The 135,772-nt window shown below is 39.0% G+C and overlaps 3 protein-coding genes across 8 annotated transcripts; 2 read left to right on the top strand and 1 right to left on the bottom strand.

The window, feature by feature from the left end:
* Positions 1 to 29,849: 29,849 nt before the first annotated feature.
* IL18 (interleukin 18) lies at positions 29,850 to 55,464 on the bottom strand. Of its 2 annotated transcripts, none has more exons than XM_027563756.1 (6): positions 55,297 to 55,464; positions 38,697 to 38,783; positions 37,784 to 37,795; positions 33,591 to 33,725; positions 32,650 to 32,783; positions 29,850 to 30,099 (listed from the first exon to the last, which is right to left on the bottom strand). In XM_027563756.1, the coding sequence occupies exons 2-6, from the start codon at positions 38,773 to 38,775 to the stop codon at positions 29,878 to 29,880; spliced, it is 582 nt and encodes a 193-aa protein (XP_027419557.1). In that variant the 5' UTR covers positions 38,776 to 38,783; positions 55,297 to 55,464; the 3' UTR covers positions 29,850 to 29,877. The 2 variants fall into 2 exon arrangements, with proteins under 2 accessions (XP_027419557.1, XP_027419558.1); XM_027563757.1 differs by having other exon boundaries at positions 33,591 to 33,722; positions 55,297 to 55,379.
* TEX12 (testis expressed 12) lies at positions 38,792 to 63,129 on the top strand. Of its 3 annotated transcripts, none has more exons than XM_027563753.1 (8): positions 38,792 to 39,242; positions 55,782 to 55,900; positions 58,058 to 58,237; positions 58,457 to 58,667; positions 60,641 to 60,719; positions 61,449 to 61,560; positions 61,651 to 61,702; positions 62,464 to 63,129. In XM_027563753.1, exons 3-8 carry the CDS (start codon positions 58,153 to 58,155, stop codon positions 62,606 to 62,608), a joined length of 684 nt encoding a protein of 227 aa, XP_027419554.1. In that variant the 5' UTR covers positions 38,792 to 39,242; positions 55,782 to 55,900; positions 58,058 to 58,152; the 3' UTR covers positions 62,609 to 63,129. The 3 variants fall into 3 exon arrangements, with proteins under 3 accessions (XP_027419554.1, XP_027419553.1, XP_027419555.1); XM_027563752.1 differs by lacking the exon at positions 38,792 to 39,242 and adding an exon at positions 55,421 to 55,506; XM_027563754.1 differs by lacking the exon at positions 38,792 to 39,242 and having other exon boundaries at positions 55,560 to 55,900; positions 58,490 to 58,667.
* On the top strand, positions 60,639 to 134,697 carry BCO2 (beta-carotene oxygenase 2). Of its 3 annotated transcripts, none has more exons than XM_027563751.1 (12): positions 60,639 to 60,719; positions 70,317 to 70,521; positions 106,290 to 106,501; positions 106,716 to 106,831; positions 107,624 to 107,726; positions 113,470 to 113,598; positions 115,445 to 115,605; positions 116,521 to 116,688; positions 131,043 to 131,180; positions 131,769 to 131,951; positions 132,875 to 132,985; positions 134,079 to 134,697. In XM_027563751.1, exons 2-12 carry the CDS (start codon positions 70,331 to 70,333, stop codon positions 134,190 to 134,192), a joined length of 1,626 nt encoding a protein of 541 aa, XP_027419552.1. In that variant the 5' UTR covers positions 60,639 to 60,719; positions 70,317 to 70,330; the 3' UTR covers positions 134,193 to 134,697. The 3 variants fall into 3 exon arrangements, with proteins under 3 accessions (XP_027419552.1, XP_027419550.1, XP_027419551.1); XM_027563749.1 differs by lacking the exon at positions 60,639 to 60,719 and adding an exon at positions 66,992 to 67,169; XM_027563750.1 differs by lacking the exons at positions 60,639 to 60,719; positions 134,079 to 134,697 and adding exons at positions 66,992 to 67,169; positions 133,908 to 134,051.
* Positions 134,698 to 135,772: the final 1,075 nt, after the last annotated feature.

The following is a 135,772-nucleotide window of genomic DNA, read 5'->3' as shown; positions in this document are numbered from 1 at the left end:
TAGGGGCCTACAAGATGGAATAGAGATCTAATTTCCCATTTTTTCTTTCATATGGCTTGTATTACCAGAAATAGACCAGAATGAGGCAACCCAATGCACAGTAGCCTCTAAAAGTCACAGTTCCCTAGCATGAGAATGGAGGATTTCCTACCTACTATTTCAGATGGGGGTTCAGATCTAACATGGACTCTCACAATTACTTCTCAGGTGGTAATGGATGACCAAGAAGCTCCTTGGCACAGAAGGAAAAGTTAAAATGATGCTCCACTTGGAGATCAGAGCCAGATGACTAAGTCTTATCATTTTTCTCCCTCAAAAGGAAAAGTTCCAATCAAGGCAACCCAGTAGGGAAGAATACTCTAATGTCATCACATGTAAGGTTCTATCACTTAGCAGAGACATCTTACAAACCGGGAACAGAGCTTTGCTTCCTTCAACCCAAAATTGAAAGTGATATGGGCCAGCAATGCCTGGTTAGAAGCAAGCACTCAGGGCTCTCAGTGAGACAAAGGTACTCAGGGAGCTGCTGGACAGGATCTGAGAGCTGCCACTGTCCAGACACCTACCTGGGATGGGAGTCCCTTCATGGTTGCCAAAATTGTTACTTAACTGAACTTGGGTCTTTTCCTAATGCACAGCAATCTACTGACACTGGGTTGTGGTGAAGGAAAGTAGAGTATTTATTGTGGGGTGCAAAGCAATAAGAATGAGCAATTCACAGTCAGGAGACCTAAACTCCCTGATGACTTTTAAGGAAAGGTTTTTAAAGGCAATGTTGGGGATGTCAGTTGTGAAGTGCTTTTCAGCTTGTGCATAATTCTCTGATTGGTTGATGGTGAGGTCAAAGGGTGAAGTTTTAGGAGTCTCATTCATCAACCTTCTGGTTCCAATTGGTCTGGGTTCTGCTGGTCGTCAGCATGCAGTTAACCTCCTTCACCTGGGGGAGATTTTGATATTTGCAGAACAACTCAAGGATATGGCTCAGGATATAATCTATAGACCTTGAGGAGGAACTAAAGGTCTTTGACTATTTTATGGCTAAACTATTATTATTTTGTTTTGCTTGACTCTTTTCCTTTGTTTCTGTATTTTCTTACTTCTCTGGTGAAATTTGCTCTTTGGGACCTAGAAGGTATAGTAGGCTAAACATTTTCTACAAATAAGAGGTAGAGGGCAGAGGAGATTTCTCCCTGGGAACGCTTGAGACCTACTCAGTTTCATTAGCACTTAGATAAAATCTACACTCTTTATTTTAGTCCACAAAACCTCTGGCCAAGCCCCAATCACCTCTCCCACCCCATCCGTGGCCATTCTCCCTTCTGCCAACTCTCTTTCAGTTACAGTAGTCTCTTTCCCTGCCTCACACTCCCCAAGCTGTTCCAACCTCAAGACTTTTGTACTAGCTGTTTCCTTTGCCTAGAATGTACTTCCTGATAATCTTGGCATGGGAACTTCTGTCTTGGTCCACTTCTGTCTTACTTTAATGGTCACTTCTTCATAGATGTTCTTAATTGTTCACATTGCATTTTTCACTATCTGATATTTTTGATCTTTAAAAAAATTGTCTAGTCTCATTTTCCTTTTACTAGAATGTAATCTCCTTGGGAACAGGGATCTGTGTCTCCTATTTGCTGAGTCATTAATACCTATAGAAGAGCTTGGCTTATAGTGGGTGCTCAATAAGTATTTGTCAGATGTATGGAATTTACTCAAATAATTTTTAAGTTGGTCTTCCTCAATAGGTGGGTGAAACTAACATGTGAGATTTGGGGATGCAATACATAGCTTCCAGGTACTTCCCTGGTGGCTTGGGCAGTAAAGAATCTGCCTGTAAAGTGGAAGACTCAGGTTGGATCCCTGGGTGGGGAAGAACCCTGGAGAAGGGAATGGCAACCCACTCCAGTATTCTTCCCTGGGAAATCCCATGGACAGAGGAGTCTTGCAGGCTATAGTCCATGGGATCTCAAAGAATCAGACACAACTGAGCAACTAACTAACATGCATAGCTTCCAACCTTGATCAGTTGGCTGAAGAGCAATGAGCAAGGAGGTAATGTAGCAGAGGAAAGACTGATAGACGATGGTAACAGACCAGGAAACCAGGCTTATATCTTTATGGAACCATCAACTGATGAAGCTTTGTGACTTCGCCAGGCAGCCCATGGTTGATCATTTTGTAAAGGAGTAGGGATACTCTGCTCTACTCTCCAATACTTCAGGTTGTTATTGCTTCCTTAAATACTTTGTGAGCTTTTGTCATAGACTACCTTAGCCTTTGGAACCTCTGCGTTAGGAGCTTCGTTCATGGATATCTGTATAGTTAAGTGAAATAATACCTAGCATATAATAGGCATTCAATAATGGGGAACTAACTGGGGTCCTTGAGACTTAAGAGAACTTAGAAGTTTGTGCATTTAATTGACTGACTTGCTCTGTCTGTAAGAAACTATTGAGCCCCAGAATTTATATTTTCCCTTCTTTTTAAAAAATCTTTTTTGGTGTGGATCCTTTTTAAAGTCTTTATTGAATTTGTCACAATATTGCTTCTGTTCCATGCTTTGATTTTTTGGCCATGAGGCACGTGGCCATCTCCCTGACCAGGAGCTAAATCTAAACTTCTTACATTGGAAGGTGCAGTCCCAGCCACTGGGCTGCCGTGGAGGTCCCTTTATTTTCCCTTCCTATTTAACTCACATATGGAGTGCTTCCTGTGTTTCAGGTTCTGCACTAGGTGCTTGGGATACATTCATGAATAAAACGAACAAAGATCCCTGCCTTCATGGAGCCAGTACTCTACTGAGGAATCTCACAGTAAATAATAGCATAGTGTGTAAGTTAATTACATAGTATATTAGAAGGTAATGGGCCTATGATGAAAATTAATGCAGTGTAAGAGGGATCAATAGTGCCTGGAGGTGAGCTGGCTATTAAATGGAGTAGTCAGTGTTAGGCTCATCCAAAGAGGAAGATTTCATCAAATCCTTAAAGGAGGTGGGGAATTAGACAATGGACATTTGGGGGCATGGAAAGAATTTCAAGCAGAGAAAACAGGTAGATTCTACCCGTGGAATCATGCTTGGTGTGTTTGAGAAGCAGAAGGCCAATGTGGCTGGAGCGGAATGAATGAGGAGGAGAAAAGTAGGAGACAGAGTTGAGAGGTAAGAGGGGACCAGATGATGTAGGGCCTTTGTAAGCCATTAGAGGGACCTTGGCTTTCACTCTGATGGAATGGAGAGCCTGTGCAGAATTCTGAGCAGAAGTGTCTCGTGATTTGACTTATGTTTCCAAAAGGACCACTGCTGCCGCTATATTGAAAATAGATAATAGGGAAGACAAAGGCAGGAGCCCAGGGGCCAGACTGGAGCTTGTTGTAGTATCCCGAGTGAGAAATGATATGGGTCTGACCACGGCGGTAGCAGTGGAGATGCTGAGAAGTGATTGAATTCTCAATATACTTTAAAGGTAGAGCTAGGGAAACCTCTGATTCTCCAGCGGTTATGACTCTGTGTTTTCACTGCCAGGGCCAGTGTTCAGTTCCTGGTTGGAAACTAACACCTTGCAAGCCACATGGTGAAGCAAAAAAATAAAAAATAAAGGTAGAGCTAACTTGATTTTCTTTATTAAAAAAAATTTTTTTTTCTTTCTTTCTTTCGCTGTGTCACATGGCATGTGGGATTTTATTTCCCTCAGCGGGGATGGAACCCGTGCCCCCTGCAATGGAAGCACAGAGTCTTAACCACTGGCCTGCCAGAGAAGTCTGGATTGGATGTAGGGTTGAAAGAAAAGGAGGAATCAAGATTTTGGCTTGAACGACTAGAAGGACAAAGTTGCCATCAACAAAGATGGGAATAACAGGCTTTTGGGGGGAATTCAACAGCAAAAAGTACTGAACTATACACACACACACACACACACGCACACACTTATAGTTGTTGTATATACACAACAACTTGGGTGAATTACCAAGGCATTTTGTTGAATGGAAAAAAACCAGTCCAAAAAATTTACATAGTGTGTGATTTGTATGAAACTCTGAAAAGTTAAAACTATCTGAAAGACAAGCACGTCAGAGGTTAGAGTTGAAGAAGCAGTGTAAGGGAATTCAGTTGTGATTAACTGTTCTATAGGATGGGGAATAAATTGACACCCGACCGTCCCAACAAATAGCTTTGTGAGATATAAGAAAAGGGGAGAACTATGCTCCCTCTTATGGGTAGAGCTGTCGGAGGCAGCAAGATAGTATAAAATAAATTGTTATGTGGAATACATAAGATCTGAACAGCCTCTCAGAGTTCTCCAAGCCCAGATGGGTCCAGAATAAACAGAATGTTTTCAGTGCGCTCAAGAGTGCCCCTAAAGTAAACTGGTTAGAATGCTTTTTTATGGAAGTGATAAAAAAAGAAAAAATCCAATTCAAAGTGATTTAAGCAATAAATGGATTTTATTGGCTCAGTAATAAAGTGCAGGGACAGGGTCATTTGATCAGGCCCTGGTGATTTGATCAGGCTCTGCCTCCACTTCTGTTCTCTTATGGGTCTTGGCTCTGTCCTTAGGCTGACTTCCCTCCTAACAGCAAAATGCCTGTATCAGTTCCAGGATTTACATATCTGTCTGTCCAGAAGGAGAACTTCTCTTTTCTCAACCATGGGAAAATAATCCTGGGGTTTCAATTGGACCAGCTTCAATGAAGTACTCATCGCTAAAAGAACAGCTGTGGGGAATTCCCCCACAGTGGTCCAGTGGTTAGAACTTGGGGCATTGACTGTCAAAGGCCTGGGTTCAATATTTTTGGGGAACTAAGATCCCACAAGCTGTGGGACACAGGCAAAGAAACAAAAATAACCACTGTGGATAACAATTGCCATCAAAGCAAGAAGGATGGGATCACAGTTGAGCCAGTCAGCATCAGCCAGTGGAGATGGTTGGGAAGAGTGGTGGCTTGTGTCAGTCCCATCCCACTCACCTGGCTGCTGCATAATGGAGAGAGATCACATGGATCCTAGAGCAGCAACCAACAATGCCCGGCCCCCACCCCCACACCGTGGAGATGAAGCAAGATTTTGGAGAAGGAAATGACAGCCCACTCCAGTGTTCTTGCCTGGAAAATCCCATGGACAGCGGAGCCTGGTAGGCTACTGTCCATGGGGTTGCAAAGAGTCGGACATGACTGATCGAAGGGAAGATTCCTCCTAAAAGGGCTTTGTGGGCAGAAGTAAGAGCCTGCTCAGTCCCTTACTTACTTACTTACTTATTCCTGCAACTGATAGGCAGGAGGTTAGCTGAGAGCAAGGGGAGGTGGCCCCTTCAGCTAAACAGTACAATAGCCGCCTAATCCCACCAAGCAATTTATTAGCCTTGCTCCTGATAGACCCCCACTAGTACTCGGAGAAGGCACTGGCAACCCACTCCAGTACTCTTTCCTGGAAAATCCCATGGACGGAGGGGCCTGGTGGGCTGCAGTCCATGGAGTCGCTAGGAGTCGGACACGACTGAGTGACTTCACTTTATTTTTTCACTTTCATGCATTGGAGAAGGAAATGGCAACCCACTCCAGTGTTCTTGCCTGGAGAATCCCAGGGATGGGGAAGCCTGATGGGCTGCCATCTATGGGGTCGCACAGAATCGGACACGACTGAAGCGACTTAGCAGCAGCAGCAGCAGCAGCAGCATAGTGGGTTAACGATGCTGTGATAGTTTCAGGTGAACACAAGGGGTCTCAGCCAGACATATACATGTATCCATTATCTGTGGTGTTGGAGAAGACACTTGAGAGTCCCTTGGACTGCAAGAAGATCCAACCAGTCCATCCTAAAGGAGATCAGTCTTCGGTGTTCATTGGTAGGACTGATATTGAAGCTGAAACTCCAATACTTTGGCCACCTGATATGATGAGCTGACTCATTTGAAAAGACCCTGATGCTGGGAAAGATTGAGGGCAGGAGGACAAGGGGACGACAGAGGACAAGATGGTTGGATGGCATCTGAACTGAAGTGAACTGTTTCTCCCCCAAACTCCCCTCCCATCCAGGCTGCCTATAACATTGAAGAGCGTCCCTGTGCTATACAGTAGGTCCTTGTTGGTGATTCAGTATCCTGTACTCACATTATCCTGTACTAAAATAACCTTTGGCGACCACTGGACTCATTGCTGCTGCTGCTGCTAAGTCACTTCAGTCGTGTCTGACTCTGTGCGACCCCCGAGACGGCAGCCCACCAGGCTCCCCCGTCCCTGGGATTCTCCAGGCAAGAACACTGGAGTGGGTTGCCATTTCCTTCTCCAATGCATGAAAGTGAAAAGTGAAAGTGAAGTCGCTGAGTCGTGTCCGACTCTCAGTGACCCCATGGATTGCAGCCTACCAGGCTCCTCCGTCCATAGGATTTTCCAGGCAAGAGTACTGGAGTGGGACTCATTAACTGCTCATAAATATTGCATGAACACATATATCTAATTATCAGCTCAGTTCAATTCAGTTGCTCAGTCCTGTCTGACTCTTTGCGACTCCATGAACTGCTGCACGCCAGGCCTCCCTGTCCATCACCAACTCCCAGAGTTTACCCAAATTCATGTCCATTGAGCCGGTGATGCCATCCAACCATCTCATCCTCTGTCATCCGCTTTTCCTCCTGCCCTCAATCTTTCCCAGCCTCAGGGTCTTTTCAAATGAGTCAGCTCTTTGCATCAGGTGGCCAAAGTATTGGAGTTTCAGCTTCAACATCAATCCTTCCAATGAACACCCAGGACTGATCTCCTTTAGGATGGACTGGTTGGATCTCCTTGTAGTCAAAGGGACTCTCAAGAGTCTTCTCCAACACCACACTTCAAAAGCATCAATTCTTCAGTGCTCAGTTTTCTTTATAGTCCAACTCTTACATCCATACATGACCGTGGGAAAAACCATAGACTTTACTAGATGGACCTTTGTTGACAAAGTAATGTCTCTGCTTTTTAATATGCTGTCTAGGTTGGTCGTAACTTTCCTTCCAAGGAATAAGCGTCTTTTAATTTCATGGCTGCAATCACCATCTGCAGTGATTTTGGAGCCCCCCAAAATAAAGTCTGACACTGTTTCCCCATCTATTTGCCATGAAGTGATGGGACCGGATGCCATGATCTTAGTTTTCTGAATGTTGAGCCTTAAGCCAGATTTTTCACTCTCCTCTTTCACTTTCAACAAGAGGCCTTTTAGTTCCTCTTCACTTTCTGCCATAAGGGTGGTGTCATCTGCATTTCTGAGGTTATTGATATTTCTCCTGGCAGTCTTGATTCCAGCTTGTGCTTCTTCCAGCCCAGCGTTTCTCATGATGTACTCTGCATATAAATTAAATAAGCAGGGTGACAGTATACAGCCTTGACGTATTCCTTTTCCTATTTGGAACCAGTCTGTTGTCCCATGTCCAGTTCTAACTGTTGCTTCCTGACCTGCATACAGTTTCTCAAGAGGCAGGTCAGGTGGTCTGGTGTTTCCATCTCTTTCAGAATTTTCCACAGTTTATTGTGATCCACACAGTCAAAAGCTTTGACATAGTCAATAAAGCAGAAATAGATGTTTTTTTCTGGAACTCTCTTGCTTTTTTGATGATCCAGTGGATGTTGGCAATTTGATCTCTGGTTGCTCTGCCTTTTCTAAAACCAGCTTGAACATCTGGAAGTTCATGTTCATGTATTGCTGAAGCCTGGCTTGGAGAATTTTGAGGATTACTTTGCTAGCGTGTGAGATGAGTGCAATTGTGCAGTAGTTTGAGCATTCTTTGGCATTGCCTTTCTTTGGGATTGGAATGAAAACTGACCTTTTCCAGTCCTGTGGCCACTGCTGAGTTTCCAAATTTGCTGACATATAGAGTGAAGCACTCACAGTATCATCTTTCAGGATTTGAAATAGCTCAACTGGAATTCCATCACCTCCACTAGCTTTGTTCGTAGATATGCTTCCTAAGGCCTGTTTGACTTCACATTCCAGGATGTCTGGCTCTGGGTGAGTAATCACATCATCTTGATTATCTGGGTTGTGAAGCTCTTTTTTGTACAGTTCTTCTGTGTATTCTTGCCACCTCTTCTTAATATCTTCTGCTTCTGTCAGGTCCATACCATTTCTGTCCTTTATCGAGCCCATCTTTGCATGAAATGTTCCCTTGGTATCTCTAATTTTCTTGAAGAGATCTCTAGTCTTTCCCATTCTATTGTTTTCCTCTATTTCTTTGCACTGATCACTGAGGAAAGTTTCCTTATCTCTCCTTGCTGTTCTTTGGAACTCTGCATTCAAATGGGTATATCTTTCTTTTTCTCCTTTGCTTTTCGCTTCTCTTCTTTTCACAGCTATTTGTAAGGCCTCTTCAGACAGCCATTTTGCTTTTTTGCATTTATCTTGAGGATGGTCTTGATCCCTGTCTCCTGTACAATGTCATGAACCTCTGTCCATAGTTCATCAGGCACTCTGTGTATCAGATCTAGTCCCTTAAATCTATTTCTCACTTCCACTGTATAATCATAAGGGATTTGATTTAGGTCATACCTGAATGGTCTAGTGGTCCCACAATTTCAGTCTGAATTTGGCAATAAGGAGTTCATGATCTGAGCCACAGTCAGCTCCTGGTCTTGTTTTTACTGACTGTATAGAGCTTCTCCATCTTTGGCTGCAAAGAATATAATCAATCCTATAATTATTGATTATAATTATCTATAATTATCTATAATAACAGACTGAATTATGGGAAGCCCATGAGCGGTAGAGCATCTTGTTATATAACCTGCAATTGTCAATCAAGGTTGTCAGTTGATGACGTCCCTGGATTATGCAAATGATCTTGCCTTAAAAACTCTGTATCCAGCCCTCCAGGGCCCTTTGCCTCTCTCAGTGTGGCCCACTCTCTCTTGAGGTGTTCTCTCATTTCTTTGTGTGTGCTTGGCTGCTCAGTCATGTATGACTTTTTACGACCTGTTCTTTCTTTCCTTATTGTTAATAAACTTTCTGGCAATAGATAAAACTTTAGATTCCTCTTTGCTTCCTATCTATCCTATCCCCCATGCCTTGGTATTATTTACCTACAGAACTTAGATACAAGTTCTATATTTGTATAGTTCTACATCTATCTCCCCTCTATGGGGACAGAGGGGCTGTTGCTGCTGCTGCTGCTGCTAAGTCGCTTCAGTCGTGTCCGACTCTGTGTGACCCCATGGACGGCAGTCCACGAGGCTCCCCCGTCCCTGGGATTCTCCAGGCAGGAACACTGGAGTGGGTTGCCATTTCCTTCTCCAATGCATGAAAGTGAAAAGTGAAAGTGAAGTCGCTGAGTCTTGTCCGACTCTTAGGGACACCATGGACTGTGGCCCACCAGGCTCCTCCATGGAAAGTCCATGGGATTTTCCAGGCAAGAGTGCTGGAGTGGGGTGCCATTGCCTTCTCTGAGGGGCCGTTAGCAATTACTAAAATTAAGTTTTTACTACCTCAGCATAGTGAGAACTTGGAGTAAAAATTAAAATATAGAAAAAGACTTAGAAAATGAACTTATGGTTGTTTGGGAAGAATGAGGGGAAGGGATAGTTAGGGAGTTTGGGATGGGCATATGCACACTATGTTTAAAATGATAACCAGCAAGGACCTACTGTACAGCACAGGAAACTGCTCAATGTTATGTGGTGGCCTGGATGGGAGGGGAGTTTGGCTGAGAATGGATACATGTGTATGTCTGGCTGAGTCCCTTTGCTGTTCAGCTAAAACTGTCACATCATTGTTAACCTGCTATACTCCAATACAAAATAAAAAAGTTAAATAAATATATATATATATATATATATAGTAAGGTTCCTGGAATTCCCTGGAGTCCAGTGGTTAGGATTTGGCACTTTCACCGCCAGGGCTAGGGTTCAATCCCTAATCGTGGAACTAAGATCCTGTAAACGTGTGGCATGGCCCCCCCCAAAAAAAGAGTAGAAAGTAAGGTTTCATTTCTCACTCATCAGAGCTTAAGGACTGAGATTCCTATCCGCTATGACAATTAGCACTCTGACCTTCAGAGACAACGTCTAACAAATCCAAGTCCACGTGCTCAGGGATGAAAGACTCCTTCCTCCCATAGTCTGTTGAGATGCTGCTTGCCCATCAAGGCTTAGCTTAAATTAAACCTTTTCTGTGAAGGCTGCCCACCCAGCCAGTCAGAAGTCCTCCCCTGCACTTCATTTTTATCCCTTTTATTGCAGGCATCTTTGGAAGGTCCAGAGACTCTGCTTCATGTGTGCCTCTGGCCTTAGAAGGCATTGTGTTCAGAATATGATATCTGAGAGCTTTCTGGAAGTATCTCTACCTGTCAATTTTTTTTTTTTTTTTTAATCAAATGGCTGTAAAACGTGAGTTAATGACTCTAAAAATACCTTATAGGCCATCTTGCAGTCTTGGAGCCAGAAAAAGAAGATATCTCTCTTTTGGTGTCTCCTAAAAGACCTCAACTGAGGAGCCCTTTTGGGGGCAGGTGGAATTTCATGACATCTCGCCCCAAATGTTAGGATTTTCAATGCCTATACCTTTGACATTCTTCCTCTGATGACTCAGCAGATTAGAAATCTGCCGGGAATGCAGGAGACACAGGTTCAATCCCTGGGTCAGGAAGATCTCCTGGAGAAGGAAATGGCAACCCACTCCAGTATTTTGCCTGAAGAATGGCCAGAGGAGCCTGGTGGTTTATAGTCCATGGGGCTGCAAAGAAGCCGGCATGACTGAGCAACTAAGAACACACTTACCTTTAACTGTTTTTACTCTCATTTCCTGAACTGAGCTCTGTGACGTATAATTAAGTCCTAGACAAAATGTGTACCATTCATGGGGGTGAGGAGCCATTCATGAGCAAGGTCATTACCATTTTAGGAAAAATCAAAGGCCAAATTTTGAGCATAACTACAGATGTGAATATAAAGTTTTGTTCTGCTGTATGGGTTTTGTGGTTCCAGAGACAATCATATGTAGAGTTAGCAAAATTCCAAGCTGTGACTTGCCATTTTCTGTAGTCTAGTTTACACGGGATTTCTTTTGTGCAACAAAATCAAGAGTTTAAAATTTGGAAGATAAGCAAGCAAAACAAAGTAGGCTTCTATGTCCTGCCATCTTCTCTTTCAGTTATAAAGTGCATGTGTTGAAAGAAGATAGGGAATATGCAACATATGTCTAAGAGCCAGAAAGAATGGTGGGGAAAGCAGTGATGTTTTTATTCCTTTGGAGTGAGCAATGAGTTTATACACTGTAGGAAAAGAAGTGACCTAAAGCAAGATGGGTTTATTTCTTTTTCAAATATTTATTTATTCATTTGGTTGCACCAGGTCTTCGTTGAGGCATGTGGAATCTTTTTTTTTTTTTTTAATTGCGACATGTGGGATATTTTAGTTGTGGAATGTGGGATCCAGTTCCCTGACCAAGGACTGACCCTGGGCCTGCATTGGGTGTGTGGAATCTTAGCCACTGGACCATCAGGGAAATTCCGGGTTTATTTCTTATAGGAAGAAAAGGCCCTGTTTCTGACAGGTGCGTGTGTGTGTGTGTGTGTGTGTGTGTGTGTGTGTGTGTGCGCTCAGGTGGAAGTGGATGGTGAATACATGGAGAAACGTAAGAAGGGAAATAAAGTTTATTAGCTGTCATGGTCTAATGCCAGATACTACCGAGAGCTTCATATTATCTCATTTATTCTGTAAACTACCCTGTGGAGTGGGTGTTTCCCTCCATTCCCATTTGATATGTGAGGAAACTGAGCCTCAGAGAGATGCGTCCAAAGCACACGTCTCCCGTGTACTTTGGTCACAGGACAAGATTCAAAACAAGATTGCTTGTCTCCGAAAGTCAGTCTCCTCATATCATCTCTGCATACTGCCTCTTTAAATATCCACATTTTCAGGAGTCAAATATAAGGAAGTTATACCAAAAGAATTTAGAAAACTAAAGGGCGTATTTGAAAGTTGGTAAGAGACTAGATCTTAAAAGTTAACATCACAAGAAAAAAATGTTTTGTAACTATGTGTGGTGACAGATGCTAACTAGACTTATTGTGGTGATCGTTTCACAATATAAACAAATATCAAATCATTATGTCATACATTTTATTAAGAAGAAATAAGAGGCCCCAGATACAGTCACTGCTTTAAGGCCCTGTGTCAGCAAAACAAACTTAATACCTAAACTAACTGCAGTGACAGCCTCTCCCAGGAAAGTAACCTTTAACCAGTCAATAGGAAATTACCTAGTCAGCACTAATGAGATATTCCACCCATCCCGAAAGGGCCCCTTCTGTTATCTTTAGGAGAACTGTGCCTAAAACAATGCTAATTATTTTGCTTTATAATTTGCTAATAATTTCTTTTTCTCTGCTCCCTTTCCTTTTCTGCAGCTTGACAGAGCCTCTTTCTATTTTCTAGGTGGGATGCTGCCCAATTCATGAATAAATTAATAAAGTCAATTACATCTTTGTTAGGGAAATTAAATAAATAGTCTTGTTTAGGCTTCAGAGACAAAGCAGAGCAGGCCTCTGACCTTGCTTCTAACCCGCCTAGACACTGCTCTTACTACCTGCTGTGAATTCAAGACTTGCAGCACCATAGATAAGGCTGGGGACAAATCTTGAAATTGTTGAGCCCTTGAAGGGTACCTGGCCAACCAAGGCCCAGGCTTAACAACATTCCACATTTTATAAGACAAAACAAATATTATTAACATGAAACCAGAGCTGCTATTTGCTCACAGATTGACAATGATATCAGTTTGCATCCTGGGATTATAAACAGGAGCCCCAAACTGCAATCTACTGCAATCTTTGAAGTCTCACCCCTGGAGTAGATCCACCACCTGGGACCTTTTCCCAATTGGGACTCCACATGTGCTGTGTCTCGGGACTGCCCAGCGCTGTTTGACTCTGGATGTTGGTCAAAACCCAATTTGGTGATGTATCCTCTGCTGTTTCTCTTTCTCTTTTCTTTTAATGTTAGTATATTGAAAGTAAGCTAGATAATTCTTTAATAAACATTGATATTATTTATTTGTATAGAACGAGTGGCTTATTTTGTTAACAAATCCTTTGAACCTGAGATGAAAGTGAAAACTTTCAGCACAAAAATCTTCAAATTTATTCTGATGCATTTTTATTTAACAAATTTGGGGGCAGCAGTAGGGATTAGGAGTGAACTTGATAGCATTTGGGGACAATGAGAAACACAAGACATGTTACTCTTTAAATTCACTATCTTTCTTGCCATTCTCAAGCGCCATGAGTAAGTTCTGAGCTCAGTCTGCTCTCTTTGCACTGAACTCCTGATTTAATAGGCTATTCTTCACAGGGTAGGTCAGCTTGGTGCCGCGTTGAGCTAGTAGATGGGTCTACATAGAGACCAGCCCCTAACGTTTTAGCCTGCAATTCCCAGCCCTTGATTCTGCCCAAAGATCCGTGTGGCAGTAGTTGGTGGCAGTGTGCAGTTCCTCATCCATGCAGAGCCCCCAGCCTGCACTCCTCAATTGTTGAGTTCTGCTGGTTCAACCTTTCCCCTTAGTCCAGAGTTCCATGGGAATTGTTGGTAGTTATCAGCTGGAGCTGGAGAGGATCCAATCTAAAAACCAGACTTTGTCTTGGATTGGACTGGATTGGATTTGAGTGGACTGATCCAGTGCTGCAAGATCTTAGGTGAATGAAATTTTGTTTTGAGTTAAAAATGGGATTCCTAAGATCCAGAGAGTTATTTAACTCTTTGCCATCTTTCAGCACATCTGCTTATTTTATGTCTAAGAACTGTGGTTCTGGAAGATACTGAATATCTACAAAATCTTACAAAACTTGCTTTGTGTTCTGAGAGTCTGGCTTGGTAACCTCTAGGGTGTATGTGTGTGTGTGTTAGTTGCTCAGTCGTGTATGACTCTGAGATCCCATGGACTGTAGCCCACCAGGCTCCTCTGTCATGGAATTTAGCAGGCAAGAACACTGGAGTGGGTAGCCATTCTCTTCTCCAGGGCATCTTCCCAATCCAGGGATCAAATCCAGGTCTCCTGCACTGCAGGCAGATTCTTTACCATCTGAGCCACCAGGGAAACCTCCAGGGTGGGGACCCCAAATTATGGCCAGACAGAAATGAGAATTACACCCCATTTGTGGTTAGACATAAGCTGGACATAAATGTGGGTTGTGAAATAAAATTCATATTTTATAGCAAGACAAGAAACATTTAAACAAAAATTTCTCTGCCTTTAGCTTCCTCTGTCCCCACACCATGCATTGACCAAATCTCCCCCATTGGCAGAAAAAGCTGCTCACCCTGAAGAGTGACAGTTTCCTAGCACCAGCAAGACAACTCCTTAAAAGATAACATTCCATCTCGATCTTGTCAACTACAAATTGGCACTTGCCAGGGACACTTGCCAAAGACCTCTACAAGGATGAAATCATGTATTGCTGCAGCTGCTGATTTTCAACACCGCCCGAAAGGAGTTCAGGGTGGAGAGCAGAAATGAGGCACTCTGTGCTCGGGGAAAACTGGCAAGACAGGTCTTCAGAAAGTTAGATATTTTTAGGAGCCAATATTATGAGCCTAATTCTTGTTTCTCCTCATGTCTAGAAAAGCACTAAAATCCTTCATGGTGATGACTGTTTCTTAGGACTAGCAAAAACTTCACGAAACTAGCAGAAAGTTTCTGGAAAGATCTGTGCTTCATTGCATGCATTCTCCCTTCACCAAAATCACACATATACTAATCTCCCCCACTGGATTTTTGAAGCAGTTTCTCAGAGCTATCTGAGGTGCTGTCTCCTGGGCTGCAGTTCTCATTTTGGCCCCAATAAAACTTAACTCTCAACTCTCACCATGTTGTGCATTTTTTAAAGTCAATGTCAACTAAAAATTGGCACTTGCCAGCGACTGAAGAACAACAACACGGGCATTTGCCATCTGCCGGTGCTGCTGCAGCTGCTGACCTTGAATACTCTCTGGAGGGAATTCAGGTTGGAGAGTGTTGCACTCTGTGCTCTAGGGAAACTGATGGAACGGGTCTTTAAATACTTAGATATTTTCAGGAACTAATTTCATGATCCAAATCCTTGCATCTCCTCATATCTAGAAAAGCACTGAATTCCTTCATGGTGACGTCATTTCCTTGTGACTAGCAAAAAACCTTTTGTAAAGTGAGTGCTTTTTTACATTAAACTCCCCCATCACCAAAATGCTATACATTGACCTTCTCCCATTGCCTCTTTGGAGAAGTCTCTCAGAGCTGAGATGCTGTCTCCCAGGCTGCAGTCCTCATTTGCCCCCAAATAAAACTTAACTGACAACTCTGACGTTGTGCATCTTTTTAGTTGACATCAACCATGTTGTCAGGGTCACATGCTGCTTAGATTTGAAGTATGTAAAGTGTCAATAATACATCATTTGATGTACAGTCTTAAAAAACTTACATAACTGTGCCTTGACTTCTAACAGGTGGGGCAGTTCTCAGAGCTTTCTGAGGTGCTCTTCCCAGGTTAAATCCTCCAATTTGGCTCTAATAAAGATTTCCACTTATTAGATTGACTGATTAATTTTTCACTGACAGGATTAAACTCCTATAGCTAGGGTCCTTCTAAACTGCTGCCAGCACTTGGAAATCACAAACTAGAATTACAGTGGTCATTAGGAGGAGCACTCTAATTGGATAAGATCATTTAAAGAAGAGGTGTTGTTTAGTTGCTAAGTTATGTTTGACTCTTGTGTGACCCCATGGACTGTAGCCCACCAGCCTCCTCTGTCCATGCAATTTCCTAGGCAAGAATACTGGAGTGGGTTGCCATTTCCTTCTCCAGGGGATCTTCCTAACCCAGATACTTATTTTAATTGACATGCTGAAGCTTCCACAAAGCTTCAAAATTCCAAGATAGTTTCTTTGAAAATTTTGCTGCAAAAGGCTAATGAAAAATTATAAAACGTACTGAGGACTTCCCTGGTGGTACAGTGGATGAGAATCTACCTGCCAATGCAGGGGACATGAGTTCTATCCCTGGTCTGGGAAGATCCCACATGCTGCAGAGCCACTAAACCTGTGCACCACAACACTAAGCCTACCCTCTAGAGCTTGGGAGCTGCCGCTACTGATCCACTTGCAGCAGCTAGTGAAGACTGCATGCCTAGAGCCTGTGTTTCTCAGCAAGAAAAGTCACCACCATGATAGGCCCTTGCTTCAAAACTAGAGAGTAGCCCTTGCTCACCGCAACCAGAGAAAAGCCAGTGCAGTAACAAAGAAGCCCAGTGCAATCAAAAATAAATAAATAAATATACAAAAGAATGATGAAAAAAAGAGCAGTGTCTTAATAAATGCGCATATCTTAAAAGGTAAGGAAAACAAAAGACTATAGGACTGATGAAATTCCTATTGCTCCACCCTAGCTTCCGGTATTGGAGCATTAATTCTAGTAATCTTCCATGTAAATTGCCTTTCCACTGTGAAGAGACTGTTAAATGGTTACCTTTTTAAAAACAAAAGCTTGGCTTGGCTGTCTCCCTGCCTGGGACATGTAGCTGTCAGTGCATTCTTTCGGCTCTCTTTGGAAGTGACTCTGAATCTTGGGAATGTAGGAACCTTTGAACTGTCTTTGAGAATGAATGCCTTTTGGGTCCAGGAAGTTATTTAATACTCCCAGGAATATTTACTGTTTGTCCTGCCTGAAACCTGATAAGATACTGGAAGAACATATTGGAGCCTGATAAGAACTTTTTCCTTTTAAGGACTCTTCTTCAAAGATAAAAATGTATGCCTTTGAGATGTACATATTCTACAGACTTCAGGGAGATAATTCTTATCAGAAGAACCAAATGCTGAAAGGTCATTTGAAATTTGAGTGAATGAAAAATCTTACGTCTTCTCCACAAATATTAGTAGAAAAAGATTTAGCCATCTGAGCATATAAACTTAACTTATTCCAACTGTTTCTTTTGTAACTGAATTTTACATTATCATACCTGTCTTATGGTCAAAATTTAAAAACTAAACTATCAGTTTGTGCTTGTCTGTATATTCATGTGTGTCTGTACACAAGTGTGTGTTGTAGCTGTGTGGTATTTTCAAACCTCAGATAATATTAGCAAAATTAATCTCTACAAGATCTCTGTTTAATTGGCTTAAATAAGTAAGCACTTATATAAATTTATTATTCATAAAAATTCTCAGAAATATAGTGAAAACTAACCCAAGTGCTTTTCAGGTTCACTGTGATCTGGAAAAATATTTGGTACTAAACCTATAACAAGTATCGCCACAGGATAACATCGTGGTGGCCTGAAGAGGCGTTGGTGGCCAGGGAAGCGGCTTTGCAAAGATCAACCCAGAGTTGGAGGTGGAAGCAGGGTAGTGACCAGCACCCCCAGTTCCCAGGGTGACCGTGGCAGCAGAGAGGTCGGGGTACCAACTGCTCCTGAGCAGCTGATTGGCTCTGAGACTCCTGGGCAGCGGATGGGTTCCAGGGTGGTCAGCAGCAGTGATGAGGCCAGGGTGCCCTCCCATCCTGGGTGTCCTCCAACATCAGCTCCAGCCTTCCCCAGACCCTCTTCTCAGCCACTCCAGCAGGGCCTTTGCCTCGATCCCTGGCTGCACGTTGACCAACACCCAGTGGACAGTGAAGGTTCAAATGCTCAAGGAGGACCAGCAGTGAGACAACCAGGGTGCCCGGCATGGCATCCAGCTACATAGCAGCTGAAGGGCATGTCCCTGATACAGCCTGACAAAAGGTGGTCCACTGGAAAAGGGATTGGCAAACCATGCCATTATTCTTGCCTTGAAAACCCCATAAACAGCATGAAAAGGCAAAAAGATATGACTCTGAAAGATGAATCCCCAAGTTCACTAGGTGTCTAATATACCACTGCAGAAGAGCAGAGAAATAGCTACAGGAAGAAGAAAGAGGCTGAGCCAAAGCAGAAACAGCAATCAGTTGTGGTTGTATCTGATGGTGAAAGTAAAGTCCCATGCTGTAAAGAACAATATTGTGTAAGAATCTGGAATGTTAGGTCCACGAATCAAGGTAAATTGGTGCGGTCAAACAGGAGATGGTGAGAGTGAACATCAGCATTTTAGGAATCAATGAACTAAAATGGATGGGTATGGGTGAATTTCATTCAGATGACCATGATATCTACCACGGTGGGCAAGGCTACCTTGGAAGAAATGGAGTATCGCTCGTAGTCAACAAAAGAGTCTGAAATGCAGTACTTGGGTGCAATCTCAAAAACAACAGAATGATCTCGGTTCGTTTCCATGGCAAACCATTAAATACCACAGTATTCCAAGTCCGTGCCCCAACCACTGATGCTGAAGAAACTGAAGCTGAATGATTCTATGAAGACCTAAAAGACCACCTGGAACTAGCATCAATAAAAGATCTTTTCATAGGGAACTGGAATACAAAAGTAAGAAGTCAAGAGATACCTGGAGTAACAGGCAAGTTTGGCCTTGGAGTACAAAATGAAGCAGGGCAAAGACCAACAGAGTTTAGCCAAGAGAACGCACTAGTCGTGGCAAATACTCTCTTCCAACAACACAAGAGACGACTCTACACATGAACATCACCAGATGGTCAGGGCTGAAATCAGATCGATTATATTTGCAGTTGAAGATGGAGAGGCTCTATACAGACAGCAAAAACCACACCGGGAGCTGACTGTGGCCCAGATTATCAGCTTCTTATTGCAAGTTCAGGCTCATATTGAAGAGAGTACGGAAAACCACTCTGTCATTCAGGTATTACTTAAATAAAATCCCTTATGATTATACAGTGGAGGTAATGAATAGATTCAAGGGACTACATCTGGTAGACAGAGTGCCTGAATAACTATGGGCAGAGGTTCGTAACATTGTACAGGAGGTGGTGACCAAAACCATCCCCAAGAAAAAGAAATGCAAGAAGGAAAAGTGGTTGTCTGAAGAGATCTTACAAATAGCTGAGAAAAGAAAAGAGGTGAAAGGCAAAGGAAATAGGGAAAAATATACCCAACTGAATGCAGAGTTCCAGAGACTAGCAAGGAAAGATAAGAAAGCCTTCTTAATTGAAAAATACACAAAAAGAGAAGAAAACAATAGAATGGGAAAGACTATATGCCGGGAGCCAGTGTGAGGAGCTCCGCCCATGGCAAAGGTCATGAGGAAGGAGGCTCGACATACGCAAAGGCGGGATCAAACCTCAGGAGTACCCCTGGAAATTCTCGAGCATCTACCCCCAAAAACCAGAGTCTGCCTACTTTACTACTTTGTGCTCTCACCTACACCTCTGACTTTATGGGAGGCTGTCCCCCACCACCTCTCTCTGAAAAAGAGTTAACTTAGAGCTCCAGTTAATAATAATTCCTGGGTGTGACAGGAGTATTCCAACTTACAAACTCCTCTGAAGGTTCTCTAGCCTGCCTGACAGGCTTGTCCGGCCACGTGTGATTGTTCACAGCCTCCCAACCGTGAGAGGCACGAGATGCTTTAAACCTTCTAAAAACAGGTTCTTTAGAGAAGTTAGAAAACTATAAGTATAGTGGGCTGATTAGAAATTGTATTGGTGAAGGGTTTTTCATTTGTTGAGCCAATGTTTACTGCTAAGTCTCCACATCCCCTGCCCTTATACACATTAATGAATATAACTAACATATAAGAGATATAAGTATTAACCTTGATATTAATCATGTTAGACCTTAGGCTAAGCAAATTCTTTCCTTAATTAAAACCCACTATACCCTCACCCTATAGGAATGTAATTTTATATGGCACCTTCGGAAGGTGGCGTCTGTTTTAAGAATAATCACCCCTGGAGAAATAAGTGTTCTGGTTGACTGACCGCTGTCACAAGGAGAGGGTCATAAATTGTCAGCAGGCCCCCCCTGGCCAGAAGATGATGTAACACCCCTAAGACCTCTGTATACATTTGTATGAAGCACCTGACTTTAATAAAAGTCAGGACTGCTGACCCCGTGTGACTTTTGTATAATATCTCCGTGTATAAAAACAGACCCTGGAAAAATAAAAAATGGGATCAGTTCCTCGAAAGACTGGTCTCCCCATGTCATTCTTTTTCTCACCTTCTGGCTGAATCCCCATCTGGAACGTGGAGGCTCGTCAAGGCCACTAATTATGCCTGGGCTTCTAAGATCTGACTGGGGAGGCCTTAGTGTCTCCTCTCCTTCGGAAGAATGGGAGGATGCCTGCGGCCTACGTAGCTGACGTAAATTCCTTGCCTTGGAATTTTATTAGCTTTCCACGTAAACCAAGCTACTCAGCCTCTTTTCTCCACTGAATTTTCCTACTGAGCTATCCTCATTCTATTACTCTTTATATCTCTAATTAATATTTAATTAAAGCCAGTGTATTCGCTGATGCCATCTCTGCTTCAAATTTCCCTGGATCCACCGGGGCTGGACCCCAGCAACTATAGATTTAAGAAAACTGGAGATACCTAAGGAACATTTCATGCAAAGAAAGGCACAATAAAGGATAAAAATGGTAAGGATCTAACAGAAGCAGAAGAGATTAAGAAAAGGTGGCATAATACACAGCAGAGCTCTACAAAAAAGCTTTTAATGACCCAGATACCCACAATGGTGTGGTCACTCACCTAGAGCCAGACATCCTGGAGTGTGAAGTCAAGTGTGCCTTAGGAAGCATTACTCGAACAAAGCTAGTGGAGGTGATGGAATTCCAGCTGAGTGATTTCAAATCCTCAAAGATGATGTTGTTAAAGTGCTGCACTCATTATGCCAGCAAATTTGAAAAACTCAGCAGTGGCTACAGGACTGGAAAAGGTCAGTTTTCATTCCAATCCCAAAGAAAGGCAATGCCAAAGAATGTTCAAACTACCGCACAATTGCACTCATTTCACATGCCAGCAAGATTACGCTCAAAATCCTTCAAGCTAGGCTTCAGCAGTACGTGAACCAAGAAATTCCAGATGTACAAGCTGGATAGAAAAGGCAGAGGAATCAGAGACCAGATTGCCAACATTTGTTGGATCCTAGGAAAAGCAAGAGTTTCAGAAAAACATCTACTTCTGTTTCATTGACTATACTGAAGTCTTTGACTGTGTGGATCACAACAAATTGTGGAATATTGTTAATAAGATGGGAATACAAGATCACATAACCTGCCTCTTGAGAAACCTGTAAGCAGGACAAGAAGCAACAGTTAGAGCTGTACATGGAACAATGGACTGGGTTGAAATTGAAAAGGAGTACGTCAAGGGTGTATATTGTCACCCTGCTTATCTAACTTATATGCAGAGTACATCATGTGAGATGCCAGACTGGATGGATCACAAGCTGGGATCAAGTTTGCTGGGAGAAATATCAACAGCCTCAGATATGCAGATGATACCACCCTTATGGCAGAAAGTGAAGAGGAATTAAAGAACCTCTTGATGAAGACAAAAGAAGAGAGTGAAAAAGCTGGCTTAAAATTCAATTGAAAAAAGGAAAATCATGGTATCTGGTCTTATCACTTCATGGCAAATAGATGGGGAAAATGTGAAAACTCTGATTTCATTTTCTTGGGCTCCAAAATCAATGTGGATGGTGACTGCAGCCAGGAAATTAAAAGAGGTTTGCTCCTTGGAAGAAGCTATGACAAACCTAGACAGTGTGTTAAAAAGCAGAGCCATCACTTTGCAGACAAAGATCTGAATAGTCAAAGCTATGGTTTTTCCAGTAGTCATATATGAATGTGAGATTTGGAGCACAAAGAAAGCTGAGCACAGAAGAATTGATGCTTTCGAACTATGGTGTTGGAGAATACTCTTGAGAGTCCCTTAGACTGCAAGGAGATCAAACCAGTCAATCCTAAAGGAAATCAGTCCTGAATATTCATTGGAAGGACTCATACTGAAGCTGAAGCTCCCATACTTTGGCCATGTGATACAAAGAAGTGACTCATTGGAAAAGACCCTGATGCTGGGAAAGATTGAAGGCAGGAGGAGAAGGGGATGACAGGAGAAGGGATGAGATGGTTGGATGGCATCACTGACTCAATGGACATGAGTTTGAGCAAGCTCCAGGAGTTGGCGATGGACAAGGAAGCCTGGCATGCTGCAGTCCATGGGGTCGCAAATAGTCGGGCATGACTGAGCGACTGAACTTAATATCATATATACTGATAAAGTATTGATTGATTTCTCTCTAAGATTGAGAATAAGGCAAATATGCTGTTTCTCATCACTTCTATTCAACATTTTACTGAGGTTCTAACCATATGGTAAAATAAGGAAAAGAAATAATCCAAATAGATTGGAAAGAAAGAAGTAAAACATCTGCTCAAAGGTCCTCTGGTGATTTTTAAAAATTTATTTTTAATTGAGAGATAATTGCTTTTCAATGTTGTGTTGGTTTTTCCTGTAGAACAATGTGAATCAGCTATGGTAATTTCTTTCTACTTAAGCTTCACCCTCTTGCTTGCTCCAGTCTGGTGCCCTGTGTCACGTTGCTTCAGCCCACTTCTGATTTCCTCAGTAACTGCAGTGGACAGTGCCATGCTAGCTCATACTAACAATATTATCTTGAGTGTGCTGTGTATCTTTTCACTTTCTGCCACACATAAATCTGCCTGGCCAAGCACTGCTAAGAAGTGTGGGGATTAACACCCCCAGGGGCAACCTTCGATTAATGGGTATCTGGAGCTTATGGGTAGATACCCTTGCCTCCCTCCCTCCAGGGAGATGATTTTGGGAGGCCTTTTGTATGCTTCTCATGTGGTTCTGGACAAGTCAGGCCCATGGTGAGAACCTTGATAACATACCTTATATTAGCTTGCACATTCCCTTTCTCATACTAGTTTTCTCATTCTTGCTCCCTGGGATTACATCCCAGATAAATTACTTGCACAAAAGTCCTTGCAGTAGACTCTGTTTTGTGGGAAGGCAGGAAACTCAAGCTAGAACTCTCATTGTGCTCTCCCTCTCAGAGCCTCCTCTTTCCTTATGCAGAACCATCCCTTACGTCAAGACTCAGTTCAAGCTATCCCTTTGTATGTCCAAGATTTAAAGTGAAGCTTTGAAAGATTATTGAAAAGGTATAGCAGATTCTGTCTAGATCAAGGGGCAGGGACTTTTTAGTTTTTCCGCGCACATTTTTATAGAAAGGAAAACTAAGGACCTATGCCAAAATGTCAGAGATGGTTGTCTGAAGATGGAAGCAATGGGCACGTTGAATTTTCTTCTTTCTGTTACACAGTATTTTCTAAAATTTCTGTAACAAATATGTCTTAATTGTACAGTAAGGAAAAAATAATAAAAGTTAACATAAAAATTCAATCAAATGGAATTTTTTAAAAGTAATTTTATTAAGGCATAATTTACATACCATAAATTCACCAAATTTAAGGATACATTTCAAGGATTTTTAGAAAGTTTACCAAGTTGTGCAACCACTACCACATCCAGTTTTAGAACATTTTCTTCTCCCCAGTATGATTTTTCATATCTGTTTACAGTTAATCCCCATTACCCAGTTCAGTTCAGTTCAGTTCAGTCGCTCAGTCGTGTCCGACTCTTTGCGACCCCATGAATCACAGCACGCCAGGCCTCCCTGTCTATCACTAACTCCCGGAGTTCACCCAGACTCACGTCCATTGAGTCAGTGATGCCATCCAGCCATCTCATCCTCTGTCATCCCCTTCTCCTCCTGGCCCCAATCCCTCCCAGCATCAGAGTCTTTTCCAGTGAGTCAACTCTTCGCATGAGGTGGCCAAAGTACTGGAGTTTCAGCTTTAGCATCATTCCTTCTAAAGAAATCCCAGGGCTGATCTCCTTCAGAATGAACTGGTTGGATCTCCTTGCAGTCCAAGGGACTCTCAAGAGTCTTCTCCAACACCACAGTTCAAAAGCATCAATTCATCGGCGCTCAGCCTTCTTCACAGTCCAACTCTCACATCCGTACATGACCACAGGAAAAACCATAGCCTCGACTAGATGGACCTTTGTTGGCAAAGTAATGTCTCTGCTTTTGAATATGCTACCTAGGTTGGTCATAACTTTCCTTCCAAGGAGTAAGCGTCTTTTAATTTCATGGCTGCAGTCACCATCTGCAGTGATTTTGGAGCCCAGAAAAATAAAGTCTGACACTGTTTCCACTGTTTCCCCATCTATTTCCCTTGAAGTGATGGGACCAGATGCCATGATCTTCGTTTTCTGAATGTTGAGCTTTAAACCTACTTTTTCACTCTCCACTTTCACTTTCATCAAGAGGCTTTTTAGTTCCTCTTCACTTTCTGCCATAAGGGTGGTGTCATCTGCATATTTGAGGTTATTGATATTTCTCCCGGCAATCTTGATTCCAGCTTGTGCTTCTTCCAGTCCAGCGTTTCTCATGATGTACTCTGCATAGAAGTTAAATAAGCAGGGTGACAATATACAGCCTTGATGTACTCCTTTTCCTATTTGGAACCAGTCTGTTGTTCCATGTCCAGTTCTAACTGTTGCTTCCTGACCTGCATACAAATTTCTCAAGAGGCAGGTCAGGTGTTCTGGTATTCCCATTTCTTTCAGAATTTTCCACAGTTTCTTGTGATCCACACAGTCTAAAGGCTTTGGCATAGTCAATAAAGCAGAAATAGATGTTTTTCTGGAACTCTCTTGCTTTTTCCATGATCCAGTGGATATTGGCAATTTGATCTCTGGTTCCTCTGCCTTTTCTAAAACCAGCTTAAACATCAGGAAGTTCACGGTTCACATATTGCTGAAGCCTGGTTTGGAGAAATTTTGAGCATTACTTTACTAGCGTGTGAGATGAGTGCAATTGTGCAGTAGTTTGAGCATTCTTTGGCATTGCCTTTCTTTGGGATTGGAATGAAAACTGACCTTTTCCAGTCCTGTGGCCCCTGCTGACTTTTCCAAATTTGCTGGCATATTGAGTGCAGTATTTTCACAGCATCATCTTTCAGGATTTGAAATAGCTCAACTGGAATTCCATCAACTCCACTAGCTTTGTTCATAGTGATGCTTTCTAAGGCCCACTTGACTTCACATTCCAGGATGTCTGGCTCTAGGTCATTGATCACACCATCATGATTATCTGGGTCATGAAGATCTTTTTTGTACAGTTCTTCTGTGTATTCTTGCCATCTCTTAATATTTTCTGCTTCTGTTAGGTCCATACCATTTCTGTCCTTTATTGTGCCCATCTTTGCATGAAATGTTCCCTTGGTATCTCTCATTTTCTCTCATTTTCTTGAAGAGATCTCTAGTCTTTCCCATTCTGTTGTTTTCCTCTATTTCTGTGCATTGATCGCTGAAGAAGGCTTTCTTATCTCTTCTTGCTATTCTTTGGAACTCTGCATTCAGATGCTTATATTTTTCCTTTGCTCCTTTGCTTTTCGCTTCTCTTCTTTTCACAGCTATTTGTAAGGCCTCCCCAGACAGCCATTTTGCTTTTTTGCATTTCTTTTCCATGGGGATGATCTTGATCCCTGTCTCCTGTACAATGTCACGAACCTCAGTCCATAGTTCATCAGGCACTCTATCTATCAGATCTAGGCCCTTAAATCTATTTCTCACTTCCACTGTATAATCATTAGGGATTTGATTTAGGTCATACCTGAATGGTCTAGTGGTTTTCCCTACTTTCTTCAATTTAAGTGTGAATTAGGCAATTTCCACCCCACCTCTAGGCAAACATGATCCTACTTTTCTGTCATGACAGATTTGTCTTTTCTGGACATTGTATATAAATAGAATATCATACAATATGCAATCTTCTGTATTTGACTTTTTTAACGTAATATTTTTAAAGTTCATTCATGCTGTAGTATTTATCTGTATTTTATACTTTTTTATTAGTGTTGATATTTCAATATGGCCCTACCAAATTTTATTTATCTCTTCACTAGTTGGGGGACATTTGGGCTCTTTCAACTTTTTGCCTATTATGAATAATGCTGCTGTGAACATTAATGTATAACTCTTTGTGGAAACATATGTTTTATTTTCTTGAGTAGATATGTAGCAGTGAATTTCTGAGCCATATGAAAAAATTACACTTAACCTTATAAGAAATTGCAAAATTGCTTTCCAAAGTGACTCTACTACTTTATATTTCTGCCAGCAGTGTTTGAGAATTCCTGTTTCTTCAGATTTTTTTGTCAGCACTTGCTATTGTCTTTTTATTTATTTATTTTTTTACTAACTTAAGTATTTTGTTGTCATTCAGTTGCTCAGTCATATCTGACACTTTGCAACCCCATGGACTGCAGCATGCCAGGCTTCCATTAAATACAGTTAACTTAAAATACTTTATTAGCTTCAACTGGGCATATACCCAGAGAAAACCATAATTCAGAAAGACACATGTACCTCAGTGCTTATTGCAGCACTATTTACAATAGCCAGGACACGTCACTGTAACAACCTAGAGTGTTGTTATTACACGAAACAACCTAAATGTTCATCAACAGAGGAGCAGATAAAGAAGATGAGGTATATATATACAGTGGAATATTAGTTAGACATAAAAAGAAACGAAATAGGGTCATTTGTAGAGACACCTAAAGACTGTCATGCATAGTAAATCAGAAATAGAACACAAATATCATATATTAATGCATATATGTGAAATATGAAAAAATTGGTATAGATGATCTTATTTACAAAACAGAAATAGAGACACAGACATAGAGAACAAATAAATGTATGGATACCAAGGAGGAAAGAGGGAGTGAAATAAACTGGGAGACTGGGATTGACATATATACATCACTGATACTATGTATAAAATAGATACCTGATGAGAACCTACTATATAGCATAGGGAACTCTACTCAATGCTCCGTGGGGACTTAAATGGTAAGGAAATCCAAAGAAAAAGGATATATGTTGGCTGACTCACTTTGCTGTACAGTAGAAACTGACATACTGTAAAGCAATTATACGCCAATAAAATTTAAAAACTAAAAAATAAATACTTTTCAGAGCCCCCCAATATATTAATTTTACATGTTCAGTTCAGTTCAGTTGCTCAGTCATGTCCAACTCTTTGCGACCCCATGAATTGCAGCACACCAGGCCTTCCTGTCCATCACCAATTCGTGGAGTTCACTCAAACTCATGTCCCTCGAGTCGGTGATGCCATCCAGCCATCTCATCCTCTGTCGTCCCCTTCTCCTCCTGCCCCCAATCCCTCCCAGCATCAGGGTCTTTTCCAATGAGTCAACTCTTCGCATGAGGTGGCCAAAGTATTGGAGTTTCAGCCTCAGCATCAGTTCTTCCAATGAACACCCAGGGCTGATCTCCTTTAGAATGGACAGGTTGGATCTCCTTGCAGTCCAAGGGACTCTCAAGAGTCTTCTCCAACACGACATGTACAGCATAGTAATTAAGCATTTTTACAGATTATACTCTATTAAAAGTTATTATGAGATAATGGCTCTAATTCTCTGTGCTATATAATATGTCCTTGTTTTTTAGCTATTTTATACATAGTGCTTTATATCTCAGCCCTGTACCCCTAATTTGCCCCTCCTTCTTCTGTTGTTTTGATCATAGCCATTCTGGTGGATGTGAAGTGGTATCTTATTGGGTCTTAATTTGCATTTGCCTAATAACTAATACACCTTCCCTGGTGGCTAATAATGTTAGGCATCATTTCATGTGCTTATTAGTCATTTGTATATCTTCTTTGGAGAAATTTCTATTCAAATCTTATGCCCATTAAAAAAATTGGATTGTCTTTTTATTGAATTGAATATTTCCTTGTATTTTCTGGATACAAATTTTTTGCCATACATATGATTTACAAATATTTTCTCTGTGGCTTGCTTTTTTACTTTCTTAATGACATCTTTTGAATAAATTTTTTTTGAAAAAATTTAAAATTTGGAATAATAAAGAGTCACAGGACCTTGTAAAGATATTATCTAGAGGTCCCCTGCACCATTCATCCAGTTTAACTCCCAAATTTTGAATTTTGATAAAGTTCAATTTATTAAATTTTTTCTTTTACAGATCCTGCTTCTTGGGTTGTGTCTAAAAAAAACCTTTGCCTAAGTCAAAGTTCTTGACATTTTCTCCTGTTTTATTCTAAAAGTTTTACAACTTCAGTTTTTACATTAAAGTCTCTGATTTTGAATCAATTTCTGAATATAGTGAGAAGGGTCTAGTTCATCTCTTTGTTCATTTTGCATGTGGATATTTGTTGAAAACTCTCCTTTTCTATCAAATTGCTTTTGTCAAAAATTAATTGGCCATAAATATAGGGGTTTATTTCTGGACTCTCAAATGTGTTCCATTGATCTATATGTTTACCCGTGTGTCAATACCAACCTATTCTGATTACTGTAGCTCATATTAAATTTTAAGATTAACAAATGAAAGTTATCCAACTTTTTTATTTTTCGAAAAATTTTGGCTATTCCATGCTTTTGGATTTCCTGCTTTCCAGGTGGCTCAGTAGGTAAAGAATATGCCTGCAGTGCAGGAGACACAGGAGACATGGGTTTGATCCTGAGTTGAGAAAATCTCCTGGAGGAGGACAAGGCAATCCACTCCAGTATTCTTGCCTAGAGACTCCCATGGACAGAGGGTTCTGGGAGGCTAGTCCATAGGGTCACAGTCAGACACAACTGAAGTGACTTAGCACAAAGCACACACATACATTTTAGGTACAGGTTGTCAACTTCTGCAAAAAAACCTGCTGGAATTTTGGTGGTGATTGAGTCGAATCTAATGATCAATTTGGGGGAGAACTGCCATCTTAACAACACTGAGTCTTCCAAACAGTGAATGTGAAGTGTCTCATCTCTCCATTTAGAATGTATTTAATTTTTCTCAGCACTGTTTTGAAATTTTTGATGTTTAAGACTTGTACTTCTTTTGCTAACTTTATTTATATGTTATATTCTTTGTAATATCATTGTAAATGGAATTGCTTTCTTATTTTTGTATTCAGATTGTTCATTCTCATATATAAAAATAAAATTCATTTTTGTATACTAATCTTGTATTCTGTGACCTCGCTGAACTTGTTTATTAATTTTAACAGGGGTTTGTGTAAACACATGGGTATATATTCTAGGATCTTCTACATTTAGAATAATGTTGTCTGCAAATAACATTTCCTTCTTCCTTTCTAATCTGGATATGTTTTATTTCTTTTTCTTGTAATTTTATTGGCTTGAACCTCTAGCATGATGTTAAACAGAAGTTGCAACAGCTGAAATTCTTGCTTTTTTATTTACCATTAAAGTATGATATTAGCATTAGCTTTTCATAGATGCCATTTATCACATTGAAGAGGTTCTCTTCTCTTTCAAGTTTGTTGAGAACTTTTACTATGAACTAGATTTTGTAAGTGCTTTCCCTGCATTTATTCAGATGATTGTGGGTTTTTATCCTTTATCCTATTAATATGGTATATTACTTGATTTTAAAATATTAAACCATCTTTGCATTCCTGGATTGAATGATACTTCACCAGACTGCATAATTCTTTTTATATGTTGCCAGATTCAGGATCAATCTGACTTTTAAAGATATCCTGACTTTGAAAGGAATACAAAAATTAGTCAAGTGAAGTGGTTTCTTTATAAAACCTTTAAGGTTTTAATTACTTATTGAAAACTAGAAAATTCAAGTATCAGTTTTATTCATCATTAGGACCAATAACCCCAAAGTTTCAAAACATTTCTATTGAATATAATCTATTTTCCAGTTAACACTGTACAATGTGTTTTTAAACTATTCATTCTTCTTACACTATACAGATATTTTATTCACCTGGATGAGAGGAAGTCAATTTAATTTTTCAAAAGCTTATTATTAATTTTTCAGTGACATCTTTGAGATCATTATTCATTTTATCATTATAATTACATGTTCAAACTCATAATCTTTTTGAAAAGTAAAAACTCAGACATCTCAGACAGTTCAAACTATATCATTTTAATATCTAGTTCTGGTTTTGAACAGTGAACATTACAGATTTATCTCTATTATCATCCTGTTTTTTCAAAATGAGTTTGAAAAGGTCATTCTCTTTTTTACAAGCTAGAAAGTACCCTTTGTACAATGAAGACTCAAATTGTATCTTATCATCATGTCCTGGAACACTTCTTTGAAAGAATATGATGTCACTTTCTTCATTATCAATGTTATCAGGAGGATTCATTTCCTATAAAGAAAAAAATTGCTTAATTTTTTTAGGACATGACCGATTTCAATATGTACAGTTTATTTTGAAATATTGCACAGAACTAAAGAAGTTTATATTCTCAAGAATTAAGAAAAAAAAAAAATCTCTGAATGTAGGAATACTGATCTCCTCTCCCTCTGAATCTCTAATCTTCCATTCTTCTTGACCACTTTGGTTTTCCCCACTATGTAATGCGCATTTAGGCCCAGGCCTCTGTTTTTCCCAATATATCCATCAGATGATTTCCTTCTCTCCTTTTCCATTCAGTGGAGTCCATTATCTGCTCAAGATGAAGTGGAGTTCCAGCCAAGACCACAGCCTTTTCAGGCTAATATCAGTTCCTGTCTTCTTCAACCATTCACAACTGTAGACATTGATGACCTTCAGCCATGAGCCTAGGGTAGCTCCAGTTTGTGAACCAACTGTGGGAGAGACAGGAAGGAGCAGGAACCTCAGCTGCTTCCTTCAGTGGAGACAAGAACTGAAACCGGCTATAAATAGACCTGTTACTTGTTCCAGGTCTTGGTCAGCAACTTTTGGGGCTTCCCTGCCAAGCATTTCATTTCCATAGTAGTCCTGAATTTCTGTCCTGAAAGTAGTCTGTCTCTTGGCTGGCCCCTGCCCTGGGAGGTCAGATGCTGATTCCTATGTCTCAGTGGCAGAATGGAGTTTTCCAAAGAATGGCTAGATCCCTTGAAACTATAACCCTGCTGGTCACTTAACTGACAGTACTGCCTGTGGTTTTCCCATTTAGTGCATCATGCCTACTTTTCAGGATGGACTAGAAAATGTGAGGACCTTTTCAGGTTCTTTCCATGTTAATCCCAGAACCAGTAGAATATTTGAACTTTATTTTCACCCTCTGGTAGCAAAGATCTTCATGATCCTAACCAAGGACTGACAGAGACCTCCAAACCCAAAACAGCATCCCGGTATCCTCCTTAGATGCCTGAAAGGACCTGGATTTTCCCCCAAGACTTCTCAACTGGAATTTATAAATCGTATAAATCTTTATAAATCGAGCTTGATCTTTGTCCCTTATCAACAAGTGTGAATCTAATTTAATGACACTATAAACTAGTTCTCCCATTCTACTATTTGCCAAGCATTATTTTCATCTTCCTGACACTGTCCCCAGTCTCTCAGTAAGTGTCTACTTACATGTGAAAGTGAAGAGTTAGTTGCTCAGTCATGTCCGACTCTTTGTGATCCCATGAACTGTAGCCCACCAGGCTCCTCTGTCCATGGGATTTCCCAGGCAAGAATACTGGAGTGGGTAGCCATTCCCTTCTCCAGGGGATCTTCCCAACCCAGGGATTGAACCTGGGTCTCCTGCATTCCAGGCAGATTCTTGACCATGGGAAGTCCCCACTTACATATAGATCAGGCTTTTCTCAGTTTCTGATTCTGTCTCGCAGCTGAATTAGTTTTTCTCTATCCCAAATAGCTTGAGCTTGGCCATCTCCCTCCTTTCCCTTCTGATTTTGTTGCTAAGTAACAACATGCTGAATCCTCTCCACCCTGCCTGTCCACCTCCAGGCTTCTAAAGACATTACAGTAACTGAGCTTGGAAGGGAATGGCTAAGGGTTTTTTTTTTGGGGGGGGGGGGGGCGGGGGGGCTGTATTTGTTACAGATGCACTGATCTTACTTGGATTATATTTTAATGTGGCTTTTCCCTCTGTTCCAAGTTGCTCCTTTGCACGTCTGTGAAGGTCTTACTCTAACTTTCAGTGGGAACTGGGTGATCTTTATTGTAGTTTTTTATTGGCAAATCTCCACTCAGAAAGTCTTCATGACATGAGATTCACTTCTGAAATACTGCCAATATGTGAGCATCCCCTGGCTGCTCTCATTGGGAGGAAAGTTTTCTGAATCAACCCATATCTATAGTTGGTTGTTTATCTAATAATAATGGAAAAAATAGAGAAAAATGATGATGGAGAATAGAGAAAAAAGCAGTGGCCAAAAAGAATTTATATCTGGCTTTGAGATACATCATACCATTGCTTTACAATTGATCCTATTAATTTTGTTCACTTAGATTAACATTAAAAATAATATATATCAACTGAATGTTATGTTGCAAGGTTATAGCAAGACTTAGGCTAAGCAGTAGGAACAAAATGATTAGGGGTTAAAATATTATCATCATAGTTTACACAGTAGAGGGTTTACAGAGGAACTATTAACTTCATTCCTTGTAGCAGGACTTATTCTGGAAAATCACATGCAGTTCTTAAAATAAAATAATTCATAAATTATTCTGTGTTATTGTTAATCTATAGGTTGATTATTCAGAAGACCTGGATTAGGAAACAAGTGTTGAAGACCCTCTTTCCCTATGGCAAACTCTGAAAAACTATGATGTTACTACAGTAGGTTAAAGAGCTTAACAATTTTCAGTAACTATTTCAATGGTTCTCTACTTCTTGCTATTCTTGTCCAGACAAAAGGTTGGACTGGGGATATTCGGGCTTTCTAATTTTGCACATAAATATGACTAAAACAAATTAAGGCTCAGTCTTACCTTAAAGGAAACAATTTTGTTCTCACAGGAGAGAGTAGACATTTTCTTACACTGCACAGAGATGGTTACGGCCAGACCTCTAGTGAGGCTGTCCTTATACATATATATGATAAATATGGTCTGGGGTGCATTATCTGAAACAAACATTAATTAATGAGAACATTAGTTAGAAGAATTTTTGCAAATAAGTATTTAGGGGAGTTAGTCAAAAGATAATCCTTAATAGGCTCATTTCCAATCCCATACTCTGAGATTCAGCCACTTAGCAGGAGACTATATACAGTGATTCATACATTCTTTAAAACATATTTAAGTATGTATTATAATACAAATACAGCAGCTTTTAAAGTGTGTTAGAAATATTCTGAATTTTAAAAAATTGTCTTTAACTTTTAAACACTAAATAGAATATTAAAGCTCTATCTGTTAAGATAAAAATTCAGCATTTTTCAAGAGTGCACCATTCACTTTTCCAACTCTGCCTAAAGGCTCATATTTGAAATTCATACCCTGGAAGGCACAGTAAAGTTACACATTTTCTAAGGCACTCTAAATTTCTGGTGGAAGACAGACTTACTTGAAGTGCTTATATATTTATATTTAATGTTTAGTTTTGAAAATGTTATCAGCAGGTTCAGCTATCACCAGCAGGTATTAAGGATCCATCTCAATGGAGATCACATACAGTTAATGCTATTACAGTGAAGGGATTGATGATCCAAGGATAGGTTCAAACAGCATGACCCCTAGCACTGTCTTTATTGCATCATTTTTTCAGGCCAACTAAAAAATATGGATTCCCTATAAGTTTCTTGTCAGTGATATTAACCACTATGACTTTTCATGTAAGCTACTGTCTATCACAGAAAATGTAAGCAGTTAAATGGAATAAGAAGAAGTAGCTTGTTATTTCCATATTTACAAATGTATATTAAAAATACCTGAACAGTCAGAATCAGGCATATCCTCAAAGACAGGTTGATTTCCCTGGTTAATGAAGAGAACTTGGTCATTCAAATTTCGTATGATTGAGAGCTTAGGTTCAAGTTTGCCAAAGTGATCTGATTCCAGGTCTTCTAAAATGCACATGAAATCATATTAAAAATTTTTTTTCCCAAATTTACAAATAGGCATACTACACATTCAAGTTTTTAATAAAAATCACAATTTTCTGTATTAGAAGCTAAGATAAAATTGTACAGTGTTTTTAAATGGACTTCCAGGGGCACCTTGATTCATGTTATCACTCAGAACCACTCTATTTTTTAAATCTTCAAATATCCTGCTTTTGACCACAATCTCCTATCTTTTTAGTCTCCTTAATACTTTTCTTTCACTTTGTCTAGTTTTCCTGACTCTTGGTTTTCTTCCTGTCTTTCCTTCCTTCTCTATGCAGCCTGGACCTCATGATTCATCATTTATACCCTTTTGACACTGTCTTAAATCCCAAACTCATTTGTCTTTCCACTGCAGAACTCTAAACCTGCTGCTGAATGCACTGCTGGTAATCAGTCATACAAATGTACAAATTGGTGCTATAACGAACCTTCTTTTCTGGTTCAGCATTTCTTCTATAGTCCATAGCTGCAATTTCAAGCCTTCTTTATTCTCCTCAGGATCTCTACACCATCGTCTCTGCTTTCACTTTCAGCAAATGATTTCCTGCTACTTCACTTACAAACTTAACTAAGGCATCACCTCTTATTTCCTCTACCCTTCTCGTCCCAAGGGATATGTGAAAAGGGGGCCTCTTCTGGTATCGAAGGCTAAATTCATCTGTGTGTAACATGTACTTTCAATGAGTCAATCATTCCCTCTCTTCCATCAACCCAGCAATTTTACTTCCTGGATTTTATCCTGAGGAAATAGCAGACAAACGTGTAAATATTTCTCTGTAAGAATGTTTATGGGATGACTTTGTTTTTTAATTTTTTATTTATTTGGCCATGCAGGATCTTCGTCGTGGGAATTCTTAGTTGCAGCATGCGGGATCTAGTTCCCTGACCAGGGATTGAACCCAGGCCCCCTGCATTGGCAGCGTGGAGCTTAGCCACTGGACCACCAGGGAAGTCCCTATGGGATGACTTTAGTAATAGAAACAAACTGGACACAACTTAAATGTTCATCAGTCGGGAATTGATTAAATAGATTTTGATATTTCCTTAATATGAATTATCATGAATTTAGTATAATTATAATTTAAAATAATCATTAATTGCCATGGAAAGATGTCTATGTATATTATATTAGAAAAAGAAGTTTAAGTATGGTATTTTATTAATATAGATGTATAAAATATCAAAATAATAGCAATGAATATTTTGAGGTTATTTTCATGTTTTAATTTTTCTTAATTTTCTTATAATCATTGCCTAAGTTATTTATTATAAACAAATTATTTTTATAATCAGAACAACATAAAGCTTTTCATTTTGAGATTTAAAGCACCTCCATCAACAGAATCCCACTCTAAAGCCTGTCTTGTTTCTTTCCTCCTTGTAGTAGCTGAGCTTCTGGTAAGAATTGTATGTATCATTTCCTTACTTTTCATTCACAATTCTACTCATTGCAAGCTTCTACTCACTGGCTCCATCTTTCCATCAAACTGCTTTCACCAAGATCACCAAACTCCCTGTTGCTAATTATAATAGATGCTTTCTGGCTCTTGATTTTCAAGGCTGCAAAATTCAACACAGTGCCTATTATCTCCATCTTGAAATGCTCTCCTGGGGTTCCGTGGCATTCTCTGTTTTTCTTCTTCCTCTTTGGCTACTCTGCTCTATTCTTTATTAGCTTCTCTTTCTATTGAATCCTTTAAATATAGGTATTCCTCAGAGTTTAGTCCATGACTTTTACTTTCTCATGTTACGCATTTCCTCCAATTTGTCATTGTTACTCTTATAGCTCCAGATAACATTTCTATATGTCTCTCACATCATGTGCAGCCCAAACTTTTTATCCTGAGTTTAGAACCACATGTCCAAAAATCTACTGGACATCTCCACTAGGAAGTCATACAGATAAGATCATCATTCACCATCACTAAATCTATTATCTGTCTTCCTCTTTGCCTCTCAAACCTCTCCACCTTGCTCTTCCTCCTGTTTCCTATTTCACTGACTAGTACAAATTGCCTATGTGAAAAAACATAGGCATCATCTTTTCTTTCTTTCCATCCCTTTCAAAATCCATGTCCTATTGATTTTTCCACGTTTGTTTTTAATCCATTCAGAGCTCTTCAATGGCACTCCACTGTGCCTATCTGAATTCATGTCACCATCATTTCTTAAAGGGACTACAGTAATAGCCTCTTAATTGGCAGCCCCCTTTTATTGTCCACACGACAATTCTTTACAGAATAGAAGCTGAAGGAATTAAAATTCAATCTTAACTAAAGTTAACATTCAGAGAGATGATCATGTTATCTTTCAATTTTAATGAATGACATGGTCACCTTGAATAAAGTTTATATTTTCCATATTTCCCTTGCTGTTTGTGCCATATGACTAAATTTGAGTCTATGGAATATGAGTGGACTTAATGTTTACAACTTCTAAATAGAGCCTTTCTTTGAAAAGAGTAGACCTGTCTTCCTCTTATTTTGAACACTTTCTTGCTAGCTGGGATATAGATTCGGGAAGTGTGATGAAGATTTTCAAGTATGTAGATGACTTCAACAACTAGGGGATGATGGAAGAGAAAAAGAAAAAGTTTAGATTCCAATATCATCAGGCTGTATCCAGTCATAATAATACTGAACTGCTGCCTACTTGGCTTTATATTCAAGTTTTTTTTTTTTTTTTTTAAATCTTATCCAGTTACTATATTTTGGGATCTCTTTGTTACAGAGAACTAATCTGTATCCTACATCATACATATTGTGCTTAATGAATCCCCAAAACCCAAACATAAGGTTGAGATTCCATATATCAGAATAAGAGAAACTTATGGATCTGCATCCTATTTTTCATTCCTCTCTCATTATTTTCCTACTGCCGCTCTATTCCCATTCTGAATAACTCGAGTCCTTATACATGCCACGCTTTCTTTTGCATCTGATATTTGCATGTGTTCATCTCTCTGCCCAGAATACCTTCTCTTGGCTAACCCCTATTGACTTTTCAATTCTGTTCCTCCTTCAAAATGCCCTCCCAGAATCAACTAGACCAAGTTAGGTGCCCTTCTAGGTGCTCCCATGGCATCCCCGGCCTTTGTAACACTCCACATTCCAATTGCCTTCCTAATGTGCCTGCTTCTCCCATTAGAACTGTGTTTTGCTCACCATTGTATCGGAGTGCTTAACATAGCACCAGAGATACAGACGCCAGTACTTGCTGAATCAAGTAAAAAGGTGTAGAGCAATCTTTCAGAAACATGAGGAGCTATATGACAATAGTATCTCAATAAATCTGGAGAAAGAAACCTGAAGGAATAGCATTTTTCAAAAGTTCCTGTTTTCTATTTTTGGTCTAGCAGGGATCACATTAAGAATGGGGAAAGTGCTATTTTTAAGGAAAAGTATGAGAAACTGGTGACCTTGAATAATTTGGGGGTCTGTTAGAAGATCATAGGCTTTATATGGGTATGAAGCTCTCTGAATGCCAGAGGGACAAGGGTTGGGGACATTCACTTCTTAGGAAGATGTACTGACTTAGCCTCACTGGTCTGTCTGCTCTACCTTCCCCCTTCTCCACTACTTCCAGAATTGCCTGCACCCTGGGAGCCTGCCAGGCTTCTTTCCAGACCATTCTGAGGGGGAGGGTTAAAGAAGGAAGATGTTCCTGATTTTAGGCAACAATTCTCATTCTTCAGTACCCTGTTCCTATATACACCAGAGAACCCATGACTTTCTGCTAATCTCAGGATCTGTGTAACAGGCAAGGTCTATTTTGGAGATTCTAATAGCTGAGAATTTCCTAAGCTGGGAGAAACATATTTTGTTGGAAATTCTTTTTTGTATCCCTTATAGTTGTCTTTATTCCGAGGCAGTGCTAGTGAGTCCACATTCCTTTGAGGGAATATTAGCTTCTCAAATAGACTGGTATCAGTTTCTATCAGCTGAGAATGGTATTATGGATGTTTACTCAAGTAGCTATTTATTTTGCAAAGAAAGAGAAATAAAGTTATACTTTACCATCATTTTCAGCTAAAGGGGGAAAAAAAAGAAACAAAATATGTTAATTCTATATTTCAACTCAGAATGTCCTCTCACAAACCCTTCTATTACTCTTTTCTGCCCCTCTGTATTCTTTAACCCATGTCTTACTGCTGATGGCCTTTGCTGGCCTCCATAAAAATATATAATCATCCAAAAGCTCCCATAAAATGAAGCTAATTAGACTTGGTATGTTCTCGGGTATGGTAGGTATAAAACCTAAATCTAGGTTTCATAAATTTAAATTTGTAGCTAAAAAGAAATTTTATAAAGTGATAGCTTTTAATCTTAAATTTATTGCTTTGATGGAAAGTCACCAAAGAACTTTCTAAGAAGCTTTCAAGTGAACCCCAACTGCCCAAGGAAGATTAATCGTAAGAATCTGTTTCTATTTGTCAAACGTATTTACAAAAAATAACTCACAGAACTCTAGATTTAAGATACATATCTCTTATGTAATTTGCCAGTTTTGCTTTGGGAAATTGTATTACCCAAATGTATCCGATTTTGTGGGATTTTCATGACATGTACCTGCAGCCACCTTCTGGGTGGGCTACTATGAACTAAATGTCGGGACAGGTGGCAGGACAAAGTATTGGGACCTTGGACATACTATGATTAATTTCTGGAGGCCCAATATTTTTTTCCAGAGAAGTGTGTATATTACAATGGAATCTGGTAACAAAAAACAAGTGACTTAATAGTTTGCCTATAACATCTTTTCTAGTTGAATTGTTGTTCAGTTGCTCAGTCGTGTCCGACTCTTTGTGATCCCATGGACTGCAGCATACCAGGCTTCCCTGTCCTTCACTATCTCCTGGAGCTTGCTCAAACTCTAGTTGAATACATGTATTTAAACCCTGTATTTGGTTTAAATATGTTTTGAACTTACCTACAAAATAAAGTGTATTGTTAATAAATTTCATTTCCACAAAGCTGATGCAATAATCTTCTACTTGTTCTGCAGCCATCTTTATGCCTAATGAAAGCAAACAGTCATCTGTTAATAGGTAGTGATTATTCCTTTTACACAAAAGGAACCTTTTACCACTTACTGCCTTGTTCTACCTCCAATTTCAGAAGTCCAGCATGCTGATGAACACTCTGGACATTTAATAAATGCCAGGAGTCTTCAGTTTATGAATGCATGTGTTCAAATGTTCTCTTGCAAACCATTAGATATTTGAAATCTAGATAATGGAAGTATATTCTCATTAAACAGTGTTTTAAAGGAGGATAAGTAGTCCATTATTGAACTGATTTACTATTCCAGTATTTTGTTGGAAATATACATATATTATCAGTATAAACATAGGATGCCAGAAACATATCTAATCCTGTCCTTTAACTAGGGACTGGTTCCATCTCTGCCTTACAACCAATGGGATTCTGTGAGTGAAAGACTGAAGACTGTGACTTCACTGTCAAAGTGCTAAAGGTGAGGCAATGCTAAAAATGGTGTTTCTGCCTGGGAGTGGGGGTGAGGTAGAAGGAGGTTGAAGGCTCTGCATCTGATGGCTCCCTCTCTGAGCCAGAGGAGCTTTTGATCTGGAGTCTGGATTGGACTATGTTATGCTTTTAGCACAAGTAATACATAAATACAATCTTTCTGTTAAAAAAAATCAAATAATACAGAATTTGAAAATGCCAAGAATTTTTTTTCTCTTTTCCTCTGTTCCACCCCACCCAACCTCACTCCAAAATGCTGTATATCCTTTCAGATCTTTGTTTATGGAGCAAGGGTTCTAAGTCTGGGAAATCTGTGAACTTGGATGGGGGAAAAAAACCACACAAATATTTTCACCAACTTCTAACTGAAATTTAATGGTTCCTTCCATTATGCTGCAGGAAACAAATCACAGTATTATTCACAGTATCTGTGACTACCATTAATAGACATACATATTTTTACTGTATTATAATTGTTGCAGAGATCTTGAAATATGGCTCATTACTACTTTGAAACATATGGAAGTTATTATTTTCAACGTGACATCTTGTTATTTAATGTGTTAATAAAGATTCACATATAAACCTATTAAAATTTGTTAAATTTTTTTGGTAACTCTTTAACTATGAAGGATTTCCTTTCTAACCCTAAGTATTTAATTTTATGCATATAAAAACATGATTCTTAAAAGGGCTCCACAGACTCACCAGACTGGCCATGGGATGGTCCATGTCACAGAAATGATTAAGAAATTCTACTCTAGACTTCAGAGGTCCATGGCTCCCTCAGGACAGTTATGGTTGGTCCTCCAAGGAAGACGGTTAGGACAAAGTTGTCAATTGGTTTATACACCTATACTTAGAGGTGACTCAAATTTTTTCTAGCACAGTTTGCTAGAGGCCAAACATGTATAGAAGGAGGAAATTAAAACCCAGTTGAAAACACTTAATTCATATTGCTGCTGCTGCTGCTAAGTCGCTTCAGTTGTGTCCGACTCTGTGCAACCCTGTAGACGGCAGCCCACCAGGCTCCTCCGTCCCTGGGATTCTCCAGGCAAGAACACTGGAGTGGGTTGCCATTTCCTTCTCCAATGCATAACTCATATCAAGCTAATATAAACTAATTGTTATCTGGTGCCTACTTTTGTTACTTTTTATTATGGAAAATTTATACACATTGTGAAATGATTACCACAGTAAATCTAGTAACAATCTGTTACTGTACAGTAGCAAATTTTTTTTCTTGTGATAAGAATTTCTAGGATAATTTATTAGTAACTTTCAAATTGGTAATAAAATATTATTGACTATAGTGCACACGCTGTACTTTACATCCTATAACTTATTTATAACTTGAAGTTTGCACCTCTTGATCCCCTTCATTCATTTTGCCTGCCCCTTCCCCCTCCCCTCTGTCGACCACTAATCTGTTCTCTATGAGCTTTATTTTGTTTCATTTGTTCTTTTTTTTTTTATTTCACATATAAGTGAAATTATAGTATTTATCTCTCTGTTGGATTTATTTCACTGCTAAGTGAAATAATGAGTGTTATGTTATAACACTATCAAGGTCCATTCATGTTGTTGCAAGATTTCATTATTTTAATGACTAGTATTCCATTATATACACCACATCTTCTTTATCCATTCATCCATTGATGGATACTTATGTTGTTTCCTGTTCAGTTCAGTTCAGTTGCTCAGTCATATCCGACACTTTGAGACCCCATGGAGCACACCAGTCTTCCTTGTCCATCATTAACTCCTGGAGCTTGCTCAAACTCATGCCCATTGAGTCGGTGATGCCATCGAACCATCTCATCCTCTGTCATCCCCTTCTCCTCTGGCCTTCAATGTTTCCTAGCATCAGGGTCTTTTCCAATGAGTCAGTTCTTCACATCAGGTGGCCAAAGTATTGGAGCTTCAGCTTCAGGATTGGTCCTTCCAATGAATATTCAGGACTGATATCCTTTAGGATTGACTGGTTGGATCTCCTTGCAGTCCAAGGGACTTTCAAGAGTCTTCTCCAACACCACAGTTCAAAAGCATCCATTCTTCGGCACTCAGCTTTCTCTATGGTCCAACTCTCACATCCATACATGACTACTGGAAAAACCATAGCTTTGACTAGACGGACCTTCATTGGAAAAGTAACATCTCTGTCTTTTAATATGCTGTCTAGGTTGGTCATAGCTTTTCTTCCAAGGAGCAAGTGTCTTTGAACTTCATGGCTGCAGTCATCATCTGGAGAGATTTTGGAGCCCCCCCCCCCCCAAATAAAGTCCTCACTGTTTCCATTGTTTCCCCAAATACTTGCCACAAAGTGATGGGACTGGATGCCATGATCTTTGTTTTCTGAATGTTGAGTTTTAAGCCAGATTTTTCATTCCCCTTTTTCACTTTCATCAAGAGGCTCTATTGTTCCTCTTCACTTTCTGCCATAATGGTGGTGTCATCTGCATATCTGAGGTTATTGATATTTCTCCCGGCAATCTTGATTCCAGCTTGTGCTTCATCCAGCTTTGCATTTCGCATGGTGCACTCTGCATATAAGTTAAATAAGCAGGGTGACAATATACAGCCTTGATGTACTCCTTCCCCAGTTTGGAAACAGTTCATTGTTCTAAGTCCGGTTCAAACAGTTGCTTCCTGACCAGCTTACGGATTTCTCAGTAGGCAGGTAAGGTGGTCTGGTATTCCCATCTCTTTCAGAATTTTCCACAGTTTGTTGTGATCCACACAGTCAATGGCTTTAGCATAGTCAGTGAAGCAGAAGTAAATTTTTCTCTGAAATTCTTTTGCTTTGTCTATGATCCAGTGGATGCTGGCAGTTTGATCTCTGTTTCCTCTGCCTTTTCTAAATCCAGCTTGGACATTTCTGGAAGTTCCTGGTTCATGTACTGTTGAAGCCTGGCTTGGAGAATTTTGAGCTTTACTTGGCTAGCATGTGAGATGAGTCCAATTGTGTGGTAGTTTGAACATTCTTTGGCATTGCTTTTCTTTGGGATTGGAATGAAAACTGACCTTTTCCAGTCCTGTGGCCACTGCTGAGTTTTCCAAATTTGCTGGCATATTGAGTGTAGCACTTTAGCAGCATTATCTTTTAGGATTTTCCATATCTTGCCTATTATGAATAATCCTGCAAGAAACATAGTTTTGAATATATCTCTTTGAATTAGTGTTTTTGTTTTCATCAGATACTCAGAAGTAGAATTGCTAGTTAGAATAAAATAACTAGCAAACAAAATAAAAATATGATAATTCTATTTTTTTTTTTGTTTTTCATAGTGTCTGCAGAAATTTACATTTCCACCAGGAATGCATAGAGTTTCTTTTTCCACACATTTTTGCCAACACTTGCTATTTCTTATTCTTTTGATAATTTTGAAAGATATATAGATGATAAGTCATCTTTCTGATGATTAGTGATACTGAGCATCTTTTAATGTATCTGTTGGCCATTTGTATGTTTTGTTTGGAAAAATGTCTATTCAGATCCTCTGACCATTTTTAAAGTCAGGTTTTTGTTGTTGTTTTTGCTGTTATTGGGTTGTACGAGTTCTTTATACACTTTGACTACTATTAATCCCTTATTGGATATGATTTGCAAATATGTTCTCCCTTTCAAATGTTGCCTTTTACTTTTGTTGATAGTTTTCTCCACTGTGCAGAAGGTTTTTTTTGTTTGACATAGTCTCATTAATTTGGAGTCAGAGCCTATATATATGTATTGCTGGACTGATGTCAAGGAGATGTCTGCTTATGTGTTTTTCTAGGAGTTTCATGGTTTCTGGTCTTACATTTAAGTCTTTAATCCACTTTGAGTTAATCTTTCTGTAGAGTGTAAAACAGTGGGCCAGTTTTTGAACATGGTACCGGTTTTCCCAATACAATTTGAAGAGACTGTCGTTTTCCATTGTATATTCTTGCCTGCTTTTTCATAGATTACCTGGTCATACATGTGTGGGTTTATTTCAGGGCTCTCTGTCTTGTTCCATTGATCTATGTGCCTGTTTTGTGTGTGTGTGTGTGTGTGCACGTGCGTGCGCTAATATCATACTGTTTTGATTACTATAGCTTGCAATGTATTAAAAGTTTGAAATCAGGAGTATAATGCCTCCAGCTTTGTTCTTCTTTCTCAAGATTGCTTCAGTTATTCAAAATCTTTTGTGGTTCCATACAAATTTTAGGATGTATTGTTCTATTTCTGTGAAAAATGCCATTGAAGTTTTAATAGGGATTGCATTGAATCTGTATATTGCTTTGGCTAATACAGACATTTAAATTATATTAATTCTTCCAATTCATGAGCATGGAATATCTTTCCATTTATTTGGATCTCCTTCATTTCTTTCATCAGTGTCATATAGTTTTCGGCATTATAGGTCTTTTCCTCTTTGACTAAGTTTATTCCTAGGTATTTTTTTTTTTTTGATGTAAATGGGATTGTTTTTAAATGGGATTGTTTTCTTAATTTCTCTTTCTTGTTCTTTGTTGTTAGTGTATAACAAAACAACGTTTGTATACTGATTTTGTACTCTGCAATTTTACTGTATTCATTTATTAGTTCTAAATTTTTTTTGTGGAGTCTTAGGGTTTTCTATGTATAAAATCATGCTTTCTGCAAATAGTGACAGTTCTACTTCTTCCTTTCCAACTTGGACATCTTTCATTTCTTTTTCATGATGAATTACTCTAGCTAGGAGGGCCCATACTGTGTTGAATAAAACTGGCAATAGTGAGTATACATATCTTGTTCCTGATCTTAAATAAAAAATTTTCAGCTTTTTGCTGTTGAGTACGATGTTAGCTGTGGGCTTGTTAAATATGGCCTTTATTATGTTGAGGTGAGATCTCTCTATACTCACTTTGTTGAGGATTTGTGTGTGTGTGTGTGTGAAAGGGTATTGAATTTTGTTAAATACTTTACTGCATTTATTGAGATGATCATAAAGATTTTTATCCTTTATTTTGTTAATCTAGTGTATCACATTGATTTGTGGACCTGAACAATCCTTGCATCCCTGGAATAAATCCCACTTGATAATGGCATATGATCCTATTAATGTATTGTTGAATTTGGTTTGTTAATATTTTGTTGAGAATTTTTGCATCTATACCCATGAAGGATATTAGTCCATAATTTTTTTCTGGTCTGGTTTTGGTATCAAGGTAATGGTAGCCTTATAAAATGAGTTTGGAAGCACTCACTTCTCTTTAGTTTTTTGGAACACTTTCAAAAGGATTGATATCAATCTTCTTTGAATGTTTGGTAGAATTCATTAGTGAACATTTCTGTCCTAGACTTTTGTTTGCTGGGAGTTTTTTGATAGCTGATTCAGTCCAGTCTTCGAAAACTGAGTATTTCTAGAAATTATCCATTTCTTCTAGCTTGTCTGGTTAGTTGCTGCATAATTGTTTACATAAGTGTTTTACGATCTTTTGTATTTCTTCATATCAGTTGTAATTTCTGCTCCTTCATTTATGATCTTGTTTCAGTTCTTTGTCTTTTTTTTCTTGTCTCCTTAAGGTTTGTCAATTTTGTTTATCTTTTCAAAGAACCAGATCCTGGTTTCGTTGATCTTTTCTGTTATCTTTTGGGCTTCCCAGGCGCCACAGTGGTGAAGAACCAGCCTGCCAGTGCGAGAGATGCAGGAGACACAGGTTCCATCGATCCCTAGGTCAGAAAGATCCTCTGGAGAAGGAAATGGCAACCCACTCCAGTACTCTTGCCTGGAAAATTCCATGGACAGAGGAGCCTGGTGGGCTACAGTCCATGGGGTTGCAAAGAGTAGGACATGACTGAGCACACATGCATGCACTTTGTCTTTTTAGTTTGTATTTCACTTGCTTCTGCTCTGATTTTTATTATTTCATTCCTTCTGCTGACTTTGGGCTTAATTTGTTCTTTTTTAAGTTCCTTAATTGTAAAGTAGGATCATTTATTTGAGATTTTTCTTGTATCTTAAAGTAGGCCTGTATCACTATAAACTTCCCTCTTAGAACTCCTTTGGCTGTATCTCATAAGCTTTGGCATGTTAATTTTCCATTTTCACTTCTCTCAAGGTAATTTTTAAATTTCTCTTTTGATTTGTTCATTGACCCTTTGGTTTTTCATAGAATGTTTTTTAACCTCCATGTATTTGTGAGTTTTCCATTTTTTTAATAGATGATTTCTATTTTCAAACCACTGTGATGAGAAAAGATGCTTGACATGATTTTGATCTTAAATTCATGAAACTTCTTTTGTGGCCTAAAATACGATCTATAGTGGAGAATGTTCCACACGCACTTGGGTGCACTTAAGAAGGTGTATTCTGTTGTTTTTAGCCAGAATGTTCTCTATATATCCATTAAGTTTGAAATGAGTCTTGTAGGCAGCATATAGATGGTTCTTATATTTTTATCCATTCAGCTACTCTCTGTCTTTTGATTAGAGAATTTAGTCCCCTTACTTTTTAAAAAATTTATTTAATTGGAGGATAAATACTTTACAATACTGTGATGGCTTTTGCCGTACATCAACATTAATCGATCATGGATATACCTGTGTACCCCCATCCTGAACTGCCTTCCCACCTCCCTCCCCACCCTATCCCTCTGGGTTGTCCCAGAGCACTGGCTTTGGGTGCCCTGCTTCATGCATCAAACTTGCACTGGTCATCTATTTTACACATGGTAATTACATGTTTCAATGCTATTCTCTCAAATTATCCCACCTAGTCCCGTTACTTTTAAGATAATTATTGATCGGTATGTACTTATTGCCAATTTGTTAATAGTTTTCTGCCTGTCTGCCTGTTTTATCATTCCTTTTTGTTTTGTCATTTGATTTCTTCTCTGTTGTTTGATGACTTTCTATAGTGTTATGCTTAGATCCCTTCCTCATTTTTTTGTATGTATCTACTATAGATTTTTGCCTGGTGGTTACCACGAGAGTGATATCTAAACAGCTTATATAAAAAATACATATTTTAAGTTTATAAGAAGTTTGAATGTATTATAAAACTCTACATTTTCATTTCTACCCCAAACATTTTATGTTTTGATGTCACACTTTAAATTTTTCACTTTCTATATCCCTTAATTAGTTATTTTGTAGTTTTAAAAATTACTTTTGTTTTTTAATCTTTATACTAACTTTGTAAGTGATTAATCCACTAATTTTATTATATGTTTACCTCTATAATGAGATTTTTACTTTCATCTGTTTCTTGTTCCTAATTAGTGCACTTTCTTTTCGGCTTAAGAAAGTCCTTTTAACATTTTTTGTAAGACTGGTTTAGTGGAGATGAACCCCTTTAGCTTTTGTTTGTTTGAAAAGCTATTTATTTTTTTCCAGTTTTGAATGATAAGACTTTCCAGGTAGAGTATTCTTGTTTGGAAGTTTCTTCCTTTCACCAGTTTGAATATATCATGTTACTCTTTTCTGGCCTGCAAACTTTCTTCTGAGAAATCTGCTGATGTTCTTATGGGGCTTCTTTTGTATGTAATAAATTGCTTTTCCTTTTGTTGTTTTCAAGATTCTCTCTTTAACTTTTGATATTTCAATTATAATGTGTCTTGGTGTCTTTGGATTTTTATTTTTTTGAAACTCCCTGGATTTCCTGGATCTGGGCGTCTGTTTCATTCCCCAGGTAAGGGAAGTTTTCAGCTATTATTTTTTCAAATAAGTTTTCTGCTCCCCTTTCTCTCTCTTCTCCTTTTGAGAACCCAGTAATGTGAATACAATTTGGCTTGATGTTTGTCCCACTGGTTCCTTAACTTCACTTTTTAAAATTTGTTTTCTATTTTGCTGCTCTGTTTGAGTTCCACTGCCCTGTATTCTAGATGACTGATTCTTTCTTTGCTTCATCTAGTCTGGTGTTGAGTCCCTCCAGTGTATTTTTCAGTTTAGCTGTTGTCTTCTTCAGTCGGTGACTTCTGTTTGGTACTTTCGTCTATATTCTGTTTGTTGAGGTTCTTACTGAGTTCATCCATTCTTCTCCTGAGTTTGATGAGTATCTTTATGACCATTTTAAAATGGTCATACTTTAAAATCTTTATCAGGTAAATTACTTATCTCCATTTCATTAAGATTTTCTTCTGGGGTTTTATCATATCCATTCCTTTGGAACATATTCTTCTCATTCCTCATTTTGCTTGACTTTCTGTATTTGTTTTTATATATTAGGCAAAATAGTTCTCTCTCCTAGCCTTAAAGGCATGACCTTGTGTAAAGATGAACCTTATTGTTTAACCTTGCCTTAGTTCTCGGCGGTCACTCAACCTTTGTGGTTGTATATGCCGCCTGATTTATTCTTGAGAGGTCCCAAGTGTTGAGGGACCTGTGAGTATTTCAGAGTGAGAGACCTCAGTTATCACCTAGCTTCAGGCTGATTAGAAGCCAGACTCCCAGGCAGCAGTTTTTAAGGTATGTAAATATATATTGCCCTGTGGGACTGCAATGATAAATTCTGCTAGCCTCCAGAGCTGGCCATCTGAAGGTGTCCTTTTGACTACAGTTGGCAAAAACCAGGGCTATCATTGTGTGTGTGAGATCCTTTCTCGTAGGTGCCAGTGAACTGCAGCAAAGCCAAAGATGAGTGCAGAGATGGTTCCTCCATGGCTTTTAGATGAGATAAACGTGAAGTGTGCTCCTCAGCCTGAAGCTCCAGGACAAGTCGTTAGTCCCTTTTCACAGGGACACTGGAGGTATATTTCAGTCTGCTGTCTGTGCAGCACCCTGAGGGTGGTAGTCTTCTAAGAACTCCCCGTTTGATTGTCTCAGATTCATGGGACCTAGAAATGCCTTCCCTCCAGCCACCAAAATTAAGAGGTCTAGGAGCATTGCCCAATGTGGGCTGTGTACACCTGCCGGGCCCTGGCAGGGCCAGGAGAGAAATATGGGGGTGCAGTGTGCCCAGTGGTATTAGCACATTATAGGGAGAGTGCCAAGATGGCACTCGTCTGTGCCAGTGCTAGCAAGATAGAAGGAAATTGTCAAAACAGCACGTGCCAGTGTCTTCATCCAGGTGGAGAGAGTACTAACAAGCTCCTGCACCTTCCTCAGATGCTTTAAGATTAGCAAATAACTCTTCCTTCACATTTGGTCTGGGTGCTTTTCAAACTGCTACTTTTATGATGGGTCCTATAGTAAATAAATCTGCACACAAGCCCTTTAAGAGCAGAATCTGTTTCCTATAGCCCCGTGGTTCTCCTGGATATAAACTCTACTGATTTTCAAAGCCAGATGTATTGGGGGCTTATCTTTTTGGTGTAGTTCTCAAGGGCTGGGGGGCCCGATGTGGGGCACTGACTTCTTGCTCCTCAGGGAATAGCTCTGCTTTATGTTATCAGTCTCTGTTGTGGGTTGCTGCACCATAAGGGGGGTTCTTGGTGAAACCATGTTTCTCCATCTCCTACCCATCTGGATGTGGCTCTATTATCCTTTCTTGTGGAGGAGATTTCAGCTAGTTTTTAGGTCTTTTTCAGAGGGAATGGTTTATATGTAACTGTAGATCTGTTGTCTGTGGCAGGAGGTGAGTTCAAGATCTTGTGAGGCCACCATCTTGAACTGACTGTCCATTTGGTGGCTATTTAACAGTTTTATCTAGATTCAGTTCATATATAATATATAAGCATACATATATGCATATATACACATATGTATGCTTTTTACTTTACATTTATTTTATTTTTTAGAGACCCACATGATTCTCCATAAACATTGTTTAAATTAAAAAAACGACAGGAATTGAGAGAGTATCACTGAAATATACGCATTACCACATGTAAAACAGATAGTGGGAAGCTGCTGTATAACACAAGGAGCTTAGCCTGGTCTCTGTGATGACCTAGAGTGGTGGGGTGGGAGTAGGCAGAAGGGAGGCTCAAGAGGGAGGGGATATACATATATATAAATATACTTATGGCTAATTCATGTTGCTGTATAGCAGAAAGCAACACAACATTGTAAAGTAATTATCCTCCAATTAAAGAAAAAAACAAGAGAAAGAATGAGCTTTTGGAATATCTAAGTGCCTTGATGAAAGGTATCAAGGCAAAGCAGGGGTGGGGATATTGAAAATAACTGGCTGAGATTTCCAAAGAAAATTATATCTTCTAGACAATTTCATAAAAATATGGCCTCAAATATTTTAACATGGTTTGTAAATATATCCTTTATTATTTTTTCCCCTGTTAGAATGTAAATTCCTTAAGAGTAGGAATATCATCAGCTTCAGTTTTGTGAACCTGGTGCGTAGCAGACATCTGATAAATGCTTGCTGAATGAATGAATAAATATCTAAAATTATAATAAAAATAATGCCACAATAACCTGTTTGTCTCAAGAGTTTCTGAGATGTTTAAAGAATAGCCTCACTTACAATATGCCAACGTGAAAGCAGATGTTTTTACCAGGTAGAAGAGACACTTCTATGTGGCAATAGAGTTAGCAGTTCACAACTCACTTGGCCTACCAGCTTTGAAACTATCATTCTAAACAAACTATTTAATTTGGAGTTCACACATTTCATTTTGCCTATAAAGTGAGATTATTATTTTTATTTTAAATTAGTTTGATTCTACCTAGTTCAATTCAAATAAACGCAATTTGCAGTGTAGTTAAGTTTGCCAAAAGCTTGAAAAGGAGAGTAGGCTAAAGAACTTGAACTTTTTTTTCTGAAAGTACTGACTTATTTTCAGTAGAAGAAAGACATGGTGAAATTTATGTTTCAAAGGGCTCTCTCTGGCACCAGTATATAAAATAGATTTGATGAGATATTAATAAATTTGGACAGAGGCCAGAAAACAGCTGTAGAAACAGTTTGAACAAGTTAAGAGTTGATGAGGCTACAAACTAAGGCAGTGGCTGCAGGCATGATTCAAGAGAGATTAAACAGCATTTTTTAGCTGATTAGTTGCAGCTCAAATGGAAAAAGGAGGAACTGAGGATGACTTCAAAGTTTCTGGGCAAACTGTTGAGTGATTACCTCATTAAGAAAACAGAATGAAAGACAGGCTTGAGTAGAAAATTATTAAATCAGTTTTGCAAATCTAAGAGATAAGTATCACAGAAGTCAAAAAACAAAGGAACTTCAACAAGAAGCAGGTGGTTGGAGTCAGAAGCTGCAGAGTCCATAATTTAGATACAAGCTTAAATTTGTTCATCGAATTTGGCAATTAGAAATTTTTGATATCAGTAGAACAGTTTAGGGAAAGTGGAGGAAGGGAAGGCAAGTGGACAAAGATCTAGAACAGAATGGGATGAAAAAAAAGTAGAGACATTGAATATAAACTGTTCTTTTAGGAAGTTTAACCATAAAGAGAGAGGGTGGCAGTTACTGGGGGATATATAACTTGCAAATTACAATTTCTGGCTCCAGATCCACAGTCCCAACTGTAGGATGTACTAATGAATTACCTTCTCAAGTATGTCCAAATAACCTGTCCCGAACTGAAACCTGGGCTTCCCAGGTGGCAGAGTGGTAAAGAATCTGCCTACCAATCAGGAGACACAGAGATGCGGGTTTAATCCCTGGGTGGAAGATTCCCTGGAGTTGGAAATGCAACCTGCTCTAATATTCTTGCCTGGAAAATTCCACGGACAGAGGAGCCTGGGAGGAGTCCATAAGTTTGCAAAGAGTTAGACACGAACGACCTACCCAAGGAAACTGAAACCTGGGAGTTCTTCTCAATTCCTTTGTTTAAACTTCTCCTGTCTCAAAAATACCATAGATTATAACTCAGAAATGTGCCTAGAATTTGGTGTCTCCTCTCCATCTCCACCAGCACTATTTTAAATCTAGCCTTTGTCATTTCTCATATCTTCTATTTAAATTTCCTCTCCTTGCTTTTCTTCCTTTCAGACTCTCCCTCACTCCACTGTCCAGCCAGTTATTTCCCATCAGGCCAAAATTTCCCCTCCCTTTTTTGCCTGCCAAACCCTTCTTCACTGTTTATCCTTTAAGTCACAGCTCAAACATTTCCTCCAGGAAAACTGACTCCTCCACACTTAGCTAATCCTTCTCTTATCATGGCCAAAACGCCCTCCCTGTGTTCATGCTTCTAAACTGGTTCTTATTACCCTGAATTAAGATTACTTTGATTACAAATAGGTCTGCCCATCTTCAATCTGAGTTTATTTAAGACAATGAGATGCCTTTTGGGTTTTGAATCTTCAACACCTGGAAAGAGTTTATCACACAGTAGGAGCTCAAAAAATGTTAAATAAATGTTTGCTATGATAAACCTTGTTGCCATGACAACACTGTGTAAAGAGACTGGTAGAAATTTTTTTTCTATCTTAAAACTTTCACTCTGGGACTTCCCTGGTGGTCCAGTGGTTAAGAATCCACCTTGCAATGCAGGGGACATGGGTTTGATCCCTGGTCAGGGAACTAAGATCCCACAGACTGCATAGCAACAAAATCCACGAGCCACAATTGCTGATCCCATGCTTCAGAGTCCGAAGCAACTAAGACCTGACACAGCCAAAAAAAAGTAAAACAAAAAAACTTAAACTCCATCCGAAAGCCACTAAGAAAAGGAAAGAATAGGGAGGTCTGAAGACAGATTTTTAAAAATAGAATTTCTCAAATATTCTTCTCCTTTTTTTCTCTAGTATTAATAGTTTCACTTTCTCTTTTATTTCATGCAAGTGTTTTTTTTGAATTCTTTATTTTCTTAGCACTTTTTTTTTGTTAGATCTTAAAACATCTAGATTACAAGTATTCTTCTTCCTCTCCCACTGCCCTCAATTTTCCTCTTTTCCTTTCTCATCCATGTTCCTTTGCTTTCTTTAATCTATAAAAATTATAAGTCGCATCAGATAAAAATGCTTTGAATATTTCAGGCTAAGATTCCGAGATTATTAACTTTTTCTTTTTAAAGAGTTATAAACTACTCCAGACAGATCCTTCCAGGAATATGCAGGGATAATTGATTCTTTGCATCAATAAAAAGTTTTAGTTATACAAGCCTTGGAAACTAGCCAGAGGCTAGTGAATGGTAGAAAATCATTCATCTATCATAAATGGTGATTAAACCACATATGTTCCAATCTTTTCTGGGGTAAATCATTTAATTCTGAGGGCCTCAGTTTCCTCATTTGGACAAGAGAGTGTTTAATGGTCAATATTTGAGTTTTTTTTTTCTCCCAGCTCCAGCAGTCTATAATTCTAGATTCTAGTTAAGGTAGCAGAGAAAGAGCCATTAATATGTGGCAAACACCCTAGTAACCACTTCCTCATAATTCAAAAACAATACGTACCAATGGAATATTTATTATATAACCAGCTTTATTAAACCAATGGGAATTTAAAAACATACTATCAGATTAAAAGTCAAAATGTCTTGAAATTGAAAAGTAATAATGATTACGTTTACCTTTGCTGTGGAATTCCAATTCTGTGGAATAGGTATGGGATGCAATGAGGAAGCATGTTACCTAACTAATTCCCTAAAATCAGGTAGTTGATCACCTCGACAGCAACAAGGTCAAAATAGAACTCTTCAGTTCTATAAGTCATTTTGTCCTTCAAGATTTTGCCATCTTAATGAAGGTAAGTATGTGGGCATGGTAGAGGTGGGGAGTGGAAGAAGACTCAGGTAAAAATTTAGGTAAATATTAAATGATAAAAGGTATACAGTATACAATCAACTGTTAAATACAGACTCATAGCAAGAAGCCAAAATAGAACTGCTGGATTGACCTTGTGTGAAAAGGAGAATTGAATTTAATCCTGATTGTTTGATTGAAGAGATGGAGTACAAGGAAGAGCATTTAGGTGATAATTAACACCATACTGTGGTAAGAGGTGGACTGAATGGAGATATTTTTTTGACTGTAGTGGAACAACTCTGCTGTCCTTCAGTGAACACAAGGTAGGGTGGGTTAGACTACAGAGGGCTTGGAAAAATCACATAGAACATATTTAACCTCTTAGGCAATAGGAAAGCAGATTACTGAGCTGGCAATGACACGACGAAAAAGACTAGAGACAGGCTGTGAAACTATGATAAGAATTCATGAATGAATTAATATAAGAATTCATAATATTTACATAGGGATATTATGGACAAGCCAGATTTAAAAAGATATTTTGAAGGAAGATTTAATAGAATTTGAGATAGCTATTCTATCTTCCTTCAAAATATCTTTTTAAATCTGGCTTGTCCATAATATCAAGTTGGACTGTGAAGAAAGCTGAGCACCGAAGAATTGATGCTTTTGAACTGCGGTGTTGGAGAAGACTCTTGAGAGTCCCTTGGACTGCAAGGAGATCCAACCAGTCCATCCTAAAGGAGATCAGTCCTGGGTGTTCCTTTTGGAAGGAAAGATGCTAAAGCTGAAACTCCAGTACTTTGGCCACCTCATGCGAAGAGTTGACTCACTGGAAAAGACTCTGATGCTGGGAGGGATTGGGGGCAGGAGGAGAAGGGGACGACAGAGGACGAGATGGCTGGATGGCATCACCGACTCAATGGACATGAGTTTGAGTGAACTCTGGGAGTTGGTGATGGACAGGAAGGCCTGGCGTGCTGCAATTCATAGGGCTGCAAAGAGTTGGACACCACTGAGCAACTGAACTGAACTGACTGAGATAGCTACATGTAGGCATGGGCTTTGGAGAAGGCAATGGCACCCCACTCCAGTACTCTTGCCTGGAAAATCCCATGGGCCGAGGAGCCTGGTAGGCTGCAGTCCATGGGGTCGTTAAGAGTCAGACATGACTGAGCGACTTCACTTTCACTTCTTCACTTTCATACATTGGAGAAGGAAATAGCAACCCACTCCAGTGTTATTGCCTGGAGAATCCCAGGGGCAGGACAGCCTGGTGGGCTGATGTCTATGGGGTCACACAGAGTTGGACACAACTGAAGTGACTTAGCAGCAGCAGCAGCAGCAGCAGCAGGCATGGGCTTCCTGGTAGCTCAGATGGTAGAGAATCTGCCTGCAATTTAGGAGACCAGGGTTCGATCCTGGGGTTGAGAAGATACCCTGGAGAAGAGAATGGCAACCCACTCCAGTATTCTTGCCTGGAGAATTCCAAGGACAGAGGAGTTTGGTGGGCTACAGTCTATGGGGTTGCAAAGAGTCAGACACAACTGAGCAACTAACACACATACACAGATGGCATAAAGAAGAATTTAAGTGTCCTATTTTTGTTATTCATACTTCCAAATGAAGATATTACTCAGCCCTTTCCTTGCTGTGAAATAAAATTCTCCTGGGGAATGCTATAATATGGTCCAATGTAGCACAGCATAAGGGTGCTGATGCAGATTCCATCAAGATTTCGTGTTAATTTTTTGTTTGTTTTTAAAATAGTTGATTCAGAGTTGAGGCTCCCTTTAAAGAGAAGCTTATTTATTTTAATATTCTAAAGCAGTGATTCTTGGGGGTTCATGAGGTCAAAGAAATTTTCATAATAATTCTAAGATGTAATTTGTAATTTTCACTCTCATAAGTGTACACAATAGAGTTTACCAGGGGCTACATTTTGTGTGATATTGCATAGACTGAATGCAGAAGCAGATGAGAATACACCTGTTTTTTTATTAGGCCAGATTTGTAAAAGTGAAAACAATTTCACTCTTCACAGCAGATTTTTTTGCAATATATAGTTATCCATAATTTAAAATGTTATTTAGTTATTTATGCTAACATGTCATGTGCCTATTGTTATCTTCAAATAAACAGGTCATTATTTTTTACAATACTCAGTTTTAATTTCTAATATAGCAAATGACAGTAATACAATAAATAGCCCAGAGAAACAAAAATTCTTCAGGATCCTCAATAATTTTTAGGAGTATCAAGAGGTCATGGGATCAAGATGTTTGAGAACATTTCCTCTGAAGTGATACTCTCCAAGAGTGGCTGAAAGAGAGAAAAAGATTTTCCTCTGACTATGCTATGTTCCTTATGTTGTTACCAACTAGTCTTCCATCATAGTGATGTGAGAGAAGTTAAATTCCTCTCAATCGCTTTTCTATCTTATCACTTCCCATCTCCATACTTGAGTTTCTAAATAGCAAGTAATGATATTTCTTACCTGTGCTCAATAGCTTCTTAGGAGAGGAAACGTGATATGAAAGGTTTGAGGTCCCTTTCTTTTCCTTACAGAAGACGGCAGCGCCTTCAGCAGCAGAAGCAGGCAGCCAGGAGCGCTGAAAGCATTGGAGAGCAGAACTGTCTGCCGGTCCGGATCCGACTGCCGTCTGGGAAGGAGGGGGCGTAGCACTCGAGAGAAAGGAGGAAGAAGGTGGAGGGAGGAGACTATTTTGGCACGCCTAGGACCCGCCTTCAAACGTGGCCTCTTTCCTAAGGCAGTGAAACCTGAAACAAAGTGTCAGAGAATAAGGATATTTCTTTTAATATAAAAGTTAATGAAATCATTTCTTCTGTTGCAAGTTCTGGCCCTTCAAAGTTTGTACCTCTTCCCGAAGTACACCCAAACACTTTAAAAAAAAAAAAAAAAAAAAGCACCTGCTTGGTCAATCAGAAGCATTTTTCTCACATTAATTTTTCTCTTTTGAGACTTTCTATTCAGGCTTTAGCACATTTTCTCATCTAACTGTGCTGAATACCACAGGATGGCAGAAGCGGAACACGACTCAGCAAGTGAACAACAGTGATGAATAATCATCCCTAGGAGGGTAAGTCCTGTAATGTAATCACCCCACCTAAAATGAAACTGGTAAAGAGCAGAGTGTTACTATCACAGCCTTGAAAATAACTAACAGAAACAAAGTTTCTTAGCTAATTTTCTCTTGAAAACGTGCTCAATTGTATTAGCACAGTGATTTTGTTTTGTTTTGTTTTCGCTTCTTTTTTTTTTTTTTTGCCAGTTCAGAGACTGTATGGAAACAGGGGTTCTAGAATTAGGAAACACAACGTTTATAAAAACAGCTAGTTGAAGTGTTTTTGTTGCTTGTGTGTTTTTTTAATTGTCGACAAGATAGGGTTTTCATTTCATAACGTCAAAGAAACATTATGTCCACAGCAGTTATTACAAAGGAAGTCTAAGATAGGATGGTTGAGGGTGCTTGGTACAGTGATTATCAGAAGGGAAAAAAGCACACTTAAGAAACCAATGCAATATTGTAAAGCAATTATTCTCCAATTAAAAATAAATAATAAAAAAAGAAGTGTATGATGGGATTTTGCTGGTGGTTCAGTGGTTAGGAATCTGCCTGCCCAGGCAGGGAACAAAGGTTTAATCCCTGGTTTGGGAAGATTCCACATGCCCTGAGGTAAGTAACTAAGCCTGTGCATACAGCGACTGAGTGCAGGCACCTAGAGCCTGTGCTTGGCAATGAGAAAAGCCACTGCAACAAGAAGCCCATGCACTGCAACTACAGAGTAACCCCCAGTTGCTACAACTAGAGAAAGCCTGCATGCAGCAATGAAGACTCGGCACAGCCATAAATAAATAATTTTTAAAAACTTAAAGCATATTACTAAAACTGATGACAGGTTTCATCCTCTGTGTTGTTCAGTTGGGTCAATTAGCACAAAAGCATTAAGTAGAGTCAAACTGTGATTTAAATAAGCAGAACACCAAGCAAGTTCATTTTAAATGGCCCATTGCCAATTATTTCTCTCCAGTTGTAAAAGTGCATAATGCATAATTTACCTATTTCTTACTTTGGGGACAAACATTTTTTTCTTTGACATGGAGCAACCCAAATGTCCTACCTACTTCATAGGGTTGTTTGTGAAAATTAAATGAGAGGATGATAGCTCTTTGAATATTTTAAAGTGCTGGACAATTATAACCCTCTGCACCCTTGCATTTACTCTCATTTATTTTATATAATGGAAAAAAGATTTTAAAAAGAAAATGTCCATGGTATCCTTTTAATCCGATGTAAGCATTTGTGTATTAGGTGGAATCATTTTTCTCAGCCTCACATGCTGCAGTCCATGGGGTCACAAAGAGTCGGTCACAACTGAGCTACTGAACAACACAAATTTTTCCTGGAAATATTTTAATAAGTACATAACTACCCGTTTGGCTATTATACAATGTGAAGGCTGGGAGAGGAATTGGATCAGTATTTCTCAGACTTTTGGATTTAATGGACCATTAAGAATAATAAGAACAGTAATGATAATAATGAAAAGATAAACATTGATTGGATACCTTTATATTTTACCAAGTAAGGGTATTAAAAATTTTTTTTTAATTTTATATTTTTATTTCTTGAGAGGACACTTGAACACCAAAAAACTTAGGACATAGCATCACAATGACAACGTTTCCCTTTATTTTTATCACAAATAGGGAATGTTTCAATATACATTGCTACCAGGCCTAATATGGTGATTTGAATCTTTAAAAAGACTATCAATTGTGTTCAGTTGCACCTACTCTTTTTTCAATTCCACCGACTGTAGCCCTACAGTCTCCTTTGTCCATGGGATTTTCCAGGCAAGAGTACTCCAGTGGGTTGCCATTCAGCCGCACATAATCACGTGGTCCAGTTTTACTGAATGACTTACATTTCACAATAATAGCAACTCAAGGTAAACTAAGTTCCTTTTGCCTAGGAGTTGAAACAATCGGTTTTTTCCACAAACAATAAATATATACACACAATACTTACAATTCTTTATAACAGCTAACATTTAAATAAGCCAAAGGGAGGGGGGACACTAATAATATGTATACGTCAAGTATAATTTGCTAAGGTGCAAGATTGTTGACCTGGAATTTACAGGAAGTGTTATTGACCTTTGTTTTATGAGGTGATATGCTTTTTATTTTCCTTCACAACTGAACATTAAGTGTAGAATGTCTATCTTTTAAGTTGCAGGTCAAAGTCACCATATTAAAGCGCCCAATGAGAGTAATTTCAAATATGTGAGCCACGTGTGTTAGAAAATATTTTTTTGGAAGCTGCCAATGAAGTCGACTAAACTGAACATCAAGAATGGAATTTTTAAAAAAACTATAATTCCCAAAGTTTGCTTGCACCAAAGAAAAGGAGGTAAAGGAACGGATATTCTATGTACAGAAATCTCGGTTTGCTAAGCCACGAAAACTCAGGTTTATACCGTTCTGGCAAACAGACCATCTGAACAGGATGTTACTTTTACTTGGAAAGTGGTGGTGGTGTGCTACTGTTTTGGGTTTCCTGTCTGAGGTTTCAAGAGGCTGGGACACACTGCCTTCCTGTGACAGTTCTTCCTTGGTCTTTCTTTTTGAGGAACCATCCTCAGATCTCCCCCTTCTTCTCTAGACAAGCACTGGGGAAGCGAGAGGAGTTTTGGCTCACGGACACTCCAAGCCGAAAGGCCTGCCGGTAAAAACCCCCGCTCAGTGGAGGCGGCGTGGGCGTGTCACGTGATCTGCGCGCTGCCTGACGGGAAGGCCAACGCGGCAGACTCCTCATTCCCGCGCTTCGGCCTAGGAGGAAGGTACAGAGACCCGACTGATGTTGGAGTAGGGCAGCGGGGGATGAACGCCCAAAGGCTGTTCGTGTGAAGCGAGGCAGTGAGAGGGGGATGCTTCCTCGCAGGGTCTCTAGTGGGGCTGAAACGGTAGTGGGGAGGAAAGGGGAGGTGGGGTGGGTGGTGAGAAGCGAGGTACGTGTGCTGGCCTGAGGGCCCCAGTGGGAAGAAAGAGAAGGTGAGGAGAAAACGATTGCTTAAGGCCGAAAGGTAGTACTTGGTAATGACGATGGCACCAACGCGTCAGGTTGCACAGCCAGGGTCCGGGGCTGTGAACGGTTATATGTTGAAGGCGGAGGCCCAGTCTCTTGACCAGGTTCAGCTGAGGCTTTAAAGTAGTGAAAGTGTTAGGTGCTCAGTCACGTTGGACTCTTTGCAACCTCATGGACTTTGGCCCCCCCAGACTCCTCGCTCCATGGGATTCTCCAGGCAAGAATACTGGAGTGGGTTGCCATTTCCTCCTCCAGCTTATCTTCTTGACCTAGGGATGGAACACAGGTTTCCTGCATTGCAGGCAGATTCTTTATCTTCTGAGCCACCAGGGAAGCCCAAAACTGTGACAGAAAAAGTCATCTGTTTTTTACAGAAGTGGCATTACCTAATTAAGTTTTGATTTGATATATATGCACATTCTTTGAGTGAGGCGAGAAGAGGTGTAAAAGGGAAGAGAAAGGGGAAGGGAGACGAGAACAAATCTCATGGTGGCTTCCCTGAAACAGTCTCAAACATCCCAAGGCAAAGCGAGCACTACTGTGCATGTGTAGTATTTTTTTTTAACACATTAATGTTAATGCGCTTAAGTTTACATATTAGAAAGATACTGACAGCGATGTAGAAGCGCAGTTTGGAGTTTGCCGATTGCTGCTGTCTTTCTGTCATATATATGATTCTTAAATATGACTAAGCAAACAGATTCATTACAATATTCCAGGTCCACGTAGTTTCTCAAAAAGCAAGCAAATTGATAACTTGAGTGTTGACAGGAATTCTCATCTATTAAGATGAAGAGATTATATCATTCTAGGTTTCAACATTTTCCAAGTTTAATCTTTAAGGCTCACAGGGTAATTATCTTCAGAATTTTTGAGAAAGCAATTTAAAACTAAAATTTAATGCTATATGAAGGTAAGATAGGACGGTAGAAAGAGAAGTCTCTTTGAGACTACAAGAGATCTTGGTTCTTCTAGTCTGGCCTAATTTTACATGTTTGCATTTGGTCAGCTACCTCTGCCTCTGTTTTTTCACATCTGTAAAACTGAGATTGAATTAGATGAACTATAGGATTTTTTGGGCTTCCCTGGTGGCTCAGTGGTAAAGAATCTGCCTGCCAAGAAGGAGGTGCCGGTTTGATCTGTGGGTCAAAGATCAAACTGTGGGTCCGGAAGATCCCCTGGAGAAGGCAATGGCAGCCCACTCCAGTATTCTTCCCTGGAAATCCCATGGACAGAGGAGCCTGGCTGGCTAAAAAGTCCATGGGGTCTTGAAAGTCTCAAACACAAATTAGCGACTAAACAACCAGTCAGCAAGATTTGTTTCAACATTAAGATTTTGTGAAGGCAGAAAAGTCTTTAATGAATCCTGAAACAAAGTAGAAAGTGCCAAAAGAGACTACTGTAATTGTAGAAGGAGTAGGAGAAAATCACAGGACTGGTAGGCTGGCCCCAGGTGCTCTACCACACAATTTGAACTTCTGGAGCAATGAATGGTCAAGGAAAGGTTCTTTTAAGTGTAAGAATGCAGTAATCGGAGTTTTGAAAGATTGCCCAAACAGCAATTGGTAGGATGGAACAGAGGAGGGATAATTTGAGTAGTTTAGGTAAGTGATGAATAATGAGAGGCTAAACTAACAGTGACGGGAGGAATGGAAAGACAGGGAAGGATTCGAGAGAGCTGTATTGTGGAGATTGCACCTAAAATTGGCATTGCTCTAAACTTTGCAGTTCCTGCCTCCAGAATATGATGGCAAGTCAACTTGTAAAACCTGATACTAGAAATTGCAAGAGACCAAGAGAGTTAGAGGTAATCTTTATGTTTATGGAACTTTACTCTTTTATATACTACTTAAATTTCTTCATTTAAGATATTTCTGTTGATAAATGGAATTTAATGTCTTCATATTCCCAGAGCTGGTGGTGTCCCAACAGGAACTATGTTGATTCCAGCAGCCTTTTCACTAAGTATAGGCTTCCAGGAAACTAGTGGGAGGTTTCTTTGTGGTAATTTGTGATCTAGAGACAGAAGTGGGTGCATGACTTTTGATATGTAGGACTTTAATTATTTTGATATATATTAATAAATAGGATACTTAGGTACTACACCTACTGATATTTTTTGAAGAAGAGTACTATATCCTGCCATTCTTCACTGCTGCCCCTACCAATTGATCTGTTTTACATTTGAGACATTATTTGTTCCCTTAAAGATTATGTTAGCTTGCAAAAATTTGCAAGCATATGGCTGTTAACCAAATGAAAGTTTTGCTCTTTTGCTATGGCAACATCTGCTGTCTCAAGATACAGGAAACTTTTTCATCAGGGGATTAATAGCATTTTCAAAGTCTAATATAAATTTACAATAAAATGAACAAGTGATTATTAGGCCTACATTTCCAGCATGCTTGCTTTTTTCTGAGAGATGTTTTATTTGCTGTTTTCTTTTCTTTCTTTCTTTTTTTTTTTTTAACAGAATGTGTATATCTTAAGGATCTTATTAACTTGTTTGCCTATTTCCTTTACTTTCTTATATTAGCCTCAAATGCCAGATAGTCCACAGCTGTCCTCTCTTGGAAAATCAGATTCTTCTTTGTCTGAAAGCTCTGGACTATTTTATAAAGATGAAGCTCTGGAGAAAGACTTGAATGGTGATGTGTGAAGTGCTTATATTTCTATATATTGATTTTATAATATGGAAACTTTATTATAGTTCATAACTTAGTAATTTTTTTAAACAGATATGAGCAAGGAAATTAATCTAATGCTGTCAACATATGCAAAGATCTTAAGGCAAGTACTTATGGTATATTCTTTTGAGTCTTTATTTTAGACATAGAAGTTTTCTTCTGGAAGCTCCATAATGGGAAGTTTAGCTCAGGGTCTAAAAAACCTATTTGGTAATTATAGTTTTCAAATTTTTTACTCTACCTCAGTTTCTTAGATTAGCTGGTTATTTTCAAAGACTAACTTTTCCACTAAATATCTTTTGTTTTGATACTCTCAGAGCTGAAATGAGGCTGGATATATTTTGTTTTCTAATTAGATGATAAAACACTTACAATTTTATGAAAACATTTTGAGAAAAATACCATTTGGTGAAGTTAACCATAATAATAGAGTGATACTGAAGATAAATATTTATATTTATGAAATATTAAATGTTATCAATCTATATTAGAAGGCTGAGTTTAAGTATTCTATTGACCTGAAACTGTCATGTTTTATAAGGTGTTTTTTTAGAGAACTACTGAGCAGTCACTGTTTTGAATAATGTTTGTGTGGCTGTTAAAATAATGTATGTAGTTTAATATTAGAATTATAATGTATAAGATACACATTCTGCTGTGTCAAGGGACTTTGAGTAGTCAAAAATATTTGTTGAACTAATTTAACATACTGAGCAGTGTTGGTAAATTAATGAAGCCAACTACTGTACAAAGCCATTTAAATGAAATAGCTGACAAATATAGCATAATAAAGCACATCATTTTGATGATGTGTCTAGATATTATGACTATTTGGTTTAACATAAAACCTTTTTTTCCCCTTAGTGAGAGAGCAGCAGTAGATGCGTCTTATATTGACGAGATAGATGGACTCTTCAAAGAAGCCAATACTATCGAAAACTTTCTAATACAGAAAAGAGAGCTCCTGAGACAGAGGCTTACAGTGATTGCAAACACTCTACACAGATAAAATTGTGTACTTAAAATAAGCTGAGAATTTAAGCTCATTGTTTTAATGAAAGAATGACATTTGTGCTCTGAATGTGCTCTAGTTGTTAAAAAAAAAAGTATACCTTAAATGTAGAAGGGGAAACTTCTTAAATTTCTTTTCTAGATTTAAAAGCATTAAGCTGGACATTAATATGAAGTATGGAGCTTTTCTTTTGAAGTCTAATATTTGGCATATTTTGTAAAAGTGTAAACTTTATTTTTTCTTAAACATCCTAGCCTTTCTTAAATTTCTAAAAGACAACTCAGTGGACTAATTTGATAATATTTAATAGTATTGTACTTTTTCTTTTAGAATATTATGTTTAAATAGTACATAGAGATTTAAAGTGTCTTTCATGGTTAGAATTGTAAAGAAATTAAAACCCAAAAGTAATCTGTCCAGTTTCTCAATATGTAAACTGTGCTGTTGCTATTTAATGTTACCATATGATTATTTTCACTAATATTATTATACAATATTAATAAAAATTTGTTTTATTATCATGTTGTTTTTATTATCATATGTTAGAGAAGGAAATGGCAACCCACTCCAGTATTCTTGTCTGAAAAATCCCATGGACAGAGGAGCCTGGTGGGCTACAGTTCATGGGGTCACAAAGAGTTGGACATGACTGAGCGACTGAGCACAATAAAAATTTGGTTTCAAATTATTATCTTGTGGTAAAATAAAAACTAGAAATTTGTAACCAGAACTTTATATGAATTGACTTTTTTACACATTAATAGTATCAATAGTGCAGTTAATGAAGTATATTTAGAAGCCTTAGCAAGCTATGTGGTATGGGATAAAGATTAGTGGTCCAAAAGTAAAGAGATTGGTTAAACAAGTTAGCCTTAGCGAGTCATTTCAGTCCTGTTATAATTCAAGAATTGAATTTGGACTAGGAAATCTCTAATATTTTTCTAGCAAAAAAATCCTCCCTTTGAGGAGAGTTTGGGAAGAATGGATACATGTATATCTGTGGCCCAGTCCCTTCACTGTTCACCTGAAACTCACATTATTAATCAGCTGTACTCCAATACAAAACAAAAACTATTTTTAAAAAAATCTACATTGTTGGAAGGTACTATGACTTTAATGAAAACTTTTAATATGTTATATATAATTTATATAATTATATTGATCAGATTTTTAAAAATCACAACACTCACTGTTCATATGGACAATTCTATCTATTATATGTATATTTTGCCTATATAAGTTATCACAAATTTGGATATATATATTTAGACAGTACCACAGGGAATTTGGTATTCCTCAAGTGGACAGCAGGGATTCCCTGGTGGCTCAGACGGTAAAGCATCTGCCCGCAATGCAGGAGACCTGGGTTTGATCCCTGGAGAGGGAAATGGCAACCCACTCCAGTACTCTTGCCTAGAAAATTCCATGGATGGAGGAGCCTGGTAGCCTACAGTCCATGGGGTCGCAAAGAGTCGGACACGACAGCGACCTCAGTCACTCAGGTGGACAGCATGTTTGCCCTGCTGCCTTCTAAATGTTAAAATCTCATTTCATCAATTACTACCTTAAGGCATATATACCATGTAAGATAAATATTCATACAAGAAAGAATTGAAAACAATAATGTAATATTTACTAAGTATATTGGTTACAGTGGAAAAATTATTTGGCTCATAGGCAGATATCTTAATGGCACAGGATAGGTTGGAGGTCAGTAAAGATTAGAAATAGGATTTTAGAAACTAAATGCAACAGGATGACTACATTTGAGTTGGTATGACAAATCTGCTGGATTTTGAGTTATCCTGTTGCCTTACAGAGTTCTTTAACTGTGAAAATGACTGCTAACTTGGGCAGAAGCTAGCAACATTAAGAAATGTTCTTGAGTTATTTTTTCTTAAATATGTTATTAATGTAAAAGATAAGGCTAGCATTGTTTCAGAGTAGATTTTGATTTCATATTATATTTATTATACCTTTTTTTTTTCTTTTTGCTGTGGCATATGGGATATTAGTTCCCTGACCAGGAATGAAACCATGCCTCTTGCATAGGAAGTGCGGAGGCTTAACCATAGGCCAGCCAGGGAAGTTCCAATATTTGTTTTATCTTAATAGGGTCACCATTGCTCAGTATCTGGTTCTTCCCTGTGCAGGTTAAATTTGATCATTTCATTGGGTATGTGTTTAAGACTAGGGAATGACTTTTAGTCACAATGCTATTTACCGGTCAGAACAGACACCTCCTAGGGAAGAAGTTCATCAAAATCTAAATAAGGCTTTTTTTTAAATCAAACTTGATATCTTTGGTACCATCCACATGAGAATAATTATCTTACAACTGGAAATATGCTATTGCAGGAATATATTTGCCCTTTAATTTACACTTATCACTCATTTCAGTAAAATGTAAGTTTATATGTTATTTTTCAATAATTACGAATCAAAATATATATTGAATTTCTTTATATCATGATCAGCTAGACACTGTAGGAAGTACAGAACTCTTTGTTCTCCCTTCTGACAAGTTTAACCACTCCTTTTTTTAAATTTTAAATTTATTTATTTTAATTGGAGGCTAATTACTTTACAATATTGTAGTGGTTTTTGCCATACATTGACATGAATCCACCACGGGTGTACATGTGTTCCCCATCCTGAACCCCCCTCCCACCTCCCTCCCCATCCCATCCCTCAGGGTCATCCCAGTGCACCAGCCCAGAGCACCTTGTCTCTTGCATTGAGGGAAGGAGTGGCACAATGAAATTGATACCCTGGGTCAGCTGACTTAATCAGTGGACAGATCTGAAAGAGGAAAGTTTAGAGAGGGAGACCACTATTGGTGGTCAAATTTCAGTATTTCAAACAGCAACTTATCATAAACAGGTTGTAGGGATACTTGTCCTGAAAATGAGACTAAGAGAGATTGTACATGTTTTGAACCACGCCCCCCCCGCCTCAACTGGGCTGGCGATCTGTTTCATATATGATAATATACATGTTTCAATGCTATTCTCTCAAATCATCCCACCGTCGCCTTTTCCCACAGAGTCCAGAAGACTGTTGTTTACATCTGTGTCTCTTTTGCTGTCTCGTATATAGGGTCATTGTTACTATCTTTCTAAATTCCATATATATGCTTTAATATACTGTATTGGTGTTTTTTCTGATTTACTTCACTGCTTAATAGTCTCCAGTTTTATCCACCTTATTAGAACTGATTCAAAGGCATTCTATTTAATGGCTGTAACCACTCCTTTCTTAAAATACACTTACATGTCTTTGCTAGGAGGACGTGATATGTCAGTGTTAAAAGTATTTCCTGGAACACCAGGAATCCCCTGGTGTTCCAGTGGATAAGAATCCACCTGCCAATGCAGGAGACACGGGTTCAGTCGCTGGTCCAGGAAGATTCCACATGTTACGGAGCAGTTAAGCCCATGTGCCACCACTACTGAGTCTACATACAGGCCGTAACTACTGAAGCCCATGTGCCTAGAGCTTATGTTCCACAAGAAGGGAAGTCACCGCAATGAGAAGCCCATGCACTGCAACTAGAGAAAGCCCGTGTGCAACCACGAAGACCCAGTGCAGTCATAAATAAATTCTGTGGCACTGCTATTAACTCCTTTTAAGTGGGAGTTATTGGAGGGCTTTGGCAAGGGGATCACAGAGATAGATTTTGAAATGGGTTTTTGAAAAGGAAAGAGGGAGAATATTTCAGGCAGGGAAAAGTTTGTTTAAAGGCACAGAAGAATAAAAACACTTGGCAAATCATTTTACTGGACTGAGAATTCACAAAAGGGAATAGTGTATCATCTACACTGCTAGAGAGCAGGATAGAATCTGTTTTCAATTTGTAGCACAGCATTAGATAGATTGGAGCTCAGAAATATTTGTTATATTAATAAAATGATGTATGGTTATTTGTTTTTAAGGATATACCTTCACAGGGCTTTATTCATATTAGATTGTTGAGGATGTTCTGTAAATTAAGTGAATAGGAAACGAAAGATGAAATGCTAGAAGGGCAGAAGGACAAAGGATGAAAGGTAGATTGTGACCAGATTATAGAGTCTTGTTGACAGACTAAATTTGGACTTTATTCTGTAAAGGAAATCTGAAACATTCAGAGGGAAGGAGTGGCACAATGAAATTGATACCCTGGGTCAACTGATTTAATCAGTGGACAGATTTGAAAGAGCAAAGTTTAGAGAGGGAAACCACGATTGGTGGTCCAATTTCAGTATTTCAAGCAGCAACTTATCATAAACAGGTTGTAGGGATACTAGTCCTGAAAATGAGACTAAGAGAGAGTGTGCGTGTTTTGAAGCCCCACCCCTCAATCCCCAACCCCACCCCTTCCTATTCTGTCAGTGAGCCAGGGACAGCCCAGGAAGTGAGTTTTTGTCTGGCAGTCAGCGTGAGGATTTGGGAATCCCGGGATCTGCTGCTGCAGAACTCAACACAAAAATGTTTTCTCAGATCTTTCTACGTTCTGTCAGCGACTTTTCTACTATTGCAGTTGATTTCCTTTCTATGATATTACGCCGGATCCCAGGTAGGCGATTTGCCCCTTCCTTCTCCTCTCTCTCCTTTTCCTGAACTTAGGACTCTGTGCCTCTTTCTTGAAGAATACCAGGGGCTTCTGAAGTTTCCCAGTCTGTGTGGAAAAGATTCAGGCAGCAACACTGTAGAGGTGGTGTTAAAGGAGAGTGAGTCAGGATTTGTTAACCTGTAAGACAAACAGCCTTTCTGTTTATAGATTTTATGCAACATACAGGGGCAGGATTCAGGGTTTAGAAGTTCTCTTGGATCTGCAATAGGAAAAATATTCACTATTTAGGACTTTCTCAACTAAAAATAGTACTGCTACATGTTCTAATGTAAACATTTTGTTCTTCTATTTGCATTCTGGTGGACTTCTTTAAAAACTCTATTTAACACTTCTAAGTATTACACCGTGCAGCCTCTTAAAGAGAGTAGCATTTGAGATAGACTTTGAACAACAGATAAAACTTCCTTAGGGATAGACTAGTGGGAAGGACATTTAGGGTGAAAGTGAATTTTCTTTGGGAAATAAAGAAATAGTTGGATTTGTGCCGGGGTCCTGCCCCGGCTGATCCAGGGTATTCAAAGCAGGGACGGCGTCGGCGACCTATTTATTTAAATATTTTATCAAAGATATAAAGAGTAATAGGATGAGGATAGCTCAGTAGGAAAATTCAGTGGAGAAAAGAGGCTGAGTAGCTTGGTTTACGCGGGAGACCAATAAAACTTCAAGACAAGAAGTTTGCACCACTTACGTAGGCCGCAGGCATCCTTCCGTTCTCCCGAAGGAGAGGAGACACTGAGGCCTCCCCGGTCGGATCTTAGAAGCCCAGGCATAATTAGTAAGCATGGTGGGTTCCGCGCTCCAGATGGAGACTCAACCAGAGTGAGAGAGAGAGCGACATGGGGAGACCAGTATTCCGAGAAACTGATCCCAATTCTTTATTTTCCATGGTCTACTTTTATACACTGAGATGTTATGCAAAAGTCACGCGGGGTCAGCAGTCCTGACTTTTATCAAAGTCAGGTGCTTCATACAAATGTATACAGAGGTCTTAGGGGTGTTACATCATCTTCTGGCCGGGGGGGCCTGCTGACAATTTACGACCCTCTCCTTGTGACAGCGGTCAGTCAATCAGGACGCTTATTTCTCCAGGGCTGATTATTCTCAAAACAGACGCCACCCAAATAAAGTTACATTCCTACAGGGTGAGGGTGTAGTGGGTTTTAGTTAAGGAAAGAATTTACTTAGCCTAAGGTCTAACGTGATTAATATCAGACGAGATCGGGCTCGTTCAGGGTGGTATGGCCTAGACGTAACGTGATTAATATCAAAGGTTAATTCTATATATTCATTAATGTGTGTAAGGGCAGGGGATATGGAGACTTAGCAACAAACATTGGCTCAACAAATGAAAAACCCTTCACCAACACAATTTCTAATTAGCCCACTATACTTATAGTTTTCTAACTTCTCTAAAGAACCTGTTTTTAGAGGGTTTAAAGCATCTCGTGCCTCTCACGGTTGGGAGGCTGTGAGCAATCACATGTGGCCGGACGAGCCTGTCAGGCAGGCTAGAGAACCTTCAGAGGAGTTTGTAGGTTAAAACACTCTTATCACGCCCAGGAATTATTATTAACTGGAGCTCTAGATTAACTCCTTCTCCGAAAGAGGTGGTGGGGGACAGCCCCCCGTAAAGTCAGAGATGTAGGTAAGAGCACAAAGTAGTAAAGTAGGCAGGCTCTGGTTATGGGGGTAGACGCTCGAGGATTTCCAGGGGGACTCCTGAGGCTCGATCCCGCCTTTGCGTATGTCGAGCCTCCTTCCTCATGACCTTTGCCATGGGCGGAGTACCTCACTCTGGCCCCCAACAGGTTTGACAGAATTGGTTATTTACGGGGCTTCCCAGATGGCGCTAATGGCAAAGAACCAGATGTAAGAGATGTGGGGTTCTATCCCTGGGTTGGGAAGGTCCCCTGGAGAAGGAAATGGCAAGCCACTCAAGTGTTCTTGCCTGGAGAATCCCGTGGACAAAGGAACCTGGCAGGCTATAGTCCATAGGGTTGCAAAGAGTCAGACACGACTTAGTACACACGTGCTTTGAGCCTACATCTCTGAGAAGGTCTCAAGTGCTCTAAACTGAATTTTTGAAAGATTTTAAAGAAGTGGGATAATAGATACAATGTTGTAAAATATTTTGCTAAAAGACTAGTATCCCTATATTTTAGTTTGATTTTCTAGTTTAGACTTCTATATCACTATTAGTTTTATGAGTTAAAATGAAAGATTATCTTATAGTATCTAATTAGTTATGTAGTTGACCACCCCTCTGTGTTAGGCAATACTGCCTGCGAACACTGAATACATATGAAATAATAGGGACAATTTTCAGCTCTCTATTTTAAAATAATTTTTTTGTGGCTTTTGAATTTGAGGTAATTTCAGAACAGGTATCAGTGCATTATTTAATTTATAACAGTTCTTTCCTAGGAAATGCCGTGTACATTCATGTGTATACCATTAAAACAGAAGAAATTAAATTGCAGATCCTATTAAATTCACATAAATGCTGTGAAATCTTTAGAATCACATTCTAGTCTGTCAAAAGTACTGAGATTAATGTAATTGTGATAATATCGAATGGTGGTTATTTATATTTCTTTATTTAATTTTTTAAGCTGTGTGGCATGTGGGGATCTTAGTTCCCCACCAGGGATCAAACCCATACCCCTGGAGTGAAAGCTCAAAGTCTTCATTAACCGCTAGACTGCTAGGGAAGTCCTGGGCATTTTTTATTAAACAATGAGGTATAGCTATTAGCACATCTGTGGTTAACATGTAGATTCAGTCTTGTGAAAAGGCCTGCATTGTTCAACTAAGAGAAATGGTAGCAATGGTAATTAAAGTCCTGAGTTAATTAAGCAGATTTGTACTGCAGGAACACAAAAAGGATTGTGGTTCACAAATGGAGAACTGTTGGAGTTCACAAATGGAGAAGAGTTGATGGTCTGAGAATAAGGAAGGAGACGAATTTGGAGACTGTGTTTGGTGATAGGTTTACATTTTCCTTACCAGTAGATGAGACTGTCTATAGAGAAACAGGCATGTTTATAGAAGACTGATAAAATTTTTGTGCTTTTGATTTCCTCTTCACAGTTTTGAAGAAGTACATGGAAAAGACTCATCAGAAAACAGTGATCTTTGGTCAGGAGAAGACTCTTCCATGCATTGCACCACTTCTAACCACGGTGGAAGAGACTCCGCAGGTCATCTCAGCTGGAGTCCAGGGACATTTTCCTGAGTGGCTCAGTGGCTATCTACTTCGTGTGGGACCTGGGAAATTCGAGTTCGGGAAGGATAAGTAAGCCTTGATTTTGGAGAACAGTTTAGTTTTCTTAGCATGGGCTCTTTCTATGTAATGTGCATAATATCTGCTTCCTCTCAGAAGCTAACATTGCTACACAATCCCTTTGATCACAGCTAAGGAAACTGTAGCCTACAGGAAAAAAAAAAATGGAGATTTTAATTCTTCTTTAAAAGTCCTGACTTCTGCTTTGCAGACTAGTATAAATTTCAAGTCGTCTGAAAGTTTATGCTAAAAGAGAAGTGTCAGAAACTATCTTTATGACTACTGAGCTCTGTTTCATCACAAGTTCCTGGAGGAAGGGGCGATGTCTTCACTTCATACCTCTCTCTTACCCAGTACTCCCCAGACATGGTGGCTCTTTCAGTTCCTCAAACCAGGAATGTTTATTTTTGCTCAGGGTCTTGGCATTGGCTGGCTTATCTCTCTTCCCAAGTCTGATTCTTGTCATTCAGATATCAGCTGAAATTTCACATCCTTTGAGCTTTCCCTGATCTCCCAATCTAAAGGTGCTGTTTTTTATATTATTTATTTTAATTCTCTGCATTATCAATAGCTAGTATATTTTTGCTTGTTTACTTATGAGCTGTGTTTCTCAGTAGATGGCAGTTTCATGATGGCAGGGACCTTTTCTTGATTACCCTGTATCCCCAGTATCTAGGATAGTGCTCTGTAGTTAAATAGCACTCAATATATATATGTAAGTAAAAGAGAAACCCAGCAACTCATTGATGTATCATTTCTCTGTGTGACTACTAGGGACATGAAGTGATGTGAAGAAATCATTGTGGTCAGGAAGAAATCTACTTTGCTTTAAACATTAAAAAATTTTAGAATTTTTTGTTTTCATTGTGAAAGTTTTTACCTGTATTAAACTTTTTGAAATATAAAACCAAGTGAGGGAAAAGTGTGTACCACATGCTCTGTTAGCACTTTGAAATATTTCCTGCTGATCTTTCCCCCATCTCTATAGATTTGTTTTAAATAATTACAATCATATGAAAAAAATTTTTAGTGATGTATAATTGACATGTTAGTTTCAGGTGTACAACATAATGATTCAATATTTGTATATATTGTGAAATTATCATCACAAGTCTAGTTAACATTCCTAACCATGCTGCTACTGCTACTGCTAAGTCGCTTCAGTCGTGTCCGACTCTGTGTGACCCCTTAGATGGCAGCCCACCAGGCTCCCCCGTCTCTGGGATTCTCCAGGCAAGAACACTGGAGTGGGTTGCCATTTCCTTCTCCAATGCATGAAAGTGAAAAGTGAAAGTGAAGTCGCTCAGTCGTGTCCGAGTCTTCACGACCGCATGGACTGCAGCCTACCAGGCTCCTCCATCCATGGGATTTTCCAGGCAAGAGTACTGGAGTGGGTTGCCATTGCCTTCTCCGATTCCTAACCATACATTTTAACAAAAATTTGTTTTTCTTATGATGAGAAGTTTTAAGATTTACTGTTGTACATGCTGTGTGCTAAGTTGCTTCACTTGTGTCTGACTTTTTGCGGCCCTATGGAGTGCAGCCTACCAGGCTCCTCTGTCCATGGGATTTTCCAGGCAAGATACTGGAGTGGGTTGCCATGCCCTCCTCCAGGGGATCTTCCTGACCCAGGGATCAAACCTGCTTCTCTTATGTCTCCTCTATTGGCAGGCAGGTTCTTTACCACTAGAGCCACCTGGGAAGCCAAAGATTTACTGTTAGCAACTTTCAAATATGCAATACAGTTTTATTAACTATAATCTGACTCTGTATTTTACATCCCTTATTTATTTTATAACTGGAAATGAATTTTCATCCCATTTACCTCTTGCAATAACCAATCTCTTTCAACCACCAACTTATTCTCTGTGTCTGTGAGCTTGTTTTTCTTTCTTTCTTTTTACTCTTTATGATTTAATCTTTAAGATTCTACATATAAGTGAAATCATATGGTACTTGTCTTTCTCTGTCTGACTTATTTCACTTAGGATAATGCCCTCAAACTCTACTCACGTTAAAAATGGCAACATTTCCTTCTTTTTTATGGTGGATTAATATTCTATGATGTGTGTGTGTGTAAAATTTATATATATCACATCTTCTTTATCCATTCATCCATCCATGGGCACTTAGGTTGTTTCCATATCTCAGCTATTATAAATAGTGCTGCAGTAAACATGAGGGTGCATGCATCTTTTATAAGGTAGTGTTTTTTATTTCTTTGGATTAATATCCAGTGGATCATATTGAAAGGTTGTTGTTGAATCACGCGAATACACCGGGATTCTTGGCCCCCGGAGGAGAAGAATTCAATCCGGGGCCAGAGACGAGGCTTGATCGCTCAGAGCTTTTGTGTAGTAAAGTTTTATTAAAGTATAAAGGAGATAGAGAAAGCTTCTGACATAGGCATCAGAAGGGGGCAGAAAGAGTACCCGCTTGCTAGTGTTAATAATGAGGTTATATAATCCAAAGAATGTCTGGAGGTTGTAAAGACCTCCTCCGACCTACTCCCATAATTTACATTTTAAGATAACACTGTCCTCAGGCAAGATACATCCTTGTAAAGACCAGGTATACTCCCATAATTAACTTTTTAAAATAACAGAAGGTTGAATCCAAAGACTGTCCTTAGGCAGGATACATTATTGGTATATAATCCTAAGGAATGTGGAGAAAGAAAAAAAGTTTGTCCTTTTTTCCTCCTTGAGAATTCCAGACCCCTCTCTCTTTGGGGACCCCTAGACTCCCTATCAACCTGCCTAGGAAATGACTCTCTCATTCCCCCCTTTTCTTTTAGGAGAATTATGTTGCCTAGGGAAAAGGGGCGTCGTTCTCGTTCCATAACTGCTTCCAAGCTGATAAGGGGCGCTGTCCCTAAATTGGTGGGGCAACATATTCTCCTAATCCTCATATTGAGGATATCTGATCCAGGGGCCCCAAATAGTAGCTGGAGGAAGCTACAGCAGTAGCAGGAGTTTGAGCAACCATTTGTAACTTAAAAGCTTTCATGCGGCTAGAAACAAATCCAGTTATACAATTACAGATGCAGGGAGCAAACAGCAAGAACAAAACAACCAGAATTATTGTAATTAAGATAGTTGTCCACCATGGGGAATTAGTTAACGTTTTCCAAAGTGAAGCAATTGAGGCTTCAGGAGTGTCCATGGCCCTAATCATCTTGTTCATGTGGTTAGTAACATGAGTAACATTCGTGCTCATATCAGGTATATATGTACAGCATTGGGTATGAATAATGGCACAAGTTCCTCCTTGTGCAGCTGTCAGAATATCTAGAGCCAATCTGTTTTGTAAAACCACCTTTCTAATTTGTGCTTGTTCAGCATTAAGAGCTGAAATAGCCTTTTGAGAATCCTGTAATGCCTGTTGAGTAAAATTAGTCAAAGCATCCACTCGTAACATAACATCTGTAGTTCCCAAAGAGGGAACAAACGCTGCAGCCAAATAATCATACCAATAAAATACAGACCTTGCCCACCGAGTTCTAAGGTGGGGTAAATTAGCAGGCTTTTCTGGAAGCTCTGAAAATATAAAGCCATGAGTAAAGGCTAGACCCAGGGTGCATCTCCCTATCCAACCAGGGGGGAGCCATGCCCATAGGTAAGAGCCACATATCCAATAAGTCCCGTTTGGAGCAAGCCAGCGCGACTGAGATATCCAGTCCCAATTCGTGCCTGGCCAGACAAAGGGAGAACCGGAACTGGGATTGGAAAACACGGGAATGATTACATTGCATGTTTCCTGAGACAAATATCCCATTTGTTTCCAATCATTGTAATTAAGTTGTTGGCTAACTTTTGGGGACGGCTCTGTTTGTTCCCAGCATATAGAGGCAGTAGATATTAAACGTCCTTTTTCAGGAGTTAGCCATGTAACCTCATCCCATATTTGATAAACGTCAGGTAAAAAGCCATTAGATCTAGACCTATTTACCTTATATGTAGCAAAATAGTCATTGAACCGAGACAATGTATAATCAAAATTAAAAGTCACATTATGTCCATAGTTAGAGTACAAAGTGTTGCACCAGTCCATTTTAGGGTTGGTAGATGTCATCAGATGACGAAGAGGCATCGCATGTGATTGTTGTCGAAGGTATTCACAGACTTGGAGAAAGTCTTTTCCTTGAAGTGGGGATGTCCACCACGGGAAGCCTTCCACTGACGAAGAGGGGAGCGCTCCGCAGACCCAGCAGTTAGACCGATTGTGGAATGCAGCATAGGAGTGAGCCCAGGACAGGAAGACATTGTCTTGAGGATCCAACGGCAGACTCAGGATATTTGGAGTCAGCAGAAGTAAGCTCACATAGGTTATCAGGCCCATCTAAAAGGTACAAAGTCAGAGCATAGAAAGGAAAGACATAAAATGAAGTCACTTAATTTTGGTCAGGGTGCCACCTCTTAACTCGAGTATGATGTACCCACGAATCAATTCCTGGCACTTTGACAGCTGTGGGAGAGGAAAGAATAACCTGGTAAGGACCTTCCCAGAGAGGCTCGAGGGATGGCCCCCCAGATCCCACTGTTTTTATGAGGACCTCGGTTCCTGGCTCAAATAGAGGCCTGCTTGACTCGGAGGCTGGGTCAGGAGTCTTCTCCCGGAGTTCTGTTAATGTCTGTTGAAAAGCTGAGAGCTGAGTTACATAATTAGTTAATTCCAAGGCTTCAGGGTCTATAACAATGTCTGTGCGTAAGAAAGGCCTTCCATAAATACATTCAAAGGGGGACAGTCCCTCTTTTTTTGGAGTAGTTCGAGCCCTCATTAAAGCTATGGGTAGGACTTTAATCCATTTGTCCTGCGTCTCTTGAGTTAATTTGCGCAGATGCCTTTTGATAATGTCATTAGCTTTTTCAACTTTCCCGGAGGATTGGGGTCTCCAGGAACAGTGTAAGTGATATTCTATTCCTAGAGCTTTAGATACCCCCTGAGTTACAGCAGCTTTAAAGGCGGAGCCATTGTCACTCTGAAGGCTCCGTGGCAGCCCAAACCTGGGGATAATTTCATGAATTAAAATCTTTATAACCTCCTTAGCCTGTTCACTACGACAGGGAAAAGCCTCAATCCATCCAGTAAAGGTATCTACCCAAACTTGTAAGCAAGAATATCCATTAGCTTTTGGCATATGAGTAAAATCAATTTCCCAATCCTCTCCAGGATACTTCCCACTTCGTTGTAATCCAGATTTTGCTAGCTTTTCAGTCTTTGGGTTATTTTTTTTGACAAATCTCACACCTTTTGATAATATTCTTTAAAGTTTTCATTACATTTTTACCTTCAAACAAACGAGAAACCATTTGGTAAGTACTCTCAGCACCCAAATGAAAACTCTGATGTAAACCCTTAAGAATTTTCCACTGAGCATTTTCAGGAATTATTAATCGTCCATCCTCGGACTGTAACCATCCTTTATCAGTAATCTTTGCTCCTCGTTTCTCATATCTTTCTAATTCTTCCTCAGTATATTGTGGTCTTTCCTGTTCCACAGGACCTGTCCAGATCAAAGGCGTCTGTAGTGAAGGGGTTTCGTAAAGTGCCGCTTTTCTGGCTTGACAGTCAGCCAGATGATTACCTTCGGCTATTTTACTCCCATCCCTGCTGTGCCCTTTGCAGTGCATAACAGCTACTTCTTTAGGACAATATATAGCAGTTAAAAGTCTCTCGATCTCTCTGAAATGCTTAATAGGTTCTCCTGTTGCTGTTTTAAAGTGTCTCTCTTTCCATATTGCAGCATGAGCATGTAAAGTCAAATAAGCATACTTAGAATCTGTATAGATATTTACCCACTGCCCTTTGCTTAACTCTAGAGCTTGGGTCAGAGCCACAAGCTCCGCTAACAGAGCACTGGTTCCCTAGGGGAGAGATTTTGCTTTCAAAACCTGTTCAGCAGTCACCACGGCGTAACCTGCTTTACGCTTTCCATCCTGAACAAAAGAACTGCCATCTGTAAATATTTCCATGTCAGGATTGTCTAATGGGGTATCCTTTAGATCCTCCCAAGCTGCATAGTTTAAAGTTAGGAATTGAGAACAATCGTGATTAGGTGTTTCATTTTCCTTCTCAGGAAGGAGAGTGGCAGGATTTAAATTTCCACAAACTTTAAGCTTAGTTACTGGTCCTTCTAACAACAATGACTGATACTTAAGAAGCCTACTGTCTGTCATCCAAATATTAACCTTAGAATTTAAGATTCCACTCACATCATGAGAAGTCAGTACAGTAAGGTTTCGTCCATTAATTATTTTTAAAGCTTCAGGTGCTAATAAAGCCGCTGCCCCAATTACTCTTAGGCAGTGGGGCCACCCACATGCAACTACATCTAATTCTCTGCTTAGATAAGCAATAGGTTGTTGGTGAGGCCCTCGGGGTTGTGTCAAAACTCCCAATGCCACACCTTTTCTTTCAGTGACAAACAAATTAAATTCTGACCCTGTGGGCAAGCTCAGAGCTGGAGCTTGCAGGAGAGCAGTCTGAAGAACCTTAAAAGCCTTTTGAGTTTCTGGAGGCCAAACCAGTTTGTTGGTTTGAGCCTGCTGAGTTTCAGCTATAAGTTTATATAAAGGCCGGGGCAAGTTCCCCATAACCCGGAATCCAAATGCGACAGTAACCTGTGATTCCCAAAAATCCTCTCAATTGTCTTAAAGTCATAGGTAGGGGGTGATTTAGTATAGGTTTAATTCTCTCAGGGCCTATGGCCCTAGTCCCTTCTGATATGATTAGGCCCAGATATCTAACCGATTGTTGACAAAGCTGAGCCTTTTCTCTTGATGCCTTGTAACCACAGCCTGCCAGAAAGTTTAAGAAATCTTCTGAGGCTCGCGAACAAGCTTCCTCTGTCTCAGCACAGAGCAAAATATCATCTACATATTGTAACACCACTGCTTCAGAGCTGTTAAAGTTTTGTAAATCTCGTGACAAACTTTGTCCGAATAAGTGAGGACTGTCACGAAATCCCTGGGGCAAAACTGTCCAGGTTAACTGAGAAGCTGGCTGCGTAGGGTCTTCAAAGGCAAATAGGAATTGACTTTCTTCCGCCAAAGGCACTGAATAGAAGGCATCCTTTAAATCAATTACTGAGAAATATTTGGCCCGTTCAGGAATTTCAGACAATAGAGTGTAAGGATTAGGCACCACGGGGTATAAAGGAATTACAGCCTCATTTATTATTCGTAAGTCTTGAACTAGTCTCCATTTACCATTTGATTTCTTTATACCCAAAATAGGAGTGTTGCAAGGACTGTTACAGGGAATTAATAGTCCCTGTTCCTTTAAATTTTCGATGATGGGTTTTAACCCTTCTTTAACTTCAGGTTTCAGTGGATACTGCTTCTTATGTGGAAATACGTGTGGGTCTTTGAGCTTAACAACTACAGGAATAGCATTTTGTGCTCGACCCACAGATTTTCCATCAGCCCATACTCTAGGATTTACATTTTGTTCAACTAAAGGGAGAGAAAGGGAGGGCTCCATATTCATGAAAACAGAGGCATGGACCTTGCTCAGTATATCCCTTCCCAAAAGGGGTGAGGGAGATTCTGGCACAATCAGAAACTCGTGTGAAAACAGCACAGAATCCCAGTTGCAAGATAAAGAATAACTGAAATAATACCTTTTGGCTTGTCCAGACAGTCCCATTACGGAAGCGGATCGGGAAGAAAGTGGGCCAGGGGCTTCAGTAAGCACAGAATAAGTTGCCCCAGTATCTAAAAGGAAATCGACGGATTGGCCCCCCACAACTATTAATACCTGGGGCTCCTCAGGTGTAATTAGGATGGGAGCTTGTGTGGGGACCCCCGGGCACCTTCAGTCCTGATTGTCTTGAGAGTCCGACCCCGGAGACCTACGCCTCTGGGGGCAGTCTCTCTTCCAGTGTGGTCCTTTGCAGACCGGACATGGAGCCGGGGGCGGCTTAGATGCCTGAGGGCAATCCCGCTTGAGGTGCCCCTCCTTTCCACAGCCGTAGCAAGCCCATCCCTTTTCACCTGGGCCCCTCTGGGCATTTTTCTCAGGCTGTTTAAGAACGTTTTTCATAGCCATGGCGAAGGCTTCCGCCTTTTCCTTTGTCTTTTTTTGCCTTTCTTTCTTTTCCTCATATTCCCTACCATAATAGACTGTCTGAGCCAGTTGTAACAGAGTGTCTAAAGACTGATTTGGTCCATACGCCTGCTTTAATAGCTTACGGCGGCTATCTGGAGCCGACTGAGTGAGAAATCTATCCTTTAAGATCACTTTTCCCTCTTCACTTTCGGGATCAATCTCAGTGAATCTGCGAAGGCCTTCTGTCAGTCTATCTAGGAATTTACCAGGAGCTTCTTTCTCTTCCTGTTCTATATCTGCCAATTTGCCATAGTTTAAAGGCTTAGAACGCGCCTGCCTAAGTCCCTCAAGAATACATCTAACAAAATGACTCTGATCCCATCTTCCTTTAGCTGTGTTGTAGTCCCAGTCTGGTTCTATAGTTGGGACCGCCTGATGCCCAGTGGGGAGGGCCGCTATCTCATTCTCCCTCTTCCCTACTGATTCATTACCAAGCCACTCATCTCCATAAGCAACCGCTTTTCCCAAAACTCGAGTCTTTGACTCAGCAGTCAGCGTTTGTCCCAAGATATACATCACATCCTTCCAAGTGAGGTCATAAAGCAGAGTAACACCTTTAAAAGCTCTGATATATTTTTCTGGGTCCTCCAAATAGTCTCCCAGATCCTCCTTGATTCTTTGTATTTCTTGATAAGAAAAAGGCTTATTAACTCTCACAGACTGATTATTTCTCCCGGTGGGTGTTTCATAAAGAGACAACAGCTTGTGTGGCTGTTCCTCAGTCTCTCTGGCTGCTCTGCGCATATGATCCCAGGGATAGATTGGAGAAACCTGTTTTTCCTCTTCTCTTTGTCTCCTGTCCTCCATCTCATCGCTTACTTCGATGGTCTGAGTTTCTACTGAAACCAGAGTAGTCTGAGGTCGTACTGAGACAGGAGTTGTTTGGATCTCCATGTGGGCAGTTTGAATCCCAGTTTGGAGTCCCAGGTATGGGGGCAAAGTAAGAGGATAGGGGGGAGCTGAAGGTTTCACACCCAAATCTATACCCTTAGGACATAAGTCTGGCATATTTCGCAGAGAGAAAAAGGGCAACACATATGCTACTTCTACCCATTTCCCTTGTTCCTTACAGAACCTGTCTAATTGTAGAACAGTATTATACTTAAGAGACCCTCCAACTGGCCACCGTTTGCCGTCCTCCAATGGATACCGTGGCCATGCAGTATCACATAGGAAGACCAGGTGTGTCTTCTTTAAGCCCTGGGCAATTTTATGAGGATTCTCTATTTTTTGTGGCTTTGATAGTGGCTATACTAATTTATGTTTTCACCAACAATACGTGAGTGTTCTCTTTTTTTCCACGTCCTCCCCAACACTTGTTATTTCTTGTCTTTTTGATAATAACCATTTTAACAGGTGTGATGTGGTATGTCACTGTAGTTTTGATTTTCATTTCCCTGCTGATTAGTGATGTTGAGCATCTGTTTGTATACCTGTTGACCATCTGTATGTCTTTTTTGTAAAATGTCTATTCAGATCTTTGGCCCATTTAAAAAATAGGTTTATGGTTTTTTTTGCTATTGAGTTGTATGAGTTTTTAAAAAAATATATTTTAGATATTAACGGAATTTTTTGTCCTTATTTTAAAAATTTCATACTGTCTTAAGGCTTTTTATCTGTGTTGCTACAAATCTGAATGATTTACTTTTTTAGTGACTATCTAAATTTAACCTTTATTTAAAAACTTTCTTGTATTTAATTTATTTATGTTTAATTTTTTATTTTTAAAATTATGAACATATGATAACACATTTATAGGAGACTTGGAAAATACAGAACAAAGTTACATATAGTTCTACTATATATTACAATTATTTTTTTAAATAGATAAATTAAGATTTTTAGTTGGAGTTTCATATCAAGCTCTCAAAAATTAATAGAATGAATAGACAGAAAAGTGGAAGATATAGTAGACCTGAAAAGCACTATGAACAAGTTCAGCATAATTAAGATTTATACAATTTTCACACAGTGGCAGGATACAAATTCTATTCAAGTTTCCATGGACTATGAACCAGGAGACACTGGAACATACCCAGGGACATAAAACAAGACACAAACATTTCATGATCTAAAGGTCCTGAAATCATATAGAGTCTGTTATCTTATCACTGTGGAATTATGTTGGAAATCAATATCAAAAGATATTTGAAAATAACCCACACATTTTCAAGTGCAATGTGACATTTCATGAATCTTTGACTCAGTCATTGAAAGCCTTAATAAAGCTAAAAGACTGAAAAAACACAGAGGGTGACTGAAGCGAAGAAAGCATTTAAATGAGAAATTAATATAAAAATGAGAAATTAAAATCAAAGACACTTTAAAAATGCCATTTATTTGGAAATTACATGTCCACTTTTAAATGATGGATGTGGATGACTTACTTTTAATGGCTGGATGATATTCCAGAAAACTTTTTTTAAAAATGTGATAAAATATACATAACATTTGCCATCTAAAATTTGCCAACTATTTTTGATTGTACAGTTCAGTAGCATTAAGGACATGCATACTGATGTGCTGTTATCACCACCATCCATCTACTTTTCATCTTGTGAAACTGAAGCCCTGTATCCATTAAACAGTAACTCCTCATTCTCCCTTCCCCCAAGTTTAGTCATATTCCTGTGGGCCTGGTGGGAATCTGGTCATGGCCATACTGTGCTTCTCCACCTGTTGTTAGATCAAGAATTAGGGCGTGTTTAAGATATATTTCTTAATATATCTTTGAAGGCCAGTGGGTATTAGTTGGAGAAGAACTCAGCCCATACCACCCTGAACGAGCCCGATCTCGTCTGATATTAATCACGTTAGACCTTAGGCTAAGTAAATTCTTTCCTTAACTAAAACCCACTACACCCTCACCCTGTAGGAATGTAACTTTATTTGGGTGGCGTCTGTTTTGAGAAAAATCAGCCCTGGAGAAATAAGTGTCCTGATTGACTGACCGCTGTCACAAGGAGAGGGTCGTAAATTGTCAGCAGGCCCCCCCGGCCAGAAGATGATGTAACACCCCTAAGACCTCTGTATACATTTGTCTGAAGCACCTGACTTTAATAAAAGTCCAGGACTGCTGTCCCCACGTGACTTTTGTATAACATCTCAGTGTATAAAAACAGACTCTGGAAAATAAAGAATTGGGATCAGTTCCTCGAAATACTGGTCTCCCCATGTCGCGCTCTCTCTCACTCTGGTTGAGTCTCCACCTGGAGCGTGGACCCCACCATGCTTACTAATTATGCCTGGGCTTCTAAGATCCGACCGGGGAGGCCTCAGTGTCTCCTCTCCTTCGGGAGAACGGAAGGACGCCTGCGGCCTACGTAAGTGGTGCAAACTTCTTGTCTTGAAGTTTTATTGGTCTCCCGCGTAAACCAAGCTACTCAGCCTCTTTTCTCCACTGAATTTTCCTACTGAGCTATCCTCATTCTATTACTCTTTATATTCTTAATTAACATTTAATTAAGCAATTGTTTCCTGATCTTCGCCTACGCAGTCTCTCCTTCGAATACCCTGGATCAGCTGGGGCTGGACCCCGGCAATTACCCTCACCACAGTTTGGCCTCAGGCCAAACTACAGGGAGGGAACACATCCCTACCCATCAGCAGAAAATTGGATCAAAAATTTACTGAGCATGGCCTGCCTACCAGAGCAAGAACCACATCTAGTCCCTCCCATCAGGAAGATTCCACAAGCCTCTTATCCTCATCCATCAGAGGGCAGACAGAATGAAAGTCAAAATTACAGAAAACTAACCAAGCTGTTCACATGGATCACAACCTTGTCTAATTCATGAAACTATGAGCCATGTCATATATGTCAAGGCTGTATTTTTGTCCCCTGCTTATTTAACTTATATGCAGAGTACATCATGTGAAACACCGGGCTGGATGAAGCACAAGCTGAAATCAAGACTGCTGTGAGAAATATCAATAACCCCAGATATGTAGATGACACCACCCTTATGGCAGAAAGCGAAGAAGAACTAAAGAGCCTCTTGATAAAAGTGAAAGAGGAGAGTGAAAAAGTTGGTTTAAAACTCAACATTCAGAGAACTAAGATCATGGCATCTGGACCCATCATTTCATGGCAAATAGATGGGGAAACAATGGAAACTGACAGACTTTGTTTTCTTGGACTCCAAAATCACTGCAGATGGTGACTGAATGAAACTGAATGAAATTAAAAGATGCTTGCTCCTTGGAAGAAAAGCTATGACCAAACTAGACAACATATTAAAAAAGCAGAGACATTACTTTGCCAACAAAGGTCCATCTAGTCAAAGCTGTGGTTTTTCCTGTAGTCATGTATGGATGTGAGAGTAGGACTATAAAGAAAGCCTTCTTTAAGTGCCAAAGAATTGATGCTTTTGACCTGTGGTATTGGGAGAAGACTCTTGAGAGTCCCTTGGACAGCAAGGAGATCCAACCAGTCCATCTTAACGGAAATATTCAATCCTGAATATTCATTGGAAGGACTGATGCTGAAGCTGAAACTCCAGTAGTTTGGCCACCTGATGCAAAGAGCTGATTCACTGGAAAAGACCCTGATGCTGCGAAAGATTGAGGGCAGGAGGAGAAGGGTACAACAGAGGATAAGATGGTTGGATGGCATCACCGACTCGATGGACACAGGTTTGGGTGGACTTCGGGAGTTGGTGATGGACAGGGAAGCCTGGCGTGCTGCAGTCCATGGAGTCACAAAGAGTCGAACATGACTGAGCTACTGAACTGAACTGAATGTAGGGCCACCCAAGACAGACTGTCTTGATGGAGAGTTCTGCAAAATATGTACACAGTAGAAGGGAATGGCAAACCACTTCAGCATTCTTACCTTGAGAACCCCATATACAGTATGCAAGGCAAAAAGATATGACACAGAAAGATGAACTCCCCAGGTTGGTAGGTGCCCAATATGTTACTGGAGAAGAGCAGAGACATAGCTCCAAAAGGAATGAAGAAGCTGAGCGAAAGCAGAAACAATGCCCAGCTGTGGATGTGTCTGGTGGTGAAAGTAAAGTCTGATGCTGTAAAGAACAATATTGCATAGAAACCTGGAATGTTAGGTTCATGAATCAAGGTAAATTGGAAGTGGTCAAACAGGAGATGCCAAGAGTGAACATCAACATTTTAGGAATACGTGAACTAAAATGGACCAGAATGGGCAAATTTAATTCAGATGACCATTGTATCTGCTACTATGGGCAAGAATCCCTTAGAAGAGATGGAATAGCCCTCAGGGGCAACAAAGAGTCCGAAATGCAGTACTTGGGTGCAATCTCAAAAACAACAGAATGATCTTGGTTCATTTCCAAAGCAAACCATTCATATCACAGTTATCCAAGTCTATGCCCCAACCACTAATGCTGAAGAAGTGGAAACCAAATGGTTCTATGAGGATCTACAAGACCTTCCAGAACTAACACACACACACACACAAAAAGGTGTCCTTTCCATCACAGGAGACTGGAATGCAAAAGTAAAAAGTCAAGAGAAACCTGGAGTGACAGGCAAAGTTGGCCGTGGAGTACAACATGAAGCATGGCAAAAACTAACAGACTTTTGCCAAGAGAACACACTGATCATAGCAAACACCCTCCTCCAACAACAAAAGAGACAACTCTACACATGGACATCACCAGATGGTCAATACCGAAATCAGATTGATTACATTCTTTGCAGTCAAAGATGGAGAAGCTCTTACAGTCAGAAAAAACAAGACCTGGAGCTGAATGTGGCTCAGATCATGAACTCCTTATTGCAAAATTCAGACTTAAATTGAAGAAAGGAGGGAAAACCACTAGTCCCTAAGGTATAACCTAAATCAAATCCCTTATTATACAGTGGTAGTAACAAATGGATTCACGGGATTAGATCTGATAGAGTGCCTGAAGAAATATGGATGGAGGTTTGTGACGTTGTACAAGAGGCAAGGATCAAAACCATCCTCAAAAAAAAGAAATGCAAAAAGGCAAAATGGTCATCTGAGAAGGCTTTACAAATAGCTGAGAAAAGAAGAGAAGCAAAAGGTAAAGGAGAAAAGGAAAAATATATCCATCTGAATGCAGAGTTCCAAAGAATAGGAAGGAGAGAGAAGAAAGCCTTCCTCAGTGATCAATGCAAAGAAATAGAGGAAAACAACAAAGTGTTAAAGACTAGAGATCTCTTCAGGAAAATTAGAGATACCAAAGGAATATGAGCTTCCCTTGTGGCTCAGATGGTAAAGAATCTGCCTGCAATGTGGGAGATCTGAGTTTGATCCCTGGGTTGGGAAGATCCCCTGGAGAAGGGAAAGGATGCCCACTCCAGTATTCTGGCCTGGAGAATTTCATGGACTCTATAGTCCATGGGGTCCCAAAGAGTTGGATACGACTGAGTGACTTTCATTTCACTTCAGTTCACTTCAAGGGAATATTTCATATAAAGATGGGCACAATAAAAGACAGAAGTGGTATGGACCTAACAGAAACAGAATACATTAAGAAGAAGTGGCAAAGATATATAGAAGAACTGTACAAAAAAGATCTTAATGACCCAGATAACCACAATGGTGTGATCACTCACCTAGAACCAAACATTTGGAGAGTGAAGTCAACTGGGCCTTAGGAGGCATCACTATGAACAAAGCTAGTGGAGGTGATGGAATTCCAGCTGAGCTATTTCAAATCCTAAAAGAAAGTGCTGCACTCGATATGCCAGCAAATCTGGAAAACTCAGCAGTGGCTACAGGACGGGAAAAGGTCAGTTTTCATTCCAATCCCAAAGAAAGGCAATGCCAAAGAATGTTCAAATATTGCAAAATTGTACTCATTTCACATGCTAGCAAAGTAATGCTCAAAATTTTCCAAGCTAAGCTTCAATAGTACATGAATCAAGAACTTCCAGATGTTCAAGCTGGATTTAGAAGAGGCAGAGGAAACAGAGATCAAATTGCCAACATCCGTTGAATCATAGGAAAAGGAAGAGAATTCCAAGAAAACACCTACTTCTGCTTCATTGACTATTCTAAATCCTTTGACTGTGTGGTTCACAACAAACTGTGGAAAATTCTTGAAGCAATGGGAATACCAGACCACCTTACTTGCCTCCTGAGAAACCTGTATACAGGTCAAGAAGCAACAGTTAGAACTGGACATAGAACAACGGACTGGTTCAAAATTGGCAAAGGAGTACATCAAGGCTGTATATTGTCACCCTGCTTATTTAACTTATATACAGAGTATATCATGTGAAATTCTGGCCTGGATAAAGCACAAGCTGGAATAAAGATTGCTGCGAGAAATATCAATAACCTCGTATATGCAGATGATACCACCTTATGGCAGAAAGTGAAGAGGAACTAAAAGCCTCTTGATGAAGATGAAAGAGGAGAGTGAAAAACCTGGCTTAAAACTCAATATTCAAAAAACAAATATCATGGCATCCAGTCCCATCACTTCATGGCAAATAGATGGGGAAACAATGGAAACAGGGACAGACTTCATTTTCTTGGGCTCCAAAATCACAGCAGATGGTGACTATAGCCATGAAATTAAAAGATGCTTGATCCTTGGAAGAAAAGCTATGACCAACCTAGACAGCATATTGAAAAGCAGAGAATTGCTTTGCCAACAAAGGTTCTTCTAGTCATAGCTATAACTTTTTCCAGTAGCCGTGCATGCATGTGAGAGTTGGACCATAAGGAAAACTGAGCACTGAAGAATTGATGCTTTTGAACTGTGGTGCTGGAGAAGACTCTTGAGAATCCCTTGGACTGCAAGGAAACCAAACCAGTCCATTCTAAAGGAAATGAACCCTGAATATTCATTAGAAGGACTGATGCTGAAGCTGAAGCTCCAATACTTTGGCCACCTGATGTGAAGAGCTGACTCACTGACTCTGATGCTGGGAAAGATTGAAGGCAGGAGGAGAAGGGGACGACAGAGGATGAGATGGTTGGGTGGTATCACCGATTTGATTGACATGAGTTTGAGGAAGCCCTGGGAGTTGGTGATGAACAGGGAAGCCTGGCAAGCTGCAGTTCATGAGGTCACAAAGAGTCAGACACGACTGAGTGACTAAACTGAACTGGACTGAAATACTGTAGTAAACTATACAATCTGCAGTTGGTTGTTAAAAACCCACAGATGTGAAGGAACCATAGGTACAAAAGGCTGACCGTAAGTTGTAGACAGTTTCCCACTATGCAGAGGTTTGGCACGCCTAACCCCTGTGCTGTTCAAGGGTCAAATATATAAATATTTATTCCCCTGACCCAACATTGATTGTAGACGTGGAACTACTATCACCATAGCATACATGTGGAAACCAAGGTTCACAGCAACAACAAATCAAGGTCACAGGACAGGCAAGTGGCAGAACAAGGATCTCAGTCCAGCGCTGACTCCACATCCTGGAATCTACAAAAGTAAGGTGAACTAGAAGTTACTTATCCGGAAGGGGAATGGGGAAAGAGGGCATTGAAGGGAAAGAAGAGAAAGAAAATGCACTAAGTGTTCATTCCTGTCAGCCACTAAGTGAAGCCCTTTATACGCATTATCTCTTTAATCCTCATACTCAGTCATTAAAATCAGTATTATTAATCCCATTTTTCACATGGGAAAACTTGCTCAAGATTATAGTGCTGGTAAGTGGTGAACATGGAATCTGAACCCACTCCATCTTATTCTAAGGAATATACTATTTCTACTATAGCAAATAAAGCACACAATGAAAGAAAAGGAAGGAATACTCAGGTCAGAGGCTGGGGTACACCAACACTTGAAGGGACAAGTGAAGTAAATTGAGCAGCAGAAAATTATTTTAGAACACACAACCAGAGGGACAGGAGAAGAATCAGCAAAGTGTTATGTGGGAGTATAGGACCAGAGAATGTTAGGACATTGACAAGAAGGTCAAATGTAGAAAAGTAGACTGAGGACTGGAAAACCCATTTCATTTAACACTTAATAGGCTTTGGTGACCTTTTTGAGAACTGATACCACTTCCCTGGTGGCTCAGCAGTAAAAGAATCCATCTGCAAGGTAGGAACCTCAGGACACGCACGTTTGATCCATGGGTCAGGAAGATCCCTTGGAGGAGGGCATGAAAAAACACTCCAGTAATCTTACCTGGAGAATCCCATGGACAGAGGAGCCTGGCGGGCTACAGTCCATAGGGTCACAGAGAGTCAGACACGACTGAAGCAACTTAGTACACATGCACACATGTAGCATGGTGGGGTGAAAAGTCAGATGGAAGTGAACTGAAAAGACCTCAGGAAGCAGGAAAACAGAAACAATGAGCGGGGAGAGAGGGTATTAGTTGGAGAAGAAGGTGCGAAGGAACGAGGGGATTTCAGGATGAGAGGACACTTGCAGGCTGACATGAGGGATTAGTGAAGGAGAAACAGATAAAAAGGGAGGGCAGGAATGATGCGGCGAGGTTTCAGAGGAGGGGAAGAGGCCTCTTTCTGCTCTGATGATGAAAGGCAGGAGTAACTCTCTGGGGAATTAGGGAGGTAAGGAAGAAGGCAGTTCAAGGAGCTCAAATCCCATTGCCCCTCTATCCATAATGAAGTGGGCAGGTCTGTCTGTTGACAGTCAAAGGGACAGGCAGAGTGAAGGAAGTTTTGGGAAAGGGACCCCGTGGGAAGCTGGAAAGAGCTAAAGATTTCCTGGCAGCAGTAAGGACTCAGATGGGGCTGAGTAACGTGATTAATATCAAAGGTTAATTCTATATATTCATTAATGTGTGTAAGGGCAGGGGATATGGAGACTTAGCAACAAACATTGGCTCAACAAATGAAAAACCCTTCACCAACACAATTTCTAATTAGCCCACTATACTTATAGTTTTCTAACTTCTCTAAAGAACCTGTTTTTAGAGGGTTTAAAGCATCTCGTGCCTCTTACAGTTGGGAGGCTGTGAGCAATCACATGTGGCCGGACGAGCCTGTCAGGCAGGCTAGAGAACCTTCAGAGGAGTTTGTAGGTTAAAACACTCTTGTCACACCCAAGAGTTTTTATTGACTGGAGCTCTAGGTTAACTCCTTCTCCGAAAGAGGTGGTGGGGGACAGCCCCCTGTAAAGTCAGAGGTGTAGGTAAGAGCACAAAGTAGTAAAGTAGGCAGGCTCTGGTTATGGGGGTAGACGCTCGAGGATTTCCAGGGGGACTCCTGAGGCTCGATCTCGCCTTTGCGTATGTCGAGCCTCCTTCCTCATGACCTTTGCCATGGGCGGAGTACCTCACTCTGGCCCCCAACAGGTAATGGCAGTAACGGGGACCTCCTTCAAAAGGACGTATGTTGGCATGCAGTTGCTGCCAGGACTGTTGTATTCAGTGCCCCTGACCCCGCAGCCAGTCGCTGTTAACCCACACCTCCCCAGAGACTCACAGACACTCACCAGCAATTCCGGCTCAGTCCCTTGTTGGGTCACTGCTCCTTTCTCCTGGGTCCTGGTGCACACAAGGTTTTGCTGTGCCCTCCAAGAGTCTATTTTCCTGGGGGTTTTCAGTCCTTTTGTTGGATCCCGGGAAATCTGTTTTGGGTCCTAGAACTTTTGCAACAGTGCGAGAACTTCTTTGGTATAATTGTTCTCCAGGTTGTGTGTCATCTGCTCAGTAGCTCTAAGTGGGGCTAATGGTGACTTCCTCCATGAGGACTTACGCCACTTGCTGTGCCTCCCAGGGATGCTGCCACTGGAGCCGCTGTCCCCGCCGCAGGTCACTGCTGATCCATGCCTCCACAGGAGACACTGAAACACTCAAAGGCAGGTCCGGCTCAGTCTCTTGTGGGGGTCACTGTTCCTTTCCCTTTATCCTGGTGCACACAAGGTTTTATTTGTACCCTCTGATTGTCTCTGTTGGGTCTGATATTTGATTTCGCAAGTATATATTTCATAAAAATATATATATTTTATATAAAATTATGTTGTTCAAGGATCAACTGTATATACACATTATGTACATACGTATCTTTTCATAAATATATATTTTTATGTCCTGGTGACATGCCCAGCACAGCACCCAACACACAGTAAGTTCTCAGCAGGTGGTGGTGTTATTCCAGAGCCATCCCTATTCGTGTCACACACAGGTACTCTCAAAGATCTCTCTTCCACACTACATCCATCTCTTCTATCTTAAACCTGTATTTTGCCAGCTGGCTGTGACACATCTCTACTCTGATGATTTGCGAATGGCTCAGACTCTTGTTCAAAACTGAACTGCTTGCTTTTCTCCCAACATTTGCTCTTCCTGTATTCTCCATCTCAGTTAAAGAGTCACCATCCATTCCGGTGTGATTTTTTGGACTCCCTCTCTCTGTTACTGCCTACCTCATGACAGGCATCTCTGACTTATTTCTGCAGTTTGTCCTTTTCTCATTGTACTGTTTCATTTTAAGCTTTCATCTTCTCTCACTTGAATTATTACCTGGTTGTTCATCTTTCTGTCCCATACGCTAGTGTGTTCAGAGTGACACCTTTCTAAGATACAGGTTTCACTGTTTCACTTTTCTGTTCCTAAACTCCATGCTTTCCTGTTGAAGCTCACCCCTTTCTCCATCATCATTGCCTGCCACTAATGGCTAATACTAATTTGTTAACTGGCTGCTTCTTCAAGATACCATATACCTTCAGGTTCTTCTGTTTTTTTTTTTTTCTTTCTTTTAATCACCTAATCCTAAGATACCTTTTTACTCTTTTCCACCTGGCAAACACCCTTAAAGAATCATGTTCTTCCCTCTTGACTTTTGTCTGATGTCCACATCCTTCCATTCTGTTGTTCCTCCTTTGCATAGACAGTTTTTTTAAAAAAAAAAAAAAAACACTTTTCCATTGTTGCAGTAATCATTATATACTTCCCAGGTGGTGTTAGTGGTGAAGAATCTGGCTGCCAGTCCAGGAGACACAAGACGTGAGTCCACCCCTGGGGTGGGAAGATCCCCTGAAGTAGGAAATGGCAACCTACTCCAGTATTCTTGCCTGGGAAATCCCAAGAACAGAAGAGCCTGGAGGGCTACAGCCCATGGAGTTGCAAAGAATCAGATGTGATTGAATACACACACACATCATGATAGTTATTTATACGCCTATAATTTCTGGGCTTGGACAATGCCTCTCAGATAGCAGGGACTCAAGAAACGTTGTTTGATTTGACTAAATAAATACCTAGAATGACAGAGTCAAGAAGGATCTTCTGAGATGGAATCTAACAAGTTAATTATCTAAAAGTAATTTGGGTCAAGAAAATCAGTTATTACAAAATGAGCATGGAAGAGATTGGCTTAATAGCAGAACGTGCCAAAAATTAGGGGTTTGCTTGACAGCTCAGTGTGAGTCAACAATATGAGGTGGTAACAAAGAAAAATAAGAAGGAAAGAAAAAAATATGAATAAATGAGGAAGCTGAGTGTCTGAATTTACACCCGAGTATAGGTTTGGCTCTGTGTATCATGATTTTATTGGGATTTAGACTGGAATAACAATAATTATTGAAACTGTTTTGTTTTTAATGTTTTTTGAAAAAAATTACCAAAACACAGTGAGAAACTGCTAGCTAATGTTATCAAGGAAAAAAAGGAGAAAGCCCAAATGTACAAATAAGAAATGACAATGAAGGAATTCTCTGGCAGTCCAGTGGTTAGACTCCATGCATCCATGGCAGGAGGCACCAGTGTGATCCCTGGTCGGGGAACTAGGATCCCACAAGTTGTACGTTGCAGGCAAAAAAAAAAAAAAAAGAAATGACAATGAAAAGAAGTCATTGAATAGATAAAAAATTATAAAAGACTTTGTGGGCCTCTATGCAAATATGCTTGAAAACCTCAAGGAAATGAATAATTTCCTGGGGAAATACAGATTACCAAAACTGACAGAGGTAGAAAGTATAGACACCAGTTTTTGTGGAAGTAAACAAGAAACTTATTGAGTAACTAACTGCCTCTTTAAAAAAGTACTAGGCCTCGATTATTTCACAGAGAAATTCTACCAAACTTTTGAATATCAGATAGTTTCAGTGCTTTATAGATTATTTTTGTTCAGTTGCTCAGTCATGTCCAGCTCTTTGCAACCCCATGGACTGCAGCATGCCAGGCTTCCTTGTCCTTCACCATCACCCAGAGCCTACTCAAACTCATGTCCATTGAGTCAGTGATACAATCCAACCATCTCATCCTCTGTCATCATCTTCTCCTCCTGCCTTCAATCTTTTCCAGCAGGGTCTTTTCTAATGAGTCAGCTTTTTGCATAAGATGGCTGAATTATTGGAGTTTCAGCTTCAGCATTAGTCCTTCCAGTTAATATTCAGGATTGATTTCTTTACGATTGACTGGTTTGATCTCCTTGCAGTCCATGGGACTCCCAAGAGTTTTCTCCAACACCACAATTCAAAAGCATCAATTCTTCGCTGCTCAGCTTTCTTTTTGATCCAACTCTCATATCCATACATGACTACTGGAAAAATCATAGCTTTGATTATACAGACCTTTGTCAGTAAAGTAATATGTCTGCTTTTTAATATGTTGTCTAGGTTTGTCATAGCTTTTCTTCCAAGGAGCAAGTGCCTTTAATTTCATGGCTGCAGTCACCATTTGCAGTGATTTTGGAGCCCCCCAAAATAAAGCCTCTCACTGTTTCCATTTTTTCCCTGTCTATTTGACATGAAGGGATGGGACCAGATGCCATGATCCTAGTTTTTTGAATGCTGAGTTTTAAGCCAGATTTTTCATTCTCCTCTTTCACTTTCATCAAGAGGCTTAGTTCCTCTTCGCTTTCTGTCATAAAGGTGGTGTCATCTGCATGTCTGAGGTTATTGATATTTTTCCTGGCAATCTTGATTCCAGCTTGTGCTTTATCCAGCCTGGCATTTTGCATGATGTACTCTGCATAGAAGTTAAATAAGCAGGGTGACAATATATAGCCTTGAAGTACTCTTTTCCCAGTTTTGAACCAATCTGTTGTTCCATGTCTGTTTCTAACTTTTGCTTCTTGGGATGCACAGGTTTCCCAGGAGACAGAGAGGATGGTCTAGTATTCCCATCTCTTCAAGAATTTTTCAGTTTGTTGTGGTCCACACAGTCCAAAGGTTTAGAATATTCAATGAAGCAGAAGTAGATGTTTTTCTGGAATTCTCTTGCCTTTTCTATGATCCAACAGATGTTGGCAATTTGATCTGTTTCCTCTGCCTTTTCTAAATCCAGCTTGAACATCTGGAAGTTCTCAGTTAATGTACTGTTGGAGAATTTTGAGCATTGCTTTGCTAGCATGTGAAATGGTTTTGATCACCACCTCCTGTACAATGTTACAAACCTGTGTCCATGGTTCTTCAGGCACTCCATCAAATCTAATCCCTTGAATCTATTTGTCACTTCCACTGTATAATCATAAGGGATTTGATTTAGGTCATATCTGAATGGCCTAGTAGTTTTCTCTACTTTCTTCAATTTAAGTCTGAATTTTGCAATAAGGAGTTCATGATCTGAGCCATGGTCAGCTCCCAGTCTTGTTTTTGCTGACTGTATAGAGCTTCTTCGTCTTCAACTGAAAGAATATTGTCAGTCTGATTTCGGTATTGACAATCTGGTGATGTCCATGTGTAGAGTCATCTCTTGTGTTGTTGGAGAAAGAGTTTGCTATGACCAGTGCATTCTCTTGGCAAAAGTCTGTTAGTTTGGCCCTGCTTCATTTTGTACTCCAAGGCCAAATTTGCCTGTCACTCCAGGTATCTCTTGACTTCTTACTTTTGCATTCCAGTCCCCTGTGATGGAAAGGACATCTTTTTTTGGTATTTGTTCTAGAAGGTCTTGTAGGTCTTCATAGAACCTTTCAACTTCAGCTTCTTCAGCATTAGTGCTTGGGGCATAGACTTGGATTACTGTGATATTGAGTGGTTTGCCTTGGAAAAGAACAGAGACCATGCTGTTGTTTTTGAGATTGTACCCAAGTACTGCATTTTGGACTCTATTGTTGACTATGAGGGCTGCTCCATTCCTTCTAAGAGATTCTTGCCCACAGTAGCAAATATAATGGTCATCTGAATTAAATTTGCCCATTCTGGTCCATGGTAGTTCACTGATTTCCTAAAATGTCAATGTTCACTCTTGCCATCTCCTGTTTGACCACTTCCAATTTACCTTGATTCATGGACCTAACATTCCAGGTTCCTATGCAATATTGTTCTTTACAGCATTGGACTTTACTTTCACCACCAGACACTTCCACAGCTGGGCGTTGTGTCTGCTTTCGCTCAGCTTCTTCATTCCTTTTGGAGCTATCTCTCTGCTCTTGTCCAGTAGCATGTTGGACACCTACTGACCTGGGGGGTTCATCTTTCCATTTCATATCTTTTTGCATACTGTTCAAAGGGTTCTCAAGGTAAGAATGCTGAAGTTATTTGCCATTCCCTACTCCAGTGGACCATGTTTTGTCAGAACTCTCCATCAATACCCGTCCCTCTTGAGTGGCCCTACATGGCATGGCTCATAGTTTCACTGAGTTAGACAAAGTTGTGCTCCATGTGAACAGTTTGGTTAGTTTTCTGTAATTTTGGTTTTCATTCTATCTGCCCTCTGATGGATGAGGATAAGAGGCTTGTGGAGGCTTCCTCTTGGGAGTGACTGGCTGTGGTTAAAACTTGTTCTTGCTCTGGTGGGCAGGGCCATGTTCAGTAAATCTTTAATCCAGTTTTCTGCTGATGGCTGGGGCTGTGTTCCCTCCCTGTAGTTTGGCCTGAGGTCAAACTGTGATAAGGGTAGTGGCAGTAATGGGGACCTCCTTCAAATGGACTTAGGCCAGCATGCAGTTGCTCCCAGGACTCTTGTATTCAGTGCCCCTGACCATGTGGCAGGCCACTGTTGCCATGCCTCGGTTGGAGACTCCCAGACGCTCACCAGAAATTCTGGCTCAGTCTCTTGTGGGGTCACTTCTCCTTTCTCCTGGATCCTTGTGTGCCCAAGGTTTTGTTGTGTCCTCCAAGAGTCTGTTTCTCCAGTCCTGTGGAAGTTCTGTAATCAAATCCCACTGGCCCTCACAGTCGAATTCGCTGGGGGTTCTCAGTCCTTTTGCTGGATCCCCAGGTTGGGAAATCTGTTTCGGGCCCTAGGACTTTTGCTACAGTGCGAGTACTTCTTTGGTATAACTCTTCTCCAGTTTGTGTGTCATCTGCTCAGTGGCTGTATGGTGGGGCTAACGGCGACCTCCTCCGAGAGGACTGATACCACACGCCACGCCTCCCAGGGCTGCTGCAGCCGGAGCCGCTGTCCCTGCGGCAGGTCACTGCTGACCTGTGCCTTCACAAGAGACACTCAGACCCTCAAATACAGGTCTGGCTCAGTCTCTTGTGGGGATCACTGCTCCTTTCCCTTCATCCTGGTGTGCACAAAGTTTTGTTTGTCTTCTCTGATTTTCTCTGGCGGATCTGAGATTTTTTTAAATGTGACTGTGCCTCTCCTACTGTATTACTGGGGCTTCTCCTTTGCCCTTGGATTCGGGGTATCTTTTTTTTGTTGATTCTCCCATCGATGGTTGTTCAGCAGCCAGTTGTGATTTTGGTGTTCTCACAGGAGAAGATGAGTGTACATCCCTCTACTCTGCCATCTTACTTACAGCAGATGTGAGATTAATTTAGAGGCTTGAAAATGCAGGGAAGTTTCCCACTTCTTTTTATGAAGCAAGTCTAATATTGGTATCTACACATGACAAAGTTGATACATAAAAGAAAACAATTATTCCTATTATTTATGATATCCATGAAAAAGTACAAAATATATAGTACTAATAGAAGGCTAATAAATATTTTCTTAAGAAACAGAATCCAACACTACATTAAAAGCACAATTCACTATGATCAGGTAGGTAATCCTACCAAGAATGCATGGTAGGTTCATAATTCAGAAATCCATTTTGTCATTCACCATATTAATAGATTCGTGGAAAAATAATCATGTGTGTGCATGCTCAGTCATATCTGACTCTTTGTGACCCCAAGGACTGTAGCCCACCACGCTCTTCTGTCCATGGGATTCTACAGGCAAGACTATTGGAGTAAGGTGCCATTTCCTACTCCAGAGGATCTTCTTGACCCAGGGATTGAACCCACATCTCCTGCATCTCCTGCATTGGCAGGCAGATTCTTTACCACCGTGCAACCTGGCAAGCCACGCACACATATATTATATACACATATGTATATACATACACACATATAAATTGATATATTTCATCTTAGTCCTAAAGCCAGTACTACTAATTGGGAAACACTACAAGTGTTTTTTTTTTTTTTTATTAATTTATTTTTTATTGAAGGATAATTGCTTTACAGAATTTTGTTGTTTTCTGTCAAACCTCAACATGAATCAGCCATAGGTACACATATATCCCCTCCCTTTTGAAACTCCCTCCCATCCTTCACTGCATCCCACCCCTCTAGATTGATACAGAGGGCATGTTTGAGTTTCCTGAGCCATACAGCAAATTCCCATTGGCTATCTATTTTACATATGGTAATGTAAGTTTCCATGTTACTCTTTCCACACATTTCACCCTCTCCTCCACTCTCTCCATGTCCATAAGTCTATTCTCTATGTCTATTTCTCCATTGCTGCCCTGCAAAGAAATTCTTCAGTACCATTTTTCTAGATTCTGTATATATATGTTAGAATATGATATTTATGTTTCTCTTTTTGACTCATTTCACTCTGTATATAGGTACTAGGTTCATCTACCTCATCAGAACTGACTCATATGTGTTCCTTTTTTATGGCTGAGTAATATTTCACTGTGTATATGTACCACAACTTCTTTATCCAATCATCTGTCGATGGACATCTAGGTTGCTTCCATGTTCTAGCTATCGTAAATAGTGCTGCAGTGAACAATGGGATACATGTGTCTTTTTCAGTTTTGGTTTCCTCAAGGTATATGCCTGGGAGTGGGATTGCTGGGTCATATGGTGGTTTTATTCCTAGTTTTTTAAGGACTCTCCATACCAACTTCCATAGTGGCTGCGTCAATTTACATTCCCACCAACAGTGCAAGAGCATTCCCTTTTCTCCACACCCTCTCCAACATTTATTGTTTGTAGACTTTTTGATGATGGCCATTCTGACCAGTATGAGGTGATATTGCATTGTAGTTTTGATTTACATTTCTCTAATAATGAGTGATGTTGAGCATCTTTTCATGTGTTTGTTAGCCATCTGTATGTCTTCTTTGGAGAAATGTCTGTTTAGGTCTTTTTCCCACTTTGTGATTGAGTTGTTTGTTTTTCTGGCATTGAGTTGTATGAGCTGCTTGTATATTTTGGAAATTAATCCTTTGTCAGTTGTTTCACTTGCTATTATTTTTGCCATTCTGAGGATTGTCTTTTCACCTTGCTTATAGTTTCCTTTGCTATGCAAAAGCTTTTAAGTTTAATCAGGTCACACTTGTTTACTTTTGTTTTTATTTCCATTACTCTGGGAGGTGGGTCATAGAGGATCTTTCATTGATCTGTGTCATCGAATGTTCTGCCTATGTTTTCCTCTAAGAGTTTTATAGTTTCTGGTTTTACATTTAGGTCTTTAATTCATTTTGAGTTTATCTTTGTGTATGGTGTTAGGAAGTATTCTAATTTCATTCTTTTACATGTAGCTGTCTTGTTTTCCCAGCACCGTTTATTGAAGAGGCTGTCTTTGCCCCATTGTATATTCTTGCCTCCTTTGTCAAAAATAAGGTACCCATAGGTGCATGGGTTTATTTCTGGATTTTCTATCTTGTTCCATTGGCCTATTTTTCTGTTTTTCTTCCAGTACCATATTCTCTTGATGACTGTAGCTTTTCAGTATAATCTGAAGTCAGGAAAGTTGATTCTTCTAGCTCCATTCTTCTTTCTCAAGAGTGCTTTGGTTATTTGGGATCTTCTGTGTTTCCATATGAATTGTGAAATTTTTTGTTCTAGTTCTATGAAAAATGCCATTGGTAATTTGATAGGGATTGCACTGAATCTGTAGATTGCATTTGGTAATATAGTCATTTTCACAATATTGATTCTTCCTTTTGTCTGCTTAGGTAAGTTTATTCCTAGATATTTAATTCTTTTTGTTGCACTGGTGAATGGGATTGATTCCTTAATTTCTCTTTCTGATTTTTCATTCTTAGTATATAGAAATGCAAGTGATTTCTGTGTATTGATTTTGTATCCTGCAACTTTGCTAAATTCACTGATTGGCTCTAGTAATTTTTTGATATTATCTTTAGGGTTTTCTATGTACAGTATCATGTGATCTGCAAACAATGAGAGCTTTACTTCTTCTTTTCTGATCTGGATTCCTTTATTTCTTTTTCTTCTCTGATTGCTGTAGCTAGGACTTCCAGAACTACGTTGAATAATAGTGGTGAAAGTGGACATCCTTGTTTTGTTCCTGATCTTAGGGGGAATGCTTTCGGTTTTTCCACCATTGAGAATAATGTTTGCTGTAGGCTTATCATATATGGCCTTTACTATGTTGAGGTAGGTTCCTTCCATGCCCATTTTTTGAAGTGTTTTAATCATAAATGGGTGCTGAATTTTGTCAAAAGCTTTTTCTGCATCTATTGAGATGATCATATGGTTTTTATCTTTAAATTTGTTAACATGGTGTATCACATTGATTGTTTTGCATATATTGAAGAATCCTTGCATTCCTGGAGTAAACCCAACTTGATCATGGTGAGCTTTTTGATGTGTTGCTGAATTCTGTTTGCTAAAATTTTGTTGAGGATTTTTGTATCTATCTTCATCAGTGATATTGGCCTGTAGTTTCTTTTTTTGTGTTGTCTTTGTCTGGTTTTGGTATCAGGATGATGGTGGCCTTGTAGAATGAGTTGGAAGTGTTCCTTCCTCTGCAGTTTTTTGAAAGAGTTTTAGAAGGATAGGCATTAGCTCTTTTCTAAATGTTTGATGGAATTCTCCTGTGAAGCCTGGGCTTTTGTTTTTGGGGAGATTTTAGATCACAGCTTCAATTTCAGTGCTTGTAATTGGGTTGCTTATAATTTCTGTTTCTTCCTGGTTCAGTCTTGTAAGATTAAACTTTTCTAAGAATCTGTCCATTTCTTCCAAGTTAGCCATTTTATGCCATATAGTTGTTCATAATAGTCTCCTATAATCCTTTGTATTTCTACATTGTCTGTTGTAACCTCTCCTTTTTCATTTCTAATTTTGTTGATTTGATTCTTCTCTATTTTTTTCTTGATGAGTCTGGCTAAAGGTTTGTCAATTTTGTTTATCTTCTCAAAGAACCAGCTTTTAGTTTTATTAATTTTTACTATTGTTTCTTTCATTTCTTTTTCACTTATTTCTGCTCCAATCTTTGTGATTTCTTTCCTTCTACTAATTTTGAGGTCTTTTTGTTCTTTTTTTTTCCAGTTGTTTTTGGTGTAAAGTTAGGTTGTTTTTTCTAAACAAAGTTTAGATGTTTTTCTTATAAAGTTTCAATGTTTTTCTTATTTCTTGAGGTAGGATTGTATTGCTATTAGCTTCCCTCTTAGAACTCCTTTTGCTGCATTCCATAGATTTTGAGTTGTTGTGTTTTCATTGTCATTTGTTTCTACAAAGTTTTTGATTTCCCTTTTGATTTCTTCAGTAACCTGTTGGTTGTTTAGAAACATGTTGTTTAATCTCCATGTGTTTGTGTTTCTTAGTTTTTTTCTTGTAATTGATATCTAGTCTTATAGTGCTGTGGTCGAAGAAGATACTAGATATGATTTCAGTTTTCTTAAATTTACTGAGGTTTGATATGTGACCCAAGATGTGGTGTATCCTGGAGAGTGTTCCATATGCACTTTAGAAGAAGGTGTATTCTTCTGCATTTGGATGGAGACTGTCCTGAAGATATCAATGAGATCCATCTCATCTAATGTATCATTTGGGACTTGTATTTCCTTATTAATTTTCTGTTTTGATGATCTGTCCATTGGTGCGAGTGGGGTTTTAAAGTCTCCTACTATTACTGTGTTACTGTGAATTTCTCCTTTTATGTCTGTTAATGTTTGTCTTATGCATTGAGGTGCTCCTATGTTGGGTGCATAGATATTTACAGTTGTTATGTCTTCCTTGTGGATTGATCCCTTGATCATTACATAGTGTCCTGCCTTATCTCTTGTAATCTTCTTTATTTTAAGGTCTATTTAGTCTGATATGAGGATTGCTACTCCAGCTTTCTTTTGCTTCCCATTTGCATGGAATATTTTTCCATCCTCTCACTTTCTGTCTGTATGTGTCTTGAGGTCTGAAGTGGGTTTCTTGTAGACAGCATATATATGGGTCTTGTTTTTGTATCCATTCAGCCAGTCTGTGTCTTTTGGTTAGAGCATTTAATCTGTTTATATTTAAGGTAACTATTGATATATATGTTCCTATTGCCATTTTCTTAATTGGGGTTGATTTTGTAGATTTTTTTTCTTCTCTGGTATTTTTGGACTGTGTAAGTCCCTTTAACATTTGTTGTAAAGCTGGTTTGGTGGTACTGAATTCTCTTAACTTTTGCTTGTCTGAGAAGCTTTTATTTCTCCATCAATTTTGAATGAGATCCTTGCCGGGTACAGTAATCTTGGTTGTAGATTTTTCCCTTTCAGTACTTTAAATATATCCTGCCACTCCCTTCTGGCCTGCAGAGTTTCTGCTGAAAGATCAGCTGTTAAGCATATGGGGTTTCCCTGTATGTTACTTCTCCCTTGCTTCTTTTAATATTCTTTCTTTGTGTTTAGTCTTTGGTAGTTTGATTAGTGTGTGTCTTGGTGTGTTTCTCCTTGGGTTTATCCTATATGGGACTCTTTGTGTCTCTTGGACTTGACTGACTATTTCCCTTTCCATGTTGGGGAAATTTTCAACTATAATCTCTTCAAAAATTTTCTCCTATCCTTTCTTTTTCTCTTCTTCTTCTTCTTCTGGGACCCCTATAATTCAACTGTTGGTGCATTTGATATTGTCCCAGAGGTCTCTGAGACTATTCTCAGTTCTTTTCATTCTTTCTACTTTTTTCTGCTCTTCAGAAGTTATTTCTACCATTTTATCTTCCAGCTCACTGATTCATTCTTCTGCTTCAGATGTTCTGCTATTGATTCTTTCCAGAGTATTTTTAATTTCAGTAATTGTGTTGTTTGTCTCTGTATGTTTATTCTTTAATTCTTCTAGGTCTTTGTTAATTGATTCTTACATTTTCTCCATTTTGTTTTCAAGGTTTTTGATCATCTTTACTATCATTATTCTGAATTCTTTTTCAGGTAGTTTTTCTATTTCCTCTTCATTTATTTGGACTTCTGTGTTTCTAGTTTGTTCCTTCATTTGTGTAGTATTTTTCTGCCTTTTCATTATTATATTTTAACTTATTGTGTTTGAGGTCTCCTTTTCCCAGGATTCAAGATTGAATTCTTTCTTCCTTTTAGTTTCTGCCCTCCTAAGGTTGGTCCAGTGGTTTGTGTAAGCTTCCTGTGGGGTGAGTTTTTGTTTGTTTTTTGTGCTGAGTTTTTGTTTGTTTGTTTTTCCTCTGATGGGCAAGGCTGAGTGAGGTGATAATCCTGTCTGCTGATGTTGGGTTTGTATTTTTGTTTTGTTTGTTGTTTAGATGAAGAATCCTGCACAGGGTGCTACTGGGAGTTGTGTGATGCCTGGTCATGTATTCAGTTGGATTCCTTTATGAGATTTCTCACTATTTGATACTCCTAGGGTTAGTTCTCTGGTAGTCTAGGGTCTTGGAGTTAGTGCTCCCACTCCAAAGGCTCAGGGCTTAATCTCTGGTCATGAATGAAGATTCCACAAGTGGTTTGTTATGGCATTAAGTGAGAGTAAAACAAATATCCAAAAATGAGAAGCCAAAGATGAACCCCAGACAAATGGCAGTTACAAAATCAGGCAAATAAATAATTAAATAATGGAGTATACACATATACATATATACCTATGAGCAAAGTCAAAACAGTCCAAGAAAAATAAAGTATAGTAGATTGACCTGGCAAACAAAGGAAATTAAAAATTTTATTTACCAGTTAAGAACAAAACTAACTAAAGCACAAACTGAAAAACAGAACTAAAGCAAGGTACCAAATGGGGAATAAAGCAATGAAAACAAAACTAAGAAACATGTTGAGAGGAAAGGGAAGAAAGAAAGAATAGATATGCAAAGTTAAATAGAGATAGATGAAGATTTATACATGTTAAAATTTAACTGCAAGGGGAAAAGAACAGTAGGAAAGGCAGACAAAGGAATAAATGTAGAAAAAATAAAATATATTTTAAAAAATTAAAAATTAAAATTATAAAAAAGAGAAAAGAAAAAAAAATGGGAGAAGAAAGAAAAAAGGAAAGAAAAATGGAAAACTCCACAGAACTGCAAAAGCCCAACATAGAGCCAGAGGTTTATAACAACAGTAAAAAGTGTGACTGAATATACCCATATTAATATACACCCATAAGCAAAACCAAGCAGTCCTACAAAAGTAAAGTACAATAGATTGACTCAGTGAACAAAGGAAACCAAATATTACATCTGCCAAAACAAAACTAAAGCACAAACTGGAAAGCAAAACTAAAGAAGGTGCCAACTGGGGAATAAAGCAATGAAAAAAAACTAACAAGTATGTTGAGAGGAAAGGAAAGAAAGAAAGAATAGATAGGCAAAGTTAAATAGAGGTAGATAAAGAAGATTTATATACATTAAGGATTAACTGCATGGGGAAAAGAACAGTAGGAAAAACAAACAAAGGAATAAATGTAAAAAAAATAATAATAGGTTTAAAATAGTAAAATTAAAGAAAGAGAAAAAAAAAGGGAAACTCCACAGAACTGCAAAAGCCCAACATAGAGGCAGAGGTTCATAACAACAATAAAAAATGTGACTGAGGGGGAAAATAAAAAGCTCAAAAGCTTAATTAGATTTCATAGTGCCAATAAAATTGACAGCTACAACAGAGGGGGGAAAAAGGAAAAGAAAAAAGAAAAAAATCCAAAGAATCTACAGAAAAGTCAAAACATAAGAATAATAAATGTTTTTCTGAGTCACTGCTGTCAGAGTCCTTTCCCTCGCTGGGAGTCACAGTTCACCTCACCTCCCAAGGATGCTCTCCAACACTGTGCTGATATCCAGACCTGCTGTGGGGGCAGCTCAGATTCTAATCTGGTCCTTCTTCTGTGTGTTCTTGCCTCCAGTGTCCACAGCTATCAGAACTAGTGCATTTTCTTTTGTGGGAACTCTCAATGACCTTTTATATATTCCATAGACACAGAGTCTGGCTAGTTGATTGTGTGGATTTAATCTGCAGCTTGTACAGCTGGTGGGAAGGTTTTGGATTTTCTTCCTTAGCAACACTGCCCCTAGGTTTCAGCTGTGGTTTTATTTCCACCTCTGCATGTGGGTTGTCCACTGGGGTTTGCCCTGAAGGACTGGGTTTGCCCCTGTGAGGGCCAGAAGTGGAGATGGTGCAGTTGCTTGGGTCACAGGGTTTCTGGCAGCACCAGATTCTCAGGGGAGTTGGTGGCTAGGGCAGCAGGAAACATAGTGCTCTAGAAGGGTATGGCAACAAGTATTGGCCAATATGCTCCAGTATGCTTGCCTGGAGACCCTCCGTCCCTGACAGAGAAGCCTGGCAGGCCACAGCCTACAGGGTTGCAAAGAGTCAGACACTACTGAAGTGACCCTGTGCCCATAGATGCAAGACATGTTTTGCTTGTGGCAGCTCTGCCCCAGTGAGTTGAGTGTGAAGGTGGCGCAACTGCTTGGCTTGCGGGGACCCTGGCAGTGACAAGTATGCAGGGACAGACTGCCTCTGCTGCAGGAGTTATGGTCTTCTCAGAGTCTTTTTTCCAGCCTCTTGTAGCTGGCAATCGAAGGCCTCTTTGGCTAGTCTTTCTTCATAGCTCTGCCTGTTCAGGCACTTTGACGGCTCCCTTGCCTGGAGTCCTTCTCTGTTGTTCAGCGCATCGGGAGGGGCCTCCTGGCTGGGATCCTACTCTGTAGATCAGCATGTCAGGCACTTAAAGGGGCACCTTGGGTGGGGTCCTACTCTGTAGATCTGCACATCAGTCACTTAAAGGAACATCCTGGGTGGAGTCCTGCTCTGTAGTTCAGTGCCTCAGGCGTTTTATGGGGCAGCCTCTCTACTGTTCTCATGCTGGTGTGTGGGGAGAGAGAGGCTATGGTGATGGCTCCACCCCCTATGCGTGAGTCAGCAGTATCGCCTTGCTTCCATGGCTGCCTGGCTTTCCTCCACAGGCATTTCCCACCATAACCTCCTTCCTACATTCCCTCAATCCATCTTTCTACAATCAACAGCAGCCCTTGCCCTGGGATTGCTCCACAGTCCCCAAACACCAGCTCCCAACCACTGTGCCTTCCAGGGGACCTGTGTCCCTGTCCAGGGTATGTATGGCTGCAGCAAGGACTGTCTGGTTCTCATTCTATTTAGGCTGCCACAGATCAGCTGTTTCGCTCTCAGCCTTAAATGTTTCTCCTCTGACTCAGACAATCACTTTGATGTGGGGATTGGACCCCAGCTTCAGTTCCCCCACCCACTGAGGGCAGATCCAGTCCTACTAACACTCCTGTTTCCCCCACTAGTTCCTTGTCCTGCTGAGTTTTGCGTGATTCTATATATTCTTTACCTCTGGTCAGGTATTCCTGTCTGCTCTCAGCTGGTGTTCTGCATTCTGTATGCACTTCTGTGTCTGAAGGTATATTCCTGATGTTCCATGGAGAGATGTACTCCATATCCACCTACTCCTCCACCATTTTGTTCTCTTGGATCCTATCTTCTTTGAGTAGGATGGATGATTCAATATCACAAAGATGTCGGTTCTCCGTAAGTCAATTTTTAAATTTAATACAACCTTAATAAAAATTCTAGTTTTTAAAGGAAATTAGATGAATGAATACCAAGGTTCATGTGGAAAAATAAATATACAAGAGTAGTCAAGAAAACACTAAAAAAGAAAATTGTCTGAGGGGTGGAGACTAGCCCTGTTGTTGTTGTCCAGTTGCTCAGTCGTGTCTGACACTTTGCAAGCCCATGGACTGGAGACTAGCCTTGCTGCTAAGCTGCTTCTAAGTTGCTTCAGTCGTGTCTGACTCTGTGCGACCCCATAGATGGCAGCCCACCAGGCTCCCCCGTCCCTGGGATTCTCCAGGCAAGAACACTGGAGTGGGTTGCCATTTCCTTCTCCAATGCATGAAAGTGAAAAGTGAAAGTGAAGTCACTCAGTCGTGTCCGACTCTTAGCGACCCCATGGACTGCAGCCCACCAGGCTCCTCCATCCATGGGATTTTCCAGGCAAGAGTACTGGAGTGGGGTGCCATTGCCTTCTCTGAAACTAGCCTTATCAGATATTAATATATAATTTTATATTATTTTAATTAAATATGAACATGTAATTAAAATATTATGATATCAATATATTAATGGACAAATGGGCAAGTTATATAGAATAGAAAACCCAGAAATGGACCCAAGAACTTACAGAAATTGATTTATGATAAAGATGGCATCTTAAATCAATATGTAAAGAGGGCCTTTTATAAAAACTTTCTTATTTCTTGCAGTTTAACACAATTGTGATGAAAAATAAAATTTACCATCTCAGCCATATTTAAATGTACAGGTTAGTGTTGTGAAACAGATCTTCAGAACTTTTTCATCTTGAAAAACTGAAACTCTATACTCATTAAACAATAGCTCCCTATTTCCCCCTCTGCTGAGCCCCTGAGAATCACCATTCTACTTCATGTTTCCATGAGTTTGATGGCTTTAGATACCTCATGTAAGTGCTATTGTATAGTATTTGTCTTTTTGTGACTGGCTTATTTCACCATGTTATAGCATGTGACAGAATTTCTCTCCTTTTTAAGGCTGAGTAATATTCCATTATATGTTAAATTTTGTTTATCCCATTCTTCAGCTGATGGATGCTTAGGTTGTTCCTACCTTTTGGTTATTGTAAATAATGCTGCTATAAGATGGGTGTACATATATCCATTTGAATCCCTGCTTTCAAGACAGTAACCTTTTAAGACAAGGCTTTGAGATAAGACCAAGCATTTTTGCTTCCTTTTCCATGCTGAAGACATTGAACATTCAATCTATCAAGCATACGAGAGAAAAGACAAATGTTAAACCCTTCAAAAAGTAAAGTGAAAAATTTTCCTTACAGTGTTTTAATGTTCCATCATTTAGATACATCATTTCTAGTGTGATAATATGGACAAAAATGATTATCCACTAAGGACATTCATCTTATTTGCTTACTTTAGCATAGTTTTGATAAATTTGACAAAAAATTTAAATAAACAGAAAATATAATACATAAAAGATATGAAGATAACTATGTCTAAAAGTTTTGGAATCCATTTTAATTTGAGAAATATCAAGCATTCCATATGCTATTATCTTGGCTATAGGGTAAAGATACAATTATCTTAGAAGTCAACAGCTTAGGGTTTTCCTTTAGCCCTCTGATGTATGAGGTTTGTGATAAGGGGTTAGGATCAAGAGAATGTAAGTTGGTCTTTCATTGTTGTACTCCAGGATATACTCAAAATCTGTCATCCCTCAATTTCAAGTTCTTTGACTAATCAGGTTGTGCTAGGAACCCATCCCACTTCCTTATCTCTATATTTGCAATCTCTCCTTTTGACCCCATGTTTTCCTTCCTAATACTTATTTTTCTATTTTTGCTCCTACCAAGGTACAATCACTGGTTTGATGGAATGGCTTTACTTCACCAGTTCAAGGTGGAGAAGGGCACAGTGACATATAGGAGCAAGTTTCTACAGAGTGATACATATAAGGCCAACAGTGATCGTGATCGAATTGTGATCTCAGAATTTGGTACATTGGCTCTCCCTGACCCATGCAAGAATGTTTTTGAACGTTTCATGTCAAAATTTGAAAAGCCTGGTAAGCACCCTTTATTATGCCCAGAATTTTCAGGTAATAGTGATGATTCTTTAAATTATTATGACATATGTCAATCTTTTTTTATAAATATGGATCTTGATATTTATTTATTTTGATATGAGAGGATGTTTCAACTGCTTTCTCCCTTGATTGTGTGCTTAGGATCTCCTATAGTAAGTTGTGGTGTTTAAATAACTTTGGGGTTTGATTTCAGCAATTACTGATAACACCAATGTCAACTATGTGCTGTACAAGGGTGATTACTACCTTAGTACGGAAACCAACTTTATGAATAAAGTGGACATTGAAACCCTGGAAAAAACAGAAAAGGTAAAATATGGGTTAAAATATAATAGACCCTAAAATTTCTCTCCATTCAAATACTTTTTAGAGTAGTTATTATCAGAAGAAAAAATTGTATTCTTAAACAAAATCAAAATTACCCACTGATTCAGGTCATTAGGTACCCTCTGTCTTCATTAGAATGGCCTGTGGTATTGGTTATCCTTAAAGATAATTCTAGATTTCTTCCTTAGTCCAACTGTCTGAAGGCTAGGGCAAAGGAGACACAGCATAGTACAGACTTATTTCTGTCATTTCATTTTCTGCTTAGCTCTAGGTAGAATTGGACTGGAGATTACCTAGATCCATTCTGCCCTGGAGAAGGAAATGGCAACCCAATCCAGTATTCTTGCCTGGAAAATTTCATGAACGGAGGAGCCTGGTGGGCTACAGTCCATGGGGTCGTAAAAAGTCAGACATGACTGAGCGACTAACACATACTGCCTTCATGTTATACATTAATTTAAAGCAAAATAAAATTTGGGGCCAGAATTTTAATGCTTATTCTTTTGAACTTTCTTGTGATCTGGATAATCATTTTTGTGCATTTCTTGGTGGTGGTGGTAGGAGGGATTTTGTTTGGTTTTCTTGTTGTTTGTTCTTAGTTTCTTTTTCTTTAGTAGGAAAAATAATTTTGATTTCACAGAGGTGAGACATCAGGGCTTAAACTATAGTTTTTATATCTTATTTTAAAAGTATGTGATACATCCCTACTGTCTATGCATCTAAATAGAGACCTACCCATGTAATTTAAGTCTCTGAATGGTCTTAAATTTTCAGGTTAACTGGACAAAATTTATCGCTGTGAACGGAGCAACTGCACATCCTCATTACGATCCAGATGGAACAACGTACAACATGGGGAACTCCTATGGGAAACATGGTAACATTGCGGCGGGAGTCTTTGAAAAAATAACTGGGAGTTAACTGTCTTCCCAGAGTTCCATTACGGCTAAGATGTTAACTTATATGAAACTCATTTGAAAATTTCAGAAAGAAATCTCTGAAATTGCATTTCTGAACTTCAAATATGTAATTTATTGTTATGTTCTGTGGTCTTTTTGTGTATATACTTAGAAGCTGATTTTCTATTTGATCTTTTCATCATGACTCACATTTTTATGTTCCATTATGCTTTTTGGCTCACATGCATTGTAGAGATTTTCAGTATATATTTCTCAAACTTGAATTTTTAAGAGGTACCATACTATCAGAAATTTTAAATGGCACAGCAAAGAGATAAAGAGAAGGCACACTGTATGTTACATACAGAGGAATTTATTTTTACCATGGGAGTAATACACTACAAAGTAAGTTAAGGTTAAAGTTTGGTTGCATTTGCAGCTACTTGTATCACATCCCCTTCCTGTTCATCTGTATACTTTCCTAGCTGTCTGTTAATCTGTTCCAGAAGGTTCTAATGGCTAATAATGATAGTTAACATTTATAGAGTAACTAGTATGTGCTCGTGTTAACCACTTTTTCCCATATAGTTTCTCATTTAATCTCTGAGAAAGGTACAGTTATTTTTATTTTTTAATTGAGGTATAGTTGATTGACAATGTTGTGTTAGTTTCCCATATTCTTTTCCATTATGGTTTACTGCAAGATATTGAATATAGTTCCCTGTGCTATACAGCAGGACCTTGTTGTTTATCTATTTTGTATACAGTAGTTTGTATTTGCTAATCCCATACTCCTAATTTATTCCCCACCCATTTCCCCTTTGGTAACCATAAGTTTATTTTCAATGTCTGAGTCTATTTCTGTTTTGTAAATAAGTTCATTTGTATCATATTTTAGATTCCCATATAAATGATATCATATGATATTTGCCTTTCTCTGTCTTACTTTGCTTAGTTTGATAATATCTAGGTCCATCCATGGCATTAAGAAAGGTATTATTACTCCCATTTTATAGATGAGGGCAGTGAACCTTGAGAAGATTTAAGATGCTTGCTTAAGGAAGCCTCAAGTGTCTAATACCAGGCTTGGCACCAAGCCTGAATAACACAGAAAAAGCTTGCTATTAGTCATTTTGTTAGACCATCTTAATAATTATTTATCACTGAGTACAGAGGATTCTCTCAGGGCATGCAAATTCTTTATCATATACCCAAATATACATCTCCCTCTGGAAAGGAATGTGTAAGTACAAGTATTAAAAGTTTCTGACTGTCTATCTTAGCTGTCAATCTATCATTTATAACTATGAATCCTTTGTATAGATTAACTTTTGAATAGGTTAATGTAAGGAATTGGCTTTTTGGGTTGTTCATCTCTACCTCTCCATATTTACACATATAAGTATATATGAACGTGAAGACTTCAGGTTTGTTTTTTTTTACTGGCTCAAGAAGAGATAGGGTACCCTGGGAACTTCATCACCCAGACGTCTCTGCTCTTTGTTACCTGACCTCAGGTAGGGATGTATTCTTCAAATCTGTTATAGGAAGCATCAAACATCTTTTTAGGTAAAATCTTTAAGCAAATGGGTACACTGACTCAGCTTTTTTTGTTTTTTTTTGGTCCATTTTTTTTTTTTTGATCATTAAAAACTCATTTCTTAATAAATTAACTCTAATAACCAAGCGAGGCTTCCCTGGTGGCTCAGACAGTAAAGAATCTGCCTGGAATGCAGGAGACCCAGGTTCAGTCCCTGGGTTGGGAAGATCCCATGGAGAAAATGGCTACCCATTCCATTCATCAGGTACAGATGTGAAAGTTGGACCATAAAGAAGGCTGAGTGCCAAAGAATTGATGCTTTCGAATTTTGGTACTGGAGAAGATTCTTGAGAGTCTTGGGCAGCAGGAGATCAAACCAGTCACTCCTAAAGGAAATAAATCCTTTCCATTTGAATGACTGATGCTGAAGATGAAGCTCCAAAACTTTGGCCACCTGATGCAAAGAGCTGACTCATTGGAAAAGACCCTGATCCTGGGAAAGATTGAGGGCAGGAGGAGAAGGGGGAAACAGAGGGTGAAATGATTGGATGGCATCACCGACTCAATGGACATGAGTTTGAGTAAACTCCAGGAGATAGTGAAGGACAAGGAAGCCTGGTGTGCTGTAGTCCATGTAGAAAGAGCTGGACATGACTTAGTGACTGAACAACAGCAACAGCCCATTCCAGTGTTCTTACCTGAAGAATTTCATGTACAGAGAGGCGCCTGGTGGGCTATAGTCTATGGAGTTGCAAAGAGTTATAGATAACTTTGTATATAGTCCATAATATAAGAAATACTGTTTAACCATTTTTATTTATTTTTCTAAAATAAATCCTCATTAGATCAGTGATTCTCAGCCTTTAGAACACCCCAAAGCCATCTGGAATGCTTTCCAGCAATGTAAGATCAGTGGGCTTCATCTTCAGATATTCTGGTTCAGTATACTTGAAAAGGGGCTAAGAATCTGCATTGTAACCAACCCTTCACTCCTTATCTTGATGCATTTTAACAAGATCTCCAGGTGGTTTTGGGGAAAGTGGCCTATGAATCTCTGAGAAACCTTGCACCAGTCATTATGAGTTGTACTTGTTATTTTGCCTCAATTTGATGTTTATGCAAAGTCCTGAGGCGTCTCCCAGAGTTAGGCACAAAGTATTGAGCAAATCGTTTCTCTGGGCGTTCAGTCCTCTGCTGTGTGTTTCCTGGGAGTCTGTCTGCCTTGTACTTCCTGCAAGACTTACAGTTAGGACAGTTCATCAACTAGTAGTGTTCAAATTTAGTAAATTGAGTAATCGTCATTTAATCCAATTGCTGAGATAGGAAATTCTTCTCTTGATACTCTAATCTCAAGTAAAACTGGCTTTACTTCTTTTTTCTTACTTGATTATTTGGTTCAGTGAGGAATTTTTGAACTAGAACACAAATATATGTGTAGCTGCAGAGAGCTCAACTAAACAATATGTGTTTGGGGGACATTTAGTGATTTTTTTTTGGTAAATAAAGTGCTTGCTAGTAATTTCTACCTTTACAAAATAAAAAGCTTTTAATTGTTTTCACTTTTCCGGATATTTTTAAAAAGCCCTTTTAAAATTAACAGAAATCCTCTAAACATTTAATCTAGCTAGTTTTAAGTACTAATTTAAAATAATGTAATCTCTTAGATAGACACTTACAGTAGATGGAGATGGAGATGGTAATATTGGAACTGTAGAGTTTATCTTTCATAACTCATCACTGTATAAAGCATGATGTTTTATATATAATTGTTTCTCAAAACATATAGTATCTTAACCTAGACCTCCCCACTAATTGCTTACTCAAGTGTTTTTACTAGGATATCTAATAGAGGTTACAAAATTAATTTTTTAAAACCAAACTTTTAATCTTTCTCCCTAAATTTCTCTGCTTAAAATCTTCCCCATCTCAGTCGAGGGTAACTCTGTCATTCTACTTGCTTAAGATGATGACCTTGGAATCATGTTTTATACCTCTCTCACATCCACGTCTAATGGGTCAAAAAGTAATTTCAGCAATGCCTTCAAAATATATCAAAAATCCAGCTATGTCATATCACCTCCACTGCCCCCACTCTGGTTTGGGCCACCATTCTTTCTCATTTGAATTATTGTAATAGCTTTTTAACCAGTCTCCTTGCTTCTCCCTTTACCCTACTTCAGTTTATTCTCAGTATATCAGCCAGTTATCCCTTTAACCTACCCCACCTCATCTAGAATTTTCTCTCTGCTTGCTATGGGCAGGGCAGCACTGTCCTCACTGCAGTTATTTAAACACTCCAAACTTATTCTTGGCTGAGAATCTTTGCATTTGCTCTTCTCACCTCATAGCTCAGTTGGTAAAGAATCCACCTGCAATGAAGGAGACCCCAGTTTGATTCCTGGGTCAAGAAGATCCTCTGGAGAAGGGATAGGCTACCCACTCCAGTATTCTTGGGCTTCCCTTGTGGCTCAGCTGGTAAAGAATCTGCCTGCAATGCAGGAGACCTGGGTTTGATCCCTGGGTTGGAAAGATCACCTGGAGAAGGGAAAGGCTACCCACTCCAGTATTCTGGCCTGAGAATTCCATGGACTGTATAGTCCATGGGATTGCAAAGAGTTGGACACAACTGAGCGACTTTCACTTTCATCACCTGAAATGCATTTCTCCCAGATATCCTCAAGGCTCTCTTCCTCACTCCCTTCAGGTCTTGACTCAAATGCCACCTTCTTAGTAAAGCCTTCTCAGACCACCATAATTTAAGTTGCAAATAGTAGCAGTCCACATCCTTATACACTCACTTCTAATTCCCATTCCCTTGTTTATTCCTCATTATAGTTCTCATCTGATGCATTATATTTTTACTTATTGTATGATTTTTTAAAAATTTGAGTTTTATAGAAGAAGAGCCTTTTGTCTATTTTGTACACTATTTTGCTGTACACAAGTGTCTAGAATATGCTGCTTAGGACTCCTAGAAGAGTGCCTGGGATATAACTGACACTCAGTAAGGGCTTCCCAGGTGGTGCTAGCAGTAAAGAGCCCTCCTGCCAATGTTGGAGACTTAAGAGATGCAGATTGGATCCCTGGATCAGGAAGATCGCCTGGAGGAGGAAATGGCAACCCACCCTAGTATTCTTGCCTAGAAAATCCCATGGACAGAGTAACCTGGTGGGCTATGGTTCACAGGGTTGCAAAGAGTCAGATGTGACTGAAGTGACTTAGCTCTCAAGGAGCTGCTGATAAATGAGTAGGGAACCAGATGGTTATCCTGTTCCAAAAGAGGTGAAGAGATTGTGAGATTCTACAAGTTACAGGTTCCTCAGGACCTACGTTGGCACTTCTAACACCAGAAAGATAATTCAATATGATCTCAGTATTTGTTCATTCATTGAGTTATTTAACAAACATATGTTCTTAGTCAATCCAACAATAGTTTTTTATGGTTTACCTACAGGTCAGTGTTTGGTACTGAGGATGCAAAGATGTGTCAGACATAATTCCTGCTCCAGAAGAGCCTAGTCTGCTAGGAAACAGATAAATACACAGAAAATTATAGTAAATGAAATAAATACTCTGACAGTGTAGAATATAATCAGAGCATAAAGGAGGGGCAACAAATATCTTTGGATGGGAAAATCTGCATAAGGACTGGGTACCTGAGTTGATTATTGAGGAAGTAATAATAGTCAGATGAATAATTGCATGAGTGAATGTTGATAGGATAGGAGGAGAGGAGACCCAAAGTGACCCCAAGGATATAGAAGACTGAATGGAAGAAGTTGGACATAAATACAAATGGAGACTGTAGTGTTTGGAACTGGGGAGTGGGGAGAAGGACAGATAGAATTTGAAGATATTCCTGGCTGCTATCCTATCTTTTCCTTGAAGCTGGGATTGAGTTCATCTTCAGAGAGCTAGAAGGGAACCATTTGTGAATATTAAAATACAATAGCTGTTGGTTAGTTACTTTGTGTATGATGTTTCAAAACCTTAGCTAATACTGTTTATAAAGTTAATATATTTTTGTATCCTTGTCTTTGAAATAACCCCTTATGAAATATATGTGTCATGCATATTGCATAAGTCTTTTAATTGCTTTTGCCTAGTCCGCAAATACAAGGACTATCTTTTATTCTTCAAATGTATGTAAAACATTTAAGACAGGACTTTCCATTTTCCAGGTTCCTGCTATAATGTTATTCGGGTTCCTCCAGAAAAATCTGACCCTGGGGAGACAATCCATGGAGCCCAGGTGATATGTTCTATTGCTTCTGAGGAGGGGATGAGACCTTCTTACTACCACAGCTTTGGTGAGCCCAGAAATAAGACAAAATTTAACAGGACCTGCCTTAATGTCACTGTTGAAGGGGAACTAGTTTTGGAAAATAATATGTTAATATGGTTTATCAGAGTATGTGATAAGAGACCAAGGTTGTGTTTTGATGTGAATTAAGTTCATTCTGTTTAGTCATGTGTTGCTTACCCTAGCCAACTGACTGATGGAAGAGATATTTTAATACAAGCAGTTACGAAAAAAGTGTTAACAAGTTTTTCATTAATTGACTGCTCTAAGAAACAGCTGTCAGTTTAGGAAATTATCAGTTCCTTCCCAGCACATTGAGTCAGGGAGAAATAGGCTGAGATTTAGTCACCCAGCCATAATTCCACTTAAGTTCTCTATGAAGAACAGCCTCTCCCTCCAGGATGCTCCAGGATGAAACAATGAATAACTCCTAGTCATAGAAATCAGTCTCTTTGGTTTGTTTTGTATTGTGTTGTCTGTCATTGAATAAATACAAAGGAAAAATATACATTTATGCGTGTTTCCACAATAGAAGCTATGGGCTTTGGGTGATTATGAAGTGTCAATGTAGATGTATCAGCTATAATAAATGGACCACTCTGGTGGAGGAAATTGATAAAGTGGGAGCTGAGAATGTATGGGGATGGCGGTATATGGCAAATCTCTGTACTTTCCCCTTGGTTTTGTTTTGAGCCTAAAATTGCTCCAAAAAATAAAGTCTTAATTAAAAAAAAAAAGAATTTGACCATAAAAAATGGATAGAATTTAGTATTTTAGGTGATTTTAAAGACCACAAATAATAATCATGTTAATATTTTTTGGGAGGGAAATTCATATTCCACATAGATTGCTTCAGTTTTTTTCAGAATGTTTATTTTCTGCATCATAAACTTTTATAGCCAATCTGCTCCTGGATCCTTACCTCCAGTGTAAATAGCAAAAGGATTAAGAAATGAAGCTCCAGATCATAAATGACACTTTTAATATAATGCTTCGTAAACCAAAACAATTTGAAAAGGAAGGGAAAAAAAAGATTTAAAAAATGCAAGTTGAGGGCATTCAACCCAAGCTATTCTAAGAAGTTCCTGTTTTTTGTTTTTTGTTTTTTTTTCCCCTGGGACCTATGACTATTTATTTTTTCTTTTTTTAAAAAATTTATTTATTTTAATTGGAGGCTAATTACTTTACAATATTGTATTGGTTTTGCCATACATCAACATGAATCCGCCACAGGTATACACGTGTTCCCCATCCTGAACCCCCCTCCCACCTCCCTCCCCATACCGTCCCTCTGGGTCATCCCAGTGCACCAGCCCCAAGCATCCTGTATCCTGCATCGAACCTGGACTGGCGATTCATTTCATATATGATATTATACATGTTTCAATGCCATTCTCCCAAATCAACCCACCCTCTCCCTCTCCCTCTCCCACAGAGTCCAAAAGACTGTTCTATACATCTGTGTCTCTTTTGCTGTCTCGCATACAGGGTTATTGTTACCATCTTTCTAAATTCCATATATATGCGTTAGTATACTGTATTGGTGTTTTTCTTTCTGGCTTACTTCACTCTGTATAATAGGCTCCAGTTTCATCCACCTCATTAGAACTGATTCAAATGTATTCTTTTTAATGGCTGAGTACTACTCCATTGTGTATGGAAGTTCCTGTTTTTATGTAGGAACAGAAAATATATACAGCAAAGCTGAGAAACGATGAAGAATTATTTCTGATTGGCGTTTGTTTAGGTCACAGTAATATGTCCAACTATTCTGACAAGTCCCCATAACTGTTGCATTTCAGACATCTCTATTTTGCCAAATAACATTTTATTGTTTACTTGAACCATTTTAGGAATGACAAGGAACTACATCATCTTCATTGAACAGCCTCTAAAGATCAATTTGTGGAGAATCATCTCTTCTAAAATTCGAGGAAAGGCCTTTTCAGATGGAATAAGCTGGGAACCCCAGTATAATACACGGTTTCATGTGGTGGATAAGCATACTGGTCAGGTAGAGAATTTTGACTATGAATGATTGGACATAAAGGCAAATTTCCATATCACTGATTTTTCCCTTGTTGGGTATTTCTTACATAAGCCACTCTTAATTAAAGGATATTGCCTTCTTCCATAAGGAGGGCTAGCTATTTATTAATTAATACAGTGAATTTTGCATATCAGAAAATTATAAGAAATGGTTTTATCCTGTAAATTATCTGATTCAATTACAAAATGACAATAAAAATGACATCTAAGAAATCCTCTTGGCATGTTAGCATGGATTTTTCTGATAATAATATTTGCCAAAGAGAATACTGTTCATGCAGAGGTCTTCTGTAACTTTTGCAATTATATTTTTATTAGTTGCTTTTATGACATTTTGATATACAAGTATGATAATATCACCAAAGTCCAAAGCGTATTGGTTAAATATCTTTCTATAGATGCCTGATGAATAGCATTATTATATTTCTCTACTTTTTAACCCCTTAAAGAAATAGTATCCCAAATTTACTGTAGTCCCGCATATAATTTCATTACCAAAAAAATCCCATTTTAGTAATGACAGCATTTTCCAGAGGATTAGTCACTTAATTTATTATAAACTTTTTAATAGAAGTATTTTCTATTTAACCATGTACTAAAGAGTTTAGGATTTATTTATTCTTCAAAATATTGGGCCATATTTCATGAGAACTTTGAAGTTAGTTAAATCAGTTGATTGGTCTATATCAAATAGCCTCAGTTTATTGATTCATATGAGATGAGATGATTTTAAATCTAAACAGATTGGCTTCTACATTCCATATTCTGGTTTTCATACCTACCAGGCCTATTACTTAAACGGGGAGAAATCTTAATTTGCACTTTGTGGATCTGTACCCTAAAGGAAATAAAATATCTCTTTCTCATTGTGTTCCTGCAGCTTCTTCCAGGGATGTACTTCAGTAAACCTTTTGTTACTTTTCACCAAATCAATGCCTTTGAGGACCAGGGCTGTGTTGTCATTGATTTGTGCTGTCAGGATGATGGAGGAATTTTAGAAGTCTACCAACTACAGAATCTTAGGAAAACTGGGAAAGAGCTTGATCAGGTAGAATTCTCTGATTTGTCAAGAGTGGTCAAAATAATTTTGATCTAGCCAAGTTTTGGCTTTGGGCTTGGAATTTGCAGTTTCTCTTGCCTCTCTGGCAAATAAAGAGGGAGAATGGTTTTAAATCATTGAAGACATAAGTTTGTAATTTATTTATTTAATACTTCAGAATAATTCGAAATATGTACTTAATGCTTAGTAAAAATTATATTAAAGAAAACCAAGAAATATGTTTTGAAACACTTGTGATTAGTTCCTTATTACACTTGAGCACTAAACATATTTACATTTCTTAGAAGGGATAGTAAAATGGTAAGCAAAGCAAAACTATAATATTAATCCTTCGATAAAAGAAAATGTCTTAGTTCCTCAGCTTGAAGGGATTCATTTTTTCCTGATAATCAATCTAAGGCAGAAATTTTCCTTGGATTATGTAATGAAAATTGTTTTCTGCTGTAGTTTTATTTTTAAATTTTTAAAAAACATTGCTTTTAAGGTTTACTTACATTTACTTAGCTTACTTATGTTATTATACCTGTATGGTAGGTCTTGATATCTTGATATTTACAGTATAAGTACTTTAGCTCCTTTCTATTTAAAGATTGCCTCAGTTTTTGTTGGCCTTTTGCATTTCCATAAGTTTTAGAATCAACTTATTAGTTTTTGTAAAAGCAAACAAGCAAACAAACAAAAAAAACCATGGTTGGGATCATATTGTATGATCTGTCTAGATTAATTTGGACATAACTGACATCTTTACAATAATGAGAAATATTGAGTCTTCCAACTCATGAACAGGGAATCTCTCTCCATTTATTTTAATCTTTTAAAATATCTTTTTAAAAAGTTACATTTACATTAACAAAATTTATTCTTTTTATTTATTTGGCTGTGCTGGGCCTTCTGGGCTTTCTCTAGTTGCAGTGAGCAGGGGCTACTCTTCATTGCAGGGCACTGGCTTCTCATTGCAGCGGCTTCTCTTGTTGCAGGGCATGGGTTCTGGGCGCATAGGCTTTGGTAGCTGTGGCTCATGGGCTCAGTAATTACAGCCCATAGGCCCTAGAGAGTGCAGGCTTTAGTAGCTGTGGTGCACAGGCTCAGAAGTTGTGGTGCACTGACTTTAGTTGTGCCTCAGCATGTGGAATCTTCCTGGATCAGGGATTGAAACTGTATCCCCTGCAGTGGCAGGCAGATTCTTGCCCATGGTACCACCAGGAAAGTCCTGAATCTTTTAAAATTTCTTGAAGGAATGTTTATAGTTTTCAGTGTGAGGATATTACATATCTTTAGTTCAAGTCATCATTAGGGAGTTAGAATGTTTTGAAACTGTTGTAAATTTTATCTTTAAAACTTTCATTCTGTTTTTGACGATATGTAGAAATGAAGTTGATTTTGTATATTGATCTCATATTTAGAGAGCTTGCTAAATTCACTTATTAGTTTGATCTGTAAATTACTTTGGATTTTCTATGTATACACTCATATTATCTGAAAACGATGAGAGTTTTATTTCTTTCTTTACAATTCTTATGCATCTTATTTTATTCTTCTTTTTTTTTACTGTACTAGCTAAGACTTCAACTTGAAAAGAAGTGCTGATAGCAGTAATTATTTTCCCACCTCATTTGGAAAATGTTTAATAAATCACCACTAAGTATGAAATTGCTGCAGGTATTTTTATAGATACCTTTATCAGATTATCTTAATGGTACCTTTTGATAAACAGACGTGATCCAGTATATCAATAGTTTCCTTTATGAGTAATACATTGTGAATCCTGTTTTGGACATCTTCCTATGCCAAGGTCATAAAAATATTTTATGTTATCTTATAGAAGAATTTTTAATTCTAAAATTAAGTATCTATATATATTTATATTCTGTTTCTGGACTTCATTTTTTAGCATATCATAATTAGTTATTTATTCCATTTTATTTCTCTCTCTCCTTTCCACCTTCTTTTGGTTGAAAGGCATGATAAGCTATTACCAGCCTGGGCTCAGTGGGCAAAATCAGTTTCTTTTACATATATCTATCCTTTTTCAAATCTTTTCCCATTTAGGTTATTAAACAATATTGAGCAGAGTTCCCTATGCTATTTAGTAGGTCCTTGTTGGTTATCTATTTTAAATATTATAGTCTGTATATGTCAACCTCACACTCCCAGTTTATCCCCTCTACCATCTTTCCCCTTTGTAAACCATGTATGCTAATTGCTTCAGTCACGTCTGACTCTGCAAACCCATGGACTATAGACTGCCAGGCTCCTCTGTCCATGAATACTGGAGTAGGTTGCCATGCCCTCCTCCAGAGGATCTTCTGGACCCAGGGATCAAACCTCGTCTCTTATGTCTCCTGCATTGACTGGCAGGTTCTTTACCACTAGTGCCACTTGGCAAGCCCCTTGTAAACTATAAATTTGTTTTCTATGTCTGTGAGTCTGTTTTTGTTTTGTAAATAAGTTCATTTGTATCATATTTTTTAGATTCCATATATAAGTAGTGTCTTGTGATATTTGCTTTATCTGATTTACTTCACTATGATCATCTCTATCCATGTTGCTGCAAATGGTATTATTTCTGTCTTTTTAATGGCTGAGTAATATTCCATTGCATATATGTTACACATCTTCTTTATCCATTCTTCTGTTGATGGACTTTTAGGTTGCTTCAATGTCTTGGCTGAGGCTTCTCTGGTGGCTCAGATGGTAAAGAATCTGCCTGCAGTGCAGGAGACCCAGGTTTGATCTCTGGGTTGGCAATATCCCCTGGAGAAGGGAATGGCTACCCACTCCAGTATTCTTGCCTGGAGAATTCCTTTACAGAGGAGCCTGGCAGGCTACAGTCCATAGGATTGCAAAGAGTCAGACACAACTGAGTGACTAATGCTTTCACACTTCATGTCTTGGCTTTAATTTGTATTGTAAACAGTGCTGTAATGAACATTGGAATGCATGTATCCTTTTGGACTGTGTCCTTTTTTTTTTTCTTCTTCTGGATATATTCCCAGGGATTGCAAGATCATATGGTAGCTCTATTTTTGGTTTTTTAAGGAACTTCCGTACCATTCTTCATAGTGGCTATACCAATTTACATTCCCACCAGTGGTGTAGGAGGGCTCCCTTTTCTCCACACCTTGTCCAGAATTTCTTGTTTATAGTCTTTTTGATGATGGCCATTTAGAGTGGTATGAGGTGATATCTCATTGTAGTTTTAATTTGTATTTCTCTAATAATTAATGATGTTGAGCATCGTTTCATGTGTCTCTTGGCTATCTGTATATCTTCTTTCTTTTTTTATTTTTTCAGTTATAAAAGTATGACAACACATTTACAAGAGACTTGGAAAATACCGAACAAAGTTACAATATACTCCCACTATATATTACAATTATCTTTTTAAGTAGATAAATTAAGATTTTTAGTTGGAGTTTCAATATCAAACTCTCAAAAACTAATATAATGACTAGAGAGAAAAGTGGGATGATATAGTAGACCTGAAAAGCAATATGAACCAGTTCAACATAATTAAGATTTTCACACAACAGTAGGCGACAAATTCTATTCAATTCTATTCTATTCAAGTACCCATAGACTATAAACCAGGGGACACCAGAGCATATCCAGGGACATAAAACAAGGTGCAAAAATTTTGTCATCTAAAGTTACTGAAATCACATAGAATCTGTTCTCTTATCACTGTTATACTGGAAATCAATATCAAAAGATATTTGAAGATAACTCGCATATTTTCAAGTGCAATGTGACATTTCCCAAGAGAGAGCTTTGACTTAGTTATTGAAAGCCTCAATAAAATTAAAAGACTGAAAAAACACAGAGGGTGATTGCAGAGAAGTATTTAAATGAGGAATTAATATCAAAATGAGAAATCAATATCAAAGATACTTTTAAAATGCCATGTATTTGGAAATTAAATGTATACTTTTAAATGATGGGTGTATCTAAGAAGTCATAACAAGAAAAATTAGAAAATATTTGTAACAGCATAAAAATGAAAAGAGAATTTATCAGAATTTGTTGCATGCAGCTGAAGCTGCTCAGTGCAATTAAATACAGTGTGGAGTCTTGAGTAAGGTATAAAAACAAACGATAGACACTAGCATAAAATTTTGTGAAATTTGAACAAAATTTGTACTTTAGTTATTAACTGTTGTTGTTGTTCAGTTGCTAAGTTGTGTCCAACTCTTTGTGATCCCATGGACTGTGGCATGCCAGGCTTCCCTTGTCCTTCACTATCTCCTGGAGTTTGCTCAAATCCATGTTGATTGAGTCGGTGTTGCTATCTAACCATCTCATCCCCTGCTCCCCTCTCCTTTTGCTTTCAATATTTCCTAGTATCGAGGTCTTTTCCAATGAGTTGGCTTTTCTCATCAGGTGGTCAAATTATTGGAGCTCAGCATCAGTCCTTCCAATGAATATTTAGGGTTGATTTCCTTTAGGATTGACTGGTTTGATCTCCTTGCAGTCCAAAGGACTCTCAAGAGTCTTCTCCAGTATCACAATTCAGAAACATCAGTTCTGTGCTCAGCCTTCTTTATGGTCCAACTCTCACATTTACATGACTACTGGAAAAATCATAGCTTTAACTATATGGACCTTTGTCAGCAAAGTGATATCTTTGCTTTTTTAATACACTGTCTAGATTTGTCCTAGCTTTCCTTCCAAGGAGCAAGCTTTTTAAAATTTCAGACTACAATCACATCAGCAATGATTTTGGATCCCAAGAAAATAACAGCTGTCACTGTTTGCACTTTTTCCCCTTCAATGTGCCTTGAAGTAATGCAATGATCTTAGTTATTTGAAAGTTGAGTCCTAAGCCAGCTTTTTCACTCTCCTCTTTCACCCTCATCAAGAAGCTCTTTAGTTCCTCTTTACTTTCTGCTGTTAGAGTGGTATCATCTGCATAACTGAGGTTGTTGATATTTCTCCTGGCAATCTTGATTCCAGCTTTTAATTCATTCAGTCTGATGTTTTGCATGATGTGCTCTGAATAAAGTTAAATGAACAGGGTGACAATATATAGCCCTGGCATACTCCTTTCCCAATTTTGAACCAGTCCATTCTCCCATGTCCAATTTTAGCTGTTACTTCTTGACCCACATACATATTTCTCAGGAGACAGGTAAGGTGATCTGGTATTCGCATCTCTTAAGAATTTTCCACACTTTGTTGTGATCCATACAGTCAAAGGCTTCTGCATAGTTGATGAAGCAGAAGTAGATGTTTTCTGGAATTCCCTTGCTTTCTTTATGATCCAACAAACATTGGCAATTTGCTGTCTATCATATGTTAATCTCCTGTTGTTGTTTTTTTTTTACAGCATAGTATTTCTTTATTTTCTCAGAATTGCATTTGAAGCTTCAAACCTTATTCAAAAGGTTTTAAATCACAAAGATAATAAGTTTTCTAGACTTTCAGCAGTAATACCAGATGCCAGAATGAATAGAACTATATCAAAGTATTAAACAAATATAAATGATAAATCTAGCATTCTATTCATACTTAGTCAAACAGGTGGAATCAAGATGTCATAAATTTTTTTAGCTAGACAAAAATTCATGTTTTCTAATATATATATATTATCTTATACATATATATATGTGTATATATATACACAAAACCTTTATAAATATATGTGTATATATATGTATACAAAAGCTTTTTTTTAATATGTATACAAAAGCTTTTATACTACACTCAATAAAGGTTTGAAAAAGAACAACAAAAGGAGAGAGTTGGAGAAGTGGGAAAACATAAACTAAATGAAATGGGAACACTGAATATGAAATAGAAAAAAATGAAACAAACTAGATAAACATAAAAGATCATCATATAGTCCAGTTGGTTTTAAACATGGCTGCTCATTAGAATCATAGCTGGAGCTTCAGAGAGATAAAAAACACCTGGGTATTTGTATTTTTCAAAAACTTCCAAGATTTTGCATCTGGATTTTAAAAAGTGATTACAAGTTTTTCTATTAAATGGTAGTTTCAGTATTACAGAATCCTATTATTTTCTGTTGACCAATCATGATACAACGGTATTAAATGAATAATAGTTACATAATGGAAAAGATGTTATCAGATTTCACAAACAATAGCCAGACCAAAAAAAAAAAAAGATAATTATAATTGCAAGCCATATGGAAATATGATTAACCAAACAATATAAACCTGCTAGAACTAACATCCCAAAAAGATGTCCTTTTCATTAGAGGGGACTGGAATGGAAAAGTAGGAAGTCAAGAAACACCTGGAGTAACACGCAAATTTGGCCTTGGAGTACAGAATGAAGCAGGGCAAAAGCTAATAGAGTTCTGCCAAGAGAATGCACTGGTCATAGCAAACACCCTCTTCCAACAACACAAGAGAAGACTCTACACATGGACATCACCAGATGGTCAACACTGAAATCAGATTAATTATATTCTTTGCAGCCAAAGATGGAGAAGCTCTATACAGTCAGCAAAAACAAGACAGGGAGCTGACTGTGGCTCAGATCATGAACTCCTTATTGCCAAATTCAGACTTGAACTGAAGAAAGTGGGAAAAACCACTAGACCATTCAGGTATGACCTAAATCAAATCCCTTATGATTATACAGTGGAAGTGAGAAATAGATTTAAGGGCCCAGATCTGATAAATAGAGTGCCTGATGAACTATGGACGGAGGTTTGTGACATTGTACAGGAGACAGGGAGCAAGACCATCCCTGTGGAAAAGAAATGCAAAAAAGCAAAATGGCTGTCTGAGGAGGCCTTAGAAATAACTGTGAAAAGAAGAGAAGTGAAAAGCAAAGGAGAAAAGGAAAGATATGCCCATTTGAATGCAGAGTTCCAAAGAATAGCAAGGAGAGATAAGAAAGCCTTTCTTAGTGATCAATGCAAAGAAATAGAGGAAAACAACAGAATGGGAAAGACTAGAGACCTCTTCAAGAAAATTAGAGATACCAAAGGAACATTTCATGCAAAGAGGGGCTCAATAAAGGACAGAAATGGTATGGACCTAACAGAAGCAGAAGATATTAAGAAGAGGTGGTAAAATACACAGAAGAACTGTACAAAAAAGACCTTCACGACCCAAATAATCATGAAGGTGTGATCATTCACACTCATCTAGAGCTGGACATCCTGGAATGTGAAGTCAGGTGGGCCTTAGGAAGCATCACTACAAACAAAACTAGTGGAGGTGATGGAATTCCAGTTGAGCTATTTGAAATCCTAAAAGATGATACTCTGAAAGTGCTGCACTCAATATGTCAGCAAATTTGGAAAACTCAGCAGTGACCACAGGACTGGAAAAGGACAGTTTTCATTCCAATCCCAAAGAAAGGCAATGCCAAAGAATGCTCAAACTACCACACAATTGTACTCATCTCACACGCTAGTAAAGTAATGCTCAAAATTCTCCAAGCCAGGCTTCAGCAATATGTGAACCATGAACTTCCAGTTGTTCAAGCTGGTTTTAGAAAAGGCAGAGGAACCAGAGATCAAATTGCCAACATCTGCTGGATCATGGAAAAAGCAAGAGAGTTCCAGAAAAACATCTATTTATGCTTTATTGACTATGCCAAAGCCTTTGACTGTGTGGATCACAATAAACTGTGGAAACTTCTGAAAGAGATGGGAATATCAGACCACCTGACCTGCCTCTTGAGAAACCTGTATGCAGGTCAGGAAGCAACAGTTAGAACTGGACATGGAACAACAAACTTATTCCAAATAGGAAAAGGAGTATGTCAAGGCTGTATATTGTCACCCTGCTTATTTAACTTATATGCAGAGTACATCATGAGAAAGGCTGGGCTGGAGAAGCACAAGCTGGAATCAAGATTGCCAGGAGAAATATCAATCACCTCAGATATGCAGATGACACCACCCTTATGGCAGAAAGTGAAGAACTCAAGAGCCTCTTGATGAAAGTGAAAGAGGAGAGTGAAAAAGTTGGCTTAAAGCTCAATATTCAGAAAACTAAGATCATGGCATCTGGTCCCATCACTTCATGGGAAATAGATGGGGAAACAGTGGAAACAGTGTCAGAATTTATTTTCCTGGGCTCCAAAATCACTGTGGATGGGGAATGCAGCCATGAAATTAAAGGACGCTTGCTCCTTGGAAGGAAAGTTATGACCAACCTAGACAGCATATTAAAATCGGAGACATTACTTTGCCAACAAAGATCCATCTAGTCAAGGCTATTGTTTTTCCAGTAGTGATGTATGGATGTGAGAGTTGGACTATAAAGAAAGCTGAGCGCTGAAGAATGATGCTTTTGAACTGTGGTGTTGGAGAAGACTCTTGAGAGTCCCTTGGACTACAAGGAGATCCAACCAGTCCATCCTAAAGGAGATTAGTCCTGGGTATTCATTGGAAGGACTGATGTTGAAGCTGAAACTCCAATACTTTGGCCACCTGATGTGAAGAGCTGACTCATTGGAAAAGACCCTGATGCTGGGAAAGATTGAGGGCAGGAGGAGAAGGGGACGACAGAGGATGAGATGGTTGGATGGCATCACCGACGTAATGGACATGGGTTTGGGTGGACTCTGGGAACTGGGGATGCACAGGGAGGCCTGGCATGCTGCGGTTCATGGGGTCGCAAAGAGTCGGACATGACTGAGCGACTGAACTGAACTGAACAATATAAAATAATTACATAGAATTTGAGGGGTTAACTAGAGTGACGTGGTAAGTGGAAGCGCATACATGCACACATTTTCATCTGCCCAGCCGGTTGGTGCCTGTAATCCATTTACATTTAAGGTAATTATTGATATATATGCTCCTATTACCAATTTCTAAATTGTTCTGAATTTATTTTTTGTAGGTCTTTTCCTTCTCTTATGTTTCCTGCTGAGAAAGTTCCTATAGCATTTCTTGTGAAGTTGGTTTGGTGGTGCTAAATTCTCTTAACTTTGGCTTGTCTGGAAACTTTTCATTTCTACATCAAATCTGAACGAGAGTCTTGTTGGGTAGAGTACCCTTGGTTGTAGGTTCTTCGCTTTCATCACTCTAGATATACCATGCCGTCTCCTTCTGGCTTGTAGAGTTTCTTTCTACAAGCCAGATTTGAGAAGTCAGTTGATAACCTGATGGGAGTGCCCTTGTGTTATTTGTCGTTCTTCCCTTGTTGCTTTTAACATTTTATCTTTGTCTTTAAGTTTTGTCAGTTCAATTACTGTGTGTCTCAGTGTATTCCTCCTGGGGGTTATCCTGCCTGGAACTCTCTGTACTTTCTGGACTTGGCTGACTATTTCCTTTCCCATGTAAGGGAAGTTTTCAACTTTTATTTCTTCAAATATTTTCCTGAGTCCTTTCTCTCTCTTCTCTTTCTGGTACCCCTCTAACTCAAATGTTGGTGCATTTAATGTTGTCCTAGAGGTCTCTTAGGCTGTCTTCTTCTTTTTTTTTTTCATTCTTTTCTCTATATTCTGTTTTGTGGCAGTGATGTCCACCATTCTGTCTTCCAGGTCACTTATCTGTTCTTCTGTTTCAGTTATTCTGCTATTGATTTCTTCTAGTGTATTGTTCAAATCTGTTTGTTTGATCTTTAGTTCTTCTAGGTCTTTGGTAAACATTCCTTGCATCTTCTCTGTTCTTTTTTCACTAGCATTATTCTGAATTCTTTTTCTGAAAGTTTGCCCATCGCCATTCATTTAGTTGTTTCTCTGGGATTTTATCTTGTCCATTCATCTGGGACATAACCCTCTGCCTTTTCATTTTGATTAACTTTCTGTAATGTGGTTTTCATTCTAGCTGCTGTGGGATTTTGGTTCTTCTTGCTTCTTCTCTCTGCCCTCTGGTGTGAGGTGATATATCATTGTAGTTTTGATTTGCATTTCTCTAATAATAAGCGATGTTGAGCATCTTTTCATGTGTTTAATCACCGTCTGTTTGCTTTTGAGAAATGCCTGTTTAGGTCTTTTGCCTATTTTTTTGATTGAGTTATTTGTTTTTTTGGTATTGAGTTGCATGAACTGCTTGTATGTTTTGGAGATTAACCCTTTGTTAGTTGTTTCATTTGGTATTATTTTTTCCCATTCTGAGGGTTGTCTTTTGACGTTGTGTATAGTTTTCATTACTGACTTAGCACAATATATTATATTGATAAATTAGTTCTTTTAATTCTTTCCAGACAATGGAGGGAGTCTGGAACACTTTAACTCCATTTATTATATTCCCAATTTATATGCTACTGTTCATTATATATTTGAATTCTCTCTTTATATTAACCCCTGTAAAGCATTATTATCAATATTGTTTTATGTAAACATAATTACCCATACTACCCATTTACCTACATCAGTACCTTCTCTTGCTCTTAATTCCTTCTTGCCTCTCTGGGTGTCCATGTGGTATTATTGTCTTTCTGACTGAAGAACATCTTTTACTGTCTTCTTTAGTTTAGATATGCTGATATGGTGATGAAATCTCTATTTCTGTTTGTCAGAAAAATGTCTTTATTATACCTTCTTTCTTGAAAGATGTTTTCATTGGATAAAGAATCTAAGTTTTTATTTTCTTTCAACACTGTAAAGATATCATTTTATTGTCTTCTGATTTCTGTTGAGAAATCAGTTGTCAGTTAAAAGCTTTGCTGCTTTGAAGTTGATCCATTACCCCCCAAAGATTTTCTCTGATTTTCTGAAGTTAGTACTGTGATATTTTTCAGTATGATTTCCTTTTGATTTATTTTTTTAAGGATTTTTGAATCTACGGTTTGATGTCTTTCATTAGCTTTGAAAAATTTCACCCATTATTTTTTCAAATATTGCATCTAATAAATCTTTTCTCTCTTTTCTTTCTGGGGCTAGAGTACACATATGATACCCTTTTCCACTCTAGCTCTCTGTTGCTTATGTTCTTTTTTAGTATCTTCCATCCTTTGCTCTAAGTATCTTGCTTTGGCTCTTTTCTTCTTATCTTACCATTCAAACTTTCTTTCTTCAGCTGTATGTATCCTGCTCTTAAATCTAGGCACTATGGTCTTAAACTCATTGCTTTTTTCAGTTCTGGAATTTTGAATACCTTCTCTTTTATAATTTGTGATTCTCTGCTATAACCCCAATTTAAAATAATTTCCTCCGATGTATTCAGAATAGTTAAAGTTTGATACCTCTATTATATGGATCCCCGGTGGTTCAGTTTCTATCATCTGTTGCTTATCTTTTTTTTTTTTCCTTTGAATTATACTTTGCTGTCTTCTTAAGTGCTGACTAAGTTTTATTCTACACAGAATATTGTGTTTGAAAAATTTTAGGAGGAATATTTGGAGACTCTGTTGTCTTCCTTCAGAGAAGATTTTCATTTGTTTCTGGCAGATGGCTAAGGTACATTATCAATTGCAGATATTCTTAATCTAGTTATAAAGATTGAGATAATTTGAAACATGACACAGTTGCTGCAAGAGCTGGACTGTTTTTGTTTATTCTTACTCCTAGGGTACATCTTAAAGGGTAGTGACCAAAAGAGCTAGAGGTTTATCAAGACATTCCCTTCTTGAAGACTTTGAACTACAACTTTTGTCCCTCTAGCTTTTCAAAACTATCAAAATCTCTTCTCATTAGGATCAAGTGATGAGGGAGTTGATGTGGCAATATCCTTATAAATATCCTTATAAATATCCTTATAAAAGTGTGACATGAAGGATCTTGGTAGTGATAGAACTGTTCTGTATCTTGAGTGTGGTGGTGATCATATAAGTTTACATATGATAAAATTTACACACACACACAAAACACACATAAATGAATGCGTGTTAAATGGATAAAATCTGAATAATGTTGGTGGATTATATCCATGTAAGTTTCCTGGTTGTGATATTGTAGTGTAGTTATGTAAGAGATCGTTGTTGAGACTTCATGAAGGCTCATGAGAGCTCTCTTCATTGTTTCTTTTTTGTGTGGTAAAATATACATAACACAAAATTTACCATTAGACAATTTTATGTGTATAATTCAGTGACATTAAATATAGTGACAATGTTGTGCAACCAGCACTGCGGTTCATTTTCAGAACTTGTTCTTGATCCTACAAAGAGGCTCTGTACCCTTTAAATAACAGCTTCCTATAGCCTCCATCTCCCAAGGTTGTGGTAGCCTTTATCCTACTTTCTGTTTCTATAAATTTGTCTATTTTATGTACCTCATATAAATGGAATCATACAATATTTCTTCTTTTGTGTCTGGCTTACTTAATTTATCAAAATCTTTTCATGGGTCACTCATGCTGTAGCATGTATCAGAATCTCATTCCTTTAAAAGGTTTAATAATATTCCTTGTATGTATATACTCATTTTGTTTATTCATCTGTTCAGGGACATGTGGGTTGTTTTCAGCTTTTGGCTATTATGAATAATGCTGTTATGAATATTGGTGTACAAGTATCTGTGTGAGTCCTTGTTTTCAATTCTTTTTGGCATATTCCTAGAAGGGAATTGCTGGATCATATGATAATTCTCTATCTAACTGTTTGAGGAACTGCCAAATTGTTTTTAACAGCAAATGCACCATTTTCCATTCCCACCAGCAATGTACAAAGGTTCCACTTTCTTTACATTCTCAAACCACAAACACTTGTGGTTTCTGGTTTTTTTTTTTTTTTTGCCTTGATAATAACCATCCTAATAAGTGTGAAGTATTATCTCATTGTCATTTTGATTTGCATTTCCCAATGACTAATAATGTTCAGCATCTTTTCCTATATTTATTCACTTTGTATATCTTGGTGAAATGTCTAGGTGAAATGCCCTTTGCCCATTTTAAGATCAATTGTTTTTCTGTATTGTTTCTTACAGCTGCATATGGGTCTGCAATAATCTCAAAATGAAAAAGTTTAATAAAATATTTCTATCTTCTTAGCCTTTCAACTGCCTCTTCTTAAAAGTAGCTGATGTCCTTAGTGGAAATTTGCCCCCAATATGTAGTTTCTATCTGTGGGTTTCCTTTTCTTTCCAAATCTATGCTCTATCGTTCTTTGTTGGCTTTTTAGCTCACCAGCGCCTTCAAACAGCTGTTTTAAACATTTTGTCCAGCTTTTCTATCTGTTATCAATGAAATGGTTGATCCATGCTGCCTAACTCACCACTATTGGAACTCTCTTTTTGTTCACCTTTGATTTTGCAAAAGACCAAACATGTTTAAATAAATTTAAAAGTAAATTTTTAAAGGCTAATTCTTTTAAAAATTATTTATTTTTTGGCCACACTAGGTCTTAGTTGTGGCACGTGGGATCTTTGATCTTCGTTGTAGCATGCGTGATCTTTCGTTGTGGCATGTGAACGCTTAGTGTGGCATGTGGGCTGTAGTTCCCTGACCAGGGATCAAACCTGGAACTCTTGCTTTGGGAGCGTGGATTATTAGCCACTGGACCACCAGGGGAGTTCCCAAAGCTAATTCTTTATGAAGCTTAAAAACAACACTAAATCTTTACTTGGTAGGAGTATTGAAAACATTTCTGCATGTTATGGAGATAATATGGACTAGGTATATAAGACAAAATGATACAGTTTATTCCCCATCTTAGAGTATTTCCAGAGAGGAAGATGTGCTTAAACCATTCTTACTGTCAGAAAAGACACTTATTTTATTAGGGTCTCCTGCTTAAACATCATCTCTGCAGAGCGGCTGTGTTGAGGGGCCCCCAAAACTGTTCTTTGTTTTGATGATTCACTAGCAGGGCTCATAGGTCTCAGAAAAATCAACAGAAAGGAAAGATATATGGGATGAAATTTAGAGGAAACCAGGGGTGTGCTTCCAAGAGCCCTCTCCTAGGACTTGCTTAATTGCTCCAGCAACTGATTGTGACATGTGTGAAATGCTGCCTGCCAGGGAAGACCACCTAAGCTCGTTGCCCAGAGTGTTTGTTGGGGATCAGCACATAAGCATATAGCCTCTACATGAGTAATTTCAATCACGGAAGTTCCAGAGCCCCATAGAGAAAGACCAAACCTGAGGAAGGAAGCACCCATTTTACTCTCTAGTCCCTCACCTTTAAGTGTGTTTCTTAATGGCACTTATCACTATCTGACTTGAGCTGTATAATCATTATTTATTTGGTACTACTTAAGTAGCATATATTTTATTTCTTATCTATTACCATTCTTCCTCCACTAGAATATAAGGCCAGAAACTGTTTTGTATTCCCAGTGTCTAAAACAATGCTTGGTCTAGAGAAGGTACTCAACTGATGTTTGATGAGTAAATGAATGAATGAAAATGATTGTTTATGCAGTTACTTAGAAATGCCAATAATGTTGACTGGATCTCAATTATTGGGATGTGCTGTTATTCTATGCATGACAGTTGTCTCATCTGTTTACTTCTTTCTCCTAAACAGGTCTATAATTTAATAGCCAGAAATTCCCCTCGAAGGTTTGTTTTGCCCTTACTTGGCAATTTGAATGCCCCTGAGGGAGAGAACCTCAGCCCGTTGACCTATTCTTCAGCCAGTGCTGTGAAACAGGCTGATGGAAAGGTATGCTATGAATGGATATTAGCCTAAGACTTTGACCCTCAGCAGTGCTTCTTTATTCACTAGAAAAGTAGTGTGGCTATGTAGTGTGGCTGTTCTCCACAATGTTTGGTGCCTAGTAAGTTTTATAACATTCAGCTGAGCAGGGTAGGATCATGGAGCATGGCTTGCAAAAGAGTTGCAGAATTCTAGGTGGGAGTGAGCACTGTGTTTATCTATCCCTTTTGTGTTTTGAAAGAGGTTTATACAGCTTTCAAACTGTCGTGCCCTGTCTAAGTATTTAAGGTTGGCGCTGACCATCCCCACATTTTAGGTGGTTTGTGCTTACGTATCACTGTATAGCTATCAGCGTCTCAGCTCTAGTAAAATAAAAGCCCATGTCCACCTCCTATGCCATTAGACAACTTAGTCACAAAACCCAATAATCTTTTATGTGTTCTTACGTATGATGAAAAGAGAAACAATATTTTTAAAAATGATGTAGAACCTCAGTTCTCAAGCCCTGTCACAAACTTTTATATGGTATTAGCCCCCACACTGACCTGAAGAAAGTAAGAATTAAGCAATCAGTTCTTTTGTGCCCTCTTTTAGATTTGGTGCTCTTATGAAAATCTATATCCTGAGGACCTAAAAGAGGAAGGAAGTATTGAATTTCCGCAGATCAACTATGGCCAATTCAATGGAAAAAAGTATCAGTTCTTCTATGGCTGTGGCTTCCGGCATTTGGTGGGTGATTCTCTGATCAAGGTTGACGTGGTGAACAAGACACGGAGGGTAATGAAATTCCGTTTCCTTTTCTGAACTCTTTTAAGACCTGTTCTGCCCTTTGAATTAATTACTGTTTTGTTTACGGTAGATCTTGAGATTTTAAAATAGATAAGCAGCTACTTACTTTTTTAAAAAAAAGACTTTTTATTTTATATTGGAATATAGCCCATTAACAATGTTGTGATAGTTTCAGGAGGACAGCAAGGGGACTCAGCCATACATGTACTTGTATCCATTCTCTCTCAAGTTCCCCTCCCATCCAGCCTGCCACCTAACATTGAGCAGAGTTTCTTGTAGTAACATTAGGACCTTGTTGGTTGTCCATTTTAATGATAGCAGTGTGCACATGTCAATCCCAAACACCCTAACTATCCCTTCCCCATATTCCTTTCCTAGCAATCATGTTTGTTCTCTAAGTCTGTGAGTCTGTTTCTGCTTCATAAATAAGTTCATTTGTATAATTTCTGTTTAGATTCCACATACAAGGAATGTCAAATGATAGTTCTCCTCTGTCTGACTTACTTCGCTCAGTATGACAATCTCTAGGTCCATCCCTGTTGCTCAAATGGGCAGCCACTTACTTCTATTAAATCTGAGAACCATGGAATTAGGGGTATGTTCCCTCTAGGGAATCTAAATGAACCACAAGCCCAGAAAAATAATTCTATGCTTGATGGTATTTTGAGAGGAATCATGGGACACCTCTATTTCCGGTTGATGGGAAATTATAACTCTACAACTTGTGTTTGATGATGATGGAATTTACCACTGCAAAGGCTCCCTCTCCTATATTCAGTTCAGTAAGCCTGATTCTTCCACTGTTGGACTGTTGTACTGGCAGCCAAATTCATGCTGGGGCTGACAAAAGCTATAGAACACTTCCAGCTTATAACCAGTCTTCTATCAAATACTTTTTTGGGGACTTACAGGTTTGGAGAGAAGATGGCTTTTATCCCTCAGAACCTGTTTTTGTTCCGGTACCAGGAGCCAGTAAAGAAGATGATGGGGTCATTCTTTCTGTGGTGATCACCCCTAACCAGGTAAATGTTTTTCCACCACTAGTCAGAAAGAAAACTAGCACTGGGCATTTTGAGGGTTATATTTAGTGATGCTATTGATCGTTTATTTTGATTCCAGTTTGATACCTTCTCCCTTTTGTTTCTCTCTGTATTATTTAGATACCCTTTTATCATAATTAGTACTTTATTACAGTTTTAAAATTCTACTTGTAGAATCATAATAATTTACATTTGGATAGGAATTTATTTACAAACTACTTTCATACATATTATCTTAGTTAGTCATCAAAACAGCTTTGTGGGTATCATTTTACACATGTTGAATTTGTAACTTAAGGAAGTTGAAAGAGACTTGCATCAGATCTCGTAGTTGTAAAGCCAGTATTGAAATCCCAATCTTCTGACTTCTAGTCCAATATTTTATACCACCCTCTGTGCTGCCAGTTTTAATTGAGAGACCCAAAAATCTAGTGTGATAGCCTCCGACCTAGTGTCTCAATAATCTTGATATCTAATTTCTTGTCTAGAGAAGCCTTGTGGCTGATAGATGCACTTTGAGTTCCAACTTTGATCATTTATAAGTAGCTGCCTAGGTATAGGACTGTGACACTTTTTAAAGTTTTGGTGAGAAAAGTGTAATCAGTAATGTCTGCCATGGGCTTAGGACTTAGTCCTCATGCAGTATATTTGCTACCCCTGTAATTAGACCAGGGCAAATCTCAACCTGCCTTGCAATGCTACCTTTTGAACAGCTCCAGAATAACACAAAATGGAGGCATTTTATTTTGGGAGAAAGAATTTTTATATCTCGTAGGAGATGGAAAAGGAGCAGGTAGGAAGATCCTTAAACCCGAAGAGATTCTATGAAGGTGATAGATATAAATGTAATTTCTTTGCTCTAGGTATGGACTTCTTCAGCTATAATTTCCTTTTTTTTGTTTAGTTCATCATTCTGCACTTAGTGAATGAATCAGCAAGCCACTGTGCCCAGTGATGAGAATGGATATGAAGATGAGAAAGATGGTCTCTCCCTTAGGAATTTTACAGCCCACTAGAGGAAACAGATTTCTGATAGAAACAAAGAGAATTTTCAGTATTGTCTTTCTTTTTCTAGAACAAAAAAAATTTTCTTCTTGTCTTGGATGCCAAGAACTTTGAAGAACTGGGCCGAGCCGAAGTGCCTGTGCAAATGCCATATGGGTTCCATGGCACCTTCGTGACCATCTGATGGAACAGCCACAAGCTCTGGGAACTAGGTTTGAATGAATGTGCTCGCTACATAAGAGAGAGCAAAAGTGTACCTTACCTTCCAAACAGTAGACATCTGCTTTTAAAATTTCTGTTAAAAATTGAATTCATGAAATAATCATGGTGTTATATTTTCTTAGGGATTGTCAGGGAATGTTTAGCAGGAGGATTCCTAAGTGCTGTTTCTCACAAGTCCTTTGTTTCTTTTTAAGCGGAACAGCACACTGCTCCCAGGAATTGGGGTCATTGTGTGAGACAGGCTTACATCTTTAGTAAAGATTCTCTTTACGACAAAACTGCTTAGTCTCGATCCCCTTTCTTGAGATATGGATTGTCTCCTGACCTTGTGACCATCATCATCCCTTGTTCTCTTGGTAACGGTTACTGTACGTTTGATTTTCTGATATTTATCATTGACAAAAGAATATATATACAGACTATATATACTCACAGAAAAATCATTAAAGCACCTTTGCTCCATCAGAGATTGGGTCCCTGTGTCTTTCTTTCTGTCTCTCTCTCTCCGGCTGACTCCTTGGAGCGCAGAAACCCATCTTGCTCACTCTCCTGCCCGGGCTTCTAAGACTCTCTTGAGAAGGAACCCTGTGCCTTCACCCCTCCTCGAGAGGGTGCCCGGTGCCTTCGTGAGAGACGCAAGTCCTGTGTCAAGGACTTTATTGGTTTTCTGCGTAAACCAGGGTGTTTCAGCCTTTTTCTCTTTTTCACTTTCTTATGGTTGCCTCTGGACCACCAGGTCCTGGTCCATTAAAGGACCCCAACAAGGGATCTTCTTTGAAAACCTTAAGCATTGATACAACTTTGAAGAGAGTTTTAAATTTATATTTACTGGAAATATCTTATGGGTAATAAAGATACACGAAAGAAAAACTAGACCTGGGTCAAAAACTAAAAATTGTCACCACCAGATAGATGGGTAACAGAGGTTCTCATACTTGGAAGAAGAAATAAAAATAAATATAGCTAGTAGAATGTGAATATAGGTCTGAAAAAGCTCCCCCCCTTTTTTTTTCCCATCACAGCCTACCTGTCGCTTCTAAGTACTCACAGAGGATATCATGCTTGCATGCTCCTTCTAAAATGCCTACTTTTCTGCTGTCCACAGCACATGCCACTGCAGCTGAACCACCCACTACTACCTCCTATCCTGCCCCCAGCTCAGGCTTGGGAAGCTGTTGTTTTGAGAGATGTTGTTAAAATCAGGCATTTTCCCTAATCTTCAGGTGTCTGGTTATTCAGAGATTCATGAAAAGTTGGTATTACATTGGTACAAAAGTCATTGCAGTTTCAGACCATAAATTTTAAATCACTATAACTAGGCTCAACACATCTTTATTAATCAAAATAGGAACCATTACAATCAACACATTTTTGCCAGTGAGAAATAAGTGTTAAAATCCATGCTTCAGGATTCGATGAATTCTTGGAAAGCATTTTCTGCCTCCTGCTGGTTGTAGAAGCGTTTTCCCTGGAAAAAGTTGTCGAAATGCTTGAAGAAGTGGTAGTCAATTGGCAAGAGGTCGGATGAATATGGTGGATGAG

The sequence above is a fragment of the Bos indicus x Bos taurus genome, chromosome 15 (genome assembly GCF_003369695.1).
Source record: "Bos indicus x Bos taurus breed Angus x Brahman F1 hybrid chromosome 15, Bos_hybrid_MaternalHap_v2.0, whole genome shotgun sequence".
In the NCBI taxonomy this organism is placed as follows: domain Eukaryota; kingdom Metazoa; phylum Chordata; class Mammalia; order Artiodactyla; family Bovidae; genus Bos; species Bos indicus x Bos taurus.
The sequence above is the reverse complement of the archived record's forward strand: the minus strand, read 5'-3'. Positions and strand labels throughout refer to the sequence as shown.

Excerpts from the sequence above, each read along its gene's own strand:
- IL18 (XM_027563756.1), bottom strand. The coding sequence starts at position 38,775 with ATGGCTGCAGAACAAGTAGAAGATTATTGCATCAGCTTTGTGGAAATG. Across the intron at positions 32,784-33,590 it reads GCCTGATTCTGACTGTTCAG|ATAATGCACCCCAGACCATA; the intron begins GTATTTTTAATA and ends TGTTTGTTTCAG. Across the intron at positions 30,100-32,649 it reads ACAAAATTGTTTCCTTTAAG|GAAATGAATCCTCCTGATAA; the intron begins GTAAGACTGAGC and ends TTTTCTTTATAG.
- TEX12 (XM_027563753.1), top strand. The coding sequence starts at position 58,153 with ATGAAGTCGACTAAACTGAACATCAAGAATGGAATTTTTAAAAAAACT. Across the intron at positions 58,238-58,456 it reads CTTGCACCAAAGAAAAGGAG|GAACCATCCTCAGATCTCCC; the intron begins GTAAAGGAACGG and ends TTTCTTTTTGAG. Across the intron at positions 58,668-60,640 it reads CGCTTCGGCCTAGGAGGAAG|TTCCTGCCTCCAGAATATGA; the intron begins GTACAGAGACCC and ends TAAACTTTGCAG.
- BCO2 (XM_027563749.1), top strand. The coding sequence starts at position 67,082 with ATGTTTTCTCAGATCTTTCTACGTTCTGTCAGCGACTTTTCTACTATT. Across the intron at positions 131,952-132,874 it reads TGGTGAACAAGACACGGAGG|GTTTGGAGAGAAGATGGCTT; the intron begins GTAATGAAATTC and ends GGGGACTTACAG. Across the intron at positions 132,986-134,078 it reads TGGTGATCACCCCTAACCAG|AACAAAAAAAATTTTCTTCT; the intron begins GTAAATGTTTTT and ends TTCTTTTTCTAG.